Source organism: Leptosomus discolor, chromosome 1 (assembly GCF_034619465.1).
Source record: "Leptosomus discolor isolate bLepDis1 chromosome 1, bLepDis1.hap2, whole genome shotgun sequence".
Classification (NCBI taxonomy): domain Eukaryota; kingdom Metazoa; phylum Chordata; class Aves; order Leptosomiformes; family Leptosomidae; genus Leptosomus; species Leptosomus discolor.
In genome coordinates, this window is record NC_141391.1 from 87,939,298 (window position 1) to 88,083,476 (window position 144,179).

At 40.6% G+C, this 144,179-nt stretch overlaps 1 protein-coding gene across 1 annotated transcript; it reads left to right on the forward strand.

Moving 5' to 3' along the window:
• Positions 1-3,914: 3,914 nt before the first annotated feature.
• Positions 3,915-109,427, forward strand: PHEX (phosphate regulating endopeptidase X-linked). Its single transcript, XM_086467578.1, has 22 exons — positions 3,915-4,026; positions 8,164-8,232; positions 10,758-10,919; positions 27,368-27,454; positions 28,530-28,756; positions 31,913-31,981; positions 36,406-36,522; positions 41,049-41,132; positions 41,443-41,588; positions 48,015-48,108; positions 52,335-52,463; positions 56,002-56,103; positions 75,335-75,412; positions 77,010-77,113; positions 84,602-84,660; positions 95,393-95,447; positions 98,564-98,631; positions 100,515-100,645; positions 103,673-103,738; positions 103,865-103,969; positions 105,713-105,789; positions 109,325-109,427. The coding sequence occupies exons 1-22, from the start codon at positions 3,915-3,917 to the stop codon at positions 109,425-109,427; spliced, it is 2,244 nt and encodes a 747-aa protein (XP_086323704.1).
• The last annotated feature ends 34,752 nt before the right edge of the window (positions 109,428-144,179 follow it).

Below are 144,179 nucleotides of genomic sequence, written 5' to 3' on the forward strand. Positions count from 1 at the left end.
TTACCACGAACTAAAAGCGCTCGGTAAGACATCATCAAAGCTGTGATGCTTCGACTGTGAACTGCTTCTGCAAGTTTAAGTAATTCTTCTAAGCTAAGCTAAGCTGTCAGTTGCCTCCCAGAGGGGGCAGGTCTTTAGTGTGCACCATGAGGGCAGCGCCTTCTGAGGGAATGTCTTCTGTAACTAATGTGTTGGTGTAACCTAATATGTTTTACACGCGTTATTTTGTTTTTTACACTTAAAATGGTACTGTGTTTTTCTGTCCACATTAAAGGTATCAGTAATTGTTTTAATACATTTCGAAGTTAGCTAAATGCAAGAAAGACAAAACATTTTACAGTGCTCAGACTCATTGCAAGTAGGTCTTTCAGCAAATTTGGGCTGAACATGTGCTGACCTCAGGCTGTTTTGTTGTTCCAGACATTCAGTGACACCTGTGTAACTCTGGTTTTGACTGTTGCCAGTGAAAACTAGACAAAATGTGGGGTTTTGTGTGTCTATTGAATAATAAAACCTCAAGAAATGGGAACTTCCTTGAACCAAGCGATGTGGGGAGAAGTTGATGTAGTACTTTTGATTTTAGCTCTGATCAAGGACTCTTGCCTGACTTTGGCATAACAGATGGAAGTGAGAATTGTGTCTGCCTGTGAAAGAGCAAGGTAATACACGGGTGCTTGTATTTATGAGTGTACATTCACATGCATGCATGCACACTTACACATGTAGACAGACTTTTTCTAGAAGCCTGGACACTCTTGCTGTGGTTGAGCCCAGAGCATGTTCCAGAGGGTTTGCCAGCTCTTGCATATGGGTTTGGGTGGAAATGTTTGCGCATTGTCCTGGCACTCTAATTAGTGCCAGAGTGATGCCATTGTTTGAGTGGGATCTTGGTCAGAGGCAATTCCGAGTGAATGAAGAGTGATTTAAAGCATGTTGCATTTAATTATTACTTTTTTTCTCCTATGTCTATTCAATGTTTTATGAATGTTTAACAGAGTCTTTGCATAGCCTCGTTAAGTGCCTTATTGGGCTTTAATAGCCAGGAGTGCTGTTAGCAGTTCCAGCAGTAAGCATGGCCATGTATCATGCACCTGCCAAAGAGCTGCTGGAGCAAGGCAACCAAATCCTAGCACACTCATCAGAAACACATATCGAATTCCACGAACTTCTGTTACTGATCAGCGATATCAGAAGCTGATTCACATGTGCCCTGTGCACATTTTCAAATATTGCCAGAAATAGATGTCTGCAGCTGTTGCCTGCATGTGTTTGTGTTTTAGCCCTAACTTCATAGTTCTGTACATGCTAGAGAAACCAAGGTGAGTTACTGACTACAAGCAGGCTCTAGAGCCAGAGGGAAGCTCACTTATACTATGCCACAGTTTAAATAAGCCCACAACCCCAAACTTAGAGAAATCATTCTGTTGCTGGCAGCTGATTTGTGATTTTCTTGACAAAAGGATCATCTGCTGCTTGGGGCTGACTCTTCAGAGGAGTCGTGTAGTTGGAGCTTGCTGGCTCTTGTTGAGATATCTCCGTGTTCCCATAGCCCTCACCTTCTCTTTGGCTGTTGGGGAGAGGGGACTGAATTATTCAGCAGCTCCTTCTTCTCTGCTTCCCTATCTTTCTTTTTCCTCTTCCCCCCACAATTTTCCTAAGGAAAATAACTGGTTGCTGCTTTGCACTGTTGAAAGCTGTCCTTGGTTTCTGGCCTGATGTTGTCCTAGAAAGAGATCATACCTCAAAAGCAAAATGCTGTTAGTGAAACACTAATAGAGCATGATATTCAGTACCTACTAGTACTTCTCTAGGGAGCGGCACTTTAAAGTTATTAAGTATGGGGAAATTTGAATAGGGATGCGATTGTTTAATGTCAGTTGGGGGGATATAAAGCTGATGGACAATATGCATAGGTCTAATAACTGCTCAACGCTTGTACTGTCAATACTAACATAGAAGCAAACCCATCAGGCAACTGATAGCAAATGCTTGTGAAAGTGTACCTTTGAGATTTACTCAGCGTTCGGATCATGGGCAAAGTTGATTAAGTGCTGAGATCACAGCATGTCCATGCATTTTCCGTGTCAACACCCTGCCCTTTCAGCAGCCACGTTGAGACTCCTAGTGATTTCTGATATGAAGACAATAGCACCAACATCGCTTAAATACGTTCTCAAACCTGTGCTGGTAATGGGACTTGTGCTGGGGATTATTTATAACTAGGGCTCTGCTCACATGCATGGAGTCACTCATGCATGGATGGGAACTCTTGTACTGGGAGGTATGTGGTCCTCCTGGTTCCTTGGTTTCATTTCCCTCTTCTTCCTCAGCTGACGGATGTCAAAAATTATGGGTTAAATGTGGGACAAGTAGGCAGGTGAAAAGAAGCAAATGCTTTTTTGTTGTTCTGTGCCAAGCAGGGGTGAGAATGCCCTTCTGGAGCTTGGCAGTGAAGAGGGACAGGAATGAGGGCATTTTGTTCGCAGGACTCCAGCCAGGCTGTAGAGGGGGTCGAGGAGTAAGGGTTTCAGGATCTTCAAACTCTAAGTCTTCTTCTAGATGGAGTGCATTTTCCCTTTATGCCCATCTGGCATCCAGGACAACTTGTGTGCAGGTGGTCACAGGGAATAACCATTCAATCTCCAAACTGATAACTTTGCCATCACACACACCTTGTGACATATGCCTTTCTTCTCTCTGCTTGCACAGTTTTTTTAATCAGGATGGGTGGGGGCTGAGACAAGAACTCATAAGTCTGCATAGAAGTAACTCAGACACATAACCTGTTGTTGGGAGCATGAGCATGGTGCTGCCTCTCCCTGCATCCTATGTTTTGCGTAAGAGTCCAGCTCTGGAGGAAGCGAGAGCTCCTCAGAGGACTGAATGACACAGTCAGCTCAGAGAATTCACCCTGAAATTATTAATTTTGTGACTTGATAGATGGAGAAACCTTGCCACCTGGAGAGGAGATTGTCAGGTATAATCCAGAAATATAAATCCATAATAAATAAGGCTTTTTAATTTTTTATTATTTTTTATTTTATTTTTTTATTCCTATGAACTTGAAGTGCCAAATACATACTTTCCACTAAGATAACAGTAGTACTTGTCTTGGAAGCATAGGATCATCTCCTAAGATTCATTGCATATCAGCAAGGACCAAAATATCTTGCCTGGAAAAAAAAAGCGTTTAAAGCAGCGCTATTCTGTAGGTTGTGCTGGTTATTGCTTTGTGCTGCATGACTGTGATTTTTGGCATGCAGTGTCACATACCAAATTCCCAAAATGAAATGTTACATGATATTCTAAGAGCTCTTAGGAAGCTTTAAAAAGGGATTTGTCTGCTGACTGGGTATCTCTTCTGGTGAAGCCAAATGATGCAGCAGGAATGGTTTAAGAGGAGGAAACTTTGGTCAGCAGATAATTAGACTTTTTAAATAAGTGCAAGGAGAAAAAAGAAAACCTTCCATCAGTCTTGTGTTTGTAAAAGTTGCCAGCAGTCCTGCTTTGATTGTAAAGGGTTTACAGCTATATGTTTGAATAGCTAAAACATCTGTTCAGCAACATTGTGAAATCCTCATGTTCGGAACCCCTGATAAGGGGGACTGCTGAGCGATTGGCTCATAGAGGCTCTACAGGCAGCAAGGGCTGTACATATAGTGGTCACTGCTTGCCTTTCCTGCTTCTGGTCAGAGGAAAACGTAGGAGACCGCTACTATTTTATGCATGATTTTCCTTTGAAAGGGAGAGTGCAGGAAGTGCCTAGGAAATGGTTCATGACAGAAACCTGGAGTTGTAAATAGAGAGAGGAGGAGAGCTTATGGGTGCAGTTTGTGAACAGTTGAAATACTGACACCACAGCAGCAGAGGAAAACCAGACTTCTGTGAGAGCGAGCGTGTCCCAAGCCATCCTGATGGAAACAGAAACGGTACCTGAGGCCAGGAGAGCAGCCAGCAAAGCCACGCGGATCGCCCTCGGCGTCTTTGTGAGTGGCACCGTTGTGCTTGGCACCGTGCTTTTCTTGGGTAAGTGAAAAGGTTGAGGCTAACTTGAACGCAACCCTCCCCAGCCTGTCTGCTTAGTGCCAGTGTTTGTGCTCCACAGTGTGTTTTGGTGAAAATCTTGGTCTTTTCTTCTTTTCCCCCCCAGTTTATATTTCTCCTGAAATGGAAATGTGTCAGGAAAGGGATTTGTTGTGGGAACACTAGAGCTGGAAGATGCAACATGAGCTCATGTCACTTTCTGAATGTTGAATTTAGATTTGGGTACTCAGTTAAATGTGATCTAGCCATAATTAGATTCTTTTGCAGAACAGGGAGAAATGGATGAGATTATTCGTATCAGTAACACTGATTATGAACTCACAGATTGTGACTGGTGCGGACTAATATTCTGTTTCCTGAAAATGAATCTGTAGTGCACACTTTTTATGGAATCTTTTGGGTTTTCCTTCATTTGGTTTTCATTTAGGGCTTGACTAGAATTCCTGTAGAAGACTTCAATAGTGCATATGCTTGCACATTTTTTAGATTTTTCTGTTCTTCTACAATGAATTGTAAAGTCGTCTTTGTAAAAATCAGAGTGCATTGGGGATGAAATTAAAATGTTTTGATCAGATTTATAAGCTGTAACTGGACACAATAGAGAAGGAATTAGTTTTTCCTCTCCAGGATTTGGAATTGTCTGTAGATTGGCTTTGTTGGAATATCACACGGAAGCATATGCCTACACCTATAAAATGATGTGAAGTATAAAAGTACCCAGAACCACCAAGCAGAGAAGAGAAAGCAGCGTTGTATCCTGTAAGAACTTGCAGAGACAGATCCTCTTTCGGAATTATTCAGCCCAACTTTTCATTTCTTTAGACCAACACAGATTTCCTTGAACTGGAGTGAGCTTAGCCTCTAAGCATATCTTTTGCTTCTCCCTGATCCTTTATGATCTTGTGATCTTGTTTGAAAGGTCTGCTTCGTTTATAATCCCAACAGAGAAAATTATGCCAGGTTTTCTATAGAATATCTAAAGCGCCAGGCTCGCACTCGGTTAGGGTTTTTCTGCTCTGGAGCAAGTTCTGTAAACATTTGCAGGCAAGTAACTTTTGTGTATGTGAGTAATCCCACTCAATTTGACAAAACTCCTTATAAACACAAGCAGGATTGCATCTTCAACTTGTTAGTGTAAAACACTCTTTCTAGATGAGAAATAATGTTTTTCACTTAAAGAATACGGTACCAAACAACAGGGAGAGACCTTATTTCTTTTTTTTTGGCACTAGATTTTTTGTTTATTGCCACCATAGCTTGTCAGAGATAGAAGTGCTTTATCCATAGATTAGATGTGAAAATTCAAGCAAATATATTAATTCTTAGAGATATTTTTCTAAGTGTGCTGAGGCCTATTCTGTGTCCAGGGATTAAGTGTCAAAATTTTCATTGGCATAACTGCTAAGAAAATAAATATGCTGGCCTCAGGTCAACCAAAATGTTTTTAGGATTTGTTTGGAAATTGTCTGAGGTTTTCAACCAAAAGAATAAAGGAAAAAACTTAAATTGTTTTTGTTTAACGTTTTGTCAATGCAATGTTTCCATGTTTTGTTGTGACACTGTGTTTTGTTTGTAAGTTTGAATTTAACTCCTTTTTAGTTTTGTTAAACTGTCGAAAAGGAGGCCATTATTTCTGGTCATGTGAAATATTTCAGGCACCACAAGATGATCTTTTTTTTCTTCAGTTTTCATTTATTCTGCAAACCTTGCTTTTTCTGATAGATGAAACAATTTCCCTTCAATTTTCCAGCCTGAGGAGTGAAACGTAGCCTTCTCCTGCTTCTCTTGTTTCTTCTTCTTAAGAGTTCTTACACTTTTAAGAGGAATCTGGGAGAATCACGTGTTTTTATTTACAGTTAGTTGCTTGTACCCGCTGTAGCCATACCATGACTTCAGTGGGGATCTCCCAGGGGAGTCATTTGGCATCACGCGGGGTCCTGCCTGCGGCTTCCTGGGCAGTGGTGTGGGCTGTGGCAGGACAGGAGCTGCCTCCTCCTCGGGAGCTGGGGCCAGAGCAAAAGGAAGCAGATCGCTCTCCAGTTCCCTTGGGCAAGAAGTCAGGCAGCTTTGAACCTCAGTTTGGTAGCCTCTCCTCCTGACTTGGTAGCCCTTTGCACTTCTTAGATTATAGGAACATCCACGTTATTTGCATCTGCATATTTGTATGCCTTTTCCCCTTTCAGGTTTTTGGAGGGAACTTAATTACAGTGTATATTTGCTTAAGAATCTGGAAACAGGCTTATAAAGCAAAAATCTGGACACTGAGTGTTGTAACTGCAACTGTAGGAAATAATGTAATGGTTCTCTTAAAACCAACCAAAAGTCAAGAGGACAAAACCAGGCAAAGTTTTTTAATGAAAATTAGCTGTTCGTTGAGAGGGAAACGTTACTGCCTAAGAATTTTTTTCAATTTGCTCTACTGATGAAGTTGTAAATGGAACAAAACCAGATGAAATGATATTTTGCTTTTGTTTATAAGTATCAAAACCATGAGGGCTACTTCAGATTCTTTACTGATTCTTTTTCATTCTCCCTCGTTTTCCATCAAGTGCAAGAGAATTAAATGTCTGGGATCTTCCCTCCTTTATGTGCTTTGTTAAGAAAAAAATATCTAGCAAACTTTCAAGACTTGGATGGGTTCTAAAAGGCTAACTTTAAAGCAGAGAAAAGGTGAATTGGGGGGATTAATAGGCACGTTATCCATTATTTGTATTTCATGTGGCTCAAAACCACATTCTGGAGACCTCCACTTCTCTATTTTCTACTGTTCTTCAGTATTCCAATTACAATCTGTACATGCCTCAAAATCTCATGTATTTCTTGGCTAATTTACAAAGGTTGTTGAGGTGTTGTGTTTCATTGAGTCAATGCAAGCTTTGGTAAAATTTTCCAGAAATAGTTTTACTGTCTCCGTTTCTAAGAAAATCGGGTTGAAATCCAGGCATTGCTGTCATTAGTTGTCATTAAAGCTATGAGGTTGGAAGAGATGAAACAGTTTTATATTTAATTCTACTTTAGTTTTTTTGTGGTAAAATTTTCCTGTGCTGAAATACCATTTCACATTTTCTGATCCCTTTTGAATAATGTGTAACTACAGGAGACGTTGCTTTGTAACTATCAATAGCAGTAAAGCTACGATACCTTAATATATTCCATTGTTGAGGGTTTTTTTTTTTCTTTTTTATTTTTGCCATGGACTGAGTTATTAAGTTAATGGATATAACAAGACATTTCTTTATGTCTATTGAGCACATCTACTGAGTCCTATTTCATCTACCCCTTGGGAGTCTCCCATCCTCATCCCAAGTATCAATTATCTGCTTATTTGCTGCCTGACAGCAGTGTCTGAAATTAGCAATTCCTATGCTTTCATTTCAGTGGCAGCTGTAATGCACATTTTTAAAAGATGAGCAAAATTAACTGACAATTTCATAGTTCTTGTCAGCAAGGTTTTTGGAAGCAAATACAATAACGATACTTTTGGGAGCTAGTTCAGACAGAAACTGTGCTATACCTTGTAAACCACAGCTATCCCTGTGCCCATTGCTATCTGGTTTATTCCACACCTGGAATAAAGGGACCCTGTAAGCATCTCATTGGTGCTGGGTCGTGCTGGTGGGGCCGGGCAGCAAAGTGCTGCTGCAGGAGGAGGGGCAGCAGGGCAGCATGAGCCCCGCAGCTCGGGAGGAGCTCCAGAAACCCTGCAGAAGGTGGCTAGGTTGCTCCATGTTGCATTGCCAGCTGTGAAAGGTCCATCTCTGGAGGATGATAGCAACAACGATTAATTGTTTGTATCGTGGTGGCACTCGCTGTCAGTGAGTAAGGCTGAAGTGTTGTTGCTCCAGGCACTGTGCAAATGTAGACTGAGAGGCGGCCCTTGCTCCATGCTGCCTACAAGCAAAGACAGAGGATGGAGCAAGCAGGCACAGGAGGGGAAAATTATTCCTTACAAGCTGCAGTATTTATTTGATATACATCCTCAGTGTTTTAAATTAATGTAGTCAGAGATGTATTAAGGCCAGAGCTTGCAGCGACTTTTGAATGATCAAGTACACAACATTTGGCTGGAATGGTCAAAATTCATTGCGAGTGATCTCATTATGGTTTTCCATCTTGCAGTTAGCCAAGGTCTTATAAAGTTTCATCCGAAGCAACAGTACTGTTTGACCTCAGAATGCATTGAAGCTGGTAAGCAGCAATTTTATCCTCTCTATTTTATCATTATAATAGTATGTTAATGAGATATTTATACTGTTTAAATTTTCCCATGATACATTTTACTCAGCTTCCTTAATAATGAGTGGGGAAATAAAAACCCTAAACTTTTTAAAAAGTCACTGTTCAAGTTGCTGCAGTTCTGTTTATTTTCTACAATTAAAATTAATGTTTTAAATTGTTTTAACTGTATTCTACCGAGGTTAACTCAAAGTTTCCCATAGAGTTTATTTATTCTTTTAATACGAAACAAAATATTTGGTGACTTGTTCTTCATATGTATTTTGTTGTTTCCTTCCCAGTAGCCAAAAAACTAGCACAGAGGTGCTTTAAGGCCTGATCTTGCAGATTGCACAATTGTAATGTGGTGACTATGACTCAAAATCTGCAACTACTTCCATGTTGGCAGGCTCTTTTCCCCATGCAGAGATAGGTGGTAAACTTTACGGAGCTGGGACATCCACTAGTATTAAATGTGAACTAAAGAGACTGGGCTTGTAGGACCTGAGAGGCACCCATTTTGCGCTGTTCAGTTTTGACAGAGTTTTACTCACACTAAACCAATGAGAGTTTTTATCATTGAGGGTAATGAGAGCAGAGATCGAACAATAGTTACCACATCAGGAAATCTGCCCCTAGAGATGTTTTGATGGAAACAAAGAGGACATTGTGTGAACCTATAAAAGTATTTATTTCCATTCTGAACCATATTAAGCTGATACCGCGAGGTGTTTGGCCTGTGTTTGAAATCCTGACAAATTGTGTGGGGCTCCATAAATTGAAAAATTTGCAGATCTCAACATTACCAGGATGTTTCTTGCCATTCTTCTTCCGCTCTGTGTGGCACTGACAGTGCTCTTGGCTGCCCTGGGCACTACCCTCCGGAGCTGATTCTTGAATAAGTGCAAATATCTAAGATGGGATGACTAATCAAACCACCACATCCCTGCTCCGTGCACCACACTGCCCTCCCCCCCCGCTCCCCCCGCTCCGCCCAAAAAAAAAGCATGGGGTCTTTGTCTTGAGCTTCAGAACAACAACAAGAACAAATCATAAATTTTGAATCTGAATTGGCTTTCTTCTTCTCACATGTACATGAAATAACATGGATTTTTTGATTAGCTCAGCAAAAGCTGGGATTTTGCACCAAGGCGGACTTGGACACCTGCGTGAGCTGACTGTTTCACCTCAGAGTGCTCTGTTTAGTTACTACACAGTGTCTCAAGACACTGAGCTCTGCCTTGCTGAACAGCTTTTCAGGAGCGATAGAAAATTGCCAAGGACAAAATGTCTTCAGCGCAGTCAGTTTGAGAGTTTCTAATGCGAGAGAGAATTGCAGCTGAGACATAGAATTATCATAGGAAGAGTTACTTTAAATGGATGAAGAAGAGTTACTAGATGCTAGAAATAGTACCATAAAGTCTGTAAAACTTATCAGTCTTCCTGCTGGGATTTTTAATCAGTTATTTGGATAAGCCTCAAAACACATGGTCATTTAGCCAAAACATGTCCAGTATCCACATATTCAGTGTTACTCAACCCATGTAGGTTTATGCTGTAATCACCATAATGCATGAAAGGGGTAATGGTTTTAAACTAAAAGAGGATAGATTTAGACTACATATAAGGAAGAGATTTTTTTTATGATGAGGGTGGTGAGGTATTGGCACAGGCTGCCCAGAGAGACGGTAGAAGCCCCATCCCTGGAAACACTCAAGGTCAGGCTGGACGGGGCTCTGAGCAACCTGACCCAGCTAAAGGTGTCCCTGCTCACTGCAGGTGGGTTGGACTAGATGGCCTCTAAAGGCAGTTTCCAGCCCAAAGTATTCTATGATTCTGTGATTCTATGATTAGGCACATTAAAACTATTAAGTCTCTGGCTTGTCAGACTGATCTCAGCTGCAGACCAGTCTCACCTGCAATAGCAACTGGTGGGGATGCAGTCACAAAATGGAGCTGAAATTACTACAATTATCTTTTCCAATAAATGATAGATCAGAACTTGACTTGTTTCCTTGTGAAGCTATTTAGCTAAAGGTAAACAGTGCATGATTTCTGGAATGCTAATTAAAATCTGTTTGATATGTATTGCTACTAAATTCTTCAGGCAATTAATTCTATGATGGCAACAATGAAGAGCCTGTCTTCAGATATCTAGCTCCAGCAGTTCACGTTCCTGTAGTGCTGGGTTCAGTGGTTATTGCTGTATGGCACGCAAGGACAGTTGTTGCAGATATTTTGTCTTTTTTTTTTTTACTTCTCGTGTAGGCACTGTTAGGTGCTAGAGAAGCTGGATGGTGTCCTTGCTTGTATTTAAAAAAACACAGAGATCAGGACATGCATTAGTCTTAGAGCAGCAAGGCTTAGCTTGCAAGTGAGACCAGCATCATATTGCAGAGACTGATAAATGTTAATCATCGTTTCTAGACCATGGTCTTGTATAATCCTCTGTTTAGGAAAAAGTGTTCCACAAAATCTATGTGGTGTCTTTTTTACAGCTGCTGGCATCCTAAGCAAGATAAATCAATCCGTAGATCCGTGTGAGAACTTTTATCGATTTGCATGTGATGGCTGGATATATAATCACCCTATTCCTGAAGACATGTCAAACTACGGTGTTTATCCTTGGCTGCGACACAATGTGGACCTCAAACTAAAGGGTAGGTAGATCATTTCTTGAAGTGTTTGGCTCGCTTGTCACTGTAGCTTATTAATTGGCTAGTTTTGAAATGAATAAAGACTCCACGCTTCTTTCTGATCATTGAATAATATCCACCAGCCCAATTTGATGTTCTCCTTTAAGTATATTTTTTTTGTTGTTTTTTATTGAAAATAACATTGAGACGTGGTGAATTAAAACAGAAACAGAATTTAGGAGGAAGAATACAACTGCTGGAAACCCTACCAGTTAAGATTGGAGGGACGAAAGGATGTTCCTTATACCAAAGGAAAAGGCAAGAGGGATTTAAATTCTTTCCCCCTTGCAGTAGATGGGTAGTCCAGAGTGCAGGAGCACGGCACGCACATTTAGTGTCCCAGATTCAGACAAACATGAGTCTAGGACAGTACTCTGTCTCTAACAGTGGCCAATAGCAGGAAAAGAATATAATAAGGCAAAACCAGAATGATATTTTCCAGTATACTTACCTAGCTGCTGGCAGGAGGCAATTTACAGACTTCTGGGGACAGAGGTTGTTTGGGTATTGTGTTTTTGTCACATTGCCCTTCAAGTTGCCATTGAAGTACCTGAGCTATCATCAGTGAAACAGAAGGCTACTTAAGAATGTGTGTCTGGAGTTAAAAATAGCCCTGGGGTGGAAACGTGTAGGAAGAGAGGTATTTTAATCTGTGTGTGACTTGCCTTCTGACTATACTCTGCAGTAAGGCCACTTCATCAGGAAGCTGTGCAGACCAGCTGGGGAGAAAGGGTGATGATTATTGTTAGGTAGGAAACCCCTGCCAGATTCTTATAATCTTCACTAAAAGCGACTCATGCAAAAGAAGGGAGATATGCAAGACTGATTATTCTTGTTGGAGTGCTTGACCATTGCACACCTTGAGCATGTTATTGACCTTTGACATAAGAGCCAGCTTTGAGCTCACCACAGAGCAGAAGTCAGTTTTAGGATGTTGTGCTTAAAGACAGCATTTATTTTTCTCTTAGATTTTGTACATATGTGCGTGTGTAGGCATTGAAGCCGTTCTCTGCTTGCCTTCTTCAGTCATATCGTGTTCAATTTTCACATCATTAAGTATTTTAAAAGCTGCATTTGGTTTCAGAATATGAGTTTGGAATTTCAGTATAGAATACAGTCTGATGACTGCTGTTTTAAGTCTGCTGAAGATGTCACAACCAAAGGGAAAAAAATATTGCCAGAGCCTGTTTTAAGTTATGCTTTGTATTCTAATTGTTCTGCTGCCAGAATTGGGCTGTATTAGATAACTGCACATCCTGCATGAACCACAGCCGCAAAGAAGCCAGTCCTAATTGAATATAGAGTAGCAAGCTGTGACTCTCGTCCTTAATTTCCTCTTTTTACAGAGACTAATAAAGGACATCATGCTAAGCCACATTTTTATATGGTTTTCTTACTGCAGTCCCTTTAGAAGTTGCTAATCCATAGCTAGGAAAATACAAGACAAAGAGAGAAACATCTAAGGGAGAAGTATTTACTTAATGGAAACTCCGTATCAAAAAAGGGTTGTAATGAACTGCCTGATAACTACTTTAATAGGAGGCCTCAATGCTCCTTAGCATGGTACAGGGACAAAGATATGAAACGTTGGATGGCGTAGAGGAGTTGATTTAATATAACATTTGTCATCTTCTCTTTAACTTTTTACTTAATAAACTTTCCAAAATATATTCTTGCTAATTAAAAAAGGAAAAGGAAAAGAAAAAAATGTGTTGGATGTCAGCGTTGGTAGCTGAAATAGCAAGGCATAACTTCAGCCTCTATTTGTGTCTGTGTTTTAACTTGGATTACTTCAGTAAATTAGCTTGACACTGAGCTATTCATGTGTGGGTGACCACAATCTTGCTATCAAAAGTTTTAACAAGATAAAGAATTCTTACATAGAGAAACATATATATGGCTGATGGGACCTCGGAAGACAATTTAATCTCTCCCTCCTAAAGAACTCTTAGTGGAACTTTGTACTTCATTGTAAATGTCCCTGTTTGACACTGAGGAGATTAAAAAAGCCCCAGTCTTTAAAGAGCTTAGTATTACGCAAGTTCTATGTTCTAAAATATTTATCATATTAAAGAAAACTATTAATCTTAAAGTGGTAACGTGGCTTGGCCAGAAAGCCACATTTTTCATATTTGATATTCTTTGATGATGTGATATAGACAGAAGTATTTATTCAGCAATATATTAAAAAATGATATTACTTAAAATAAATTATTTGAACATCTAATCTGTTATCTGGTCCCTGAATATTCCTGATCCTTAGGCAGAAAGGCAGTTTGGGTATTTGTGCAAAGACCTGTATGTGGCCTTGGTTACACAAGGGTATCTTCAATCTTCTGGAAGGTGTTTTTTTTTTTTTTTTTTATTCAGGGCAATTGCTGTGGAAGATCTTCCAGTTGATAATGGGTAGCAAGTATAAAAATTAGTTTTGCCTTACCAAAAAGTGGTAGGTGTAGCTCTATAATGTACTGAACCCTGCATTTAGGTATTAGTGTGTTTGAGAGCAAAGCTTTTTTTTTCCCCTTTCCTTTTTTTTTTGAGGTTGCAGACACACAAGAGCAGGTGGAAGCTTCAAGAAAGTGTAGAACATTTCTGTATTGGTGAAGGTTTTTGGTGGTTTAATGGGGAATTCCAAATAGAAGAACAGCAAAGGGTCAACAGAAAATAACTGAGAACTACTGTGTGGTAGTTTTTTGCATGCATATCTCTGGTTGATTGAAGGAACAGGACAAGAAATGTTCATTTCAGGATTTCTCTGGATAGTGATAGTTAAAAATGCTATTTTTTATAAGATTTGGGATTATAATGGAGTGAGAATATATATGTGTGTATGTGTGTGCGTGTATATATATATATATATATGTATATATAATTCTTCAATGGCTTTCTCTAGCTGTCTTAGGATGGCTTCAAACTTTTTTTATATCATCCTTTACCCTTTAATTTCTTTTCCATCCTTTGTTTGAGGGTCACTTGGATTTCTTTTTCTGCTTTCAGAGGAATTCACAAACTACATGTGTAACTCACTTTGGTCTCCTGGCTATACAAAATGGATAAAATCCTAGCCTGGTGAAAGTAGTGGTAGGTCTTTGCTTTGTCATCATCAGCAGCAGGATTTCATGCATTGTGGAGGAATGTACAGAAGCAGATAGCCAAAGATATGTCAGAAGCAGAGACTTGTGATTTTGGTTTTGACCCAGATCCAGGTAATGGACATCTAATATTTAGGTTGAAAATTCTTTGTTCCTTATAGAACTGTCCTGGGAAGGAGCGAGGTACTCCTACTTTCAGTTAAACATTCCTGGCTGGACCAGACTGTCCCTGACTTGAAGCCAGCCTTTCATTTGCAGGTGCACTGCAGGCATATTACAAAGTGCCTCGCATTGGTTAACAACAAACACTTTTAGTGCTGATGGGGCTCTGAGGAAGCTCTTGGAGTGCTTCAAAAAGGAAAAAATGGTTTGACTGTGGCGCTGGTAGTATGAACAAAAGCTGTCTCAAATGGCAACAGTTTCAGCCTTATGTCAGGTCAAGATTGCAATGTCTGTGTGAGTAAATAAGTATTTTTCACTTACCGTAAAATTTCCTGCAAAGCTGTTTGTGTTCCTGCTGAATTTTTCCATTTTGATTGGTAACCTTAATTAAGAGTTTAGGAGCGCTATTTTCTTATCATTGAAATACAAGTGGCTTTTTGTGAATAATTCAGAACTGGAAGTCTGAGGCAAGTAAATCAGTGTCTATTACCTGTGGTGAACGTTGATCGTGATCGTGAACCAGGCAGTTTCTTTTCCTCCCTCCGAAGTCTGCAGAACAATGATATACAGCTGGTTTTTTTCCTTTTTTTTTTTTTCCCAAGTGACCATGCAGGAAGCAATAAATTAAAAAAAAAAAAAATCCAAACTACACAAACATTCCTAAATCTCAGCACTGCAAAGAAGCTGATTTAAATTACGTGAATAATTTGTAAACGTGTCTTCCAGGCATTTTAAATTTAATTTATGCCTGTGGAAACCGGTTTACAGATTAAGTCTCCATACTGATCTTAGCCCAGTGAGACACCTACTTTATAGGAATTTGCTGCTCTAAGCTTTCTAGCGTGGCTATTTTCTGAATGCCAGTCAGTTTAAAGTAAGGAATTTCCAGTGTGGCAAAGAGAAAGAAATGGAAGCCTTTTGGGAGGATATGGTGTGTGGGTTTTTAAAGAACACGAGACAGACAGCAAACAAAATAACTTGGCAGTGTAGGCAACTTTTCCCAAGATAATTTGCAATGGTTTTCTTTAGAAAATACATTCTTTTTTAAGTAAAACCAGTAAGGTAAAAATATCTCAGTATGGAAATTTGTACTATATGACCATAGGATAGTCTTTTCAGATACATCCCAGAAGTTTGTGTTGAGTGGCTGCAGTCAATGTTGAGTGGCTGCTGTCCTGCACAGAGGATGCTGGGACACAGTGCTCTTTGGGGCTGGTTTCTCTTCCCCCACCCTTCAACAGGTACTCAGTTGGGACCACTGGGATGGCTTGGATGTGGTCTGTGAAATCTGTAATGAAGCTGCTGACACTCATCCCTAGATTTCTGTATTAGCTGACCTGTGTTTTGCATTTTCTTCCTTCAGAGGCAGCTGTTTGAGAGCTGTCCGAAGCAAGAGAGAAAATACCAGCAATAATTAAAAAAAAAACCCAACAAACTCAGAAGGTATTTATGTTATTGCCTCTATCTTCTTGTCGGATAGCTGCTCCTGGATAACACGATAGCAGCACACAGCAACAGCCCTTAACGCTGTTGTGCTTGGCTTTTCTACTACCAATGGATCTCTTTTCAATGATGCAGACTTTTTTTTTTCAGCCATCCAGATATTTCCCATAATGGCTTATTCAGCTGACTGTAAGAAAAAAACATAAGTGGCAAAAGTCAGTTAAATCTCTCTGGGCGACAGTTAATAGCTTTTTGGTAAAATGAAGTACCTGAGTCAAAGGTGGAGAAGCCAGGACTTTTTCCAGGCTTTGTGGCTGCTCAAAATGAAAGTTGTATTTGTAATGGGTGATTTTGGGAAACCATGAGTATGGAAAGGAGATAATTTTGGTTCCTGAATGAGGTTTTAAGGCAGCCCAGTAACTGAGCCACAGGATTCCCACAGCATCTCCCTGGTCAGGAGATCAGATTGGCATCCTTCTGGGAGCGCTGCACTGGAACGGGAGCAAGGCTTACGGCATGCTGCCGTTTCACATGTGGCACAATATTCCCCCTGGATTTACAATGAACTTCTGTTTTAGCTGTTGCCTGCAGAAGGATGATAGGTTCATATCTGTAGATAATGAATTTCAAAATTAGTATATGACTGTACTTTGGACTGGTAATTTTGCAGAAAGAGGATTCACACCTTAGAAGGCATAACAATCCGTGACATCTGATTTCCCATATTCTGACTAATAAAAAAAATTAGGTGAGTACATGTCAAAAGTATTAATATAATGAAGTAAAGCTTAACACCACCATTTACGATGGAGCTCCACCTATATTGCAACAATTTGGGATCTTGCAGGGTTCTGGATTAAATGCAGTTTAAAATCTTGTGCCCAATATTATAATGGTATGTGTTATTCCCTACAGCATAATACTGGGAGACTAGAGCGGCAGGGTAGGGGAGGGGGGAATATTGCTCAAGAGATTAAGTTTTATTGTTGCAATTAGATTTATCAGCAGAGGCTCTCACATCCCCATAAGATGATTTTTGGTTTTGTTACAGTTTGTGTACAGTTACGCTAGTTGACTTCTGGAGGAACTCACATGATGTGCTTATCTTTTCATATATAAACTCAGAGAATTTACAAAACGTTGAAACTGGAAACAAACAGCATTGTAATTTAAGAAATATGCTGCATATTAGGTCACTGAGCAGCATTAGGAAGCATTTACATAAGCACAGCTGTTTGAATGCCATTTCCATGAGAACTTCCATGTCACCAAAATGGATATTCAAGAAAAGGATTGGAGAATTTCTTCTCAAGGGGTGAGGGGTGAAACCCTAAAATGTCAGTATATTAATTGGGTTTATTTGTGTAAATACAGAGTCCTTTTATTAAATTGGTGTTTGGGAACATTTGGATTTAGTTGATTTGTGTTCCTTGGGAATTAGAACTTATATTAATTGATTGATTACTTAATCTTCATTAATTCCTGTGGACATGCTTATTAATTACATCCTAATTAATGCAAAATTAATTCATAATTATTAAATGTTCTACCACAATGTCAGAGGAATTAATAATGATGGGCTGGTTTGAAGAGTCACTAGTCTATCCACGGTGAGATGGACACTGCCATCGAGAAATAGGTTGATGGTTATTAATTGTGTCAAATACAAAACAGCTTTACCTGAATTGATTAATGGTGTGTTGCTCATAATTAAATGCCTTTAAAACCCCCAACAAACCAACCAACCGACCACTCAACCCTCTTCCCCCAAACCTACAAAATAAAACAAGGGGTGGGGGAGAGGCAATTTATCAAAACAAAGCAGGCTTAGATTAAGGCATCAGCTCTACAAAGACAATTCTGAAGAATAAGGAATAAAAGCTGGTAGCTTTTATTAAAAAAAAAAAAAGTAATAAAAAATTAATGGTTTGAAAATATGGAAACTATTATATTTAAGGCGTATCTGAGTCTGTGTAAGCCTACACAAGGCCTTCCAAAAGGGACCAATAGCCCCATTTATCAGCGTCCTGGGTGCTTCTGCCTTCCAAAGAGGCGGGAATATACAGTATGGCAGTTGGTAGGACAATCTGAGTTGTGTTTAATACTCTGCTTTGTTTCATATTCCTCTGCAAACAAGGAGTTTGCCTTTATGAAAGTTGCTTGAGTGGTTATTTCGAGTCCTTATGTATTCCAGTAAGATGATTCTGGTGACCTGATTATTTACAACAGGGAACTGAGAGAGGAAAAATAGATTAAGGTGGGAACAGAAAATATGTGAAAGTGGAAATAATACATGCTTTTGTAAAATTTAAAAACCACATTATAAACACCAGGAAAGCGTATTGACTTGCTATGTTGCTTTATTTTAGACTCAAAGGGAAAAGCTTTCTTTAGATAAGGATAGTTTTAAGCATATGGAGAAATATTTTTGCAAGCATTTGATGCTACTGTGGTTTTCCACATATATATTTAGCAAACAGTAGAGAAATCTGGACCGTAATGCATTAGAAATTCAAAATAGATGTTTATAACATGCATTTGTATAATTTTTGTACTGCTTAGGCTCTGACTGCTTCCTGACTCAGTTCTCTGAAACTGAGCAATGTTTACAGCCACCATGAAAAAAAAAAGGAAGAAGAGCCTTAATGTCAGTAAGGTGCTGGAATTTTTTGAAAGTATTTAGCTACAGTGGTGACAATATTTTTCATTCTTTGTCTTTTTAGTTGTGAGGGAGTGAAAATTACATCTTTAAACAGTGTATTTTCTTATTTTGGAATCCTGGAAACAAACTTTTATTTTTAAAACCCAATCATTTGCAGCTCACTTCTTGTAGAGTCTGGTGGAGATGAGGACTCCAGACTGCACACATTGGACTGTGCACCAGGTAGCTGAACTAGCAAGAAGCACTGCAGAACAATTAACAGAACTGGTAGTTTACAAAAATAATAAATTTAGATTAGTTCATATTTTATGGAAGCCTCCAAAAGAAATATTGCTATCAACTGTTAATGGAGGAAATGGGTTGTACTGTACACTGAAGTTGCATAGCAGGAGAAATTATCAGAACTTGTGTATTAAAGGCATAAAGGAATTTAATGAAGCTTTGAAATTATGTGTTTGAAGTTGGGTTCTGCTGATGGCAGAAGAGAGCTGTAAGCAGGCTTCTGCGCCTCCATTGAGGTTTGTCTCTGTGGTGTTTTTCAGGCAGGCAAGATTTCGCCCTGCTCTTCTCCCAAGCCTTCTGGATGCAAAACATCTCTGAAACAGAAGCTGGGCAGGTGCATTAGTGTGAGAGTTTGACCTGTACTAATAAACCTAAGAGGGTGCAAAGAGGGATAAAGTTGTACTGAAGCATTACATGTTGAGTCCTACAGCAGGAGATGTCAATGTCTTTTTCAGGGGAGTGCCCTGAGAGAACAGATTTAACTCTAATAATCTTAGCTTGGCTATATTTGTTTTGTTCCCAAGAAATAGGTACAGCTTTCAAATATGCCAGTTAAGTCTGTCACTTCCTTTTAGAATATTTTTTTTTTCTTCACTCTCCCCTCTATACACCTCTCCAGCTATAGGGGTCATGTTTCCAAACTGATGAGAATATATATATATATATATATATCAGATTTTCTTCTTTGACAGTCTTGTAACCTGGACTGTTTGTGTTGCAGTCTATTAAACTCATATTATCATGTAGCAAGACAGCGAAGTTACAATTGGTCAAATGATCACAACAGTCTGGTGTATAATTTTAGATGCTGTGGCCAGCGCTTTTATTTTGAGGTAGAACATTGTGCCCCTCATAGGCCTTCATCCGTAAAAAGTACCACTGCCATCTCTTCTTCACTTAACTTTGGGCTCTGAAAAAAAGGGAAACCAGATACTCTAAATGAACTTCAACTGACCCCAAATCATTCTGAAATAATCACTCTTGGAACATGTAAGCTCACATTACTATAATTAAGACTGTCCATTTGTCTAGCTGTGATTTCTCTAAGAGCAGTGTGGTTCTGAAGTTTTTTTGTGTGCCCTTTAGCATCCTGGCCAAATCATTGCTCTGTGAACTGTACTGAAACTGACTTCTTAAATCCAGTGCCCTGGGAGTTTGAAGAAAGGGCAGTGCCTTCATGACACAGCTGGAGTCCTTAGAAACCATTAGTGGCACAAGTGCAGTTGGCTGCTTGGGTTTTAGGGGTTATGATCGCTTTTCAGGAACTCTCTTGCCACAGCTCTTTAGTGTGAAGAAAATATGGGATTTAAGGGTTAGACATTCTTAATGAGGACTAGTTTAATCATAATTGTCTTATGGTTCAAGGACCTCAGGGAATGACACATAAGTGTTGTGTGTTTGGTTTGACTGCCAAACTCAAACCAAGGTTTGAGTAGGTTTTTCTCTACTTTTAAGCTGAAAGTCCTCACAGGACATCCTTAAAACTTCCTGCTGCTGGCATCAGAGGATCTTCTGCAGATTTCCAAAAGATAGCTTGGGTTTTGCTTCTTCACAGAGGTAGCACATAATAATGCTAACCTGAGAAGGAAACAAAGATTGTGACTAAAAGCTGGAGATGGGTGAACAGCTATTTTAATTATTCTTCTCATCGGTTTAGAAACCTGATCCCTATAGCTGTAGAGCAGCAAGAGGGGAGAGTGAAGAACAGAGTCTTTATTGATCAAGAATTGAAAAGGAAATCCACCTTCTCTGTCATCAGGTGTGTGCAAAGAAACTCCCTTTCCACAAGCAGAGTTCCTGCATTTTGGTCTAAGAAACTGAAGCTCAGAAACACGGAATATGGAGCAAATATCTGGTTGCTAGCTGCTGCTACCCAAACCAAAGGGAGAGAATGCTATTGCCTGAGGCTTTGATAGGGCCTTACTGTGGACATGGTTGGTGAGAAAGCATCATCTGCCTTTGGTCCAGTGAATGAGTAGGCATGGGTTTCTGAGAAGCCGTTGAGTTGCTTTCTGGATCTGCTCCTGAAAACAATGCATTATAAATTGTTTTCAGTTATAGTACTGAGCATCACCTGGGCAATGCCTAGCAACTCCCACTGTCACTGGCATTAAAGGGATTGAGGGGCATTCACCATCTCCAAAGAATCAAGCTCTTTGAGTGTTTGGATCAAGTTCAGCAAGCTTTATGCTTATAAAGGAGCCCTGTTCCAATTGGTAGAACTCTGACATGAGTTAGATAAGGAGGAATTAATCCTTTGTGGCTCGCTTTCTTTATCTACAACAATAGATAATGGTTGTATCTCCTTTGTCCCATGTCTAAGAGTGCTTTGAGATCCTTATCCTAAATGTATAGAGTGCAATGCCAGGAATAACCATTAGATTATGTCCTATGACCTTTCTTGTATCACGGACAATTACATTAGCCATGTGATGCAGCTGAATAGCTTGCACTGGGATAAAACATAATTCACATTGGGCTAAAGTTTATCTTCCACAAAAGCATCAAGTCTTGAAGATGTCAAGGGGCAGAGAAGCCACTATCTCCTCTGGTTGCTCCAGTGGTTAATCACTGTCACTGCTGAATTTGTCTTCATCTTCCAACTGTTGGCTTTCTTTGTGCCTTTTTTCGATAGACTAAAGACCTCTTTGGCACCAAGCATTTTCTAATGGTGAAGTACTTTCATACTGTAATCCCAACACCCTTCCATCATTTATTGAGAGACAAATCATGTTCCTTCACTGTGTGGCCTTTTTTACCCCCACTTCTGTTTCTTAAGCCACTCCACCCAAAAAAAAGCCCAAATGGTTGGGATGTTTTCCTGCATGCTGTCCAACATTATTTTTAAAATATGGACAGCCAAAGGGCAGGTACTGCTCCAGTCTGTCTCACCAGCCTACGTACAGCAGTAAGATCATCTCCCCGCTTTGATACTTCTCAGTATTTTCAGTCCGAGACCACTCTTTGCTCTGGCATTGCCCTGGAAGTTCATGCTGAATTACTTGTCTACTTCTAGCTTTTCACTCCTCCAGGGTTACAACTTTCCAGGAAATGGGATGTCCCCTTGGGGTTCTTGATAGGTTTTTTTTTGGTTTAAAGTCTGATCATATTCCCACCGGGACATTTGCACATGCAGTTGTTTTTCTTCAAGATACAAAGCATTATAATATATTTCAGGTCATCATCAGATATCACTGTGCAAACACTTCAGTTTGCATTTTCCACATATAGCAAATATTTGTAAAAGGATAAGGACAAAAATGAATGGAAAAAAAATGCTACTATCTTTATTAGCGCAATGTATTCTCCATATCTAGGGTTGGAAAGCACAGAGAAAACTTACATCTCTCTAGAATAAGAAATAAGCTTAGCAAATCACAGTCTCTCTCAGGAATGCAACTCAACTGTATACATAGAAAACTGTCTGGTAGCATACAGAATATATGTAATCTGCAGATCAGGACACTGATAAATAGAATCATTATTCCTAATCTGAATAAATGGTATGCAGGCTTTTTTTCCCCCTGCAAATCTGGCTGTACAATCCCTTTTTCATGCACTCCAGGTCAGAAGAGAGAAAGGTACAGGATTTCTCAGTGCCATAAATAAAATACAGTGGTTGAAAACCGAAGTGAAGCTGTATAAGACAGTAGGCAGGAAAATCATCAAGGGCTAGAAATGGAAAGCAAGATTAAAGGTAATACTTAGCCACAAGACTATCCTTAGCAGCTTCAGAATAGCATACAGTTAAATAAACACACACACACTAGCAAAACTTACTTTGTAAAGTGCCTTGCTCTCACTTTTAACAGCAGATGATTACTATTTACTGCAGGGTAGTGAACCACAGGAAGCCGGCCTTTTTTAGCCCTCTTGCCCTGGAAAAGAACTGTCTGAAGGCAACTCAATATAAACTTCCTTCCTTCCCTTCCCAACCCCAGCTCCCTGCCCCACCTCGCCCCTCCCCTCCCCGAGTTGTGGCTTTTTTTTCCTTGACTGTCTAGCTGAGCCTCTACAATTCAGACAACCGAGGATCACTCCTAGCTATAGAGTGTTTTTCATTGGCGATGCTGAGTCTTTGTGTTTTGTACAAGAGCCAGGGAGAGCAATGATGCAAACCTACCTGACCTGGGCTTGCAGAAGCACAAGAACTTTGATTTGCAATAGGAACCTCCCCACCCTCAACCCCTTGGTAAAAGAAAATGCATGGTGAAGCAGTTTGCAACCTCTGAAAGTTTAGGATTTCGTGAACACCTTTAGCCAGTTTCTGACTCTGAAAGTGGTAGTTGCTTAATGAGATAAGTTATTTCAGCGCTGCAGAACAGAATTACCGAGAGGTTGCCACACTTACCACAACTAAGTTTTATGTGAAGGGAAACATAAATCTTGCATCTGGGCATTCTGTGCATACAGAAACATGGACAATGAGGTGCTGAAATCAGTGGCACAGTCCAAGATCCTTTTTATCCTGAAGAGAATGACTCTGGAATTAATTTGAAAGTGAAGGAAGTAAAAGAGGTGACTGAAGAAGAGCTGCTTTGCTACAACAGCCATTCAAATGTGTACTTTACATTTGACTAGATAAACAGGGTCACAGACTTTATATTCAAGGTGGCTTAAGCTATGCTTATTCCCTTTGCTTGTCCTGGTGATTTTTGGCTATGATATTCTGCTTTACATTTGCAGCAGATTAGTGTCAGAAGTCAGTAACAGCAATAAGTTGTTAAGTAGTGGCTGCTGTTAATAATGATCCTGTGCTTTTTCAGAAGGGTGTATATCAGCTTAGATTGTGGTGTTTTTCTTAATCTCTGCAGCTAGATTGCTATTCCATCTCTAGCACTATAACATTTAACCGGGAGCTAAAAAATGAACTACAATTTCAAGGGGATGGGGGGGGTATTAATATTGTTGGAGTGTGTTTCCTAAGCTGGTCAAAGCCATTTGTTCCTAAAAATTCTTATTTAAAGATGAAGCTAAAAGATGATCAAAGCTGGATAAAATTTCTTTCACAGTCAGTGAATCTGGTGAAGAGTATATATTTTTGGTCTATTTAAACTGTCTATAAATTCAAGTAAAATTCAGTTAATGTTTGGAATCCTAAAACGGAATTTTGCTTTAAGGAATGGGAGCTTTTTATTTTGAAATAAGAAAACTGAGTTAAAGAAGAAGAAAGCCGCAAGAAGAACAAACTCAATGTCCTTCTCAGTGCTGAGTGAGCTGTTTTAGTCAAAACACTGATAACTGTGATCTTCCTAACTCAGCCACAGTTAATAATTCCAGCTACTGGACTCAAGAAAAGCCTACCAGACTGAACTTCTCAGGGGATTTGTATGAATACACACAATCCCCTAGTGAGGGGTGAGAGCAGGTGCTTGGAAAGGCAGAGTAGGGAACTAAACAGGAGGTCTGTGAGCGTCTCATGGGGCTGAACATTAACTGATCTGTGACAATCTTTCTCTTCCTATCACGTGGAAGACCTTATAGGTTTTGCTTTCAGTCTGATGTCCAAAAAGAAAAAATCTGAAGCCTTTTTCAAGGTGGAAAGATAGTCCTCCCAGCCAGCTATAGTTAAGAGTTGGATTTTTTCAGAGGGGCTGGATTTGCTCTCTGTTGGTAGCTGGCATTTCCCTTAGTGTGGATAGGAGCGTGAAATGCCATGTTGCATGTCAAGAGATGGAGCGCTGTTCAGGGACAGCCTCTCCATGCTTGTGAGAGCGCAGGATAGCCTTCAAGCAGGTCTGTTCAACTTGTTGAAGTCCTCGGAGTGCAGAAACTCTGAGCTGTAGCCCTTCAATACACTGCACTGCAGAGCTCAGAGTACACCCACCCACCCAATTGGATATGGTTAGTGCAGGAGGGGTCTGTTGCAGCCTGCTACTGTGGCCAGGCTAATCACAGTACCAGACTTAAAGATAGCTTGAAGTGTATGTCGATTTCAATCACAGTAGTGACTGACTTTCCATGGATACAACAACCTGTAGATAGACTAATTGATTACCCATGTTTTTGATTAGTAGGCATTGCTTCTTGCCTTTTCTTGCTTTTCTTCTTTAAGAAAAAATTATATATTCGAGGACATGTAAAATCCATATGTATTTCTGCATTCAATAAGAAAAGAATTTCTAAACCTTGTATTTGGATTTTATATTGGCTAATGCAGAAATCAAGTGGATCTGACCAGCGCATCAGGTTTGAGCTTCTAAATCTTTCTGGAAGCTTGAGACTTAAGTCAGAGGCACCTCTATAGCCTAAAGAGCACTCATGGATCGCATCCCCTATTTTAGTGTCCACAGGATTCAACCATCTTATTAAGGCTTTCATGTTTGATCACTGGATTTTATGTCATCAGAAACAAGAGTTTTCTTCATAAATTAATTCTGAGCAAATTGGCAGCATCTACCCCACCTCAGTCTTTGCAATAGTGTGGGGAGTGTTACAGCTTTCTTTTGTTGCATAATGACAGGGTTTAATGGGAAAACACCAGGTCTCATTTTAACAGGATTTTATATAAGTGTATTCCTAGACTTAATTTTATTTTACTGGATCTCATCCTCTGTATCTCTCCTAAGCTTTAGCTGCGCTTTAGCATTGAATTTTATTAGCTTCAAAATTTCATGGCTGTGCAGCTTACTGGCGAGGAACGCAAGTTATTGCAATGGCTTTAATAGGAGTGTATTTTTTCATTCTTAGTTTTATGTAGGTTTCAGTTATAGTTTCTTCTGAAATGTCATTCTTAAAATGTGAACAGGTGCGTAATAAGAACTGTGTACACTGAAGATATGTGTCAATGATGGGTATTATATTTAACAAGCTGAGAAATATCAACAATTTGAGGATTTGAAACCAAAGTGATTTGGAACCCTGTCCAGAAGTATTTTTAGGGAAAAGCTTATCCGTAACTAAAAAAGAATGATGTCCTTACAGCTCTCAAGGATCCAAGCAAATGGGTTGTGGTGGGGTTGGTTTGTTTTTAAGGACAAAAGGGATTAGAGGGAGAGAACAAGCAGCATTTATTCATCACTAGGGTATTCTTTGACTAATAAGCAGTTTGAGGTCAGCAATAAGGTCCCTTGAGTGTAGGTGCTTAGCTGAGCACGGGTGGGGAATATCTCAGAAGTGCAGCATGGAATGTTCTTCCAGGTTCTAGCAAAATCGTGGGAAATAAGTGTCTTTAAATTCTACCTCCATCAGTGAGCTCCTAATACTGAGTGGAGCAGTGCAAACCCAGACCATTCTCAGCTATAGAATATAGTGGTGCCACTGAGATGGACTTTTGCTTCCCATGAGAGGTGAAATCAGAGAGGACTCTGGCGAGCTGCTGGAATGGGCAGAGGCTGGAAACTGAGCAACTGCTGCCTGTTTGCAGGTGGGTGCTGCTCTTGGATAGCAGCACCACCACCTCTTCAGTACTCTGCATCACCCCAGCCAGTACCAGCAGAGGACAGTAACAATGCATTGACACCTGATTAAGCTCTGTGTGAAAGCAGTTTGGTTTTGCCTCGGTTGGTGTTATGAAGTCCCAGGGGCCCTCTGCTTTGACATACCTGGGATTCCTGTGTTGCACTTCGTTCCCCCTTTTGCATGGTGCATGCTTCTTAGCTCAGGCACAGCACCACACAAGGCCAATCTGCACTTTTCTCATAAAGTCTCTTGAAACTCAGACCATTGCAGAGTATGGTATAGAGAAGGTACTCTTGAATTTTTCAAGGCTTTTTAGCTCTGGTTGAACATACAACAGGAGGAACTTGGGATGGTTCCAGCAAAGCCACTCTCTCCAGTGGTCCCAGTAACAATAAGCTAATGCTGTGCAGGACCTGTTTGGGTCTTACAAAATCAGGTGAGGTCCAACAGGGTTTGCTAGCCTTGTTTCTGTATTGTGCTCAAGTACTACTCCGCTTCTCTTGGCCGTGGAATTGCTCGTGCTGTGCTGCACCTGAGCTGATAGATCTCGCTGAAGCTAAGCTGCCTCTGCAATTAGCCATAATACGTGTATCTGCAGCTGCGTCATGGCTGATTTACAGCTTGGATAAAATGGCTCAAGGCAGCTGAGAGTGAACTGCTGAGATTCAGATACAGTTTTCATGCTGTTTCACTTCCATAATATAATGTGAGGAATGCAAGGAATGCACAGAGATGACAGCTTAGAAAAGCTGATTTGGCTTTCAGGCATCAAGGAGATTGATACCTATGGTGTGAGGGATCTATATAATGCAGCTTTTCAAATAATTGTTGGGCACTTGGCCATCTGTGTCATTTATAAGGCTGAGGTTGTGTGTGTTTGACAGACAACAAGACAGCTCTCTGCTGCTTTCCTTCAGCAGCAACAGAGCTGGCAAAAGTGAACACCAGTGGTCTTGCTTCTGGGATCCTGTTACCTTCTCCATTAGACCTCGATTTCGCAGTGTACCAGCACCAGAGGCTGAGCCACTTGAAAGAATTCCTTACTCCCTACCCTGTGTGCTGGTTCCCGCCCTCACCTCATGATTCCCTGTCCCCTCAGTTTGCTCAAGTTGGCTGTTTGTGAGGATGAGCAATAAGCAGTATCTGTCAACTGGCTTTAAAACAGTCCTCCTAAAAATAAATAAAAAACCCCCTTCTCTGTTGGGGATGGAAAAAGTCCAAATACCTCTTCTCTTACTCCTTAAGAAAATACATGTGGAACCTCATCCTTTATTAAACAAATGCTATGATTAAAGCAAATGCTGAGGCAGGCAAACAGAAAGTTCCTACATTTTCCAACACATTGAAAAAAATGTTATTTATTTTTTCAGCATTGCTTGAGAAACCCATTAGCAAAAGACGAGACAGTGAAGCTGTACAGAAGGCCAAGATCCTTTACGCATCCTGCATGAATGAGAGTAAGTGGCCTGATTTGAGAGGAACATGTATGTGCTAGCTGTTTTTATAAAGACAGGCTCTTTTGCTCTCTACTGGGCTCTGTGAAGCCTTGTGCAGATGCACAGGTTTCACTGGCTTGGATTCAACTGGATGTGGTTGGTCTTCTACACGTTTCTGAAGCTGGCTATTGAGATTGAGGTACAGCAAGGCACAAGTCAGTTCTACAGAGACCCCTGCTTGTCGGGCGACTGTGAAGGGAACTATTTACCTGTGCAAAAAGGATGCCAAAACCACACCACAGGGGTGTGGGGGTAGTGCCTGGTAAATCAGAGGAGCCCTCTGATGCAATTCTCATATTGACACTTTCAAGAGCCTATTGCTCAGCACCTTCTACCTTTCTCTAAATCGATTTAGTCAAAACACTTCCACAAGGCTGGGCATAGAAAGCCCTGGACTCTAGCTTTGAGTTAACTGCATGTCAAGCAAGTTTGGCTGGGAAGCCCTATAGCCACATTGTGGAGTGCTTTTCCTGAGCTTGTAAATGTTGCTGTAAGATGATGTACAATAGGTTGGGACACATCACTACCTTTATGTAGCTACATGGGTGAAAGATGAGTTGGGAGGGAGTGGACTTTGTCCTTCAAAGTGCCCTTTGTCCTTCTGACTCTTTCAGACTTTATTTCCTGTGCATTTTTCTTCCAGCACAGCCTGAGACTGACTATCAGCAATTGAGACAGCCTGCCCTGCAGCCAAGATGCTGACCCCTCTAGCTTTGATTAAGTACAATAAACCCCTCTCAGAAACAGTGACATTTCTATGCTAGTTTCTAAGCGAGGAAAGGTTTTTTTAATTGACTTAATTCCAGCTCTTGCCTTTTTTGAGAGCACTGATTTGCCTGTCTCATTCTTGATGCAGATAAACTGGGTTGGACTCCCAGACTTCTGTGCTCATGGGCAGAGCAGAGGCTTTGGGTTTCAGCTATTGTGTTTTGTCTTGCCTAGAAATCAATTGACGTCAATAAATCTTTGTCTCATGTGGCTGCTGCTGGATTTGATTTGTCTGGAATGTAATTGTTGTCACCCTTTGACATTTCAGATAAAATTGAAAAAGCTGACGTGAAACCCCTGTTAAGTATACTGAAGCATTCACCTTTCCGCTGGCCTGTGCTGGAATCCAACATTGGACCTGAAGGGCTGTGGTCAGAAAGGAGGTTTAGCTTAGTCCAAGCCTTGGCAACTCTTCGTGGTCAATACAGTAACTCTGTCTTCATCCGTTTGTATGTGGCCGCTGATGATAAAATCTCCAATCGATATATCCTGAAGGTACAATATAGCCTGTCTAATAGGTTACTGTGCATGGTATTTTGTGGTCCTGTTTTTTTAAAAACATGTTTACATGCCAAATGTTTTCACTTGATTATTGTTGCTATTACCCACTGACTTACAGATGTACATAGGCGCCAATTTATGGGAATGTAGAAGCCACTAGGAACCACATGCTATTGAAAAATATTTCTGTGCAGGATATTTTCTCCTTTCAAATGGCAAAAAAAGGTAAAATATGTTCCCAGTGAACCAATGTCCAGGGTCTATGTGCATGAAAATGAGAGAGGTGGGTATCTAGTCCTGGGGATGTTCTGGATGCTGCTTATGACTCAGGAGTTGCATGAAGGATGTTTTTTTTTGTCTGTAAAAATGAAGAATGGTGCATCAGTAGCAGGTGTTTTGAGCTTGAGCTATTTGTCTTCAGATGGAAACACATTATCTTGTGCTTATACAGCACCATATAACGCAGATGTATCCCAAACACTTCTAAACCTGAAATACAGAATTCACCTTTTTACTGAAATGCTATTGCTTTTGGACCAAAGCATTCCCAGTTTGTTAACAGTCCATGGCATTGCACAACAGTTTAGATCAGTGAGAAAAAGACCCAAGAAATGTTGCCTCACTGCAGTCTGACAAAACTCCAGAGAGAATTATATTACTGTGAGATGTCACCATGGCAAGACTGAGTGTCTGGGACAAATGCATTGTTGTTTAAGAAGCAGGGATGAGTAGCCAGAGTAGACCAGTCCTCCACTGCTACAAGAAAATAGTTTATGAAGGCAAGAGGGAACGACAAATAAGAAAGTTATGATGCCATTCATCACAGAGAAATAGGACCTATGATCCTTACCTTGCTAACATCTTGGCTAGCTGTCAGAATGTAGCCAAGAATACGCTGTATTTGGGGATCAAACAACAGTTAACTGTGGTGGTACTGGAGTGGGTGTCGATTCTGAGTCAGTTCTTTAAAATGCCTTTTGCCTGAGGCGTTTTACTGGTATAAAATCGAAGGGTAACTTTTCCTCATCGCTAGCTGAAGATTTGTTTAAAAGAACTGAAACAGTAGAATCAGGAGAGATGTTTAGGTATCTCCTGTCATAATATTTCAGTACAAGTCACCTGTCCACAAAGGGTTGGGCAGAGTTATATCCTTATTGCTGGTCTCTTGGAAATGAATTATACCTAGCGGTATTTTCGCTCGGTATGCTTAGTGGTACCTAAGAATTAGGTATCTAAATAACTGAAGCACTACCTGCTGTGAATAACATATTCTTCTGTAGGGTACTCTGTTGTTGTTAATTTGATTAAGAACTTGATCTGCAGAATGCATCAGCCAGTATTCTACTTCATCCATGTTTTAACAAATTCCCAGGGGTGCAGATGTACCATGGAGTATTTCAATCTGCTTGTGAAAATGGGTCTGTTGCAAAATTCCTTTTGTTCAGCATTGCAAAATCATGAATGGATCAGAAAAAAAGTAGAAACTCCAAATAAAACTTTGTTCAGCATTCAACACGATCTTTTTTTTTTTTTTCTTGAGGGCTGAAGAAGTTGGTTAACTTTTTTTGTTTGTTTCTCATATTTGTGCTTTCTTGCTTTCAATGGGTTGTCAAATCTAACTCTTAAGCCAGGAAAATTTGGATGAGCATTTCATGCAACAGTCACATAATTGAAATAGACCAAATCGTCTGAAGTTAACTATTACCAGGACACACATATGCAAAGCATAAGAGTATATTCTTTTTCCTCAATATGCTGAATAAGGAGGTGATACTGGTTTTTGAAGAATCAGAGTTGCACTGAGCATCACAGATACTCTCCTTTTAGTGGAGGATTTGTTTTATTTGTTTATGGTGTATTTTAAATGTTGAGAACATCAACCAGTAGAGGAAAAGATGACATTTATTCATTAATTTTAGATTTCTAAGTTGTATTTATTTAGGTCATTTTTATAAATGTAGAAAATGGGAAATATAAATGGTGTAGGACTTAGATTAAAAAAGACTTAAGTGAAATTGTATGGATAAATACAGTCTCTTTTCACTAGACTTATCTTTTCAAAACAAATACAGTATCCAAATAATAGTTTTTAGAACATCAAAACTGTTGTTTCTGCTCCATCAGTATCTTATTCAGAGTTTGGAAGGTGGTTGAATTATGTGTTTGGCTTCAGCTTCTGTACCTTAACATAACCTGATTGTGTTGAAGTGTTCTGGGAAATCTCAGTTTCCAGTGGTAATTTTAAGATATATGCTGCACTGTCAGTTTTGCCTGGTTAGGAACTTGAAACAGTATACAAATACTCCCGTGCAGTCATCTCACTCAAAAGACTAAGTGCAGATCTCAATGAATTTTCAGGACTTCTTTAGAAATTACCGTGAGAACTGTATTCCAGTATTAGGGCGACTGTGGACCAACAAATTTGATCCATATTTAGATCAAAAAGATCAGTGTAAGTCACCTGGACATAGCAGACATCTTTAGCTAACGTACTGGAGGCATAACCATTTCCCGTGCATGCACACAATCATTTCTGTGGCTGGTATCCAGCTGTTTCGGCAGATCTGTTCAAAAAGCCAAATACAATATTCACTGCTGATCTAGGGTGAAGCTCAAAGGTGTAACCTCAATTTCAGTCATAGAAGGCTCATGATGGTTTCCAGATACACAGCAGCTAGCATGCGGCAGCACCTAATGGGCATTTGGTCCATACACTAGGCCAGTGTTTGTCCCAGGCTGATTCTTGTGTCCCTGAAATATGTATAGGATGCATGTTTGTCAGCACCAACTGTTTGATCCTGTAGAACCAGGCCTATTGCATTATCTACTCGCTAATGGAACCATAAACACATAAGTCATGTAAGTAATTCTTTGCTGCAGTAGGTGGCTCAGATATTGCAGAGGGCATCTGAGGCTCCCCAGAGCACGATAATGTGATTTAGGTAATGTCTGTCAGCACAGGATAGCATTTTTCTGTTGTTTTGAAATCCTGTGGAACTCGGGCTGGTGCAGTGTATTATGTATTAGATATTTACACACATCTCCTGTAATTGCCAGAAAAACATGAACTATTCCAAGGTTGCTTATAGGGATACCTTTGAATTCTAATGAATTTACCTATTAAATGCTGCTGCTTGTTATTTTTAACAGCTCGACCAAGCAAGCCTCTCTCTTGCATCTCGAGAGGATTACCTAGAAAACACCACAGAAGCCAAATCTGTAAGTATTATTAGCCAGAAATCAAAGTGACAGTTTTTCCCCTCAGTTTTTTTAATTGTTGCTTTTGTTTTGTTGAGCTCCAAAGTGAGAAAGGTTTGTGGTTGCAGATTTGGTTTCTTCAGGATATCTTCTATCAGAAAGCACTGCCACTACAAGCACCACTACCAAAACCACACTTAACAAAGTTTCTCAAATGAAGATTTTTTTTTTTTTTTTTTTTTTTTTTGATAATGTTTGAAGTCCCCCCACCCTGCTTTTCTTCTCCATTGGAACAGACCTCTGGAATTCATCTTGTCCAGCCCTCAAGCACGGTTGACCTCTGGAGTGTGCTACTAGTTACTGGCCTACAACTGGACTTTGTGCTGCTGATCTCAACCCTCTGAACCTGGTCACTCAGCATATTTTCAATCCATCTCACTGTTTACTTCTCTAACCCATACTTTTTCAACTTGGTGAACAACCACAACTGCTCTGCCCTCATCCAACAAGATGTAAATGTAATTATAGAAAGTTATCAGGCTGGTTAAGTATGATTTCCTCTTCATAAATCCAGACTTACTACTCCTGATCACCTTATCATTCATTTGTTTGGAAACAGTTTCTGGGAGGTTTTTCTCCATCACCTTCCCAGCGATTGATATGAGGCTGACCAGCTTTTAGTTCCCTGGATCTTCCTTCTTGCATTCCTTGATGATAGGGGTGATACTTGGTCTCTTCAAGCCCTTAGGAACCTCTCCCAATAGCTAAGACATTCTAAGTATTATCCAGAGTGGACTTGCACTGGTATCAGCCAGCTCCCTCAGCACTCATGACTGTAACCTATCAGACGCACTGGATTTACTTCATTTTGCTCCCCAATCTGGTCCTCTTCCACTAAGGACAGGCTCCCCTTGTTCCAGACTTCCTCTCTGGTCTCAGGGGCCTGGGATTCCTGAAGGCCAGTCTCACCAGTAAATACTGGAGCAAAGTTTGCATTGAGAGTCTTGGCCTTTTCAGTGTCATTTGTCACCCTGCTCCATTTAGCTGCAGATCCACATTCTCCCTGGTCTACCTTTTGCTGTTATGTACTTCTGGAGACTTTTCTCACTGGTTTTCACATCCCTTGCCAGATTAAACTTCAGGTTGGCCTTGGCTTTCCTAACCATATCCCTGCAAGATTTGTCAGCAGCTCTATACTCCTGGGTCACCTATCTGTGCTTCTACTTCTTATACACTTCCTTCTTATGTTTGAACTTAGTTAGGAGCTCCTCACATACTCATGCAGGCCTCCTACCACAGAATCACACAGAATCACAGAATGGTAGGAGTTGGAAGGGGCCTCTGCAGATCATCTGGTCCAACTGCCCCACCAAAGCAGGTTAGCCTATAGCAGGTCACACAGGAATGCGTCCAGACGGGCTTTGAATATCTCCAGAGAAGGAGACTCCACAACCTCCCTGGGCAGCTTGTTCCAGTGCTCTGGCACCCTCAGAGTAAAGAAGTTCCTAAAAGTACCTCAGAGTAGAGAAGTTCCTAAAGTACCAACTTTGCTTGATTTCCTACTGGTCAGAATGAACCTTTCTTGAGCTTGGAGAAGCTGTTAGAGCTTCATGTGTTTACACTGATCTCTTACATAAAGGACAACTCCCTCTCCTCACCTTCCCAGCCTGTCATTCCTAAAAATCCTGTATCTGCCCATTGCAGCACTCCAGTCACACAAGTTATCCCTCTATGTTTCCATGCTCCCAGTGAGGTCATAGCCCTGTAATTCCACACAGACTTCTAACTCCTCCTGTTTGTTCCTCAAGCTGTGTGTATTAGTGTGAAGGTATTTCCAAGGGACACCCAGTCATGCTGATTCTTCAGTATGGCCTTAAGAGCTTTTCTTATAAGGCTGTCCTGTAGGCGCTTCCTTCTTTACACACCTACGCTCAAAATGGTTCCATTTCAGCTCTGTTTTGTTGATTATGTCCCTTCTTTTCCCATCACCCTGGGCCTTGGCTTACCTACCCTATTCGCACTTTCGTTAGTCGTTTCTTGAGGAATCACTGCTTCCCCCATTGTTTCTAGTTTAAAGTTCTCTTTACCACATTGGCCAGCGTGTTGGCAAAGATACTCTTGCTCTGTTTAGTCAAATGCATCCCATCTCTTCCAAGGAGCTGTGAATTCTCAAAGGGGTTCCCATGATCATAGAAACCAACCCTCTGCTGCTGATGCCAGCTGTGCAACCAGTTATTAACCTACAAGACCTGTCATGTCCTCCTCAGTCCCTTGCCCCTCATGAGTAGGATCAAGGAGAACACCACCTGGGGCCCATGCCCTTGACCTCTGTTCCCATAACCCTGTAGTCGTGCTTGATACTTTGCAGGTCACCGCTGGCAATAGCATTAGTGCCCACCAGGAAGAGCAGCAGGGAATAGTAGTCAGAGAGATGGATAAGCCCTGGTAACCTCTTCACAACATCTTGAAAGTGAGACCTGCAGGAAACAGCAAACCTCCCTAGATGACAAATCAGATTGGCAGATGGGGGCCTCCATCCCCTGCAGTAGTGAGTCTCTTATTACCATTGCTTGGTTCTTCCTTCTAGTGGTCCTGAAGGGCTCAGGCTCAGCCACAGCACTCCAAATGATAGCGCTCCTGGGTCCTCATCAGCTACAAGTGGACTTCCAGCCTTCATTGCAATGGGAGTTTCCACTTTCCAGCTCCATAGGCACAGGCTCCTCCTGCTCTTCTGCTGCAGCTAGAAGTCCAGGATTCTGAAGCTTCAGGGTCTCAGGGCAGGTCTGGTTGATTTTTCTCATCTCCTCTCAGGCTGTGTGATCTGCTGACCTCTCACAGCTTTGACTTGGCAGTGCAGCTCCTCAGCAACTGCATACCTCCTGCATCTTAGAAGACCATGTGCCCCAGCCTTAGCGAGAGGCCGTAGGCACTCCCTACAGCCTGAGACTTGCAGAGCTGCATCCTTCCTTATGAAGCACCACCTGAGTCCAAGAGTCCAATAACAGACAGTTAACCAGCGGTGCCTGGGGATCATGTCCTGTGGCCTGTGACCACCATATCTAAGGATGGGTATGCCAGACAAAGTTTGCTGACCTTTTCTTTGGGAACTGCTGCATCTGTTGACAGCCTCTGGGAGCTGTGCTCTGGGGCTGGCTCTTATGTAAGCCTCTGTCTGGCATGGGCTCAAAGGGTACCTGACTCTCCCTGATCAGGAGTCAGCTAGAAGAAAGGCTGTGGGCACCCTTTGATCAAGCACAGCTGCCAGAGTTAGCAGCTGGCACCTCAGCTTTTTCCTCACCTCAGCTTTTATCTAACCTGGTGGCAGCGGGAGCCCTGGTGTCCTTTATGTGGGACCCAGGAGTTCCCAGATCGTAGACATTGTGCCCAGAAGCTCAAGACCAACTCAGCAAAGTGGAGTCCAGAAGTTGCCATCTCCATGGGCTGCCTTCGTGAGTTGCCCTCTGGGCCTGCCTCTTGGGCTCAGTGTGACCAGAAAGCTGAGCACATTTCAAGAGCCACTGCAGGTTATTATCAAGTTAACCTGAATTCATTTAATGAAGGGAACAAGAGTTCCTCAACAGATTTCAAGTATTCATTTCCTCTTTCCTGCTCCTCTTTATGCTTTCTTTCCTACAGCTTAGTTTCTTGCTGCTTTTCTATAGACAGCAGTTGTGGATCAATTATGTTTATCAAAGGCTTTAAGATATCAATATTTGACAGTGGCGGCACCTTTTCCCGCATCACTCGATGAAGGTCTGTGGGCAGTATCCAGCACATGCAGCCCAAAGGTCAAATAAAACAACACCTTGGGTTTTTATGGGGGATAAATCATTGCTCTGGATTACTTCCCTGTTGACTTGCCTGAGGGGTTAGTAAGTTTTTAGCCACATGTATCAGACTAGATGATGCCAGGATACAAAGATTTGTATCTACTAAAAGATTAGAGGTAGGAATGTGTTGGGATGTGATTTTGTTGGGCTGTGAGCCAGGAGGAGTTGGTGAGGAGCAATCTGGTCCCTCCAAAATCTCTGAAAGATTATGCTGGGGGGGAGGTAGCTTGCACTGGTATCAGTCCTACAGTGATTACTGTATGAGTTGGTGTAAAATATTTGTATACACTCATACATGTTGTCTAATCCCATTGTAAAAGCTCTAAGTGTTGTCAGTCTAATCCAGAAGTGTCATTTGCATTTCCTGAGTTTTATACTCTGTGAACCACAGCAGGTATCACTGTCTGTCACACACAGTACGTTTACAGTGTTATTTCTCTTTTTTTACTTGATGACGGCAGGCATTCAAGGTAAGGAAAGCACAACTTTGATTGCTAAGGCATGAAAGAACAAAGTATTATACTCTTTGCTATAGCTGGGCATTTCTGGTCTACTGCTACAGCTGTGCTCAAAAGAAAATCCAGTGGTTATTTCACTCTTTTTGTTTCTTTACAGTACCGAGATGCCTTTTTGCAGTTCATGGTTGATACAGCAGTACTTCTGGGTGCAAACACTTCACGAGCCGAATCTGATATGAAGTCAGTTCTAAGACTGGAAGTTAAAATAGCTGAGGTTGGTAATGTAATGCAGGATCGAAGCTAGCTTTTACAAAAAATAGTGCAATTGTTTTTCAAAATGGAAAGCCATTATATCAATAACCTTAGCAACAGTGGTTTTTGGAAGTAGAAAGAAGCAGATCCTGATGAAGAAAGGATGAACAATATTCCTCCCTTAGTTAAAATGATTTTTTTATTCTCAGGGGAAAGAAACCTTAGCCAAATACTCTTGGTCTTTTAAGATTGTTAATATGTCAACCAGGCTCAATAGAGATAAGCCGGGGGGCGGCATGCCAGTGCTTGAGGGATGGTGTCCTAGCGAGGTCCTTCAGTCTGCCATCTCAGTGGAGGTAGGGGATGGAGATCCATGCAGCAGCAGAGATGCAAGGGTTGTAGAAACCATGGAAGTGCCTGAGAATGGTCACATAGGAATTGGGGCTTCTCCACCCAAAAGGGCGGAGGGATCAATAGCGAAACTGAAGTAAGTGCATGTACACCAATGCACTGGAAGCCATTGTGCAGCTGGAAAACTATGATATAGTTGCAATCATGGAAACACGGTGGGATGTCTCACACAACTGGAGTGCTGCAATAGGTGGCTACGAACTCTTCAGAAGGCAAAGACAAGGAAGGAGAGGCCACTCAGGAGGACCACAAGGATGTCATGAGGTTATGCAGGGAGAAAATTAGACAGGCCAAAGCCCAAGAGACAAGAAAAAATGTTTCTATAAATGCATTAACAACAAAAGGAGGGCTAAGGAGAATCTTTATCCTTTGTTGGAGGTGGGTGGAAACACAGTGACAAAAGATGAGGGAAAGGCTGAGCTAATGCCCTAATGCCTTCTTCACCTCAGTCTTTAATAGTAAGACCAGTTGTTCTCGGGATACCCAGCCTCCTGAGCTGGAAGACAGGGACAGGGAGCAGAATGAAGCCCCCATAATCCAAGGGGAAATGGTCAGTGACCTGCTGCACCACTTAGACACAGACAAGTCTATGGGGCCAGATGGGATCTGCCCAAGGGTACTGAGGGAGCTGGTGGTGGTGCTCACCAGGCCACTTTCCATCCTTTATCAGCAGTCCTGGCTAACTGGGGAGGTCCCAGTTGACTGGAGGTCAGCAAACGTGACACCCACCTACAAGAAGGGCTGGAAGGAGGGTCTGGGAAATAGAGGCCTGTCAGCCTGACCTTGGTACCAGGGAAGGTTATGCAGCAGGTCATCTTGAGTGCCATCACATGGCACATACAGGACAACCAGGTGGTCAGGCCCACTGGTCAGCATGGGTTTATGAAAGGCAGGTCCTGCTTGACCAACCTGATCTCCTTCTATGGCCAGGTGACCCACTTAGTGGATGAGGGCGAGGCTATGGATGCTGTCTACTTAGGCTTCAGTAAAGCCTTTGACACAGTTTTACACAGCATTCTCCTGGAGCAACTGGCTGCTCATGGCTTGGATGTGTATGGTCTGCTGGGTAAAAAATGGGCTGAATGGCCGGGCCCAAAGAGTTGTAGGGAATGGAATTCAATCCAGTTGGCAGTCAGTCACAAGTGGTGTTTCCCAGGGCTCAGTATTGGGATCAGTTCTGTTTAATAACTTTATCAGCGATCTGGATGAGGGGATTGAGTGCTCCCTCAGTAAGTCTGCAGACAACACCAAGTTGGGTGGGAGTGTTGATCTGCTCGAGGGTCGTGTCATGTTAAAGGGCAAAGGAATTCGGCAGAAAATAACCCCCCTTGCTTTCCAGCTTGTCCTCAGATATCAGAGGGCCATCTGGGCTTAGATTCTGAGTGATGTCCAATTCGGCTCTGGAAGTCTGGTCGTGTCCAATATCAGTCTAGTTGTACATAACAGTTCACACAGCTGGATAGATAATTGAACTGTCATGTTTACAGAGTCCCTGCACTTAGGGAAATGATTTAGTGGTGGATTTGACAGTGTTAGGTTTACAGTTGGACTCAATGATCTTAAAGGTCTTTTCCAACCTAAACGATTTTATGATTCTATGATTTTATAATTTTGAGGTTGGTCAGAATTTGAGTCTGTGTCGAGCAGCTATGTTAGGAATACATTACCGTGTATTCAAGAAGCAGGCTGGGCTAATTCTCTGGGAACAGTCTAAAAGCAGTGCAAGACTAAGGTGGGATATTGATGCTTGGTAATGAGAGGTTGCTGGTTACAGTAGCACCACAGTTAGCTCCTGAGCTGCTTTCATGGGGCACCCTGGGAGAAGGGACGAGAAACTCCATGAGTTTTAATTTAGAGGACCAACTGAATTTAGAAAAGCTAAGCAGATTTAAATCTGGTACTCAGTTCTCACCGATTTCTTGGTAACATTTTTTCCCCATTGTGGAGTTCAATTTATGCATCAGGGCTGTTGCAGCCTGAAGGTGCATTTCTGCTTCCTTGTATCCCTGTTTCAGTATGGCTACTGCAGGAATCCCTCTCCTGGGAGCTGCAAATCTGCTATCATTTCTACTTCTTCTAAAACTAGAGAGAAGAGTTAGCCTCAATGTTGGCAAACCAGCAAAAGTTAGTCTACAAACTTGACACTGATTTGCAGAACTGCCAGCTAAGCTGAGTATTTCTTCATATTGTCAAGGAAAGAAGTTATCCCCTGTGAAATGTTGGGTCTCCTGTTAACAAAGAAGCCTGTTGTACAGGGCAGATGATGCAGCAGATGACTTTTCCCTGGATTCTGCTTTGGCAGTCTACAGGATGAAAGGCAGTGATGCTTCTTAACGGTGTGTGTGTGCAGAATTAATGGCCATCCACAATAATAGTAAATCGGTGTTTCCATCTCTCCGCTAAAATGACGATGTTTTGTCAAACCTCTAAATAAAGCCCAAATTCAACTTCAGTTACCTAGGGTGGATGGATTAATGAGCAGATTGTGACCTAGTAGACCTGAAAAACAGAAAATGTTTCTTCTGTTTATCGGTGATGTAATAAGAAGATACATCACCACCTCTGGCAGCTCTAATGCTTTTACTTAACGAATGTCTTGGCTTTAATTTGCAAAGTATATAGGTGCAATTGCCATATAAGATGACATGTATCATGTAACAGCCCTCAAGATCAGTAATGTATACTGTTATGCAATAAGCCATACTTGCTCATGGTTACCTTATTTCTCTTTAGTATGAATAACCCTCTTAAAATATATCCAGATATTAGGCATGAGTCCAAGGACATGGATTGTTGCATAATCCCTAATGAGCACCGAGATTTTTGTAAACATCTTACCATGATTTCAAAGGACCTGTTTGTTACTTAGTCTTTTACTGTATTCTGTGTTCCTCTGTGTTCGCTTTAAGTGAATGTATATAATGGAGAAGTTGTGTGCTCAGGAAGAGACAGCAAGAGTAAAGGGAGGATACTTTGGATATAAGAAGGAGTGGCATTCTTTGAGAGAGCTTGTTGTGCACAAGGAAGATTTCAATTGGGTTTGAATTACTGGAGGGAGAGGGAAAGTTTTGAAAGGAAGGGAGCAAATGGGTTCAAGAAGAGTTTAAAGTTTTGTCAGATAAAATGAAATTTGCGGAAAGGGAGAAGAAAGTCACTTTTTTCTGTGTCGCTTGAGCAATAGTGAAACTGCAGACACTGGAGAATTTTGGTTGGAGAACTGCCAGCTGTCTGGTTAGTCTGGCGTCAATCTCTGTCCTCTTTAAACTGCACAGCATACAGCCTGTTGTATAGGATTTACCTTAGAGGGCAGCTGGAATTGCCATTGGGAATTCTTGTTTCTCTTGAATGCTGAGAAAATTTTGAGCTACATCTTGTAATTGGTTTGTTTTTCTACTGAACCATACTGTCATCTTAGAATCTGAAGGTCCCTTGTCATTTATAAAAGGGCTTGCTTTATATTCAGGATATCTTTTGTTATGTTCTTGGACTTTGACACCACAGAGGATCCTGAGGCCTGGCTCCTCTGGTCACCCAGATGAGAGGCCTGGTTGGAGAATGCTTTAATTCATGTCTGGCCTATATACCCAGGGTTCCTGCTACAGAAATCAGGATGGTGTGTTAAAATGAGAAGAAACTTCTCTGTGTCTGGCTTTTCCCTCAGATGGAGTCAGGCCATGGCAAGAACATGTTCAAATCCAAGAGATGAGATGCGCTTCCACCTATCTCAGCTTTGACCTTTTAAACCATATAGTTTGGAGCTGGCTTCTACCTCATGTGATGAGATTGAATAAGTATTAATGGTCTAGGTGTGCTTTTATCTGTTATGAATCCACATGCATTTCCTTAGTATAATCAGAGTTAAAATGAGTTGAATATGTTCAAAGAAGACACGCAGCTCATTAAATTCCCCAGCAAGGAGTTAAACTGGTAATGAACCGTGTTCCATTTCTCTTAGTTAAACGCGATCCTCAGAAAGGCAAGTTAATGCTATGGATGCTTAGAAAACAGGTGGTGAGGTTATTTCTGCACTGGGATTATGATGGGCAGTAGTGATGTAAGAGCATTCCCTGAAAGATAATCCTTGTTTTGATGTCTTTGTGGGGTTTTTTTTGTTTGTTTGTTTTTTGTTTTTTCCAGATCATGATTCCGTATGAAAATCGAACAAGTGAGGTGATGTACAATAAAATGAACATATCAGAGCTCAGTGCCATGATTCCACAGGTTAGTTTGGGATAATTGCAAAACTATGGTTTTAACGTCTGACCTATATAGTTAAAATTGCTTTTAGTGTGCAGAGCAGCATATTAAAGGAATATCACCAGGAATGTGTGTACTCAGTTACAGTATATGTTCTTTTAAATACAGTTACAACTTGACTGAAGTTTGAAAACGCATGTAATGACAAGGTGCAATAGTTTCTAAATTTTTAATAAGTAAAGCTTTGAAACCATTAGTCTCAAAGATGCAACTTAATTAATAAATCATCTCTCTTCACAATCTGTTTTAACCAGCCTTCTCTTTGTCATTGCAGTTTGACTGGCTGGGATACATCAAGAAAGTGATTGACACCAGACTCTATCCTGAGCTCAAAGATATAGGTCCTTCAGAAAATGTGATTGTCCGTGTCCCCCAGTACTTCAAAGATTTATTCAGGATACTAGAAAATGAAAGGAAAAAGTAAGGATCTTATGACGATTTCACCAACAGTTATGAGGGGACATCAAATACTGGGCTTTTCCTGGGATTTTTAGGTGCTTGAGACATTCTTGGAATCAAGTCTCTAGGCAAAAGGCCTGTTTGGTTTTGTCTGAATGAGGGTATAGATATTAGTTTGTGTGTAGCAGGGGAACTTGCAGTTTCAACACTTTTCTTTTTTATGGAAAACACAGGTTGCAGTAAAGCTGCTCTTTCCAGGTACATTCAGCAACTCTTGTGTAGGGTCTTGCATCTTGTGAAAGCATTTACACTTGTAGAACATAGTTTTAAAATACAGGTAGCTCAGATTAAACATGGTAGATATGCTTTGCACAGGGAAGCAAGACAGATTTGGGCAGTGTGATGAAAAAAGTGTATGTGAAGATGACACCCTATTTAGAAGCGTCATTATGACATCTAAATGCTTTCTGTGATAATTTGCTCTCTGCTGAGGTGTGTTGCTGAACTTCTAAAAAATTATTGTTATGCTATTGTCTCCAAAAGTCATTCTTTGCTGATTCTACAGTATGGCCACAACTAAATTTATATTTCAGGAAAAAAAAAGACTAATTCAGAAGCTTTATTATATTGTTGCTCTACATCTCCAATGGCAGAATGCTAACATTAATTCATAGTGCTTGTAAAAACAACACATAGATCAAACAATATGAAAAATAAAAATTACTGATCTGCCTATGGGTCATCAAACATCCTTTCTTGATAAAATTCAGACAAATATCATTAGTGTACCAGCATTCTTAATCTATGAAGAAAGTCTTCTAAATGGTTTGGGCTGTCCATGCTTTGTATCTCAAAGTTGGTTACATCAGTGAGGATAAAGCAGTGATTTAGAGGATGCACATGTAGCAAGACAACAGAGAATTAGTTATTCCCTGTGTACAAATATATTTACATGCAAATATATTCTGTAACTACAGAGTAAATACCTGGAGACATTGTCTATTAGGGTCTTACTTGGGGAGAATCTGAGTATTCAAGAGTAGTTAAGCCAGCCTATGTGACATGGCAGAGGGAGGCTGGAGTAATGACCAGAAAGAATGGCCAGACTTGTCTTCAGCAAAGCTTGAGACCAGCTTCCTGACCCTCACAGGGTTAGGGAGGTGGGCAAAGGCATTGACTGCTTTCCAGCATGTTCATGCTGCATATCTTATAGCTGATAATGGTTTAGGCATTTTCTACTCAGTCTTACGCCAAGAAATTTGTGTCATAAAATGTTAGAAATGGCAAATAGTGCTAAACTCAACCCAAGCAAACTTCAAATTCTTGTACATAAAATCCATCCAAACGGTCACTGCATGATAACAAAGATCATGTTTATCTATTAGATGACAATGGTCATTAATTAATGTCATAATCTGCTCCAGAAGTAACCTTGTTATCTCTCCTAAGAAAATTAGGAAATCATCTTAATGCTAACTCCTAACAATGAGGTCTTAACATTTCCCTGTAGGGTGAACTCTGAAAGCTTAATAAGGATATTTTCTTCTAGGTAATCTCATTTGTCATTGTCCATATGATATTTTAAATGTTAAATTAATGCAAACAGCATGAATTTGATTTGTTACAGTAAATATCTAGACCAATCAAATTTGTAGTAAAGCATTCCAAAATTTTAGATGTGCTTCAGTGGTTGGAACAAGAATTAACTTCTCGTCATTTTGGGAGATGCAGCACCATTACGAGAAACAGACACTTTCACCAAGTTCGTATTCTTTTCAGTTACAAACCTTCTATCCCTAAATTATACTTTTATTCCAATGCCTTGTGTGTCCCCTTCCCAGATGAGCACCCTGCTGTCATGGGTGCTATTCAAAATGGCACAAAAACGTGGTTCATGCCTCAGTGATCTGGCAAATTACTCTGTGAAGTTTGTTTCAGGTGGAAGGAAGAATGGAGTGAAAATTAAGTCTGGTTACAGAAGCCGTTCTCAATGATGGAGGTGACAAGTCGTATGAACTTACAATCATCGTATTAAAAATTGCTCCCCCGGAGAACCTGATGAACAATCGTGAATAGTGAAATCATTCACGTGGCAATGTTACTAGAAAATAGCACATTGGCAGGGTGTAGAGTGAATTTAGTAGAATAAGGCTGTAATTTACTTGACAACCCTGCTGCACATAATCAAGTAGTGTGTGGATTCTGAAATATGTGCGGCGGTGTGGTTCAGAGGTCTGTCTGAAGTTCCCAAGCCAGTGCACTGCTGTGTGTCCAGCCCAGGAGCATGGCTGCCTGTAGCAAGCTGCCCAAGAATCTGAGTAACTAGCCGGCAGGAGTTTCCATCAGCCCGCCCTGGGCTAGCTAGCCTAAGTCATGTCAGCTGTTCAGTGCTGAAGTCAGTCACACCTTCATAAGAAGTCTTCAGGGATTCCTTCATTTTTGTAGTGTTCTGACTAATTTTTAATGGAGTTTATATCTATTACAGGAAGAAGAGGTGTATGTTGAAAACACAGATGTAGCTGTGGTATCAATGAGATGATGGCAGAGCTCCAATACAGCTGTGATATGTGTGGGGGGAGACTGGGCTGTCACCAGTTAGAAGCCTCTTATATCCCTTCCCTGATACCTATGCGCTGGTGCTTTATGTATGAGCCATAAATAGGGTATAGTAAATTATGTCCTTGTTGGATCCTGTTGAAGGAAGCATCTTTATCTTTCTCACGGATGTCGGAATGAATAACTGGTTTCCTTTGCCTTGCCTTACCCTATCTTTGCAGTGTGGGACAGTTTCTAGCAAAGTAATCTGTAATTCCTGCAGCAGAAGAGGAATTTTCTTTAGAGAGGGATGGGGGCACTATATCTCCTTTGGTCTTAGCCTGCCTCTGAAAAATTGGAGAGAGAAATTACAATAATTTGACTTGAACTAGTGCCTCTAGCAATAGAGACAGAAGTTTTTCAGTACTTATAATTTTACTCATGACTTAATTCTGAATACAATTTTCAAGCAGATCTCAAAATTTGTGAAAGGGATCTTTTTCTTAGAATGTCAATTAATTTGTCCAGCTATCTCATATTAAATCTATCCTCTTTAATTGCCACCATGTCTGTTGATTAAAATATCACAAACTCACAGAATCTTACATGAGCAGCCTACTTTATTCCCAGACAGGGTAGAGAGTTCCTTAGTAGATATTCATAAGCCCTGGCATAATTTTAACTGTCTCAGCAAACAAGCTCTCTACCACTTCCTTTGGGAGTGTGTATCACAACAGTGGTCATATTGGTTAAGAGCGAGCCTACACTTCTTTCTGTAGCAGGCATTTTGAAGTTAACATAGGGTCCTATGTACTGTACTCTTCTGAAAGGTTACGACAACAAATGCTCTGGTCTCACTGAAAGAGCAGAGAGGATTTTTTGTGTGTGTGTGTTGGATTTTGCTCCACGCGACAAGGTTATCTTCTCTGAGCCTCAGTGAATTTATTTGTGAAATTGGGAAGAAAATCTCGGATATGCACTGGAGGCATTTCTTAATGAAAAAGTGTCAGTTTATAAATGAAACAAAGATGATCAATTGGTTATAAGTTTGTATAGTTAGCTAAAAAGGTAAAATGATCATCCCCAAAACAGGTAAACGAATTCAGATAAAATACGGTTTTATTTTGAAAAACAAAATAAAGAACATTGCCCCGTAAACAAACAACAACAAAACCCCTCAACCTTTCCCTCCATTGCCTCCCCCCTCCCTGGCCCCAGCAAATAAATGTGCTTCTGGGCTTTGAAGAAAAATCTTCCTGTTGTTTTATGCATTGTATGCATCAGTGGATTCTAGTGTGAATACAATCAGGAATTATTACAACCTCGTCAGACAGCTTGGTTTTAGGATGTTTCAGCCTTCTTTTCCTTCTTCAATTAAAACAATCCTCAATTAATTATGGGATATTTCCTGAAACTTGACAGCTGCCTTCGTTATTTATGCTTGATACAAAAGTTTTTGAATTCCCGTTGATATTAGTGCTTTGAGTAAGTCACCTTTTTGAGATTCACCCTTTACAAATTTCAGTCCCTCGTTCACTACCAATTTGACAGAGGTTCCCCAACTCAAATGTAAGGACAAACACTGCTGGATGAGAACAAGAAGCACACAGAAGGAAGAACTGATTTTTTTTGTAGCAATTGAGTACGGCATTGTAACACACAATTGGTTTATGATAGCAGTCTATTTAGATGAGGGTTTTTTAACCTTAGACTTGTGATCAAAATTAAATCTTTAAACCTTTTAATCCATAGGACTTGCATAATTACTGTTTTAGATCCACAGAGTAGTTACTGCAGGAGCATGGATGCTATTCAGCTCTGCTGAAATACCTGAGGCAGATAGGTGTGAGGCTTGTGGAGTCTGAGTCATTTACCAAACCAATGACAGCTGAGCTCTTTTAGGGTGTTTCAGTTGCTATTGAGTGAGGAAATTCAACCTTCTCAGAAATGTGTTAAGAGGAAAATCTATACTTTCTGCTATTTCATAGGTTGGAATGAATTTTTAATAACCCTAAACATTATCTCAAAATGGTTTGATCATCTAGGTAGAGCTAACTGTTTTTGGCTTTCATAACACATACTGTGTTATAAAGGTATATTATTCATGCTAAAAAGCTTTTTCAGATATGTTTTACAATTATTGTGGGGATTTATGTGTACTTTGTGATATATCTGTATACTAAATATGCACAGTGTGAGAGATGAGGAGGAGTATAAAAAGCAGGACTTATAAATCACAGCAATTCTCTACTCCCCTGTAGAAGTTGCCACTGGCCACAAAGACTAGTGAGTATCAGGTCTTTGAGCAACCTGCAGGGACAGATAAATCCAGCAGCACTGCAGAGCGCCTGCCTTCCCCAGCCACTGACCACTGTGCCTCACCAGACTGGTCCCCTGTACACATCTCAGCCAGCCCACAGAAAGTGCATAGCCACCCACCCATCAGCTCTTGGTGTAGAGTCCCACTTGGATGTGTGCATGCTCCTGGAGTTATTGGGTTATCATGTGCTCAGTCACTAATAGAAAACATATAGCTATAGCTTTCCTTAAACCTCTCCATTCTCACCTCTTTATCACCTCCCCGGCTGAGTGACCGTGAGTGTACTCTTCCAGCAACAAAGTGTCTTGAGCTGGAGGCTTTGTATGGGTGGACTGGAGCTTGGTTAGAGGCAAAACTGAAAGTTATGGCTCAGATGAAGGCAGCTGGGAAGAGAGCATGCCCACAAAGTGTGTTTATAACCTGTTATGATTCAGAGGAGGGAACAGTGTGGGATATGTCTGTGAATGAAGCTAATGGAGTGACACTGTAGCAACAGCTATGCTGCTCCACATCTATGGCAATGGGAAGATTGCCAAAACAGCATTTTTAGAGTTGGGCAGTTGTTCAGATGGTCCATAACAGCATCTTTGGTTGTAAAGGAGCAATTTTCCTCCCTACGGAGGAGTCTGTGGCCTGCCCAAAATGTTATATATATTCCAGACGGAGCAAGCAATATTTGGTTATCCATAGCTTTAGAGCAATGCCTATCCTCGAAAAATATGTCATGTATAAGACAAAATGCGAATAACACGTGTAGGCCGTTATTGGATTTGTTTTGAGACTGAAATTGAATTGGGTGTTTCACAATGCACCTTTACCTCATACAGCCACTGCTGAGCATGGAGAGAGCTCAATCTAGACTAGATAAATCCTTCAGTCAAGTGCTTGAATTTTTAGAAAAGGGGTATGGATGTCAGGTCTCATGGTAATTTTAAACAATTTCTTCCTGGATCTCTCAGCCTCAGTTCTTATGAGATTCTTTTACTGAGGCTTCTCTTTTTTGGTATTTCAGTTATGTGTTTGCAAAAAAAGAGTGGTAATACTTTAAGAACTCTGTAGGTAGTAAGAACTTTTAAAAGCATATTGATAACTTCTAATGAAAGATACAAATACGAGATAATGATAGTATATGAGACGGACTGTTATCTATTCTGTTTCATAGTTACAATTTATGTGTCCTACTAATGAGGAGAGATAACATTCACTTTGATTTACAAAAGAAAAATCAGTTATTTTCTTATCTCTGGCTAGAAATTTTATGCAAATATTATTATGACACAGTTCTCACCCCTTCTATGGAAAATGAAAACTGCCTTCTGACAAAAGCACTGCCTAAAATGACATGCTAGGAGACGGGCTTGTTATGAATATCCCCTAGAAGATGGTTATCATGGTGCAATTACATATTAAGTGGCTGCAATCATACAGATTCTTCTATGTAACAGGGATTTCTCAATTTGGTCATCAGCCATTAATTTTCAAGGAAAAATTTCCACCATTCAGTTGAAGAGTTTGTAGAGATATTTCTGCGAGTGCTTTATGATACATCATATGCATTTAGATGTCTGATAAAAATTAATCTGATTTAACAGGACTCTTGCCAACTATCTGGTGTGGAGGATGGTTTATTCAAGGTTATTTAACCTCAGTAGACGTTTTCAGTATCGGTGGCTGGAATTTTCTCGGGTAAGTTAGTGTTTTTGTAGCATTTACAATGGTAATTGTGTTGACACTACCGATTTCCCTTATAGTTGCTTATACCTTTGCAAACCATTAAATGTTTTCCATGCTGGATAAATTTCTTGAACAAACTTTTTTTTGCTAAAGGCTCCCTCTAAAACCATTAACACATACATATTCTTGTGTATGACACTAAGGAAAAATGTGTTTTAGATTGTGTTAAGGAGTTTTTGAGACCTCCCCTTTAAAAACCTTAGTCTTCTTATGCAGAAACTTGAAAGCTGGAAAGTTTTTGAGTTACGTGCCAGAGCTGTGACCTGTGCTATTCCTGCAGACCAAACATGTTTGGCCAAAATCTAAGCTTTTGAAAAAAAACCTGCTGTTTATATATGCGTGAGTATAGCTCTGGTAAAATGAAAGCCTAAGATTTCAGCTTTTCCAGATTTACATGAGCTCTAGCACATCCATACACCAGCCATTTCCTCAGAGAATCAGGTGCCTTCCACCTTGGGGTTGCAGAAGCCCCAAAGACATTAGTCACTGCCCCAAGCTATGAAAACAGAGTTAATGATCTATTAAGTAATATGGGCATCTGTGTAAAACACATCTATTTGATTAAGTGAACCCTGAATAGAAAGCCACTCTGATAACCCTGTGAGCAGTGTGAGGGCTCTTGAAGCAAACCAAGGATGAAACTGAAAGTGAAAGGTGCTTTGTCTTGTTTCCAAGCCACTTCAGTTTAGATGGTGAACTTTTTCTTTGTCATTATGAAAATTAGCTGCTTGGTGACAACACGACAACAGGAGGCTAGCATGATGCTGCCACTGATGTGGTATAGGAGGTGTGGGTTCTCTGTCCTCCCTAGTGAGGCATGCAGGTGGCTAACTGAAGCATCCATAATGTCTTTCTTTGAGTAGTACTGGAATAGTTCTGAGTTGATCACATGCCTAAAATGAAACTCCAAGAGCTTGATGGAAACTACACAGTCTCTTATCATTCCAAAATCATATTCAAATCAGTCTTGTTCAAGATGCAATTTTCTTCATGTAAAAATGTGAGAAACTGCCTGTCAGAACCACAGTGACAAGCTTGTAAGTCCCCTCCTGGGACATTCCTTGCCAGGCAGGTAAAGTAGATTGATGCTGGCCATCAGCCAGTCTGCAGCATACTACTGAGTTATGTTGAGTTATATTATGGCCAGAAAAATTCCTGGAAGGAAACTTTAAGCTTTGGATACTGTGCATTTTGATACGGTAACTAGCTGCTCTCACTTCTCTGGATACTTTCTCCTAAAGCTTACGGAGAAATCTAATTCAAGTTGATTCAATGCTTATTAACAATGTTATCAAGGGTTTAATGCAAGTGGTAGTGAAAACTTAAGAAAAGCACGGTAAGGGCAGTGAGTCAGCAGCTCATTCCCATAATCTGCCCCTGGGACCTGGAGATGGAGTGTTAGTTAAGTGCAATAAACAGCAATAGCTAATAGTTAATAGCTAAAGTTAAGCGCAGTAAACAGCTCAGGGTAACAGACTTCACAGGTCAGCAGAAAGGGCATGAGGAATGGATTCCAAGAAAAAGGATTTGTTGAACAGATTTGTCGTTTAGCTGGAGGACTAAAGGCACACAGGTCCTTTGGGATCATAAAAAGGACCCACCACCTCTTGACAGGTAAGTGAAGAAAACATTGAATGACTACTAGAAAGACGTGACCATGAGATGAACCAGTGACCCATAAAGCAAAGGATACCTTTTATTCATTCAATCATTAATTCAGTTAGCCTTACCCATCATAGTATCATGGCATAGTATTTTTTTCAACAGCTTCTCATTTTCTATTGGTGACTTTTATGTCATACATGTAGAAATCTTGGCATCAAGACACTTAAACTATTTGCAAAGACAGGGAGAAAGACAGGATGAAACTTCAGAAGACTTCAGACTGAGAAATAGGATAAACCTGCTGACTCTAGAGAAAGTGCTTTGATTACTGCATTAGCAACTATCAGCAGCTCCTCTGCAGTGGAGCTTTAAGTCCTAGAATATGTGTAGTGGCACCTAGGGAAGAGATCAGTTAATTGTGTTGTGGAGCTCTGAATTGACTGGGAGGGCTCGAAACCTGCTATTTATAGTCACTGTTGCTACTTGGAGTACTGTGTTTTGGAGTGGTACATTAATATTAGGAGGACCATTTTGAGGGAGTTTTAGTTGGCTGTTGTAACATAAATATCAATAAACCAGCTGTGATATATAATCTGTTCCTCTCAGCTCTATTTTTATTGGTCACTCAGCCTGTGCTGCCTTTCTGTCCTCCTTACAGTCAAGCCTCCCTCAAAATAATAATAATAATTATGTTGTAATAATAATATGTCACAATCTAAAAGCCAGCTCTGTCTCCTGACTCTTTCTGTGGCTGATACGCAGTTAGAGCTTTTGGAAGGAATTTCAAGCTCTGATGACTAATGCCATGACTCCCCTTCTTCCCCTGCATCAGGAAAAAGCTTCGTTGTAGTTTTGGACCCTGGAGAGAAAATATCTTCTCTCATTTTTTCTGCTCTTCTTTCGTCTTTTTTTTTTTTTTCTTTTTTTTTTTTTTTTTAGTGCTGTGTTACATAAGAGTGTTGAAGAATTTGGAAAAGGAGTTTATTTTCAGATTTGGCTCTGTTTAGGAAACGATCACCTTATTACATATTGGTTTTCTTACAGAAACAGTGTACTCTCTGTCATTGAAAATCTATTAGTGCATATACAGTACTAATAAAAAGTGTTTGAAAATGCAGTTCACTGGTGTATTTCAATCATTGATTAAGCTTAATTACAGATGATATGATGGAGAAAATCAATCTTTGAACTACCAAAATATCTGGCCTTCAATAACTGAGGGTTAATCTACTCTGGAATTTTCCAATGAAATATTTTCCAATTGGAAAACAACAAATTGCTTCTGTTTTGCTAGAAATTTAATCTTGGGCTCAAAGGAGGAGAAGACTGGGAAAAAAAAAAAAGAGGCTCAAAAACTGCTAGATCAGTGCTTAAGAGGCTTGTATAACCTGTGAGAAGCCAAAACGCCTATCCCACCTATCCTGATCTGGTGTTGACTGTACTCTGCTTTACCCAGCTGACAGACATTAAATACTGGACTGGGATTTTGCTTGTTTTCTGTGGAAAAGCTTAAGAAGTTCCTCAGGTGGAAAGGGAAAACAACAAGTTTCTTAAATCAGCACTGCTGTTGCTTACATGGACCCATCTCATATTTTGTTATGTGTACTTTTTTTAAAAATGAACTTCTACATTGATGAGAAAATGTAACGTTAGCTGGGTAAGCATCCGCAGTAACAACATCCTTCCCGTGAGAAACAGAAACCAAAGCAGCAATGTGCTTGAGCTCTATTTTGCCTCGTTCATTGGTGTGTTGACTATTCTTGACTATGTCTCTTTTGAAACTCAAGTATGGTGGTGCAGGGACATCATCAGAGCCTGGAATTGTGTATTTAACCACCATTCCTTTAGTAAAATATGCAAGCTGTTCTATCAGCCTTTTTCCACCACAACATGGAGTGAGATTTTTTGGGGGATGAACATGTATTCAGTGATCTTAGTGATTCAAACCTGTTTTCTCCTGAAAACACTCTGTTTGGGAAAGGGACTAAAAGCAACAGTTTATTTTACACAGACTGTGGTAACAGTAGCTAGACAGGTAAAAGGCAAAAATGTGTGGACATATACCTACCCATGATAGCCATCACTATTTAGCACAGATAAGTTCATGGCAGCAGAGGGCTCTGTAGGAGGTGTTTCATAAGAACTGACCTCATTTTCATGAGGATGATCTCCCTAGGCTTCTCACCTGGTCAGTGGAGAGACAGAAACTTTTTCAGGAGATATCTCAGAGCAGGGATTTTCTAGAGTAAAGTTTCTCTCCACCTAACACAGAAAGACTACCAAGATTAGCCTAAAGCTGGCACTTGAGAATGTCTTACCATAACTAACCCTCTAAGCCTATCTCTCTAAGTTGTTACCATTGTACTGTTTCTAAGTTTAAAATATTACAGCTATTTTGTGAAGTTCAAAAGATTTGTCATAGCACTAGATGAAAATAGAAATAACTGTAAAGTATTACTATTGTTTCCTTTTGGTAAGTATTTGACAAATATGCTTTATGCCATATTGTATGTGGATGCAGACTTTTCTTAAACAGTATGATCTTATGACCTACTATATGCACCTGCCTACAGGTGATCCACGGAACCACGACTTTGTTGCCTCAGTGGGATAAATGTGTGGACCTTGTTGAAAGCGCACTCCCTTACGTTGTGGGTAAGATGTTTGTGAATGCCCATTTTCAAGAAGACAAGAAAGAGATGGTGAGTCCTCTGAAATCTCTGTCTAGAACCTTTGAATTAGTGGCTTCCACCTCACAAATTGCCTCTGATGTTAGACCAAACCTTAAAAAGAGACAAGATTCTTAAAAATGTTTTAACTGATTTTTTTTAAAAAAAAAGACAAGGAGAAAATGGAACAAATTTGAAGAAATGTCACTTTCTGTTCACCTGAGCATTGCCCATTCTTTCCATCTGCAGCCCTTCAGACAGATATGTAACCAGATCAAAAACAGGCTGAAGACCATTAACTTGTGTAAATAATGACAACCAGGCTGTTCAGGAACAGAGTAAAGGTTATTGGTGAGAAATGGTTTAGTATAGCTAGCGTAACTCATTATAGTAAAGTTTTTACTGACTAGTTAAAAGACTGGTCAAGATTTCTCTGCTTCAGGGCAACTCTTTTAAAGCTGACTGCTACAGCTGTAGTCTAAGCAAGAAAAGTGTAACTAACTGGTGACTGATCCAAATTAAGTGAAGCTTAGAGCCACACAATGAGAGTTTCTATTTGTGATTCAAATCTTTTTTGCTCAACAATGAAGGACAGCATTCTTCCACTCTGCTGAGTCCAGAGAACAGCTTTTAGCTGGACATTCATTCTAAGACTTCAAACATAGCTACATTTTCACTTCTCTTAATAACTTATTCAAATGATTAATTACCCTTCAAAATAATTTCTGACTTATTTTCAGTTCATATTTTTCTCGTAAGGTGTTCCAATGTCTGCTTTTCCAGCCATTGATTTTCCAACAACAATCAGTTTTAAATTAACTAATTTATTCATTGAACTTAGCACTCAGAGCAGCAGAGACACAGCCATTTAGGAAACATTTGAAATAACACCCTGTGCTGGGAGTGACAGCTCTATGATAGTCCTACACTGCCCTGGCTCAGTAGCCTGAGTTTGTCTGTTTGACTTGATCTAGTTTGACTGTTTTGTCAGGGAACGACTCCATTTTAGACAGACCAACACTTGGATTTGGCTTGTCCAGATCTTTGTGGTGTGTGTTTCCCTCTCAGATTCTGCATTTCTTTTGCTACTGCCTTCAGCTGGAGTTTCCTCTCTGAGATTCATCTTTTTAGTCGCCTGCTCCTTGATTGAGTTTGTAATGTGCTATTTGGCTGTTTAGTGGCAAAAATATTTCAGGTATACACACTATTACCTCTGATAAGTGGGAAGAGAAGGACTATAAGAAATGTATGCTTTATGGAGGGGATGAACACTTTTTCATGCTTGTATATGTAAGGGAAAATGATGAGAAGCTGATAGGGAATGGTTTCCTGTTGAAACGTGACCTAATTAAAATATTTCTTAACATGTACATTCCTTTCGGAACAAATCTTTGAAAAATTGTCAAGTCTGAATTCACAGTAGCATCCATAGTAAGAAATGCATATAAAATTTATAGTGTAGATCACAAGATTCAGACTTACAGTGAACTGCATATGGAGGTAAAATTAGATATAGGTGAAATTTGTTGCAAGACATTTAGAAGTGTGCTTTTCAAGTTAATAATTCATGGTGTTATCATTTTCATTTCACTGGTTTTCAGTTCTATTTATCTTTCTTAGGCAGTAATAAAGCACTTTGAGAAAAGCAGTCATTTGTAAAGGTTTTTTTTTTTTTTTCCCTAGCTCATGGCATATATCTGTCTATGATAAACAAATCCTGAGTTATGGATAATATGGATTCTTTTCCCCCCATGTTTTGTCACTAGTGTGTCATACCTTAGATACTTCTCTCCTTTTATCAAGACAGGCATTAGTTGTGTCTAAATATAGAACTATTTCTAACCCAGGGTGCCTGCAGTGTTTCTTACAGCTATGCCTGAGCAGTTTCAGTAATAACTTTGATAGCAGGAATAGGTTTCTCCCCCTGCCCCCTGCAGCTACAGCTGGTGCATAAAGCTTAAGTATACACCAGGGCCCAGCTGCAGAGTTTGAGTTTGAACTTGCAACCTCCAAATACAGGAAGTTCACCTCATTAGTGCACGAAGTTAATGGAGTCAGTGCTCTGTCATCAATATCTTTAAGTTATCCTATTCCCTGGGAAGCAGTTTACTGTGAATGTTGACTGTTTAGTCATATTTAATGTTAGACCTGCTCCAGTTTTCCCCTATTGTCTCTAAAAATAAGAAAATGTTTTCTGAAATAGGTAGGAAAAAGTGAATAATCAAAGGAGCTTTGCTGTGTTTTGTCTGACTCCACCACAAATAATGAACAGTTCTATATTAAAATATGCATCTGATACATAAATGACAATTTAGCTAAAGGTAACGTTACTTTCCAAGGTTTAGTCACCACTTTTAATGGTATTTCAGAGCTACTAGATCTATAGAAGAAAATTATATAAATCTCTGCTACTTGACATTTTCATTTTTTTTAAATGTAACGTAACTTATAACACAAAGGTCCAATAAGTCTTCATGCAACGATTATCTGTCGTGTCTTGTGCCATCTCAATTCTGGTTTGGTCTGTGCTAAAGGACTCAAGCAACAACTGGATCCCCCAAATTGCCTCACTCTCACAGCATTCTCAGTGACTATTTGTCTGGAGGTTCATCTGTTTATATAAATAGCAGCAGCTGATGGTGTACACCTCTGGTCTGCGCTGCCAGGTGGATGCATAGGCACGAGGGCATTTCTGCACTTTAAACTGACATAATGCATCTCTTAGCCATTAGATTTCTTGTTTTCTGTCATTTCAGGGTTTTCTTAGTGGGCATAGTCACTAAATACTCCTTTTTTTTTTTTTTTTTTTTTTTTTAACTTGCTTGATATAGTCTCGTGGCTTTGTATAGGTGTCTGAAGAAGCAGCCAAGCTAAAATGCTTGTGAGTTTTCCCAGCTTTGCACAGATGCAAGCTGTCACCGGTGGTTCATGACCACAGAAGCAGTTAAGGCTGCTAGGTGTTGTGAGCTGTGGCCTCTATCCTCGCAGTAAGTAACGGCGAGGAGTACTTCACAAACACAGCTAAATACAGGCTAAATATTTGGATACTGTTTCGTATTTGGATCATGATACTGTCAGCCCAAATTCAGTCCTTTGGCAGTATTAATAAGGCATGTCTCAGTCTGACATAAACCAAACAAGACTACAGATGCTTTCTCTGGAGAAAAGGCTTTATTTGTGCAAATGCCTTGCAGCTGGCTCTTTCTTCTGCATGGGCTAGTCATCTAGAACCAGTGTTCAGAAATCTCCCCAAATCACTGCAAATCTTCCAGTATTTTTGTGATTTCAAGACAGAAATTCTCACAATTGTGACATGAAAGGATCAACAGTGAGCAGGTGGTGTGTTACACCTGAAGGAAAAGAAAATGGAAAGAAATTTATTTTCAGAAGAAATGTCTAAGGGTTGGAGAAAGAAGAAATTAGCTTTCAAGAAAGATCAGCAGATACTGTCTGATTTGGAATCATTCATGGTCTAACCAAATCCATCACTCTTACATGCAACAAACCTTTTCTTACAATGATTCTGCCATGACATATTTTACTAGGGAATGGTTTGCTAAATGTTTTGCAGATGGAGGAGTTAACTGAAGGAATTCGCTGGGCTTTTATTGACATGTTGGAAAAGGAAAACGACTGGATGGACTCTGAAACAAAAAGAAAAGCTTATGAGAAGGTAACAAATATAAATCCTGTTACGTGAAGGTTTGACTTGCGTGAGAACACAATGTCATGGTCTCTGCTTGCATTTCCAGTTACGCATCACTTTGTTTGTGAAGGGACTTGTGCCACATTTGTTTTACTAGAAGCTGAGCCATTTGAGCTCCTGCTTCTCTGCTGAAGTGATTTTTGTTACCTTATTCTTCCTCCCTTGCCTCCATCTTTTCCTGTCTGGCTCTGGCTGAGGTAGACTATGATCTTAATTCAGATCTGGCTGTACAGTGCCAGAGAGGTCTTCCTCTTGACTGAGATGTCAGGGGCACACCAACCTACAAACAGAAAACAGTGTCCAAAACATCTGGGACATCCGAGGGTGTGAAGATGGAGGATCCAGCCTAGAAAGGGATATGAGAATGGTCCAGGTCTCATACCTTCTCCAGTGTCATGGTGGGAGGCCTACCTTGAAAGCCATCTTCTGGGAGTGCAATGACCATCCCAGCTGAACACCCATCTTCCAATAGAATAATGCCAGTTATGAAGTGCTATTGTCAAGGATGGCATTATTGGTCCTGATTGCTTTAGATAGAGTGACGATAAAATGCAGGGGTTAAAGGTAAAGGCAGAAGGAGGTACTCAAGGCTCCCTTTTCACTCTGTTCCCACGTTTATAGCATGTGATATATGGAAAGGGAGTTTGTCTAAATGCAGAACTCTGCCCCCAGAGCAGCAGTTGGTAGAAGCATAAACAAAGAATAGTGGAGAGCATTGTGTAGGACTGTCTCCTTATTTGTTGAGGCAACGGGATATCAGTGAATTAATAAATACCCTTTTTGAATAAACTGACATGCAAGTGCGGCTGAACTGTTCCTGCTTGCTGTGCTTGAATAAAAATAGCAGTGTTTTGATTTAAAAACAAACACAGACTTCAGAGTTTTTTGGTAATTCTGATGAAAAGGCTGTTGAGACATTTTATCATTGGAAAGTTTTAAATTTCATATACAGCCCATTTACATTTTATACAGGAGTGCTCTTCACAGATGTGCAAAAGAAACAGAGCTGCATAAATGCACCAATAAACTACGTAGCAGGAGAACAACAGTAAGATACCATTTATTTCCTGCTAACTTGATGGTAAATGGACTGCCGTCATTACTTCTTACTGGCTGTTATGATTGTTTTTTTACTAGAAATGCCATTATAAATATAATGATCTGTAATTTAGATATTTGACAAATTTGGTGCAAAATAAGAGCAGCAAGATTTTCTAATTATTTTGTTAATAGAGGTATTTCTATATACCTTTACAGATGTATGCAAGTCTGATGTTGATTTTTCTAGCAAACAATCTGCTTAACAATTTGTTCAAAATTTGCTACCTGCCTTTCAGTAGAGAAACAACACAAGCATTGCTGCAAACTAATAAACTCCCTAAAAAGCTCTCAGTTTTGCAATTTAGGGAGAGTTTTGTTCAGAAGGTAGGTCAGATCTTTTGTAGGTAGAGATGCCTGTTTCCCTCTGTTGACACATTTGGAAGCTTATGGCACTTTGCTCCCAATTTAGGCATCTCATTTAACTTTCTGAAGTTAATGGGGTAAGTCTGGACTGAGAAATGCATGACAAACTAAATTCAAGCAGTACAATAAAAATAATGCTACAAGCCATAGTACTACAAATAGGAAATGGTTTAAATCCATTCTCACTGACTTGAACAACAATTTTATAGTTTACTGACGTAGGAACGAAGTCAAGCTTGTAAGACACAAGTATTACGTAATAACTTGGAAATTGCGGCAACAATATTGCAATAGGACTTACGACTAAGTTTAAGTTCAGATTCACAGAAATGGCTACTTGGGTAGAAGGAAAGAGTCTAGAAAGACATTTTCATAGAATTCCAGACACGGAGTTTGTGTGTATTTATTAAATACTATTTATTGCTAATGATAGATGTTGGATTTGTTCTGGGACATTTGGATGGGCATGGTTTTAATTCAAGAAATAGATTCATTACATGTGGTCAGGTGGTTCACTGGGGAAATCTAAGATCTATAATACAACAGAACCTTCTAAATCCGTTTCTCTGTTCCAATTAAATCTCATGAGCACAGCACCTTATGTGGTTCCTTTTTTAATACTTAGACTTTGCTAAAGCAGCAAAAACAATAGGAATTTTGGAGTGGGGATTTTTTTTTGTTGATTACTTTAGTAGTTTATTATATAGATTACTTTATCATGTTATTATATAGATGTCTAAAAGTGACATTTCTTCATTAATAAGTATCATCCACATCTGTGAGGATAGTGCAAGTACTATGGACTTCACAATTTAGGAAAGAGCTTAATTTGTTCTTGAATTGAGGAGTAAGAGTAAGTTGTATTGTCCTGGGGGTTTTCTCAGGTTTACTCTTCATTTTGGACCACTACAAAAATAGCGACTAGTGTTATGATAGAGCATAGTGGGATGCTGAAGGTGCCTTCTTTCAGACAAAGGCCAGGAAGGACTCTCTTCTTTCATCTTCTGTATAGGCAAACTGCAGTATTTTAACCAATTATTGCTGGGCTGAGCCAAATAACACAAAACCCAATTGTTCTAGTTCTCTGTGGTTACTAATATCTTCATGGAATTTTTTTATTAAGATAGGATATTCTGCTTGGAAATAAATTTCAGTCCTGTGTGAGCATCTGCTTGTTTCTACATCCAGAACAAAAGATAGCACCTGCTTCATTACTAATCTGATAGCCTTCTATGATAAGGTCACCTGCCTAGTGGATAAAGGAAAGGTGGTGGATGTAGTTTTTCTGGATTTTAGTAAGGCTTTTGATTCTGTGCATCACAGCATTCTTTTGGACAAGTTGTCCAACTGTGAGATGAGCAGGTACACGGTGCACTGGATGAAGAACTGACTGAGCAGCACGTCTCAAAGGGTTCTAGTGAACGGGACTATTTCTGACTGGTGACCGGTCACCAGCAGTGTTCCTCAGGGTTCAATTCTAGGGCCAGTTCTGTTCAGTATTTCTATCAATGATCTAGATGCTGGAGTTGAATGCACCATTAGCAAGTTTGATGATGATACCAAACTGGGAGGTGCTGTTGACTCTCTTGAGGGACAAGAGGTCTTGTAGAGGGATCTGGATAGATGGGAGCACTGGGCAGTGACTAATGCGATGAAATTTAACAAGTCCAAAGGCAGGATTCTGCACCTGGGATGGGGTAATGCTGGACACAAGCATAAATGGGGAGAGGAGCAGCTGGAGAGCAGCCCTGCAGAAGGGGCCCTGGGGTGCTGGCTGGCAGCAGGCTCAATGTGAGTCAGCAGTGTGTCCTGGCAGCCAGAGGGCAACCTGCATCCTGGGGTTACACACAGAGTAACCGGCAGGTCAAAATAGGTGATTATCCCGCTGTATTCAGCATTGGTGTGGCCTCACCTCCAGCACTGTGTGCAGTTCTGGGCCCCACCATTTAAGAAGGATGTGAAAGTCCTTGAATGCATCCAGAGGAGGGCAACAAAGGTGGTGAAAGGGCTGGAAGGAATGTCCTGTGAGGAGCAGCTAAGGACTTTGGGCTTGTCTAGCTTGGAGAAAATGAGGCTGAGGGGCGACCTCATTGCTCTCTGCAGCTTCCCGAGGAGGGGGTATGGAGAGAGAGGTGCTGATCTCTTCTCCCTGGGATCCAGTGACAGGATGCATGGGAATGCTTCAAAGCTGCATCAGAGGAGGTTTAGACTTGACATTAGGAAACATTTCTTTACTGAGCAGGTGGTCAAACAGTGGAACAGGTTTCCCAGAGAGGTGGTCGGTGCTCCATGATTGTCAGTGTTTACGAGGCGTTTGGACAAATTGGTCAGCTCTGAATTGTTCAGGCAGTTGGACTAGATGATTAGTGTAGGTCCCTTCCAGCTGAAATAATCTGTATTCTATTCTATTCTTATTATCAGTTAAGTAAAGAAAGGTAGTTATTAGTTGAGAAAAGCATGTCTTGGTCTTTTATGTTTTCATCAGTAGCTGTCACATTGTCCTTTATAGCACTGCAGAGTAGAGCCACTGCCTGAAATTCTATGGCAGAACTGTATGCTGCATGGAAATGACTGTGGTTCTTATATTTTGCTCTTCTCTATTTTTGATCTCATTGCATTCTTGAATTCTTTGAATGCTCTGGAAAGAAAGGTACTGTAGAAACCCGGTGGTTTTTTGTTTACTGGGCCTACTCCATGTGATCCATTTAGTTTGTCATTAGCCTTTTCTTTACATTCAGGCATATTCGGGTCATTAACAAAGCTTTTACTTGTTTCCTGAAGGAAGAATAAGGTATATGGATGTCTGGACTGTAAGCATGGAGAGCCTTCCTAGAAAAATGTCTCATCTTAGGCTACTGTTCTGTTCCTTATGGTAATTGTATCTTTAGATGACAACACTGTAATTCAAATGGCTTGGCAAGCTTTAAAGAGATTTAAGTGCAGATCCTCTCTGTGATTCAGAAACTCATTGTTTTGCATGTCTTCTGCTGCCTGTTTTCTGACTGTTGCCCACCTTTCTGGTGTACTTGGCTGAGGCCTAACTCGTATAACTTGCTGTCAGCCTGATGCTTTGCAATCAAAGGGATCATTGACCTCTGAAGGACTTACAAAAGGCCCTCTGGTAGAATCGATGTTTGAATTTTGCTTTAGGCAGCCTGTCAGCTCCATCTAATCACTGAAATGTTTCTCTGTCTGTGACTTTTTCTGTCTATTCTGTGGTTTTAAGTTGCTCAGAGAGGACACTACTAATTTGATAAGCTCAAACAATATTAAAAGGATCAAATCAGCTAGTGTATGTGACATAGGGAACAACTGTCTTGCAGCCTTGATTTCTGAAAAAATCACCCATTTAGCCTTTGTATACTTTGCAATTAAGGCTTGACTTTCCCTCTGTAACAAAACAATGTAATGAGATAACATCTAGTAATTTCCTTCTATCCTCTCCCCATTCCTCTCTTTCTCCGATTTAAACCAGACCATCTGAAAAGCCAATCTTGCAAAGAAAGTTTTTAACAGGGTTAGGTGACTTGGTCTGTCTCCACGTGAAGTTCTCACCTAGCTCTCTGGATGGAGCTCATGTTGCTTCCAAAGGAGCTCCGAGCTGGAGTGGAGCATTCGGCTCTGTGCTGTTATGCTCTGTTTTCCACCCTGTCCTTCCTTCTCTGCTCTGTGCAAGCCTTGCTTTATTGCTCTGTATTTGGCTATCAGCTGAAATTTGCTTAAACCATGACTGTTAACCTCCCGAATTTTCAATGGAGATCTCTGATTTAAAAAAAAAAAAAAAAAAAAAAAAAAAAAAGGCAAAAGATTTCTCTTCTTGACTTTTTAGCCTCTCCCTTTTGTAAGGGTCACCAAATTTTGCCCTAATTTGAAGAACTGAGAAATTATTCACATTAGTGCAGCTCCAAGGGTGTGTCTGGCAACAGTCTTCAAGTATGTGATGCGAGTTACAGAAGCTGGGCAGAAAGATTCCTCATCGACTGCCCAGGCACCTGGTGAGCTCTGGGCTATGTTGCAGCCTCTGAGAAGGATGGCAGATGAGGAGGAGGGGAAGAGAGGAGAGCCTATTGTTAGCCTTACAATGAAGGTGCAGATTGCAGCCAGCTATTTAAGCCAAATGGTATTGACAGCTGAGTTTTGTAACAGTGGACCACAGGGAAAAGGGAGAACCCGCAACTGAAACTCTGTTGACATGACTTGTGTGATCAGGGCTCTCATCTTTAAAATGGTAATTTATTACTGCTGCTCTTCAAAGGATAATTCAGTGGAAGATCATTCCTGAGATGTAAAATTATTCCTTTTCCTGGGCAGCAGACATTATTTTATTAATTGCTGTTTTTCCTTCCTGAAATGCCCTTTGTGCTGGGGTTTAACTGGAGGCTTGCAAAAGAGATTTTTGCATAAAACCTTTTTTTCAGAAAGTTTGCAAATCTCCTGTAAAACAGCCTGTATTGTAGGAAGTTAGGTTTTTTGCTTTGCCATACTGTTTTTAAAGCATGGATGGTAAGCCAAAAAAAGCTCGGGTTTCCTCTAATAAGATTTTTCTGTAACATTATTAACCTCTTTAGGTCATGGAGCACAAATCCCAAGGTCACTGTGCAATCATTTTTTGCCTATTGAACTTGCCTGCTGCTTGACTTTATTTCTCTCCAAGGAAGTTGTATACACATTTGTTTTCTTCACATCTCTCAAAGCCTGAAAACTGAGGCAAGAGGACCACAGGAAAATACAGGGGCAGTGCCTAGCTACAGATGTCTCTCTCAGGCATTGTTAGGTACCTTTGTTTAGCCTACAGGGTTTGTTCTGCTGCTTCAGAGAGCTACAGCAAATCTCCTTAGATAACGCAGTGTAATTTAGGCCAACAGCCCTTAGGAAATCAAGACCCATCTGTACAAGCCCCAGTTTAACAACGTATAGGTACTTTAAATGAGGTAGGTGTCTGTGGGTTATCCTACTGAAGCCATTCTCTTCTCAGCTGGAACTTACTGGCTGTATCCAGCCCTCCAGTCATTGAGCTGAGCCCCTGCTTACTTTCCCAGTTCTCCATGATCTTTCTCTCTTTACGTTTGGGTGGTTTCACTGAGAACATGACAACCGTACTGCTCAGACCACAGGTCCAATATCTGGCTCAGACAATGGCCAAACAGTAAAAGACGAACATAAGGACAGGGCAAGCATAAAGGGATACACTCTTGCTATCCTTTCCCAGCCTCTGACAATCTGCAGCTCAGTTGCTTCCTGATCCGGAAGTATTTAATAATATTTTATATTTATTAATATTTTTCTGCTGTGAGTTTTGTCTAATGACTTTTTGAACCCATGGCAAATTTCATCATCTGCAGCTTCCCAAGGCAATGAGTTCCACTGCTTCGCTGTGCTCTATGTGAGAAAGCATCTCCTTTTGCTTGCCTGGAAAATGTCACCTTCTCCACCTACATTCTTGTAGTGGGGAAACTAGAGAATTATCATTGCTTGCTCATTTCTTGTGCCTATCTTGCTTCCGTATAAAGTTTACACAGCAATACATCCAGGGAGTATGGGACCTCCTGCATTTGTTCACGTTGATTGTCTAATATGTGCACTAGATACAGTTCTGAAAAATAACTTTTCATTAAGATCTGAGGTATACCCAGACAAAAAGGCCAGACACCACAGCTTCAGGAGCTAAAATTTATCTTACTTAATGCCATGCTAATTTTGCACAAAGATGACAAATCATCCAATCTTGAGAGTGGTCACTGGGTGCTCTGCAGAAAGAAAAAATGCCTTTTGTGCCTTGTGGGTTCTGTGGACCCGTCCTATGTAAAATAATGCAAAAATATAACCGAGGAACCAGCCCTGAGTCTCCGTGCCTCCCATATCTCAAGTGGGCTTTTTCTGGAATGAAGGCAAGCACAAGGCTGACAGAACAACACTTGGTAAAAGAGGGGGATGGAGTTTCAAAACTGAAAATCCCAAGACACCTATTAGAGGTTCTTTTAAGATGACTTTATATCTTTGTTTCAAGTATCGCAAGGAACTTCATGAAGTGTAAGACTGCTTCAAAGCACTGACAGAAGCTGCCAGACTCACCTCAGAAGAACTAGGAAAAGAGGGAGAATTTTCCAAAGGCTCTAATTGCATTTAGGCACTTCATTCCTCTTCAGAAGCTAACAGCGGTGACTGCTGACTCCCAAATTTACTGGTTTTACTAGAAAGTTTGATTCAGATCTTCTTGAAACAACCTCATTGTTCTAAATTTCTAAAGTGGAAAGCCTACTTCTGCTTGGTGCCAACTGAACCTTTGCCACACTTTTTCTTTGTGGAAGTGAACTTTCTGACATTAGGGTAGTCTCTGCCTGGACATAAAAATTTAAGGTCCTGCCTGTATCATAGCAGTTGCATTGCAGGGGAGAATGAGCAAGTCTCCTGATGAAGTTGAAACATAGGTTGGAGTTCAGAAAAGACAGAGTCACATTTTAACTCTTTTTCTATATGTCTACAGTTTCCCTGGGCATTATGTATATCACCAGGAGCTTATCTTCATGGCATAACTCATCTTTATCCTACTGTGTGTGGACATGTGAAGAGAAGGGGACAACTCGATAGGAAGCAGGAAGTGAAGTAGATACTGTGCAGCTCAGAAATGATGTAGGGGATTTGAAAAGTTTGCTCAGCTTACTTAGTTTGGAATTTGTTCAGGACGTTGAGGCTATGACTCCTAAACTACCCCTGAGATCGCTGTTTGGAAAATGCCAATGTTTAGAGTAACGTTTTTCACCTGGAAGATACAGAGAATGTAAGGTACATAGATGTGTCCCATGCTTTCACCTGAATAAATAAGGTCTTCACTTTCCATCAGATTAACAACACCTTTTTTTTTTTTAATTAAAATATTTATTTCTCATCACAAACTTTAATTTTTGAACTCAAAGAACAATCTCTCTCACATCCTGAATTTAATTTAACCTTCTCAGGAGGACTGGGCTTTCCTGTTCAGTAACTGCAGAGATGTTCTTCTCCATTGGCCAGAGTTGAAACTAATAGCCATGGCATGTTTGCTTATCTCTTATCTCTGGGGTTAGATCGCTGCTGTCAGCTTCTCACTTGTTATCCGGCTGCTTCTACTGCTCACTCAGTTGTGCAGGGGTGTCAGTTCCATTAATAACCTGAGCACCGTGCAAACAGAGAGTGGAAAACAGGTGAAGGGAGAGGAAATTGTATTTAACCCTGGTCTCACAGCTGTCATATTTCAAACTCTGCCATGACTCCATAAGGCCAGAATGGGTGCATGACATCAAAACACTTGTGACAGATCTCATCCTTGAAATAGAAGGAGGGAAACAGATGGATGGACACACCTGCAGATGCTCAGGGACCAGGGTGAATCTGAAGCTTTTGAGGCAGAAATGCAACATGAAAGCATTCGTATGCTAAAAGACAGATTAATTCCTCCAAAGGGCAGGAAGTCCTCCACCACCCTAGAAGTCTTGGGCAGTTTCAGCTTTAACTTTCATTATCTTTGTTGTTTCACCAAGTAAAACCGCCTTCTGTAGAGGATCAGTTACAAAGACATTGTAGCACCTCAGCTCAACAGTAACAGATATCGAGGTGTGGGAGAGCCATTCTCTGTACGGAGGAGTCTACGAGGGCATGCTCAGGTATCTGCTTGGCATTCCCTCTCTGTTTCCAATGAATGTGCACTTCCTGGTTGTGGTGATCTCCGTGACCTCTGCATGTCAGCCTGAGCCACCAAGAGGAAAGCTGCCCACTTGCTGAGAGTGGGCAGGAAGATCAGCAAGGCAGGGCTGTGGGCTGGGGCTCCAGCATGGACCCCCAGCCTTGGGCAGCAAGCTGTCCAGGGCCAGGAGCCTTAGCAGCACTTTAACTTGCTGAGGTATTGTACTAGTCACAAAGGTCTGGAGCAAAGTTGTGAAATGTTTAAATGGCTTCAGTTACTGGTATTGCTGGAGTTTACTTTTAGAAGAGCTTTACCACAAGAAGGTTGTCAGACTCAGGAATTTGCTCCTTTAGTGGCCTTTCAGAAGCCAGGACGATGTGCCTAAGAACAGAGGCTTCCTCAGTTTCCCTCTTTCATGAGGGAGCTGTGAGGTGTCTTGTGCTGAGTTTTCTGGGTAAGCAGTGAGTTCCATCAATGTGAAAATAAATACATACACCTAATTATTTAAAAATAAAAATATGTAAAAATTTGGTATAGGGAAGGATTTGGTTGTAAGTAGAAAGCAGAGCATTTCCTGCATAAGGTTTTTCTATATTCTGCAGCCTACATTTTTGTCTATGCATGTATCTAGCTTCCCCCTATATATTACAAGGCATGGACATAACTTTCTGAGATATTGTACTAGTCCCAAAAGTCTGAAACAAAGTTGTGAAATGTGAACTGATAGTGACACTCTTATTGGTACTACTGGTTGGGGTCCCTGTTCAAGCAAAATGAATTTCTCCCCAGAGAGAAAACCTACAAGTCCTGAGCCAAGTGATGTTTGTGTTTAGGTCCTCAATCCCTATTCCAGTTTCAGACTAGTGCAAGAACAAGTCTCTGCCATGTCTGGTCTCAGCTGTATCTAGACTGGGTCTGGTGCTCACGTGGCTAGAAATGAAAAGACAATTTTTCACATTCTACTCATTAAAAAAAAAAAAAAAAAAAAAAAAAGAAATGGCTCTGCAAACTTGATTAAGCAAGGATAACCTTGAAAATGTCAAATGAACATAAACCGATGCAAGCAGAGGATAAGGTCAGAAGTTGTCCCTCTCTGGAACAGGTCATCCAGAGTTGTGCATAAAACTGCCAAAAGAAATGCTGTGGTAACTCATATCCCATACAGCTGTGATGAGGAGAGAGCTTCCTTGCCCTTTCCTGGGCTCTGGGGCTGCCCCTCTCTCAGCATTCAGTGACAGAGATCTTTTCAGCACACCAGCCTTTTTTGGGTTGCTGGGGACTTTTATTTTGTCAGTGCAGTGGTTTTTGTTAAACCTGCTGTTTTCCAGAGCTAAAATAAAAACAGCAGAAAAGATTTTGCAGCAAGGTGGGTGTGTTTCTAGCAAGAGGTGGCATGACAATAGGAGTATGGGTCGACTGATGAGGAGATTTGGTGGTGAGCAGTGAAACGAGTTCCGGAAGGCGTTTCTACAAATAATGCAACATAATAATTTCTGTAGCTCGCTAACATGCCAAAGCCCGGTCAAAGGTGGCTTTTTCTTCGTGTCACTGCAAATCCTGAGGAATCTGGTGCAACATTTGTTTGGTCCTGGATATCTAATGTAATTTCGAAAGACAGATAAAGAGAATTTTGAGTTGGGGGGTGTGTGTTTGGTTGTTTGGGTTTTTTTTGGTTTTGTTTTTTGTTTTGTTTTGTTTTGTTTTAAGAGACAATTGTATTGGAAAACGTAGAGCTTTGCCTGCAAATAAATAAAGGTATGAGGAGGTACAGTCTTCTGAAGTGCTAAGGATGTGTCCAAGCTTAACTCAGGTGCACGAGCTATTAGAGCCCTGTCAAAGGCAGCTTAGCAGCATATACCATGGCACATATATATACCAGCATGATACTAATGATGATCTGTGCCTTCGGACTGCAACACTTGCTTCTGGCTTCTTTGAAGTGCAGCTGGAGGAGCTCCTAGCTGTTTGCACACTTCCCAATGTAGTTGTGCCCTGTGATCCACAGGTATGTAGAGAGGAATCCAGTGCAGAAATCCCTATGCTGGAGCAGAACTGTCACTGCTGGCATGGTGCTGTGATGCCATAGCTGGACCTTGTGCAGGCTAAGTCAGTTTGTGTATCTGTGCACCATCCCTTCTGATCCACAGGCGTGATCCCAGCTCCACTGAGAACCCAGAGACCCTTAAGACTGACTGAGGAGCTTTGGACAGTAATGGTTAGGTGTTAAATATGTCTTTTGCCAGGTACTCAGTTGTGCTGGTCTGGTGTATAAATGCATTTATGTATTGTATAATCACAGAGGAAGATATTTGCTGTGTGCTACAAAGAAATGTATTTATTTTACAGAGATGTGGTTTTGTTCGTGAAAGACAGCATTTATGTCTGTCATATATGATATTCTACATATAAAATCATGGAACCATGGTAATTATCATACAGAGGTTACAAATGGAAAATGGAATTAAAATAAAATGGACAAAAGAATTTTTTTTGGGGGGGCAAAATTAAGGCAAAGCTGGCAGCAGAATGAGTTTGGAACCAAGCTGGTAGGAGAAAATAGGAGTAGGTCAATTAATTATACTGCTGCATTGAACTAAGGAGTTACATTTGTGAAAATATCTCAGTGAATTTGTATTTTTATATAAGTAGAACTGTTTCATATTTTCTGTAATTTAGTTCAGTTCTATTGCTAAACAAAATTAGAAATTAATGTGGGATTAGTTTAAACTGAAAATTTAATTCCAGTGAAATTATCATCACAGTGCTTGAACCAATGATTGAGTCTTTGTCTACCAGACAGCCAGAAGCAAAAGGGATTTAGGACAGGAAGGAGTGACACTCTGATGTATAGTGTTGCTTTTTCTGACTCTTCTGTGCGTGACAGTCCTACTAAGCCTTTAGGTGCTTGCAACTTTATGGTTAGTAATAATAATATACTCTTTCTAGATGGTGGATATTAAGACTGAACATATAATCCAAACAGCAGGTTGCTTTGAAAATTTTTTGTCCCTTTTTCCCCTCTGTTTCCTAGGATGGTAATGTGTGATATGGCATTTTTAAGTGTACTAGGTAATATTTTCTTGTCAGGAAGTTTTCTTTGAGTGAGGCTTTGGTTTCAAAAGATGATTTCAGAGGAAGAGGTAACATAACGTGTAACCCATTTGCTGTTCCTTCTCTGCTTTCCCACATTATGTGTTCCCAACACTTGTCCTGTGCTAGTTCCAGCACTTGCTGGGTCTCTCTGTGTAGTGAGTAATTAAGCTCGCTGATCTGGTGGAAAATTAGCTGGGGAAAAACTTGGATAGATTTCTACTATGTTAGTGAACTAAGCAGTCTCCCAGAAAGATGTGGCAAGGAGCTGAGGCAGCCTTTGGAGGCTGTGGGTGCAGGCAGCATGAGCAGAAGTATGGACAGAGATGGGAGGAGCAGGGGAACAGAGCCAGGACTAGGACTTTTTTTCATTTGGCAGCACAAAGCTGTTAAATGGACTCAGCTACTTTTGAAACCACAGTGTGTATTTAACTGAAAACAATTTTATGTGTACTTGGTGGGTGTGATTATTCACAGAAGTCACTTGAATTTTATTTTTTTTTTTTACTGTCAGCCTCCAGCTATTACAAGAATGGAACATTAGCTGTATTTTCCATCTTCATACTCAATTAATTTAAAACATTCAGAACAATTATTGAAATATGGAGGGGCGTTATGGTGGAGTGTGCGGTGGTGGTATGTGAATTATCATTAAATGAAACACTAGCTGTGGAAAACTTGAAAAGTTTACACAGTTTGTATTGTTGTAGTAGGCAAATAGAAGAGGAAAGTTGAAGCCAAAGTTTAATAATAAATAGTTCAATGATTAGCTATATTCTGGAGTATGGATTCTAGCCAGTTCACTGCAGATCAAGTACTCTTAAAAATTATCATTGCAGGCCAAGTGTTTGTGTTTGAGTTGCCACTTCACTTTTAATTGCAGTTGACAATGTGCAAATCTCTGACATTTCATGTGGCCTCTGCGTAGGAAATAATACACATCATTAAGGTGGGCCCAGTCTATCTTCCACTCAAGTCAGTGGGTCTCTTCCTACTGATATCTGCAGGACTGGGCTTTAGCCCTGTAACACAACTTTTCTGTATTTTACCAAGATCCACCACTCTGTTTTCCTAGATTTTCTGTATGTAAAACCTAGATAGATGCAGTGATATTTATGCAACAGTTTTACCAGATGGCTCTTGAATCGTCTGTTTTCAATGAAAAATGAAAAGACCAGACATGTACATAAAGGCTGAATTAATCTTTGTAATTAAATGGAACATTACTTTGTCATGAATGATTCTAGCTTTCAGAATGTATTTCATGCTAATTTTTTAGTAAACTGTAATTGTATTTATTAATGATCATCACAAAGTTATAACGAATCAAGTTTATATACAGAAGATCTGTGTCAGACATAAAACTTTGTTGGGGGTGAGATATATGTTTCGGATTTTTTACAATAAGTACAGTATGTCAGTACTTGGTGTTGCTAGCAGGACTACAAAATATCCAAATCATACTCTGACGGGCAAAAAAAAGCTCTCGGAAGGCTCACATGCCGAGTGTGCTTGTTGAGTGAGAATTTGACTAGACTGGAAACTGGGGTGCTTCCTAGCATTGAAACACATATGTGTGTTCCCACGTTAACAAGTTGTTAAGTCAAGAGCAAAAGTTCATTTATTATTTTGTCTCTGTAGTAAACTGACTTGCAATGCTCTCATCATGACAGAAAGACACACTGGTGATAAAATTCTGACTGTGCTGAAGTCAGTGGGGAAAATTCCATGAGTAGTCAGCAGCAGAGGCAGTAGTCTCACTCTGGGTCCTCTGCCTCAGAGCCTGCTCTCTCTGTCTGCTGGGACAGAAAACAGTTATCATGACTTACTCTAAAGCATGCTGCTTCTCTGCGTCACTCCCTGCAAGAGCCTCTCACTTTCAGTGGCAGGAGAGTAAGCCTGTGGTCACGAGGTTTCTTAATTTACCCGATAGCCTAAGGTAAGCTGAGTACTTAACGATAGCTGGGGCAAATACCCCATTTCCCCGTTTCTTCCTGTACATGTGGTTATTTAAGATGCAAATTAGAGAAATTAATGAAATGAGTCTTTAAACCATAAAGAGTTGTGCATGGTGTGTTTCCAGCAGATTCATGTGCAATTCCCACATGGTTGGTTCCTGTACATTTGTCACATTTCATTTGCTTTCCCTGTGTGAGTGTGCATGCCTCCTGGAAGGCTGGTCTCTTAAACATACTTTTAATCTTATCAACAGGAAAATAGTGACTTCTTTATCAAACAGCAAGACATTTGTAGAAAGCTTTTCAGCTTTCTTGTGCTGTATGAATAAGGAGTCTTTGAATTGCTGCTAATATTACTCAAGTGAAGAGAAAAAATAGCCAAGGAAGCAAGAGACTTCCAACATGCAAATATAGGAACCTGCTCTTAATACCATGCTTTCTGACTTGTTTGTTGTATAAATAAATTGGACAGTATGCTGGGCTCAGCTGAACAGGCTTGGACCTGATGCAAAACCCCTGGGAGGAATCCGTGTTGGAGGGATTCCAAAGAACTTCAAAGGGCTTCCTATGTCCTCTCCTGGGTTTTGCTTTGGCTATAGGAAACAGCTCCCTCAACCAGGAGCCATGTGTCCTTCACTGTTGGTATCACAGAACTTACTGGTGTGCACAGCCTTATGGCCTGATACGTGTGCTTCCTGCCCTAAGTGTCTGCATGGGCTGTATGGGCCTGGACTTTACCCCAGTCTGGAGTCAGGATGTTGAGAGCAGCCCTTCAAAAAGAGAGCTGCTCTTGGTCCTTCAGATCAAGCAAGCTTAGCTCAGTTAGGATCTCAGGGGAGCATGGCACACTTCTTAATTTTTGGCGGCATCATAGATTCATGGAATCACAGGATGGTTTGGGTTGGAAGGGACCTCAAAGACCATGTAGTTCCAACCCCCCTGCCATCACAGGGACACCTCACACTAGAACAGATTGCTCAAGGCTCCATCCAACCTGGTCTTGAACACTTCCAGGGATGGAGCATCCACAGCTTCCTTAGGCAACCTGTTCCAGTGCCTCACCACCCTCAGGGTGAAGAACTTCTTTCTTATACCTAGTCTAAACCTGCCCTCACCCAGCTTCCAACCATTACCCCTCGTCCTATCACTGCAGGCCCTTGTAAAAAAATCCCTCCCCTGCCTTCTTGTAGGCCCCCTTCAGGTACTGGAAGGCCGCTATAAGGTCTCCCTGGAGCCTTCTCTTTTCCAGGCTGAACAAGGCCAACTCTTTCAGCCTGTCCTCGTAGGAAAGGTGTTCCAACCCTCTGACCATCTTGGTAGCCCTCCTCTGGACTCGTTCCAACAGCGAGTACGATTAGGACCAATTTCAGACACATTCCTTTTCTGGGAGAACCTGTATAGTGAGATGTGGATTGCATGTGATAACCTTGTTCCAGTTTGCTCTCCATCAGCTCTTGCTCTAGATGTTCTCAAAAAGGCTCCTAGAGAACGTTGTTAATTTGTGATTTTAGATGGTCTAGAAGCTTTGTAATGTTGTTTAAGCACATGCTTACATTTTCTAATAACAAATTAACTTGGTGGTGTAGTAACAATGTGTGTACTTTTCTGAGTTTTTGTTATCCTACGTGACTGGTGAAACATTTAAGAAGGCATCAGAATTACAGTGCTAGTAAGGTCTACCTTAGAGTTTAGTCATTACAGAATAGCTCAAACTTCTAAACCACACATACTGCGGTAAGAACTTGTAGGTAACAAATGCCATAAAATAACATTTTCCCCTTTTATATAAATAAATATATATATATAAAAAAATACGGACAGCTGTAACCATTGATAAAACATCAAAGTACTAGGAGCAGCATTACCTTTTGAGTTTATTTTCAGAAATCTCTTTGAGACATACTCTGTTATTTACTAGGGCTTTATACAGGTTTTATAAAAAAAAATCTCAGTAGTGTCCAAACATTTTTTCCTCATGCTTGGAAATCTTAATCTCATGACATCAATTGTGAAAGTCACAAAGCAAGAGTACGTGTGACCTGACAAGTGACCTCAGCTCTCCTGAGGTAGTCTGGTCAGGAGAACTCTTCCCATCTGCATTTCCTAATGCAGTAGGGCCGTGACAAGTGTAAAGGATACGTGTTACTGAAATGAAAAATTAATGTTAAATATTAATTATATGATTATTTATGATTATGTGATTATATATGCGATATTTATGTCAACCCATGTCAGACCTGCTATTAATGAGCCTTGAGGAATCATGCTCACTCTTAAAGATGTTTGATTAAGGAGTGGGGTCTAAAAGGGCCAAAACTTGGCAGTTCCAAGCTGCTGCTTTCAGTGGGCTGCTGTGGAAGAAGAGACTGAGATGGATGTGGCAGATATTCCAAAAAGACTCCAAAATGTCCATGTGGTGAAGTGGAAATGAACATATTGCAGCGACAATCAGATGACTAGCACCGTGGGTTTTGGGGTGGGGCCCATCTCTGCTTCTTTCAGTGAAGAAGCGCTGCCAGATCTAGTCTGGCTTTATAGTCCTTTGCATTTACAGCCAGTGAGGCACGGATTTATTTGCTTTTATTTGGAAGACAGTCTAGAAATTAAGACTGGTTTTAAAAGATATAATATAGCTCAAAACCAAAAATGTTCTTTTGTGTACCAAAGCAAGATCAACAATTTTTAATTGACATTGTACTGGCTAAATCTTCAGCGAAATGAAATTGTACTGAACACAGTTAATCCTTACTTTTTCTCGAAAAAAATCAACAGTGGCTTTTAAAGTTGCGCTATAAATCGTTTTAAATACTTAATCATGTAAGTTAGTTTTTGAATTAAATCTGTTTAGTCAAAATGCTAAGGGGCTCAATTAAGTAGATCCAACACAGAGGCTACTGTAAGTGATTCAGATGGGTATTCTGGAACACATGCAGGGCATTCAACATTCACTGTACTTGTTTAAGCAGCTGACGTAGTAGAAACTAAAACTGATGAGTTTTGCTCTTTGCTTTCTCGAGACTAGTTTCAACTAGGATTAAAACACTGGAAATGGAAAATGAAATTTTCCAGTTCCTCAAGAAGTTCAGTCAGCTGGACCTGACAACACCACCAGGAAGAAAAACAGACACTTGATTAAGATGCAAGATGCAACTGCATCACTCGCAGATCAAATGTGCGCTGTCCCTTGCCTCCCTCCCACCAACATTTTTACCTATCCCCCCCGGCATTTAAAATATCTTGAAAGGTTGAAAGACTGCTCTACCTTCTGGAAAACTGAGAAAACATGTTGAGAGTTAATTTGGTTCATTTCATATTTCCTGTTCAGCATTTGTCTTCTATTGCTTTTTTTATCACTAGGGATATTTGCATGACAATAGTATCTTTCTTGCTTAAGAGATCATCTGCTCCTGCTGCTAATTTCCTACCTGAAGTTGTAATCTTCCGTTTGTGACATCTTAATTATCTCAAGCACAATTACTTGTGATGTCACAAATGGAGGATTTTCACTTTGGGTTGGAAATGAGATTGAGAAATTGAAGGAGTCTGAAGAAGCAGAGTCCTTTATTCTCAAAAAATAAAAGAGGAGACAAAATACTTTTGGTTAAATGGAGGTGGTCCTCCATCAGCTTCCTCCTTACAGTCATGGAACAGATGCTTCTAATTCTTGCTGTCATAGGAGGCCCTGTTGTATTGAGACACTGTGAAGGAGAGAAGGGGGCAAGGATTTAATTGTGATGGAAGAGGAATCTTCCCTTGAACAGTTACCCCCTGCAACAAGAGGGATATAGAAGTCAGTGGTCCCCAGAGAGGTCTGCACTCTGCTTACAGAGAGCAGAATGCGGGGTTGGTATGTATGCAGTTTGTTTAAAGGCCAATCCATTTATTGCACTTCATATCTTGCAATATTAATTTGAGTTTAGACATCTGAGTTTGAAGAAAAAATTTCCAGAAGAACACTTTTTTTGAAGGGTGGGGGGAATTCCAAACACTTAAGGAGGAATTACATTCAGCATCCTAAAAACATACAAAGTGCAAACTTTGTGCTACCCTAGTCCACCATGGCTTTAATTTATTGTGATTGACATGTCATATTTCACTTGGTATGTCACCTTATCCTTTTGTATCCTTCTGCTTTTCTTCTGCAAACGTATTGTTTCCACAGAGATTCTGGGTGGCTGGGTGGCCTGCTGGTGTTTTCATGAGGACATTACTAAGGCTTTTTATATACTTATGCCATGATTTACATGGTGGGAATACTCAGCTATGGCTATTATCACTTCACACCAGATTGAGCATAAACACTGGGACCAAGTCATGACTGAAAGAGGAAAAAACCCAAAGTTATTGAAAAGTGAAGTGTCTTATTTTATCACATTTACTGACACTAGGCAAAGGGCAAAGACTGCAAAACAGAGGGATGAAAGTGGAGAACAAAACAAAGATTAGCCCTGTGGTTTTAGGAAAGTACAGTGTCCTTCAGAAAAGTGTGGGTCCAACCTCAGGTGTAAATGGAAGTGACCCTCAGTGGAAATACGCCAGTCTGCACTTGCTGGGACCTAGGTTCATCCATATCTGGGTATCAAATTTATTTTAAAAGCTGGATATGTACCAGCTGTTGTGCCATAGTAAAACAGGCCAATTCCTGTCATCTTTTGGAAAACATTGTAAAAACAGGCATTTGACCATCTGATTAGCACAAAAACCAGTAGGGAAAATCAGCTGTTAAGATTTTGCACTCAAACACATTGCATAAGCCTGCAAAAGCTCTGCAGGCAACAGCAGACCCACTGTGATAATCTGACAACAGAACCTGGACCCTCCACATTGTGATGCAAAGCTCATTTGCGGCACCAAGTTTACGTTGTAGGCAAGTTGGTTTGAAGTTAAATTAGGATGCCTTCAGGGAGGCATAATAATACAAAGTGGAAATAGAATGGGGGAAAAAAAAAGCGCCGCCATATGCTGAGAAATGCTTGTATCTGCCAACAATTTTTTTTTTCCTTTTTTTTTTTTTTCTTTTTCAAAGGCAAAAGCGGTTATGGCGAAAGTGGGTTACCCTCAGTTTATAATGAATGACACATACATTAATGAAGACATCAAAACAGTAAGTGTCAGACTTGCAGCTTTCTTCTTTTGCATATTGCAGCCATTCTCTGCTCTGTTTCACTGCTGTCTAAAATCAAAGCTCCTCTCCTGTTGTATCTAGAGTTCTGCTTGCCTGGTTATTTTTAGGTGTTGAATTAAGTATGCTAACTCTCATGTCTAAATTTTCAATGTCGGTGTGTCTAGGCGAGATGACCACGAGGCTTGCTGGGAGTAAAATGTGCCTGGGTGCAAAGAACCTTCCTGCAATTAAGCATTTGAAAGGTTAAACACACACTGTCATAAATTTTGCATTTAGTTATAAAAATGAAACAAAACTAAAGCATTTCTCCTCAAAGTAATGGTCTTCAAAAATCCTAATGCATTTTTCCTCAGAATATCACAATTTATGAAGCCTTATATAGGCTCTCCTCATCTCCCCAGGCTATGAATTTTATTTATGATTTTTGCTTGTAGTCATGCCTAGCCAATGTATGGGCCTACTGTGCTGGCTGCTGGGCAAGGATACTGTGAGGGAACTCCTTCCTGACCCAGTACCTGTTCAGCCTAACTAAGGCAGGAAGGCAGGCAATGTATTATAACATATTTCACCATTCTCTAGAGGGGTAACTGTGACATATATAATGAATTGTATTACTGAAAAACCACAGGCAAAGTAGACTCATAAATTCAATCCTGAACCATTAAAATACAAGAGTGATAGTAATCTGTGCCAGAGAACATGAACAAACACTAAACAGAGGCATAATTTATGGAGAAAACTTTGAAGAACCAACTGTACCAGCCTAGTCATTGTTCCTGGAAAGAGTAGGGTGAGATGGTGCTGTGAAGGCGGTGTAATGAGATGGAGGATGTGACCAACTTCATCACTCAGCATACAGAACTATTTGCCCAGATAAGTGGTAATGTCTAGCGAAAACCAGCTGTTAATTATGGCTGCAAAACCATAATTTACATCTGAAATGCGACTTCCTCATGAGTCCTAGGATTGCTTGAAACTGGTGACAGGGATATCATCTGGAGTTATAAATTATTAACATCCCTTTTTCTTGCCTGGTTAGTTGTGTCTGCATGCGGGGGCTGCTATTAGATTTGGAGGCTTATGGAAGCATGGAGCCCTGTGTCTGTAAACATTAAATTGAGAAACAGTAAGAAAGCAGTGGCAAAATGCTCGTAAGGCACAGAGCATGAAGTAGTTGTAATAAAATGCAAAACAAACTGAAAAAGGGGGCTTTGTTTCATTTTTGAAAGTGGTTTTAAAATGAACTTTCAAAAATAAAATTAGACGTATTTCTTTCTGGAAAAGAGGCTGTCAATAATAGCCATAGAAACGTGCAGTCTGCACTTCATCACAAGCACTTCTGGTTTCCTCAGGTCCTCTCTGCACAGGGAAAAACTCTCATCCATTCAGCCACTTTTTTTTTTAACTAAGCTCACAAAATATTTTTTCTTCCTACCAAGTGTGAAAATTTTACTTGCTTTGATAATGGCTAAAAAATTAGGTGATTATATTGTTTAAAATAAAAGTTCTGATTGTTTTGTGTCAGCTTTTGTCTTGTTGGACACGCTTTAAAAATGTCTGTGCTTTATCTATACAGCTGAAGTTTACAGAAAATGACTATTTTGGCAATGTGTTGCAAACTCGCAAATACGCAGCCCAATCTGATTTCTACTGGCTTAGAAAAGAAGTTCCAAAAACAGAGTGAGTAGACAAAAGGCAAATTTACATAATCTTCTAACAATATTTTAATTTATAGTAGCTCATTTATACAATTTATGTTTTAATAGAATTATATACACGGCTACATATTATGATATAAAAGCCTACGGGCAAACCCCCAGTTATCCAGAAACTCTCATGGACTTTTTTTTTTGTTAGTTCTGGGTATCCCTGTTCTGATGCACAGTAGTCATATGCTTGCAGCTTAAACTTAATTTAATGAAAAAAGGGGTAATTGAATCTGAATTAAAAATGGATTATGTCTCTTGATCACAGTTAGAATTTTGAATGGTACAGCAGGGATTTATGAAATAAATTTTCTAAGAATGGAACCATTAGTTAGAGATAAGGTTATTATTAGTAACAGCAATCAGCATTGTTAGTTACCTGCTGTTGATAGCAATGATGGAATAAAACATAATTTAACTTCCATATGTTATTTTTATTTATTTGTAAACATGAAAGTGCAGATTGGGTCACATAGTATCATAAAATATGTGAGAGAATCAGTCTCTCTTCTTACTGGTGGGTAATCAAATCCTTAAAATGCAAATTAAAAGCTAAGCAGAACTTAATTAGTCTAATCATGCTACTTAAAAAGGACTCCTTCTACATACAGACTTTGAAATCGGTGCTGCTGCTTAGCTCCTGTGGTGGTCTTTTCTTAGGGCTCCAGAAATTCCTACTCGAACTGAACTATACCATGTTTCAGGGGTGGTTCTGTCTCGTCCTTGAGGCAGGTAAAGGATGTCAGCAGGACAGGCACAGGCTATTCCTGGGTAGGGTTTTGTAATCTGGCCCCATATTTTCAAGGGCTTGTTTATAGCTTAATTTCAGTTGTGAATTTTACCTTCTCGTCACACCTTTCTCTGATGTTGCAATGGTTGTTCTCAGGGGATGATTTTTATGGGCTTCCCTGCAGCCCTGGATGTCAGGATTATGTCACAACAGTATATTCTCTTCAGACCAACGGTTTCCATGAAATCAGTGAAATAACACTTGCCTCTATAGCAGTAGTGATCAGCAATCTCCTCCTCATGAACAGCACTAATGGAGACCACATAGATTCTTGGGACAATGGGAAATCTTCCCTGTAAGGAAATTAAATGGCAAGTAATCCCTGACTGTACACCTCAAGGGCTGTAATCTGAGAACCATCCCATGGGTAATCTTAAAAAATGAAGGTCTTGCCTGATTGCCCACTACAAGGTTGAACACTTTCTCATGTTTGTCTTTATGATCTTATTTCAAGGACTACTTAACAGCAGCCCCCTCACCACCTTTGTATTCCTTTTCTTGTCATCCCATGAGGCACATTCTGGCCTGGAGAATCCAAGTTTGATTTTTGGTCTCTCGTTTGTCAGCATAGCTATATGCTCTGCCTTCTGTGGGGCTGGGGGTGATCCCCACCTCAGCTCTCAATTGTAATTATTCCTGCTGGGAGATTATTCTGCCTTTGCACCTGCTTGGTGGTAGAAAAGGGCTCTGAAAGTGGTGTCACACTGTCTGCTTTTGCTGTGTCTGCTGACAGATACTGAGGCACAGTTATTGCCACCTCCAGTAACTGTAAAAAAATTGATTATAATAAAGCAATAACTCCCACCCACCAGTCTGAGACATGGCCTGAAAAATATCAGTACTTGCCACATTTTAACTCTTGGACTCTACTGCTTTCTGATGCTTCTACATCTGTTTTCTTTCTTTTCTTTTTATGTTTTTGGGTTTTTTTGAAGCTTTTATATTTCACAGAACTCCATAGATCTTTGGTCTACACTGAAGCTTGGCACTGTGTTAATAGAGAATTACCCTTGGGGTTTTGTTTCTGTTTGCTTCATTTCTTCTTTTCCCTAGTTCAGTAGCTCTTAGCATAGCATTTATATCTAGAGATAGATATTGTAAGATGGTCCAAGTTGTGGACTGAAAAAGATAAGTAAGAAAACGAGTGTTCAAGGAAACAAGTTACCGGCTAGTAAAGTAATATTAGCCCCAAAAGGTAAAACACTATACTCATTTAGCAGACAGTCTGGATTTCTCACCAGCATTATTTCAGACTGGACTCACTTTCCTCAGCATAGTCAACTAAATGGAAAATCAAAATGGTGGTGACTCAAAGCATCAGGGAAACACCATCAGAATTTAGACAGAGGAGCTGTGAGACAGAAGACAAAGGAGTTTGATAAAGCAAAAGGGGAATGTGGATATCAATGCAGAAGTAAGTTACTCTGGAAATTCAACAGTTTTGTAATCTAAATAGAGGAAAAAAAATTCCCCCAAAGCAGGAGTAATTATCAAAATTCTTTGTCCTCTGTTCTACTCCCTCCCTCCATAGCAGTTATCTGCCTTGCAGGAAAAAGGAGCATGGAGGAAGTCAGGAGAGGCATTGCCCAGGGCATGGATGGGGGGGATGTACCTGGCCCAGCTGGTACCAAGGAGCTGTGACAGGCATCAGGGCACCAGAGCCACCTGCTTGGCTGGTCCCAGGGGCCAGGCTCCCCTGTGGGCACCGCAGCTGCGTGAGGTACAACTTGCCGTCCTCAGCACCCGCTTTGGATGTCAGCTGTGATCCTAACAGCTGGCTGGGGAGATGGCTGTCGTCTTCACAGCTGGCTTTATCAAACAAGAGGAAAAGCACTCAGGTATCAGGAGAGACATACGATAGGGATTTGTGGCAGAAACTGAGCAATATGATACACAAAACAGCGCAGAGGGCTGAATGGAGGAGGTGAGGCTGGAAGAGGGGAGCATGAGAGGAAGGGGACCAGGCATGAAGACAATTATAATAACTCAGGTGAGACATCACTAGAGCACAGGGATGTGAAAGGCAGTGTGTGAGGAAGTGATGGCCATGTGCAAGGAGAGATAAAGGAGAATCAGGGTTTTAGTGGAGTTTGCTTATCTATCCATGGAGCCATATACATTCATACATTCAAATATACATACACGTGTATATATACATAAAGACACACTTGCACCTTTTCAACAGTGATTAAATGTATCCTTCTTAATGCTGATATCATACTTGCAAATATCAAAGCATCAGAGGACTTCTTGGGCATACTACTTCATTTTTATTAATCTTTCTCCTTTGAAGTCAGGACACCTCCTCTAAGATTTTTAGACCTGGCCAATTCTTTCTTTACTTTTCACTCAACTTTCAGTGCTGGAGATGTAGGCATCTAATAACCTTGTAAGAGGACACAGAGGAAATGTACTATGAAAAGATTCCTGGGTGTCCTCCAGGACCTATTTCAGTTTCTTGAACACACACACTGTTGTTTGTAAGCCCTGGCTCTTAGACGGGAGGGCAGCTCTGAGAGGTTCTGGGTGGGATGCCACTAAGGGCAATGTAAAAGCTTCTTTGCAAAAAAGGAAAAGCAGACATAAAAGACACTGGACAGGCTATTGTCTGTTGGAGACACTGCTGGAGAGCTCAGAAATCCTGTGGGTGGACCTGCCGTGGAGAGAAGAGGCTGGAAAGGAGCCTCCCAAAGCCTTTTCGTGGTCTTTGAACTTTGTTTTAAGCAGTGATGTGGCACTGGAGGCTGGGCCTAGCCTTGCCATCCCTGTTTCTTGCCCAGTCCTTGGGGAGACAGCTGGCAGCCTGGCCTGGGAGGCTGATGCTCTGTTTCTACACAGGAAAATGTATACAAGACACTAACAATGAGAAGAGGAACTATGCTTTTGAAAGTCATCTTACAGATTGCCTCCCCTTTAGAAGTTTTTCTTTATAGTCCTTTCTTGGGAAGAGATTTTCCAGATTCCAGCTCTATTAGCAACTTTGTATGGCCTTTCACTTCTAAACAGCTTATGCGCATTATACATTCACAAGTTGATTTTCTTTGCTTATATGATTTTTTAAAAAAAGATTCTTGCTTGGGACATTGAACACCATATTCTGCTTCACCTGAGTGATTTCTTCTAACTCAAAAAGTTGAGAAAACAAATTGCAAAATCAGTTTGTGCTTTACAGAGAATTTAATAAGCTTTTCCTTGTATTGTAAATGTTCCCAATCACCCCTCTTCATGACTGGCAATGTAGCACACTATAGTCTTAACTCAGAAAAGAAGATATCATGGAGATAAATGTAGCCTAAAGAAATGCAAATCTAAGGGAGTATCTGTGCCACCTGCTATCTCAGTGCAGGTTTCAGATTTTGTTTCTACAAGAGAAATCTCAAACTTACAAGTGTCAAATCAGCAGCATTAGGTTTTGAATGCTGCAGCAGTTGATAGGAAATGTTGCAGGACATCATTCAAAGCTGTCACTTTTTCACATAGTAATAGCAATTAGAAACAATTCTAGATTTTTTTTTTTTTAAATGTAGTTTGTAATTAATAAGAGCTTAGAGTTGTTATGCCTGTCTTCTTTTTTTTTTTTTTTTTCCTGTCCTTCTGGTGATAGATCAAATGCACTGAAATTGTAACCAGACCCAGAGCCAAATGCTCAGGCAACCTGACTTCAAACAGGAATGAGAGCACTATTTCTGAGTTTGCTTCACCTTAAAATTTATCAGCGGCAGCTATATATTATAGACCTTCATATAGTAATTTGATGTGTTATTAGTTAAGGTCTGTCCCTAAAGGTTCAGTCATTTCAAGGAGCTCACTGAAAGAGGATGACAGGTGAGAGATGAAGCTGTTCTGCTAGTCTGAAGGGAAGCAGTCTCTGTTATTTCTGCTCTTTTTGGAAAATGCTTCCTAAACCTTTTTGAGAGTGGCTCAGGATGGTACAACAAAATGCTGGAGTGTAAATATGCTCTTGCTGAGTGTCTGAACATCAAATATGAAGTTCACCAGTATGCTCTGCTTGTCACTACAGAACTCTTGTTCTTCCTGACTGCTCGGTATGACTGCTAAGTCTCCTCTTCCTAGCTGCTTAAAAACATAACAAACCTCATATGGAGTCATTCTTGAGCCTTCATTATGAAAGAGCAGCTTGGAAAGAAGTTGGAAAGTTCACTTTTACAGTGAGAAAATCGAGGCTGCTATCAGTCTTTGTCTCAAACTAAGTGCAGGAAACAGGATGGACTCTGTTATTGCGGTGGTAGATTGTGAAGAAAGAAATAGTCTCAGGACGGGGACGTTGTGATGAGTCTTGGCAGCTAGTCTATGTGCTACAAGTCTATGAGTTCATAGGTATGAAAGCACGGCCAGCAGTGGTGTGATATTCTTCCTCGGTAGCTGCGGACCAAAAGGCTACAGCATTTGCAGTTGCTCTTGGGCAGTGTGAGGTGCTCCTGTGGTGACAAGTACGTGCATCACTGGTTGGGTCCTCACCCAATAAAAACAGATGCAAACTTGTATTATGAGAGAGGTGTTGCTTGTCAGTGAAGAGCTCTTTAACCACCACTTGTGGTGGTTCCTATCTTGAACTAGTTGCGGTGAGCCCCTGGGGCTCAGCAGCAAAGAGGATGGGTAGAAGATCAAAGCATTTAGTCTGTTTTGAAGTATCTGTCATCTGTCTCAGGCCCTTGATCCTGTGACTGGAAATGAGAGGCCCTGTAAGACACTCACTTTAAGAAAGGTTTGCAAAAAGGGAGGATTTGTTGTCCTGGAAGACTTTTTCATGCTTAAAAGTTGCTGTTCGAGGGAATAGGCAGGCTGTTGTGAGTAGAACAAGCCAACAGGGTGAGGTGGAAGCCATAATGCTATGTGTCTGTGCAAACTTACAGTAAAATCTGAATTAAAGTGTTGAGTGTTTCAGATGGGTTCTCTCCTAGTCAAAAAAGGGACAGAGTCCTCCAGAGCTACTGCTGAGCCTGGAGAGCAGGTCCCACCGCACGAGCGGCTGGCTTGTATACTTCAAAACAGTTAAGCTGGTTGATGCTATGAACAAACATGAAATTGAAATGTAGATAATGAAGCCCCCTAATTTTTTCTTTATCCTCTCACCATAAGTATTCTTTCTTCAATTTTCCATTATCTCACTATGTTACCTCTAACATTTAATCTTTTTATTATAGAGGAAACAGAAAACACACCAGAAAAAAACCTCCCCCTGCTCCTCCCTTTCAGAATCTCCTAGTAAACAAAACAGAGTTATCTGTGGCAATTAGAGCAATGGATGGTTAATTAGAGCAATGTGGCAAAATGCGATGGATTGTTAAGATGTTTACGTGACATCACCCTTTGCTTTCATTGGTTAGTTTTTCTAGTTGCTGCATTGTAAAATAAGCTGCTCAGCTTTGAAGATGAGAGAAGCAGATAAATTTATTGATAAAAGACAGAATGCTGCCATTCTAAAACTCTCCCCTTTGTTCCATGGTTCACGTGAGGAAATCAGTTGCCAGAAAAACAGTCAGGATCTGCAGATAACTCATTCATTTGATGGTGCTATTTTAAAGCACAGATCGTGTACGTGAATGTCACTGACATTACGCATTTTCCATGTTCTGATAGATCTTCCTTTGACGTATTCTTTCTTTTGCAGCTCCCATCTCTTCTCTTTGAATGAATTTTTCCAAAGCAATTGCATTGCACTAGTTTGGCTTTACAAAACATCCGAGTAATGCATTGCTAAAGACGTCAGGATGTTCCTGTTTGGACATATAGAAGAGTTGCTTCTGATTTATTATGAATTAACCACTAATTCTCATCATCTTTATTACTTGTCTTTTATGTCAATTCTTCCTTATAAAATCATAAAGTGAAATCTTGGACTCACTGAACTCAGAGTTTCATCTGAGGGGATTTGGATCTTGCTGAAGCCAGTTGAGATTTTCCACTCATGTGAGTGAAACCACTGTCAATATAGATGAGCTCAGGCTAAGGAGTTTCTTGAATCTTCTTTGCTATTCAAATCTAGGTTTCCACACAGTACGTGTGAGAAATCTAAGTACGAGAATAAATGCTAAAATGGCTTTTAAAATTTGTTTTGCCTTGCAAGAGATCCATTTCTTTATAAGCACACTGATGGTCATGTTCATTGTGTAGGGTACAGAACGTGAAGCTGTTTATTTTGAATTTAGGTTCCCCGAGAGCACCTGCCCATATTTCTGGCATCATCCTAATTGTTCAAGTACTTATTCAGCGACTTCACTCGTTTCAAAATGCTCTTGCCTAATTTCAGGAGGGAGATTCTCCACACATGGTTGAAAGATACCTAAGAGAGTTTTCACAGCTGCTGTCAGTGTTGCAGCCTCTGTTGGGTGAACTTCAGTTTGTCAGCGTGGTAGACCTCACAAGCATAAAGGTCACTTAGAAATAAAACAGATTAAGTAATAGGAAGCTTAACAGTCACTTCTGTTGAATATTCATTGACTGTATGCACTTAAAGCCATTAAACAATAGATTTCAGTGTTCTAGAAAGCGTAGGTAGCATGTGTTGAAATGGAGAAATACTTAAACTTTAATGTATCCTGGGTCTTTGACATTTTTGCTTCCTTCCACTGACTTTACTTTTTATCTTTGCTCCTATTCTTAAAGATGTGTAAGTGTACTGACAGCCAATTTCTTTTGCTCTTACCGTAGGTGGTTTACAAGCCCGACTACTGTAAATGCTTTTTATAGTGCATCTACCAACCAGATCAGTGAGTATCTGACTTCTGAACCTCCTTATAAAGTGCCTGGTTAGGAAATTTATGTATCAAGCTTCAAATAATATCCATACAGTTGATGTGTTTGTGACTGAAAATCAAAAGCTCAAACCTGGTAATTCAACTGTGAGCCATCTTAAGTGAAGGGATAGTTCTGGAAAACCAAGGGCTCCCACAAATTTGAATTACTGTTGCTTAATGAGTTACCTCATGTCAGATGAGTTGCAGTGACCACTTGAGTGGGTACTCTGTCCATTTCGAATGTTAGCTTAAATCACTTTCACTAAAGCTTAATGTTTCTGTCTTCTGTAGCAAAAATGTGTGTATGCACACCTCCATAAATTTACAGTAACTCTTTAAGTGCTAGCAACTCAATCCTCTAGTATTAATAAATATGTAGCAATAAATGTGGTCGGAGGAGGCTGTGATATAGACCAGAAAACCTAAGAAGTGGTGTCCAGTGGATTTGTTCAATACCTTCAAGGACAAGGAATGGTATCTGTAGTTAACTTCAAGTTCTTACCTGTATAGCTTAACGAAATTATCTTGTAGGTACAGTACAACCTGGTTTATGCTAATTTTAGTTAGTGATTGTTTTTGGAGAGCATAAATCCTTGTTTGGAAGCATATGAGGTAAAAAAGCTGAGCTTTTCAAAGATTTGTGTGGATTTGGATGTTCATTCCTATTTGCTTTAATGGGACTTTGCATAGAAATTTCTCACTGGATTTGAAAGTCTATACCAGTATTTCTGTCTACAACAGTGTTACCTTTCCCCTGACATTTCTCTTTGCTCTTATTAGCTTTGCAAGTTAAATCAGCCCTTGTGTTCTCTGTGTCAGGGTCTGGAAGGCGGCTGCCATAACCTCTGTGGTCTTGGTCCCCAAGGACAGGCATGTCAAAAATTGCTGAGTGGCTCCTCCTTTTTCTCCTGAATCTCTTTTGGTCACAGAAAGAAGTAGTTTTTGAAAGGCACAAAATGAATGTATCACACTGAAGAGATTTCAGCAGAGGACTGGCAATCTGGGTCTGCTGGTATCTGCTCCTACTGACTTCTGTAAACAATTTTTGCCTTGAAACCACTCAAATTATTTTCTATTTAAGTGAGCTCATTTGTAAAGTGTGTGTGAAAATTAGTTGTACACCTAGACCACTTTACCTTAATTAGAGGGCTGCCGTCATTAAGCAGCCACGTTTTTGTTGATCATCTGAGACAGATTTCCCTGACTTGACGACAACTCTGAGGTATCTGTGAAGCATGACAGCAGCTGTTCCTGTTGAACTAAGCACCAGCCATCGTTGCTGCTTCAGACGTATCGTGTGAATGGAGAGGAAGCCTAGTCAGAGAGAAATGAGAATTATCACTGTTATGTCTTTAGCATTGGGTCCTTTCAAGTTTCAGCTGCGTTCAGCTCTCTGCTTCTCTGCCATGGCACATTAGAGAAAGCTGTAACAAGAGGCTGGAGTCACTGAAGATGAATTTCACACTCGCTATGTCTAACGGTATCACGAAGCAGAGAGCTGTCAAATGTAACCAATCAGTCATGGGTGTAGAGGCAATTGTATTTTCTATCATAACTGCTGACCTTCTGGTACTGCTAGCGTCTGACCTTGAAGTTTGGATAGTGCTGCTCACTGTCCTTTTAGGACTGTTCCTAAGAGGAAAAGGATTTAGGTGCTTCTTTCTGAACAAAACCCTCCCTTACCTGAGACAGAGGTATAAAGTTATCATGCCCGAAAAACGGTGCACAATAGGAAGGAAGATGCAAAGAAAAGCACAGTACAAACAGTCTTGCACTGCTGACTGATGTGATTTGCAGTGGAAGAGGCCCCATGAGATGAGGAAGGAACATGATCAGGTCTCGCATTGCTAATGAATATTTGACACATCTCTGTTGAGTTTCCATTAATGCTACTGGGAAAGAACTGCACTGTGGGAGACTGAAGCTTGTAAGCGTATACATAGCCATATTGTGTGTTGTATCTGCTGGATGAATCTCACACCCAGCAGTTATTACCTTACTGCTTCACAGCCATGTTTTCAGTAGTAATCCATACAAAGTTCTGTAGGGGCTGGTGATATGCTACAAAAACTGCGGCCTTTTTAACAACAGGAAAAAAAAAGTTCTACAAATGAGTCATTCGAGAATAAGAAATAAGCATGAACTCTAGCCAGGTAAATGTAAAGTTATGATATAGCAAGCCCACAAAGATTTTGAGGACCAACTTTCTAGAAGCGTAAGAACTAATACTAAAACCTTTTTTCAAATATGCTGAAAGAGGAGAGTCTCTAAGGCATAAAAATAAGATAATCCTTTGCATTGGAAGAGTTTGAGAAGTTCTTATCCTGGAGATTTTTCCTATGGGAAGTAAATCCCATGAAGTGTTTCAAATTTAGTGTCAATAGAAGGTGCTTTAGAAGAAAACTATAAAATGAATCATGGCAAATATAAGGACCAGATAGAACCACAGAACAGTTTCTGTTGGAAGAGACCTTCCAGATCATAGAGTCCAACATTTGTCCTAGCTCTATCAACACCACTAAACCATGTCCCCAAGTACAACATCTACCCGATAACATTCTCCCAGGTATTTCAAAGGAACTTAGACAAGAAATTGCCAAATGACGAACTTTGGTGCATAGCTTATCACTTACAGTGGTATTAGCACAGGAAGAATAGGTGTGGCAAGTGTCAAATCCTTTTTTTCAAAAGAGAATCTAGAGAGACCTGCATAAAAAGTCATTCTAGTTCCTACATGAGGGAAACTGGCTGTGACTAGAATAGGAACGAATAAGAAAGAATGAATAAGCATATGATATAATGAGGAAGAATCAACATGACTTGGGTTTTACATTTTCTTTTAGAAAAAAATCATGTTTTCTTGGTCTATTAGAGTGTTTTGAAATTCAGAAAGCAAGTATGCTTGACGTACTATGTTTATTTCCATAGAACACTTTTGATGAGGTTCTTTCCCAGTGCTATTAACTGGAAGTTGTCATGGGACAAGAAAGAAGGTACTTTCATAAATTAATGACTGATTAGAGATAAGAAAATGAGGTAGGAACAAACTACTTGTTTTCAAAATAGTTGGAGGGGTGTGTTATGAGGATCTGTGCTGGTCACTGTATTAGCAGATGATCTCAAAAAGAGGGCATACTGTTCTGAATAAAAGAACAGACATATATAAACTCTGGAGGACAGGTGCCTCTGCTACTGATTGCTGGGAGGTAGAAAGATATACCAGTAGAAGAACCACCTTACAGATAGGTGCCTGCCGCTCTTTCCCTACACATCTACTACTGATCACTGCTGGAAATAAGAGAATGAGCCAGACAGGCTCTTCATGTGCTTGAGTGCCCCTGCTCTTCAGTGAGCCAACTGGATTTTAGTGTGTTCAAGACCCATCTATTTTTGCTCTTGGTAAATGAGTTTACTAAGAAGGAGAATTTGAGAAATGAAAATTTTAAAATGCGTAATAGAAATTGTTTCCGGAAAGCAGCTTCTATGTTAACTGGAAAACGCTTGGTTCCAAAGTTGATTCTAAGAATTAAGGCCGTTACGTTTGGAAATGGAAGTGTACTGTGTGATGTTATCATCATAACCACAGCAACACCAAACTTGGTTAGTCACTGAAGGCTTCATGAGAGAGTTTAGAAAAAAAGCAATACCAGTGCCTTGAACCATGGATTCTGAAAAGGAGCTATCATCAGGTACCTGCAGAAGTGGAGGAGAATGTGGAGGTCCTGAGCACTTCTGAACTTTAGGAAGATGCTTTTGCTTTCTGTGCTCAGAGCACAGGGAGGTCTCTGACACACTCCTGATGGAAGGTTTACAGATTCTTCTGTCTCTGTAGTCTGTATCACTGACATAAGCATTAAACAAGAAATCACTGCCGTCTCCATACCAGTCCATGCAATCTTCCTACACAGGCAAGCTGTTAGTCTTTGTGACTTGACTACTCAATTACTTGCAAGAAAAGTTCTTTCTTTACTAAAAGTGAAAATTAATAGAGAGTAGAAACTTGATGATTTAGAAAATTACTAGATTTGGAAGAATAGAATAAAACTTGCATATGCAGTAGACTGTAACAAATTTTGCTGCACTTTAGTGCAAACATCCTTACATTTGCTATTGCTTCATTTAATTTTCATTACTAAACTATCGATAACTAGAATGGCCAATATCTGTTAATATCTCCAAAGGAGAAATGAGTAGATGTATTAAGGTAAGATGTACTGTAAAGAGCAGAGTTTAAAAATATGGTGCATATAATTTACCTTACTGTTATACAAGTTCACTCCTGATGTTCTCTTTACATGAGTTCTGTTTACTTATTTCCTCTTTTTCCATAATTCACAGTGTCTTAGATTAACAACCATGCTGTTTATAATGGTTGTTAATAATTTTCCAATCCTAGTTTGGAAAACTTTTCAATTTTGTTTGCAGTTGCTCATCAATTTCACAATTATAGGTACTTAACAAGGACAGCAGGTACATCTCGTTACCTTTAAATTCTAAAAAGGTATCTAAGTACACTTCATGTAATCTAAGCAGCATGAATGCTATCTTTTTAATTGTCATCAGTGGAACACTAAACACTTTCTGAAAGACTGTGTTATTTTAATGAGCTCTAGAGCAGCCAACAGATATGTGCTGAAAAGAGATACAAGTGATGATCGAAGTATGCTAGCATACTTCTTTTGAAGAAAAGGTTTTATTTCATTACAGCACTAAAATATTGGCCCTTGAATGTGTTAAGGATAGAAGGGAACCACTCATTAGACATTTGATGTATTTAATTTTCTTTCCGAGTGTAAATATGTATGCCTCTAGAATATATCAAAATAAGTAATGTTTGTGGGTTGTGAACAGTAATGAAAGGGAGATTTACAGTGAACTGAGGCAAACATAAGCAATACACTCATGAGGTAAGTGTGAATAGATGTATTGGATAATTAACTACTGCTGATTTTATCTCTGTAAGTTTATCCCCATGATCCTTCTAAGTCATTTGTGCTTATATTGCAGTTCTCTAGTGAAAGTCAAGAGGCCTCTTCAGAGAGCGGCTTCATTACATGCTACAGGAAGAAGATACAATCTAAAACAGAATTTTAAAATTACATTCAAATTAGCATCCATAGACAAAACCACAGATGAGTGCTCATATGAACCAATAAGTATCATCTTTATAGAAAGCTGCATGCAGATACTGATGCTGGCAGGTTGCTGATACTGTGAGTTGCAAGGCAGAGCTCTTGTCTTGCCAGGAGCCAGGGAAGTGCCAGAAAACAGCACACGGTGCTGTGGCTGGGGGAGGACAAGGGGACTGCACATAAAAAGCACTTTCTCTTCCCTTAAGAACTAGACTAATTGAAAGGTTATTGATGAAGTAGTTTCAAGGGTGCCATTAGTTTCCAGGAGGTTAATGAACATAACAGATACAGGCTGAACACTTTCTGAGCCCTGTTATTAAGTAAGCTTTAAGTGTTCTTAAGTGAGCTCTCATTTTCAATTTTCCCTATTTACTGATGGCCAGTATTCTTTTTTATTTAATTATGGTCACAAGTGAGAGGATGCATGATCCTTACATTCATTCTTTATATCTTCTTCCTAAAATTCTTATCTATAAATGGATAAAATAGCAGAAATTTTTCTTTGTTCTTTTTTTTTTTTTTTTTTTTTTTTTTTTTTTTTTCTGGGGAGTTTAGTGAGTTTTTTCCTTTAGGAAATAAAGATTGACGTTTATTGTAAAAACAGGTGTTTTCACAGGTTTCCTAATCCCTTAGCACACAGCATTCCTTGGCCCCCCACAAACCACAAACCCCTCTACACATTGCCCCCTGAGGTTGCGAAATGCTGGGTTCGCTCTTTTACGTAAGCAGTAAAGAGCCTCTTAGGTGAAGCAGAGACTGAGCCAAGAATTGAACAAGAGGCTGCTGAGTCCTCTGCTTTAAGACCATCACTTCTCTGTCTGTTAATGAATTTATTCACTACTCCTCAAAGTTAAGCTTTGTGTTCATGCATAGCATGGAACAGTTACTATGCTTTACAAAATTTATGTTTTCTATCCTTACACAATTTATGTTTTCTGTCCTCTTTGTCTACAATGTAAACCTTGAAATTACGTGAAGGATTCAGGTCCATGTTACGACAGAGTTTGACCCTAATCTCCTACGTATAGGTGCTCAAAGCTGTCTGGGGTGCTCTACCACATCCAGTGTTTCCTCATGTCTGGTGTATGTAAGGGATAACTTGCAGGAGACCCTTGCTGATCGAGACTGGCAGCTAGAGCCCAGACAGGACATGCAAAATCGTCTCAAAAGGCACTGGGAAGAGATTCAGTTGTCCAAAGAGAAGCCTGTGGAACCATTTTAAACAAATGTATCCTGCCCTTCGTGCTGTTTTTAGATAATTAACCAACACCCTAGTTGTCTCCATGTTTAATTCTGTATGTGAATTCATTATCCTGTGTTTACTGACTAGCAATTAGTCTTCTGCTTATATCTTATCTCTTTAAAACTCTCTATCTGAATTCATTCAGTGACACTCAAAACCAAGTTACAGCATTTAAACACATCTGAGAATTGCCAGTACAACAATCAGCAGAGTAATGGATTCACTAGCCTGTCAGAAGTTGCTTTAAACAAACCAACTAATTATGGGAAATTGTAAATGTAAACTTAGAACAAGGCTTTACTAGATCTTGTCTTGCTCAGTTAAAAATATCATGCGGTATAACTGAATAATGTAATTGAACTATAGAATTTGAATTCATATTTAAATTTGAACTCTAAATTTCCTCAAGATTTGGTGAGCCGTATCATGTGGGTTTAGTTTACTTCATCCATTATTAGTCTGCATCGTTTCAGCAAACTATCAGATGAAATGTGATTGCTTGTGTCTCAGTGAAGTAACAATATTACACTGTCTCAGGTGTTCATCTGCAAAAGGTGTATAATAATACCATGAAAGTATTAGCTGGTAAATGCATTTATTAATGGCAGTGAAGACCCTGTAAAATTGGAGAAAAAAAAAGGTTTCAAATTTGAAATATATTCTAACAAGCTTTATAGCACCTTGCTGCAGAGAGAGGCTGAAAATGATATAATGGATAAAATTAAGCTAGAAACTTCAATTAAGTTAAAAGTAGTCATGTGCAGGTAAAGAGTGCTGTCGGAGCTTCAAGATCTGTGTAAATTCAGAGTGAAATATTTGAAGTAAGCCAGATGTACCGCACTGCTTGAAATGCCCCTTCATTCCAGAGCAGTAAGGTGAGTAAGAGGAAAGTTCAGCAAAGAGTTACTGTCCAAGGGTCCAGACACAGGGGTTAGGAAAGCCAAAGCCTACCTGGAGATAAATCTGGCGAGGGACGTGAAGGGCAACAACAAGAAACTTTTCTGCAAGTGTAGCAGCAGCAGCAGCAAGTCTAGGGAAAATATGGTCCCGATGCTGAATGGGGACAGGGGACCTGGTGACAAATGACATGGAAAAGGCTGAGGTACTCAATGCCTTCATTGCCTCAGTCTTTACTGGTAAGACTGGCTTTCAGGAATCCCAGGCCCTTGAGGGCAGAGGGGAAGTCTGGAGTGAGAAGACTTACCATCAGTGGAGAATGTTAAGGAATATTTAAAGAGACTGGGCAGATACAAATCCCTGGTCTCTGACAGGGTGCACCTACGAGTGCTGAAGGAGCTGGCTGATGTCGTTGTGAGGCAGCTAGTGATAAGAGAGAGGCTTTCAGCCTGTATCACTCTTCTGGGGCTGTGTAGAGGGAGAAAACATGAAAAGATGCGCTACAGGCTAAATTTATAGTGAAGTACTAGCTTGAAGTACCTTCCTAGTGCCTGTATCCATTCCTTAACATCTGAAATTCTCTGAAATCTGACTGACTTACTCCTCCAGATCAGTCCTTTGCTGGCTTGAACTCCAGTGGCATATAAATAATCCCATTAGTATTTATTGCTTCTACAGCCTACTATGAGCTCTCTGAGTTTTGTCATTAATTCTTTCAGGTACGATATGCCAAGCAAGCAAGAAACAGACTTCACAAGGGAATTGCCTAAATTGAGGGATTCAAAACAGCACAAAATAAGAAACTGTCAAGTGATCTATCTCCTGTTATAATTTCAAGGAGATTCTGGGTCTAGGACATTGTTATCCTTGTTCCCTCCAAGAATGATCTGGTTGATGTTTGCCTGAGGGAGACATTGCATACAGAGGGATGCCCTGTGTTGCCAACTCCGAATCTGTTCCTTGTAGTGTTGCAATAGCAGAAAAGCATCCTCCCTCGTCTAGTGCTATTTATCTCTGGAGAACAGGACATCTTTGCTTTGCTAGCTGCCCAAAAATCACTTTGAAATCTAGATAATTTTTGTTCATTAAAAAAAAAAAATCCTATTGCAGGTAATACCTTTCAGTTCCCTGAGTTTTTCTTAAATGTGTATTACATTCTAGTGGCTTCTGACTCTGCTTTGACCTGAAAACACTTCCTAAGCTTCCTCTAGTGCAATCAAACTACAAAGGTGTTTCACACAGCTGCCCAGAAGCAGAAACCACTCCTTCAACAAGCTTTATGCTCAGGCATGTCTTACCTAAAATGCATCCTGACTTTAAGTAAAATAATTATCAACCTGTTGTAAGGATTCAGGACTGGAGCTTCTTCCCATTCATTCACATGTCTTGCTCAGTGAAAACTTTATCTCATGGCTTAACATCTGACTATTTCAGCAACGTCCTATGAAGCCACCATTAGATTGTATTTCTTAGATGGATGAGCCTGAGTGAAGTTTGCACATAGTTTACTGTAAATAATGTACATTACCTCTACCTGACACACAGACAAGTGCAAATTCACTACACAAGTCTATACCTGGACAAAATAATTGCAGCTCCTTACAAGATCTTGATAGCCTCTTGGTGTGGTGACAGGCGCAGAGGATTTTGTGATTCCTTAAACATAATTTGTGGGGTGACTGTGCTGCCTTGGCTGGTACCACCTTCAGTATGGGCTCGTTTGTTCATTTTGGCCACAGTTCATCTCATCTGCTGTTGTGGGGAGAAGATCATTCAGGGTTAACAGACCCTAATAATTCCTTCATAAATGGTCTCTTGGTCATGTCCAAAAACCTTTCCTGAGTTTCAATATTTGGAAGGAAACAGTGAATGTAGTTCAGACTGGATTTCCAGCTCTTAACACCAGGTCTTAACTTGCTGTACTAACAAGAGACTTTCATCAGGTTGCGTGAGTGTACCATTGCTGTGAGATGTTTAAAAACATAGGTAGTAAATACTCTTCTGTGTGTGCTGGGAGGCAAAGCGAGATAGATCAGGAAAACTTTGTCCTTGACATTGGTACAATTGTGTTTTGTAGCCCTGGTAAAGCAAATGATAACATGCTTGAAACAACAAAATAGCACCTGGAGAAGTAAGAGAAAAAAAACACTCAGAAAATAAATTTTAAAACCACACTTTTTATAAGCGAATTGCAAATAGGTAGTCAAAGCAGCCAGTGAGGAGCAGCAGAAAAAAAGCAGATGGGGAGACCATGAAGACATGCCACATCATTTGACATGAATTACACTCAGCATATTGTCTTTAAGGACTTTGTAAGAAAAGGACAAAAATCTTGCCTGACAATTTGTCTCAGATATAAAGAAATCCATGTTGTATCTATCAACAGAAAACTGAATAGAGTTAGAATCAAGTGAATGTGTTGTGGGTTTTTTTGATCTGAGTGGCCAGGTGGTTTCTTGAAGAGAAGGTTCCTGGGAAGCAAGTGAATCACTTGAGGAAACTGGTTCTTCCTCAACAAGGTGGGGTAACCTTCAAAGTAGGTGCATGCCCATGCTTTATAGATGGGAATTCCTGACATGAGACAGTGAATTCCACATGTGGGCCTGGAAGGATGACAATTTTCACCAGCATATAAAAACTTTGACCAAAGGTGTCTGTTTTATTTACCAGTTGTTTGGGCTGTTAAACTGTTACCATGTTCAGCTCCACTGTCCTTAGAATTGTGGCACTGAAGTGTCATCCAGGAATTAGAAATAGACCTGTGACTTTGAATTTGAGGAACAATTTTAGTTCCTATGTGAAACATCAGTAGATCATCACTCACAGTGTGTTGCCATTGACAGGTTTTGGTGACTAGTCTACCAGAAGCAGCCAGGTAATACCTGTAGTTAGACTGACTACAGCCTTGATAGTCTACAGCTCTCCTTTGCTGAAGTGCCTAAGTATGTTCATTTACCTCTGATTTTCATAGAATATATAGAATTAGGCTTACATTTTATCACTTTCATACATCTCTTGCTGTACTGAAGACTCACTAAGCTAACGCTTTCTGAATTCTTGTTGCATTTTACCTATAATATTGTCTTAGATCTGTCAACCCATCTAAGGGCAAGCCAATAGTTTTCTTCACGGGAAACACTAGGTGTTTTTTCTCAGGATCACGCACACAGACATGCATGTAGCCATGGAAGAAATAAAGTTCTTGCAGTGCAGCATCTTGTTGCCATTGTGGTCCTGAGGGAGGGAGGATCTCTGCTTCTTCTCAAAGATCCTTTCTGCTGCATGATGAAACTACAACCTGAGGGAAAGCTCCTCTAGCAAAACCTGCTGAAAGTAAACAAAAAGGTCATAAAATCCAAACCGTTGAGCCCCGTGGCTATTATTCAGCTGTGTTCAACTAGGGACCTAACTATTGTTGGTTTTGCTAATGCAGGATTCCCAGCAGGAGAGCTGCAGAAGCCTTTCTTTTGGGGAACAGAATATCCTAGGTAAGTACTGCACCAGGGAACCTCATACACCTGGAAATTAGGAATAACAGGGAAAGGTGTTGGAAATACATATGGACAAAGAAGAGGGCATGGAGAAGAAAACTACGCTGCTGATGACCAACAGGTAGTGCACAGGAATATAGTTGTTGTCCTTTTGCAGGGAAAGCTTGGCCCTTGGATTGCGTGTTCTTCCCTGCTTTTAATATTGGAAAAAAGGCCTTTGAAAACTGCTGCTTTGCGCAATAACCTTTCTCACCCTTGGGAGCTCTATGTGTTGCAGTTCTCTTAACCTGATCGCTGATTTCTCACGGGACTTGCTAATTAAGTGCACCTGAGTGGAAGTGTTTCCATGGCAGGTATTAGAACGAATTGTAAGTCAGGTAACTAACACTTCCTGAAGAGACGTGAATACCCTGAGATGCCATTTGTTATCAGTTTATTGTTCACTTTCTGCTAATATCTAAGATTAACAGTGGGCCTTCGCCTGTGCCTGTTGAGGTGCATGAGGATATCTCCATGTGCATAAGTAATTGCCTGAGCAGGCCCATGTGCTACTGTAGCTGAGGTAGAGTAATTATAGGTCACATATATTTAATTTTGAAAAATCACTGCTTTTGTACAGTTCAATAGCTTTCTATTTTAGGGCAGGATAAGACTGTGAAAAGTTTCTGACCGTGATTTCTGAAAGTTATTTTGTAGTTACATAAAGCCAGTTACTGCTGAAACATATCCTTAATAAATCTTTGTTAAAAAAATCAAACTTTTCAAACATTTTGGGTTTGCCATCTTCCAATCTGGATATGTCCTTGTAAACAGGAAATTTGGCAGTATATGTAGAGAGACACATTCAATTTAGGAACAAATGAATTTGCATTCAAAGAGAATTCTTATGAGCCAGGTGACTTTCTAAGTGGTAATTGGGGATAGAAGAAAGTCCTTTCTTGTTAAGGTGAACTTATTTTCTGCTGTGGTTACTGCAGACCTGTTTCCAGCTTTGCTTTCTGAAGAGATTCCTCTGTACCCTGACCTTCTGCCATAGCGATAAAATTGTGGTTCTTTCAAAGAATTATACTTTGCTCATTTCTCTTCTTTAAAGGTTACCTTAGCTTAAATTGGTTTTGCTTGAGTATGTATCAAAATGAAATTTAGTAAACAAATGTAGCTGGTTTATATCAGACAACAGATTGCTTTTGTCCTTGAAATAGTCTGGATCTGTTTTCTGTCTGCTTAAAAGTAACAGTAAGTCGCACTGGAAGAGAAAAATCATCAAAAAGTCATCAGCACCTGCTGGAAAACTGCTTTAGCAAATATTTAACATTTAGTGGTGTTTTAGAGACCAGTTCCAGGATGACCACTATAAAACAGTTGCATCTATTTGCATAAAGGGAAACTAAATTATCACTTTATATCTCAGTAGGTGAAATAAAATACATTCAGATGCCATCATTCATGTTGTGAGTCTTCAGTGCCAGACATATCAACATAGAGACTTCAAACTACCCAAGTTGGTAGCTTGCTTACAGTCCTCTGAGCCTCCCCAGTCCCAGAAAGTTCCCCTTTAATACGGTACCTGTTAGGCTGCACCTAATCCGCTCTATCTCAGTCCAGCTGTGCCCCGATAGTGAACAGTATGAAACAGAGCTGGGAGCATATCTGGCAAAAATGTTGATAAGCAAGACAAAATGTTGAAGAGGGTTCACAGAAGCAAAGGCCAAAATTCACCCCAAACTTTATCCCATCTTTTGGAGCAGGGGAAAGCCCTATTGAATGCCTGGGCACCAGCCTGTTCTTTGTCCCTGCCACTCAGGGTGACCAAGCACCTTAGAGGAAAAATAAGAGGTATTTAGTAATAGGGCTTATTGGTTCTTCTTGAACTCTTTACATGTTTCATGCCATTCTTTTTATACTTCTCCAGCTGCAAAATATCCTGTATAACCACTTTACTTCAGACGTGGAAAACAAGTCTAATATAGTACATTTAGTATGGGTAATTATCACTGTGTGCTACACAAGATTGCAAATTTGTCACACAAAAGGATGACATTTCCATTGCTGAAATGTATAATTTTAACCAGCATTTTTTAGTGAAGGTTTGCAATAGTACTTGGTGGGGGGGACAGTAGGGGAGATTTTATCACATGCAAATTACCTTTCAGGAAAGAAAAAACCAACAAAATGAAGAATTGTCATGGAAGCAGGGGGAATTAAATGATATAATACTTTTTGGGCATGACTGAGATGAGCAATTAGTGTGCTATGGATCATTAGGTCCAGTAATAACATGTTACTTTAAAACCCTCTGCCTTTCTCCTATTTCAATACATGTGTAAGAAATACCATAAACTACTGTGAAGTATGGCATCTCAATAACTGAAATAATTAAAATCACAAAGAACAACCTAATGAATGAAAGATGCATTTAGTAGATCACTTTCCCCCATGTTATCCACTGCATTTGATATAAAAACGGGCCCTGAACCTTTCCCTCTTTCATCCCTGTTTCTCCCAGATACGTGTTTATTTGTATATAACGAGGGAAATATAATTAATTGTCAATCAGGAATATAAAATATTTCTTTCTATTATGTTTCTCCAGTGCATTAGATGTGACTGTAGATCATGTCCTATTCTTGGGCAGGTGCAAGGAAATTGTATGACCTCTTTTTTAAAAACTAAAGGGGAATCTGCTTAATGCTTTAAAAACTAGAGTCAGTCATTTGCAAGTCTGTTTGTTGCATGTCAGTGAAGAATGATTGGAGCTGGCATTTCAGAAGCCCATTGCAGCCTTTGATCTATTCTTTTTTCATGACGACACTAAGAGAATAATTTCATCTATTACTTTGTCCTTTTCTCAGAACAGACACAAGGCAGTCAGCTGAAGGAGACATTTTGGAGCTCATATGATGCTAATAAGGGATTTGGTTAGAAGAGTGAACCATCACAATGCTTTTTAAAGTTTTATATTAAACGTTGCTTTTAAGTCAAAGTTGTGCAGGTGTGGTTTTTAGACCCATTCCCCCCAGTTTAAATAAATAATGATCTTTCCTGAGGTCTTCTGTCCTTTAATGTTCATGAATGGGGAGACTTTCTGAGGAAACTGCTTCTTTGTGTTACAGGTCATTAAGCTATGGTGCCATAGGAGTAATTGTTGGCCACGAGTTTACTCATGGATTTGACAGCAATGGTAAGTGTCTGTATGTATGTTGATAACGTTTTTTTTAACAGAGTTGACGTATTAGAAAGCAGCTTTGTATATGCTTTAGCTTTTTTATTGGCTTTGTTTTGTTTTTTAATAATGCTGAGTGTGAAAAAAATTATAAAATTTTATTTTTTAATTTATTTACGTGCAGTCTTGCTTGTCTGAGCCAGATTTTGTTTAGTAAGGAATGCCACAAGTCTGATGCTTTTTTGTTTATTTTGAATGGAAACTAAATCAGCAAGAGATTCAGAAAGTCCTGGCTAGGGGGAGTAGGAAGGGCAAAGATAAAATTTCTGATTGGTAACAACGATTTTCAAGAAAACTTTTCATTTCAATTTTGACTTTTTTCAAAAGACAATTAAGTACAAATATTATAATACAATACTGGAATAAAAGTGGAACAGAAAACATATTGCAAAATATTTAAATAAAAAAAAAAAAAAAAAAAAAGGAGAGAGAGAGAGTGAAAAAGAAGAAATGATCTGAAAATGTCAAACCAGCTGTTCTGAAAAACTGGGTGGAGTGGGGCATTACCACTATCCAACTTTGGCTATCTTAGAAAGTGCTTTTTAAAATTGGGCTCCGGCAGGGGGGGGCATTAGGGAGGAGAAACACAAACCTCCTCCTCCAGGGAGCAATACTGAGTGTTTGACTGACGTCCTGCTCTGACTCACTGTCCAGAGAAACCTCTTTCCACTGAAGATATACGGAGCCAAAAGAAAAGCAGGCTTCTATATCACTGCCTAATTAAAGTTAGGTTGCTTACGTTGTGTTACTTTGAATACCTTTTGAAAAATGAAATTAAAAACTTGTATCCTGTTGGCACTGCTCTGCAACTTTTGTGTCAGCAAACACTCCAGAATGAAGAAATGTTTCTTTACAAACTACCATCTGATTTGTAGGAAAGTATCTAATCTCCATCATGTCTCCAGCCAGTCAGAGAAGAGCCTGAGATTTGATTCCCTAAGCAGACAGCTACCTCTTGCCTAGGATTTTACCTTCCAAATACAGAAATAACCACATATATAGGGAATTTGTCATCTTGAACAAGATAACACACAGGGGAAAAAGAAATAAAGAAATAAAGAGATGAAAGAAAACATCATCAATACTTGGCATCGTGTCTAGTGGTTGCTCCCTACCTCTCTTTCCTGCAGTCGTAACGATGAATCCACCCACAATAAGGCTGCATCCACATGGGCAGCTAAACCTCTCAAAAAAAGTCCTAATGTGTCTTGTGTCTGACTGGCTGGAGACATGATGGAGGGTATCTACTCTCCTACAAATGAGATGGAGCAGGGACCTGAGGCTGAATCTTCCACAAGATATTGCTGTAACCATCAGCCTGGGGAAAGGGATGTATATATTCTCCTAGCTTCCATGGATAGGTTTCAAATGTTCTGGGTTTGCACTAAGACAAAAAATGGAAACTTCAGAAGTTTCCATGAAATGGATTTTTTTTTTTTTCCTCTGGTCAAGCGTATAATTAATTAATAATAAATTAGTTATCATCAAGTTTGCAGAATCAGAGACACATGGGGCTGAGGATGAAAAATGCTCATAATTATACTTACAAGAAAGCTCATATATCGCTTACACTATGTAATTATAAAATGTACTATAGAACTCATTAGTCATTACTATTTTTTTTCTGAAAATGGAAATTATGACAATAAATAAAATGCCAGCTTTTCACCACTGATTTGAGTGGGGCCAAGATTTTAGTCACTGATCTTATCCATTTTGTCACACAATTGCATGAGTATATCCACCTCTCATTTCTGTGCAGGTGATAGATTCCAAAACTGGAAAAGTATGGGGTTTTCTCCTGCAGAAAAAAAATTGTTTTCTTTCTTTGTTTTTTTAAGGTCGGAAATATGACAAAAATGGAAATTTAGACCCTTGGTGGACAGCTGACTCTGAAGAAAAGTTTAAAGAGAAAACAAAATGCATGATTAATCAATACAGCAATTACTACTGGAAGAGAGCTGGCTTACATGTATGTAAAACACCCATGATTGAAAGCAGTGATGCATTAGGAGTTCTGGGGTTTGTTTTTTTGGGGTTTTTTTTAAGTTGTCTTTTTATAAATCCTAACAAACTGGGATATTAGGCTACCAACTTCATTTCTCACAATGAATCATTTTTTGAAGTGAATAATTGTGATAAAAATTGTCTGTCAGATTTGATTAGTCCAGTCAAATACCACTATCCACACCCTGGTGACAGGGTTAAACCACTTCTCCCCATCACATCATTTTGGAATCAGAGGAAGAGGATGAAGCCACTCAGCAGGGCTGGTCTAATTACTGTGAGCATGTTAAATGTCTTCTGAAGATGAGGTGTGTAATGAAAACTGAGCAGTCACTCTTTTTTAAAAAGAAGAATATAATAGCATGTTTTATAGATTCCTTTAGCAATTCCACCTGTTATTTATTACAGCTATAAAATGGATGCATAAACCCTACATTATTTCAGATTCAGCTCTTGCTATTTCTTCCATGTGTGCATGCAGAGCCAATTTGTATCTCAAATGAAGGGAGTATGATAGCGGTAGCTCATAGAAAAGGACTGAGAAAGTGCAAGGGAATGGTTTCTGTTTCATTGTCTATCAGAGCTATGGGATTCACTGAAAATGTGCACATTGTGTAAGTGTCCAAAAAGAAGGACAAATAAGTTAAATTCCAGACCTTCAGAAATCAATAGCTAAAATTCCAGTAATGTTGTTTGGGACATGATTTTAATCTTAATTTTCAGGATAAAACACATACCCCACTCCCTACTCAATTTTACCACCTCTACTTACATGTTAGAATCAGAAATACAATTACGTCTTTGACTTTTAAGAATATAGAGGTCACATTGAATGCTTAGCAATAATTTTAACGCTTCCCCCAGGCTGTTTGTATTAATCTCAGAGATAACAAAGCCATGCTGTAGTCCAGTCTGAAGTCAAACAACTCAGATTTGAAGTACTTCAAGTAAGGTAATTTACAAATAAAAAAGCCTCAGGCTCATTCCTGAATATGTGCAGGACAAAAATTGTCAATACAAAAATGCCACTTAAAGGTGGTCATTAAAACCTTCCTCAAGGATGTGACTGAGCCCTTCCCATGTTCCTGCCATTGGCTTGGCCATCTCCTTTACCTTCTACAGTGTCTCTTGAGATCGGACGGATCTGGATTTCCTCTCCAGTGTGGCTGCTACATTAGATGTCTTTGGATAAGCTTACTAGAGAGATTCTGTTACCCACAGCCTTGTCATCCACAAGGCTTTTACCTCCTATTTCCGTGGGATAACCTAAAGCACTTTTTAGATGATAGAAGAAGAATCCTCGTATTTTCTGCCATATTTTATAGCTTCTGTATGAAGAGCTATGCATGCAAAGAGCTTTTTTTTTGCCTGTCATTTACATCAATATTCTGCAAGTTTTTTATCTCTGTATGAATATTTTTCATGGATCAAGAAACCTATTTACTCTTCTTCTTTCTCATCTGGTTTACAATAAAAATGTCTCCAGAAAAGAAGCATAATGAAAGAAAAAGCGGATATAGAAATAGCTTCAAAGTGCAGTAATCACATAAAGTCATCTGATCAAATAAAGGATTTATCGTGGTCCCTTAGCCCTGTCATGAACCAGCTGCACAGAGTACTCTTAGATACCTGATCCAGAGCTGCCTGAGATGAGTGGAAAGACTTCTTCCACTTATTAAAATGACCTATAACCCAAGTGCCACTGCTAGGTCACTCTCATCTTAAATCAGTCTACTTCACAAGCCCACTGCCAGAAAAATGTATGAGTAGGCAGGCCAGAAAAAAGTCAGCTGGTGTGTTTGCATGTTCCCTGGTGTCCCGGCACATGTTCTTCTAAAAGACTCTCTCCCATCTCCATCTCCAGCCTTCTGAGGGGCGGGAGGGCTGGCAGGAAAAGGGTGCACTTCCTTCTACTGCTCCCATTTGTCCTTTATTATACCCTTGGGTGTAACATTGGACCCAAGGTATCAAGCAAGATGCCTTGAGTCCAATCTGGGTGCTCATCTGCGCTGAGAAGTGGGGCCATGCACACGTGCCTAGGTCCTTTTACCTCTTGTCCCCCGTTTCCCCCTCTTTTACCGCCCTGAAGCTAAGGTGAGTCCTGATACCAACCCCCCCCTATATTCATCCCTGCAGCATCGAAGAGCCTATCATCAGCGGATCTGCAGACCAGCATTGACCTTCAGAGCTCTGCTCAAAACTGTGCTCAATTACCTTGCTTATTCGAGGCATAGTCGAGAGTAAAACTGCTTAATGACAAATACAGTTTGGTAACTAAGGTCTTAACCTTAGTAGGCTGGGTGATCAGAGATAATGCTGCACTTGCAGAAATGAGGATTTATTCATAATGATATTGCACTTGGTCATACCAGGAGACTGGCTTTTTCACAAAGTTTAGATAGCACTGCTTCTCGCAATATATTCTTGTTGCTCTTGCTCTTGCTCTTGGAATCAATAGTGGGAAAAAGCAATGTGAATCTCCTTTGCAGATATTTTTAGAGCACTGAATATACTATCAATTTCAATTCTGTCTCTGACAGTTATTTTTAATTATGCTGGTTTATGTTATGACATAAAAGTTATTTTAGCATCCCGGTAGTATATCAAGGGTTATGCAGAGAAACAAATATAACCTTTTAGATAAAAGTTGAAGAAAGGGGCTACTGGTTCTCACATGTAACCAGATAAAAACAATCTTCAGGGAAAATTATTGATGCTTAGATCAAAGATCAGGGACTGGATTCTTGAGTGCATTTTATCTGCTACATTTTGTGCTACAGAGATCTAGGACCAGAGCCAGGATAACTCATCAAGGAGAATTGTTTGCTGACAGTTTTCACATTGGAACTCAGTTTTCTTAACGAGAGATATGATGGTTGAAATTGGCTGAGGTCGCTCTTGCCTTGTTTTATTTTTCCCTCTCTTTCCTGAAGTTGATTAAGAAGGAAGTTCAGAAACGAGTCAAATGACAGAGGTTCTTTCATTCTGCCAGGTGAAAGGCAAGAGGACTTTGGCAGAAAATATTGCGGATAATGGAGGTTTGCGAGAGGCTTTCAGGGTAAGTAGATGAAAAGATCTGAAACATAGTATTATTTAAAAAAAAAAAAAAAAAAAAAAAAAAAACCAAAGAAAAACCTGTGGTTAGCCTCCATGTTGCTGAAAGACAATCTCTCTTTCTTATCAGGCATACAGGAGATGGATTACAGAAAAGAGGGGAGGAGAGGAAGAGCCTTTACTGCCAGGCCTTGAATTCACACACAACCAGCTTTTCTTTCTGAGTTATGCCCATGTGAGTAGTACAAATGTGTTTCAAGTCCCCATCTATTAACCTGCACAATATGCAGTGCAGAGATGAGAATGCTTTGTTTCAACAATCTACATCAGCCAAACCCAGACTTTTCAGGGTATAAGCAAAGCCTTCTTCTCCCAGGACTATTCTTTCTTTTCTCTTTTTCTCTTTGTCCTCATCTATCTATAGTGCCAGAACTGCTGAAATCATTCTTGGTTTTGCGTAGCATTGTCACAGCAGCTTTCTTTCCTCTTGCTGCTTCCCTCCACTACAAGGGTATTCTTGCACATATTGACTCCTTATCCTCTTTCCATTTTAGCTTCCCAGATTTCTGGTGCTTGCAATATGCAGCAGTTTCTGACTGCTTCCACCACAAACTCCTGTTGCAAACATACCACCAACATTCGTTACTGAGTACGTTCTTCTGGGAACTAAGCAGCAGTGAAGAAAATCTTAATTTATCTTTCCCCGTCCTTGTTTGCTATACACTAAATATGCTGTGAGTTTTTTAGAAAAACATGTAGAACAAGGGAGAGAATTAGAAATTATTTATTTGGTTAAAAGAGTTGAGACAAACTCCCTATATAAGAAGTAAAAGTTGGGCTATAAAACTTTGCCTACCAGTTGAAGGAATGAATCACCTAAAACTGAAGAAACAAGACCCAGTGCAACCAATCCCAGCTGAAAATCATTGCTCTGCCAAGAATTACTGTAGCAGTGTATGGGTCTATGGACATTCCTGTTTGACTACATTGATCAATGAAAAAAACTCCACTTTGGTCATTTATGCTGAGTTGAGTTTCACACTGTGTCAGTTTTTCTCCAAGAGAACTTTCAAGCCATGGGGAAGATCTGCAGGTCTTATAGGACTGCTGCAGGAATCATATGTCCAGTGAACCCTCTGAGGGGAGAAACATACACAGTGAGGGAAGGGTATGCCATGTACCCTTGAGCTCAGCCTGTTTCCACAGAGCTCAAGACACTCAACAGACTCATTAAAACTGCCAGGACTCTCTTCAGCCAGACAAAATTGCACCAGAGTCCACACATACTATGGACAGTCTTGCTTAAAGGATTTCATCGATAGGAAACATTCATCACAGGGGCTTAGGTGATCTTGGGGGCTGCTTTGATTTTACATGCGATGGATACAACGTAAGAGGGATTATTCAGTTGTGCAAATATTCTCACTACCCTGTTTTGTGGTCAGTTACAATTGTGTGAAGTATCATATCAGGAGCAGTGAACTGGGGACCACTGATGGAAGCTTGAAAAACGTGTATTTTCAAAAGAAACTGATATTCCAACATGGAAAAAATACGTCAGGTAATATAGCCACAATTTGAGAGATGATAAGCATCATTATGTGTACCTTTTATAGGCATTACATAGCTTTAAGGTGAAGAAGTATGTTTGGTAGTTATTAAGGCATGAGATGCTGCAGCACAAGCTGAAAAGTAAAAGCTACCATTATAGAGAACTTTGAAAAAAGAACTGGTAAAGTGGCTATGATTAGATGACAGGAATGAGTGGGTAGAGGGTAACAGTGGGTGGAGAGAGGATCTATTAAGAGATTTGAAAAACAAGAGAATATACCAACAGAAAACTGCGAGTTAGCAAAGGTGAAACAAAATAGGAGTTTGTGGTGTCTTTCAATCTTAAGAACAGTGACATTACATTCTGCTTTACTTACAAAGTCATCCCAGATAACGTACCTATTTCTGCTTTTTTATCTTTTATTAGGTAAGGTGCAACTCCTTTAGACCAGAATCTGCGAGAGAGCAAATATATATTGGAGCTCACAGCCCTCCTCAGTTCAGGTAGTGCAAATAATATATTTACTCAGTATACATACAGAATCAATCACTATAGCACACAAGTGCAGAAATTTAGCGTGTTAAGAGGGGTTTAAGAGCAAACACAGAATTGGACTGTGCTCTTGGCTTAGATTGAAATTGAACTGCTTTTATTAGCTTACCTTTCGCTATAACAAATGCTCTTCTGCAGAAATGAGGCACTTGCATCTACCTTCCAAAGCAGTTGAACCAGAACACATTCTGATCCCTGTGATGTCCTGTAATCGTGGCCTGAGTATCTAAAATGTCTCATCTATCACTTTTTTTTTCCTGTGCAATTGTAGTTTAGAAAACAGTAAATATTAGGAGGGTTCTTGATTCGATCTGCCTGAGTTCATTAAAATCTTTAAAGTGAGTAGCTTGAATTATATTGATAATGCAAAGCATAACATGTCCTGTAAATTCAGTTCAAGATTAAATTCCTCAGTTGGCCTTCAAGAGACACTTTGCTGGAAAGAGCTGTGGTAGTTCAGCCATAACATCTGTTTCTTTACCCAAAATGCCTCCCCCAGGCTCCCCTAACCATAGACATCCATGAACCTCAAGAAGAAGAGGCTGGAAAAGGGGGTTTAAAGACTACATAAGAATTAGGAAGCCGGAGTTTATTTTTCTGCTTCTCCATAGAGTTTGTGTGACCAAGAGCAAGTTGTTTCTGTCGGAATTCGTGTCCGTTGCGTTTATGTAACTAAGCATTGTGTGTTTGTCCTCATTCAAGTGCTATATTACATCTGTATTTGGGGGAAGGTTGTTAAGTCCACAAGCTGGTTCATAATGGAGGTGTCTCCAATACACTGGATTAGTTGCCTTCTGGAGATTACTACCACTTTCTGTTCACTAAAAAGGGAGCTGGGATCCCACCCTCTCCATGGCGAAATTTGGGTGACTTGAGCGCCCCTTTGCCTTAGTTCCCTCTTGGTCAAGTAAATATAGCAGCACTGCCTTCACAGGGGAGCTGTGAGGTTGCTTCACAGGTACTCTGACATATTCCCTGGACACAGACAGGTCAAAGCCGAAGACATAAACATGGCATGCATGACACACCTTGGGCTACTTATAACCAGAACGGGTTAAGAAATAATGGAACTGGAAACATGATGGCACAAAATGAATATAAGCTAGCTTGCAGAGGTGTATGCTTGGTCTTGGTAGAAAATACATCCTGACAATGAGGACAGGAGTATCAGGCTGATCTTCAGCCTACAAAGCAATATTTTTTTATAATCCCTGTCTGTGTTAAGATTTTGGTAAAATAACTATCTCTTGCCTTCTAAAGTCCTCGGATTTATGTGTCTATATGTATATTTATACATTCTGAATCATTACATAGCTACATTCCTACGAGATGGTGCAAATCACAAAATTTAGGGGGAAACCAGGGGATGGATCATTCATGAGGAAACCTCACAAAGGAATAGGGCTAAGAAAGAAAATTCCAGAGAAGATTAGACAAATTTGGGGTCTAGAAGATACAGACAAACCTTTTTCTTAGTTTTTATGTGAGATACTAAGGACAGGCTTCTGTTTCAGACCTGAAGAGAAACTGTGGTCCTTCTCTCTTCTTGCAAATCATAACAACTGGGCTAACAAATTATATTACCTAATTCTCCCAACTTTTCTTTACTTATGTCCCAAGATCATTATAACAGTGGTACAGCTGGTTTCAACACTGACAGCTCTTGCTATCCAAAAAGCTCAATCAGCTCTTTTTAAAGTAATTATAAAAAGTAGCTATAAAAGATGATAGAAATGAGCAACACGTATCCTGAGCATAGGTGTGTGCATCTGAGCTAGTCACCCTGGGTTCTCTTCACAGTCAAAAAAATAACAGACATTTTTAAAGTACCTCTCTCTCTCTCTCTCATCCTTCTGTAAGTAACAAATTTAGATTACTTAGACTCTGCAAGTACGTCTTCCTATTGACTGCCAAGGGAGCCCAGGTTGACATGTTCAGAGGAAGGTGTCTCTACTGGAGTTCAGTGGGATGAAAACCAGACAGCCCACTTTGATTCCACAGTTAACGTGCAGCAATATCAAACCACAGGTAGAAAAGTCGTGTGCATGGACACATAAAGATCTTTCGCTGGCTAGATTCTGGTGTCATTTATTTTAAATTGGCAGACTTTCAGTATTAGCATGTGTCTTTGCTATTTTTGAATGCTGGTTTCAGAGTGAAATCCCTGACATGGCACTCCCACCTACTTCAGCATCATTTCTGCATGACCAGCTCTTGCCGTTCCAGTCTCTGAATATGTATTTGCAATGTTTTTATCGTAACACTGTATATCTTATTTGAAGCCTGAGCTCATTTTGTAATTCTCCCTACAAAACTGACCTTTAGACATTTTTATGCCAGCTGACTGCAAATTTTCTTACCCACAGAAAGTCTAATCAATGTAATAAGAATGCTTTCTATCATGCTGAGATATGCTGAGAAGCTGGTTGTCTGCAGTGAAGAAAAATGCCTTCCCATTGAACAACAAAGAAGGTGGAAAGGCATACAATTAATATCTCAGTAGATACTTTTCTGCTTTTAACCCAGGATGCTGTTTACTGTAATACCATTGTAAATTTCAGGTTGGTAAATTCCAAGATGCTTAAAAGCATAGGAAAAATCAACAAACACCACAATCCCAATCTAGCAATGGTAAAATAATAATTTCTGACAGCATGAAATAATACAGACATGAAAGCAGGAGCCAAGGATGGCTGCCCACAAAAAGCAAGCTCTTCCCCTATGCCTGAAGGTGCCAGTCTGGGATGCAGACACATTGTCTAGCTTGTGTGAGGGAGGGATGTGCTGCTCTTTCAGTATCACACCATCTGTGGTGGAAGCAAGAGGGCCTGGGAGTTGATCTAGCAGAAGCCTCAGAAAATATGTTTCCAAAATATCAGAGGAGTTGAGATGCTCACAGGTGTAAGGCTGAGCTGGCCAGTAAGAGAGGCTCTGCCTGCACCACCACCCCACCCCCCCCCACCCCCCCCCCCCGCTTCAGGCTGCAAAGTTCCAGGGACCCAGCATGATTGTGTGTGTGTACATGGGTGGCCAGAAGGTGTTGTCACAAGAATCTGGCTAGCATGAGCCAAATCAAACCACTTCCAGCACAACCACAGTGTACGCTCACACGCGCCTGCCTGCTGGACTGCAGTGGTTTGGCAGGTGCTGGAAGAAGGATTACACGGTACAAGGCAACCGCTGATCTCCCACCTTTGCTGCCAAGGGTCAGATTATAATATTGTTCTAAATGACATAGTATCCACTATGCTGTTGTTTTTGTTGAGTTTCTAGCAAAGTAAGATGCTTCTCAAAGCACTGAATGAAACAAGATTGTCTTCACATTGACTTTAACTGGGAGCGCTTCTGCTGAACTTTTTGGATTTATTTGTGGAAAAATGACCTGGAAAGCCTCAAAATTCAACCTGAAGTGAACATACTGAAGCACTTACAGGTCTGTAGTGTTTCACAGAAGACGTATGCATGTTGATCACTTTTTCTTTGCAGAGTTATTGGTGCCATGAGCAACTTTGAAGAGTTCCGTAAAGCTTTTAATTGCCCAACAAATACAACGATGAACCGAGGGGCAGAATCCTGCCGGCTGTGGTAGACGTCCCATCCAGGTCTTCAGTCAAGAGGGGTCTGCAATGCAAACTGCTGCACCTGAGCTCAAGCCCACTGCTAGAGTTTCAGAATCACGTTCTGCAATCTGGAGAGTTGTTACATCAAATACATCTTCCTTATCCATGCTGATGACCTGCATGGATCTAATCACTCTCTATTCAGAGCCTAGAAACGTTCAAAATAGAAGAGGATAGGTTTTCTTTAATAGTAACAAAAAAAAAAAAAAAAAGGAACTCCTTTTACCCAGAAAACTGCTCATCTGCAGTTGCATTGCTGTTGATGGATAACTGCCATTATCAATTCTAATTCCTGATTTATAGCTGAGCAAGAGGTAAATGCTAAAATCCAGTTTTAATCTATTGCTCTGTAGGGGTGCTATGCAGAATGCTCCCACAAAATTTATTCTTTCTGGATGAAGAAATTCATGAGACCTGCTATAAAGCCAGCTCTGATCTGCTGTGTGATACAGCTTTCTCATAACTTACATCGTCACTGCCCAGCATGCTGTAAATGATGTTGCATGATGTAAAGACAGAAGACTTTATATAAATTTGGTTTAATATGTCAGATTAGTGCCTCAGATTTTGGAACACTTTCAAGCTGAGAAAGCACCTCATGGTTTCCATCTGCTAGGACTAAACAGAAAGTATACTTGTCAGATCGTGGCCCATTGTAATGTTAGAACAGCTTATGATAAAAATCAATGTATGGTGAAAATAAGAGGCTTGCAGAGGGAATTCCCAGCACCATGATACTCATAAATATTGCAGCAATTATTCCTGTTTCCAGTCTGGGCAGGTTTTTTTTTCACAAGGGGTGTTTTTTACCTTGTGCTGAAGGTAGCTTCACCTACATTTATTTTTAAGTCTGAAATATTATACCAAGTTTTAATTTAGGGATTTCTTAGTGTTTGGGTCTTACAGAGGAATGTAAGTAGTGTGCATGTTTGTCCTCATGATCTGGACAGGGCAGGGTGACTTGTGATTTTAAGGAGAGAAGAATATGTGACTGAAAAACAGAGGGCCAGCACCATTTGACTTGTCTGGATAAAAAGAGCAATTCAGGAGTAGAGGACTTTTAAACACAGTATACATGCAGGCCAGCTGAGTTTTTCATTTGATTTCTAACAATATTAGTAAACCCCCATATTTTATTGCAGCAAAAAAACTTTAACACATAACTATAACTAAAGGGGGGAAAAAACCCGAACCCTTTTCTTCACCAGCAGAAAGATACATATTTAACTGGTATTTATTTATACCTTGTGCATTAATTAATTTTTACATGGTGGAATCGTTTCAAAAGGAGAGAGTTTCTTTAGATTGATTTAATTACTACAAATATATATATGTCTCTGTGTGTATATACTTTTATATATATACAAAAATATATAAATTCTTCTATTTGTTTAACTTTTATTTTATCAGTTTAGAAATGTTAGTAAGATAGGCTTTTTTTTTTTTTTCAAGGATTGATCAAATATTGTCCAACAGTCAAGGTGGAGGAATGTTCAACTGAAGCAAAGTTTTTGCAAATGGGGTTAGTTTCCTATGTTTCTTTGTAAAGAATGGGGACATCATGGAAACATAATTTATGGAAGGAGACAGACCCTCAAGCTACCTTCCAGAGAGAAGGAAGCAGACACCCCTGAACTCAAGGCACTGTCACTTCTTAGAAAAATATTATGGTTTGTGACCAGGACTTTCTTTTTTCAATTTTTTCCCTGAAAAAGTCAAAGTTTTTTTTTAAGAAGAAAGGCACTTTTACTTCCTTCAAGCCAGCTCTATTCCTGAGTTCCATGGATTACAGTTTGTCATTTGAATTGCTACTCCTAAATTTTTTTTCCTGAAGATATTTTTCACATAAACAGTGATGGCAGTATTTTAGTAGAGACTTTCCTCAAACAAGTAGGTATGGGTCTTGAGCAAAGTGGTAATGTTTGCCTACTAATGGGAAAGTTCCTTAGCAAACTGAGTACTGTACTGAATTCATTCCTGTCCTCATATGAGCACTGACATGGCTTGATGTTGGCTGCTTTTGATCAGCAGCACAAAGTTCAGGGGTGACATCCTGGCTGTATTGGTAGTACCAATACGGTCATTGTCCTCAAAAAAGTCAGGGCATCAACTCAAATACTTATCTAAACTTTCTAAATTATTGGACTATGCAAAGCTGGTTTCACAAAAGTCAGCTTTAAGTTTTCTGATTTTATCTCTCAGGTCAGAGATGCATTTTCAAGAGCTCCTCTCTCATGGCTGTTTTCCAGTGGGACAGATAATGTCATTTTGTGGTTTATGGGGTTGTTTCTCTGTACTGGACAGTGATTTCTTCCAAAATGCCTGATGTTTGCTGCCCCAAATGTCACTCTTGCTGCTCCTTGCTAGGCTTAGGTCTCTCATGTTCAATACCAAGGAGTTTTGAACTGTGGTATGCATATTCCCAACAGCACAAGAACCACTGCAAAACTGTTTCATCCTTTCTAGGGCATCTCCTGCAGCAAGCAGGTAGCCAGGTCCTGGGCTGGGGGAATAGCAGGGACTGGAGGGTTTGGGGGCTATACACTAGAAGGGAGTAAGAGAGGGCATGACCAGATTTTGCACCTGTATTTTAGCAATTGATAGGGGGCCTACCTGTTGCCAGGAAATCAGAAGTCCTTGCTGATGACTTGGCACATTCATCAGTAGTATCCCAGTTCTGGGAATCCTTGTTGTTGATGCAGGTTTTCAGTGCCTTGGGCTTAGGTCTTGCGTATGCCCACATGAGGATCCTGGCCTGCCTCACCTGGCCACTTTTCACCTCAAACCAAACAGCTGATGATGCAATTTACAGTTCACTCTGGAGTCAGCTATTTAGGTACCAGCTGGAAAGCAAAGCAGAAGGTAATTAAACTCATTCTTAAAACTTGGTCACCAAAGATACCCAAAACATACGATGTTTTGTGAAGGCTTTTCCTGTTGTCCCTGTTTTATCAGACTCCCTGGCCCTGCTTTGTTTTCACATTGTGCCTCCTGGGTCTATGCTAGCAATGCCTTGCTGTGTTGCTACCAAGCTCACTTATTACATCTATGCAAACAGATCCTTCATCATATATATTCTTCTCCCAGAGCTTTTAAATTGTGAAATTGTTTTGATTTTTTGTTGTCTGTTTTTTGTTTTGTTTTGTTTTTTAATTGCCAGTAATATCATGAAATGTTTCTTCCTGTTGGCTTGGTAATCTTCTCCTCTTCCAGTGATCAGGAGGAGAAGGATCACCTATGAATGAAACATTTTTACTTGTGTAAATTTGAAGAGATATTTTTCTACTGTGTAGACATAAAGAAACAATGTCTACTCCTGTCCCATGTCCCCTTCTTTGGGCCTGAAAATATGTAAACCTTTCCCTTTCCCTTTCCCTTTCCCGTTCCCTTTCCCTTTCCCTTTTCTTTTCTTGGCCCAATGCTGAAAATGATAAAACACCACCTCATACACTGTGAGTATTTCTGCTGATCACATTGTGAAAGGGTTAGCTTTACACACGGGTAGCGCTCTAAAAGGTGGCTGTGCTCTTCACCTATGTACCTAAGCAGTTTACACCAATGACTTCTAAGCTGGGTCTGGATGCTGAAGGACCAGAAAACTCAGTTGTATTATAAAGCTCTGCCTTGTGCCCTGTGCAGGGGGGACATCAGCATTCTTTAGGTAGGAAGACTATCATGACACTAAATGTTTGAATTATTTATAAAATAATCATGTGGTTTTACATATAAATTTTCATTGAGTTTTATTCAACAAATTACAAGTTTAGAAATATATCTCACAGCAACATTTTATAAATATATGTATCTGCCTTCAAAGAAATACTAAAAGCCTGACAACTAAAGAGGCAGAACTATAGTGAGTTAAAAGGTCTTTTGTGTTCATGTCATTTAATCTGGATTTTTAGTTTGCTAGTCAGTCTATTGTACTTTTTAATTTTTCTTCTTGCATAATATGTTGATTCACTGCTTTAAAGACAATTATGTTAGCCAATAAAAGCCAAAGTGATGAAGAATTTTTCTATGCTTGCAGTATGGCAAAAGCTGCTTGACCTGTCACTGTCCAACTCTACAATGTTACTTCTGTAATATATAGTCATTATAAAATGTAATAAAGACCATAATGACATGGCCTCAGGTTCTGAAGGCTACCGTCACTGCTTGACAGACTAATAAGGACCTCCTCTCTCAGAAAGTTGTCTAGACATCTTCAGTCAGAGTTTATTTAGCTCCACTTTCCCCCACTAATCTGCTGCTGGAGACAATTAAAATGAACTGTGGATGAGGGCTGGATGCTGGAGAGATCACAGAAGGGCAGGCAGCAGAGCTTTCCCAACCAGAAGCCACCGCAGCATAAGACGGGATGGGAGAAGATCCACCTTCCTGTCAGCCTCACTTTTCTCCTTTTGTCCCGGTCTGTTCCTGTCTCGGCCCACCCTTTGTAGCTTCACCTGCTTTTCAATTGCTGTAAAGTATTTTCCGGAAGTGTTTTTAATAGGAATGATCTTGAACGGAACAATTTTGAACTGCAGCTCAGCGATCTCTCTTCCCAGCCAGCACAAAGGAGTAGTTTTTGTGCCTTCCCAGGCTGTGACTGCAGGTAGCTCAGCTTGCTGCTGTTCCTCACCATGTATTACATGAGCCCCACCAAGCATTTGTTCAAGGGCTGTTCAGGCACAGAGACCATGCCAAGGCCTTATACATTACCAATGTGGCTCTTCTGGGCTAAATGCCCTATTTCTTGGGGTCTGACCAGTTTTCTGACACTGCTTGGGTGCCCGTGAGCAGCAGTGCTGGCCCACCTCAAGGCAGCATGTAGCCTGTGAACAGTATTTGTGTCTATTGGGGATGATGGCTGAAGCTGACCTTGCGCATCTTTGGAATGATGCTCTGGGGCAACACAGCCTCCCAAAGCCCATAGCTTTGTGCAGGCAACTTCCCACACAGCTCTTGGGTTTGGGCTGGCAGAGAGATTTTGTCTTTGAAAACCTGTGTCAGCTCTGTCGCCTACTTTACAGCGCAGCCTTACCAACACTTCTATGGGCAAAAGCAAAGGTTTGCGTGGAAGAAGACAAATGAACAAAGCAAAGGTTGGTGTTGGAGCAGGAAACCAGCCTCAGCATGAGGAAAATGTTTTGCTTCACATGAGCTTGCCTGCATCTCGGAAAGATGCTTTAACAATGGCTATAGATTGCCTTGAGGAATTCAGGGTTTATCTGCTACAGCAAGAGCCTGCTTCACTAATCAGACAATTTAATCCCATTTAAAATGTAATATATATTAAAAAAAGAAAAGAAATTAAAGTCTCCTGAGGGATTCTCCAACACAGCATTATGTTTTATTAAATATAACATCAAAGTTGGAAGTTACTGAGAATCAAGATAATGCGTTACACTAATTTGTGATCAAAGAAAGAGATATAATGATATAATTTTAATTATCCCTAAGCACCACAGCTGAAACATCTTTACGTATAAGGTTAGACACATACACAGATGCATACATTAAGTGTCGGTGTGTATATAGATGCAGATTTTTTAAAAAGTCTCTAAAAGTTTTATCACATCTATATCTACTGTTGGAACAGGTAAAAAATAGACCTGTTTAAAAAAGCTTGGGGAAAGGCTTCAAAGTGGATTTTAAAACTTTTTCTACCACAGTTTATTATTTAACCAGCACTGCTATGAGCAATGACAGTGTTACTTGTTTTATATGGATGATACATACTCCCCTTCTGAAATGTAGTAGCAGAGATTTCAGTAGAGGAATCTGAAAAAATATGTTGTGACATCCTCTTACTTCAACACTAGGAAAGCATTTGGGTAATACTAGGAAAAAAAAAAATCTCCTCAAATACAACAGTTAGGGAAACAAGCCATTATATGCAAGTAAAAGAAATGCTATTGTAGAAGACACAGTTGCCAAACTGGGCCAAGGGAATGGTTCACAAACTTGCTGGATTGTTTCTGCCAGGAGAAAAACCTGAGCACAGGAGACCCATCTGCCTTTGTATCTTTGGGGAGTGCGTGGCTGTTACAGCTCAGTCTTTTGTGGGGGTCCCAGCACCATGCCTGCTCAGAGCTCACCCCATCAGCCAGGGAGCTGGAGGGGCTATCTGCCTTTTCTAGAGTGTCCAGGGCTCCCAGGAAGGTTGTGTGTGCATTTTTTGCCACTGACTTCTAGTTTTATGCATCTTTTTTGTTCCTTTCCCCCAAGCACACATGACAGTCATATGAATCAACCGGTCTCCGTATTATGGCATTTTAAAGAAAAAAACTGGTGCCTTTATAGGCCCGTGCTGCAAAACAACATAGCACCACTGCATCTTAAAAACACCCTTACATTTTGTGGACTAGGACTGCTCTTAATCAGATACTTAATGCATATTCTTTTATGTCATTTGGCTAGAACGGGGCTTCAGTGATTTCCACTGGAGAGAGGAGAGTAACATACAGTGACCTCTGAATAGGTTGATGAAGAGAAATTAGAAACTCCTTTCTTTAGTGTTGTAAATCATTGAAAGATTTTTATAAAACATTAGTACAAGTACTGTTATAAAAGATAATATATATATATACAGTGCAGCACAGGAAGTCTGGAAGTCTGTGCTATGTAAGTGTGCATAAAAATGTCAGAAATATTAATTATCTTTTAAAAAATAGAGTCTCAGAGTAAAACTCTGACCTCAATGACTTCATTGGGTGATTAACATCTGTGGGAGCAGCATTTTACTCCATCTGGATAACTGCACATGGACTTTACTGATTTAAAACAATTTGGGACACATGTTTTCTTCTAGACAGAAAAATTTTCTAGCCTTTGGGATTCTAAAAAGCTGTCCTGTCCTCAGTCATTTGCATAGGACTGACTGTTTACTTTCATCTAGCAGGCATTGCATTTTCATCTTATTTAACACTTGAAGAGTTACTTATCACTGTTTCAGAATTGCAAAGTAGTTTTTTCAACTTGATGTTTCCCAGATAAGGCTCTACTAACCACTAAAGTAAACACAGTATGTCCTATTAAACTACATGTAGGCTTATTTATCCCACTGAGGCATTTTTGCCTCCATGAGACAGAAATATTTCATGTTACTGGAATGACAGGGAAACCCGGAGATGCCTGTGGCAGGGACAGTGCTGCCTGAGTGTGGGGTGGCCAGGGAAGATGTGAGTGGTCCACCATGGGCAGTTAAAGCCACTTGGCAAGAAGGCAGCGACTGCTTGCCCTATGCACCTTGCACTACATCCAAGACATTTAAATGGTACTGTCTAGAAAAACAAAGACATCTATTGTCCAGACCAAGAAAGTAAATTTCTTGTGAAAAATCAAAAAAGTGGGAAAACTTGTGCCATCATACTGACTGAGGCCAGTAATAAAGGCACCTGCGTCTTGCTTGTGCATGCTCCAGCACTGTTACAGCCATGGGCATCTGCAGAACTACCTCTGCCTGCAGGTGTGTCTTTCACCTCGTTTTGTGATGATGTGAAAGGCTGGACGGGCTGAGCAAAGAACAAAACCCCCCTCCACGGGGAAAGCAGTGCAGAAGGAGGCTTAGTAAGAAACAGGGCACCCACTGGTGCTGCCCAGACAGGAGTCACCAGTGGCTCCAGCACCAGTTCCTGCTTCAGCAGCGTGTGCAATGCAGCTCCTCACAGAGTCAGGTTTAACCCCATGTGGTTAAAACTCCTGCTTCCTTAGGGAAGCCTGCCTGTGAAAAGGCAAATGAAATGGCGAGGAAGGGGCTCGGCCCAAAGAAATCTGTGCTAGAAGTTGGGCACACCTTGGTTCACAGAAGCACTGGTGCAGGCACAGGTGTGCCACTTAACCAGCTGCCAGGGTTCATGCATTTCTCCTCCCTCCCCACCATGTCACAGCCAGGTGCCAGGTGCTAGGGCCTGGCTGGCCTGCTGTCACCGTCAGTTCACCTGCAGCAGTGGCACCTGCCCTGAGGAGCTGGGCCCTGCCAACTGGGAGGGGGTGTGCAGTGTGCATATATGGAACGTGCATATGGGGTTCCTAGCATAAGAAAGATACGGGCCTGCTCAAGTGGGTCCAGAGGAGGGCCATGAAGATGACGAGGGGGCTGGAGCACCTCCCCTGTAAGGACAGGCTGAGGGTTGGGGTTGTTCAGCCTGGAGAAGAGAAGGCTCCGGGGAGACCTTAGAGCGGCCTTCCAGTGCTTAAAGGGGGCCTGCAGGGGAGGTGGGGAGGGACTCTTGATCAGGGAGGGTAGTGATGGGATGAGGGGTAACGGTTTCAAACTGAAAGAGAATAGGTTTAGATTAGACATTAGGAAGAAAATTTTTTACAATGAGGGTGGTGAGGCACTGTCACAGGCTGCCCAGAGAAGCTGTGGCTTCCCCCTCCCTGGCAGTGTTCAAGGCCAGGCTGGATGGGGCTTGGAGCAACCTGGTCTGGTGGAAGGTGTCCCTGCCATGGCAGGGGGTTGGAACTAGATGATCTTTGAAGTCCCTTCCAACCCAAACCTTTCTGTGATTCTATGATATATGCAGCATGCGTATGTGCAGGGTGCGTATGTGCAGTGTGCTGTGCCCCCAGCCTGCCCACCAGCTCGTCCTCATCCCCTCTGCAGGCAGGCAAAACAAGGACAAACAGGAGCAGGAAAGCAGCAGTGTAGCCCCTTCCCAAGCCACTCGTTGGACTAATCCATTTCTTGCAGCAGCAGCACATAGCAGCACTATCTGGTCCCAGCCTGAGACAGTGGAAAGGTATGAGGTCATTTTAGAGACAATATTGGAACATTTCTCCTCCTAGCCTGGGTTGAAGTAAAATGTCATAGTCTGACTTCAGTTTAATAATTATTATTTTAGTTCTTCAGCATGTGATAGAAGGGTAAAATATGGAGCTTTCCTTTAGCGAACACTTTCATTAATTCAACTCGGTTTTCCTTTGTTCTGCAGTCAGTTCGGCAACAGCCAGCAGTTCAGACCTGATAGCACAGTACTCCTTGCAAGAAAAACATGTGTTGAGGCAATCACTGTGTCTGTATTCAGCGTGCTTATTCGGCTTTGTTTTAATAAATCCAGTAATAGGCTTTCAGAGGCAATGAAGGGAAAAGAATAATTTGAAAACAAAGCTGTTGAAAAGAATACAATGCACATGCGGTAAAGAAGAGTGTGATTTTGGAGGTCTGTGCAGCTGTTTTATTTCTTCAGAGGATTTTAATCAACCTGATTACACAGAGAAGCAAAGGGATTTTTAAAACAGTGTGGTGATAATCAACCAGAAGAGAAAACAAAGGGGGGTTTTCCCTTTCTCATATCCCTCAGTTTTATTCTCTCCCTTTCATGTGATTTTACAAATAAAAGTTCCATATTAACTCATTTTAATTAAAAAACTATCTATGGTGGGTTTTTGCTAGAGAAGCAATTTCAGTCTTTGCCCACTGTATCATTTAATCAAAGATATACTAAATGCTTTCAAGATTGCCATGGCTGCACCAATCCGACTGCCATCAGTGTAATGGCTTTCCCAGTGGATTGGAAAAAAACTGTAATTGGACTTGAGCCTATCCTTTCAAGTGGGATTAGCAGCTCTGCTGCAGTCTTCCCATAAATTTCAGGGTCTGATGTTCTTGTCTTGCTCCTTGTGTACCTATTGTGACTGCTGCAAAGCAACTCTCTAGTGCCATCTTTTGAGTTGGGCTATACAGGCACAACAAAGGGAAAGAGCATGGAGCTGCACTGCTGCAAAAGGCCACCTCTCTGTGTCATTGGGAGCAACTGGTGGCTGGTTACACCTGAGGGTGATCCTACACCATTCCTTAAAAGAGAAATATGTGTGCATATGTGTGGGGTGGGAATTTGCCACTCCTAAAGGCTTTTAGATGGATCTGTCCAACATCCTGCTTCCACCTACACCCTCTCCTTGACGATGTGCATATCAGGGCCTGAAAGCAAAGCACCAGGAGCATTTTCCCTCCCCCAGCAGCCGCCTTCTGCATATCTCACCTGAAGGTCTGAGGCTTAGCTCCTCTCCTATCCTCCAGCTCTGCATTGTGCATTACACCACCAGCTCACACAGCACCTCCTGCAGACCACCTGCAAGCAGGACCTTTCACCACAGTGCAAACACAGGGTGACTTCCCCGTGATGCACCAAAGGAGTAAACAGCCTTCAGACACACCCCTGTGAGCAAAGGATCACAGAAACCTTGGGAGATGTGGGACTTCATGTGCTGCCCAGGTCCAGCCTTGCACTCTGCCTGTTTTTATATATGTAGGAGTATTGTCCATAAACACAGACAAATTAGTGCTTCTGACTGGAATCCAAAGCTGTCCCTCTACGTATTATTTTAACTCTGCTCTGTGTTGGATGGAGAACTCTAGTTTGAAGTTTAGCATCATCTTTTCTGCCAATAATAATGGTTCCCTAATTAATTTCCTGCTCTCCTAGGTTACCCTGTGTTCAGCTGGAAGTTGGGGGGTTGTTCTCAGCAGGGCTCATGTCTCTCTTACCTGCTTCCCAAATCTGAGCACTTATGCTCTTCACAGCACATGGTCTCTTCTAGGAGGTGTAAATAGTCCAGGTCTGACAGGAAGTTGAACATTCATTTTAAAAGATTTCAAATTACTTTAAGTGTATCAATTAAAAAAAACCTATAAGGGGGAATTGGAGAGAGAAAAGTTGTGTTTGCTAATGGATCTAATTGGATACCAGTCTAAAACCTGTTCCTTTATTCAACTACAAAGTATGGCCTTAATGGAGGAATTAATGTGGAAAATTCTGCGGCCTGCCTTATTCAGGCTCTCAGACTTTATATTCATAATAGTCCCTTATGGCCTTAAAATCAATGAACCAAAGAGTAATTCCTGTTATGTCTTTTCTTATCCTTTGGAGAATAATTTTGTTTATGAAATTCTATGCCTCTGAAAAATCAGGTTTTCTTTTCTCTACAGAGAATAAGATTTCCACAAAAATGGCTTGGACCCAGGTATTTTCAGAAAATTGGATGCTTTTTTTTTAGCCCTCCCTCAATGTCAACATTTTTTCAAAGCCCAACTTTTAGTGGTCTGGTGATTGCAATGTTATTCAAGTGTTTACACTACCAAAAGCATAGGGAGTCTCAAAGAGGAATGCTTAAATTGGGTAGGGGCAGGCCTAAATCAGCGTGGAGACCACGGGCATACTGTTCATCTTCTGCCACCCCCGTGCCACACTGGCAGCAGATATGGCAGCACCAAAACACCTAACTAGTAACCAGCTGGCAGGACATGGGAAGTGCAGAGAGATGTTTTAGCTGGAGAGAGGTGACTTCACGCATGAAGTTGTGGGCTTACGAAATGGCTGATCTGGGTTTGATGCCTGCTGTGGAAATCTTTCATTTTAAAGCATTCGCAGATCAGTTTTTTGGATCAGTATTATGTCAGGCAACAGCTCAGGATACAAAGACAGATCAGGTGGAACCAAAGGCGACAGGTCTCTGTCCAGGTCCTTCTATCGGGATGATTGAGTGAAATATCCTTGGTGTCAAGAGTACACTGGGATAAGTCCCAATGAAAGAGCAGAAACGCTGAATATCTCCTCATCAAAGTTGAATTCTCCAGGAGTTCAAGAGGGTGCCTGAAGAGTGCCTAAGACTTGCTTGGTCCTGCTTGTGCATATCACCAACAAATACAACTATTTAGAAGGAACATTTAGTCCTGAAAATAGTTGGGTTTGATGTATGTGATTTAAAAAATAATTTTCAGATCATTCTGGCAGGAATTAACTATGATTATGTAGTACAAGAACTGGAAGAGCCCTGCTCTTCATGTCAAGATGACACTCAAGCTGTATGATTTTAGAAGTGTGAATCTATGACAGAGTTCATGAATATTTAAAAGCAAAGGTTTAAAAGCTGTTCTTGCAAGCTGGACAAGAGGAGAGAGGGTTAAGAAAGGTCCTGGGTAGGATTTGGGTTAAAATATGCAGCAAGAATACAGGAAGTTCTAAAATTAACCCCTGATGAAAGCCATTTTGTTTGCCAGGCAAAGCTCCCAGGTCTTGACTGAGTTGGTTAGACAGTCATTAACCAGGAGACCATCAGCCAAAGTACCATGTGAAATGAGAAACAGAAAGGTGATTCTCAAGCTGATATGGGAAGAGGCTGCGAGAGCTAAAAAAACATGCACAGTGTAGGATATCAAGATGATAAAAGTCATATCCCAGAAGAGTATTTCACAGGGGCAATGGACAACAGTGCAAGAGATGGTGTATAAATGGACAACTTCAACGCAATGTACTATTTTGCCATTTTAAGTTGGGATATAACTGGAGCCCTGCTGCTTCAGGTCCCTACCGTGAAGGCGGGGGGCTAAAGGAGGAGCCAGGCTGGCTATGGGCATTAATACAGGAAGTAGCAGATGCAAATGTGTGACTAGGTCTTGCATTGTTTAGTGGAAAATGAAGTGAAATTGATACTCTTCCTTTATGCATCACTGCAAAAAGTTAAAAAGAGATAAAACACTTGCCATCAAAGGCAAGAGGAGATAATTTCGGCAAGATAGCTGATATCAATTCTTCTCTTAGCTTTACAGAGACAACTTCAGGCTGGAAAGTCACTTGAAAAAAAGGCAGGAGTCCAGGCAGCACCTTCTTTGATAGTCACTATTTGCTCTTCCTGCCATTTTCACACCTGTTATATTTCATGAGAAAAAGTCACAAATTCCTGGTAGTGAAGATTGAGAACGTGTTGAACTCTCGATGAGCTGCAGTGTAGTTCACACGAAATACGAAATTTAATGCCTGGCAGCAAACTAGTCTTTAAAGGAAAGATCAAGAACACATTTTTTTCTTCTCCTAGGGTTTTTATATTTATATATTGGAAATGTTGTCATATTTCTTTGTGAAGGCAGATGGTAATACAACCCTTATTGTTTTCCAAAATTTTGTTTGCACCAAGTTTCTCCTGGGAAAGCCTTAGGGAACAAGGATTTGAAGGACACAGTGCTTTGTCCCCTGAGTGTGTGTTCAACCATGGATTTTTTACTTTTATTTTTTTTCCAGAGCTGTCTTTCATCTTTTCAACAATGATGTCTCACACTTGACAGAAGTGTTAGCACTCCCAATCATCTGAATCCAATTCTGGGCAGCTTAATTAATAAAGTGCTTATCTTAATGCCTCATGGGGAAAAATCAAAAGTTTTCCAAATGAAAATAGATATAATGTGCTGGCAGAATGTTAAAATACAATTGGTAATTAATGTGCATTGTAAGATAAAAAATACAGAGCAAGAGTCAGAGTTTGGGAAAGGATATGAGATGCACAGTAACAAAACAGAACGATAAATTTTCTCTCTCTCTGATGTCTCTTATAAGATGAATTTTCTATGAGCTGTTTTTTTTGAGGATTTGAAATCTTCCATGGAGGCTTGACATCTGGATATTATCCCTTTCCATCTGGGTGTTGCCTCCAAGTCTTGAAAGATTTAGATGCATTTGGCTAGTTCCCTTGTGTAAATGGCTCCTTAGAGTTTTTCTTCCTACCAATGGGATGAAATTAACTAATTTACTGTAATATCAGAAAACATAGAGATACCAGAAGAGCAGCTGGAGTTTAAATTAGCAAGGGATGTGAAGGACAACAAGAAGGGCTTCTATAACAGAACTGCAAAAGGAAAACTAAAGAAACTGTAAGCCAGCTGCTATGTACAGCTAGAGATCAGGGATAAAGGACATGGAAAAGGCTGAGGTAGTTGGTGCCTTTTTGCCTTTTTTGCTACTGAAGACTGCCTTCAGGCCTCTCACGCCCTTGAACCTTATTGCAGAGTCTGGGGGAATGCCACAATACTCAGAGGAGAGGAAGACAGAGTAAGGGAACACTTGAACAAGTTGGGCATATACAAGGCAGATGGACCAGATGGGGTTTCTCTAGGAGCACCAGGGGAGAGGGCCAACATCACCATGTGGCTGCTCTGTAGCAGCTTTGGAAGGGCATGACAAAGTTTATGGATCAAGTCCTCTTGAAGGTCCTGTCCAGGTGCTTGAATGTCAAAAAGGTGCTTGGAAACAGCCAGTGTGGAGTTACAAATGGCATATTGTGCCTGATGAAATCAATTACTTTCTGTGATGAGACAGATGACCCTCAATGAGGAGACAGTAGTGGATGTTGTATATTTTTACTTTAGCAAAGCCTTTGGTGTGGTTTCCCTTAGTATCCTGATAGCCAAATCAGTGAACTATGGTTTGGCTATGTGGACAATAAGCAACAAGGTGAATGGAAAATTGTCGTCTGGACTACTGGTCTTAAAGGATTGTAATCAACAGAGCAATGTGCATCTAGTCGGTGGTCACTAGTGATGATCTTCAGGGACTGATATTTGGGACAGGGCTGTTTAATGTCTTTTTTTAATTACCTAGGTAATGGGACAGTGTGCACTCTCAGAAAATTCACGGTGTTGAGGGAGATCTTGCTAGACTGGAGCAATGCATTGATAGGACCCTCATGAAGTTCAGCAAAGGGAAGTGCAAAGTCCTGCTCCTGAGAAAGGAGAATCCCTGTAACAGCATGGGCCAGGGACTGAGTCGTTAGCAGGCGACCTTGCAGAAAAGGAAGTAGGGATCTTGGCAATACAGCTTGAATATTTGTGAGCAGTGTGTCCTTGTGGCAAAGGCGGCCAATCGCATCCTGCACTGTTTTAGCAAAAACATAGCCAACAGGTCCAGGGAAGCGACTATTCCCCTCTATTTGGCACTTGTGAGGCTGCATTAAAAGTTCTGCATCTAATTTTGGGCTCCCCACTACAAGAAAAATATGGACTCTCTGGAGCAAGTCCAACTCCATTCACCAAGGCAGTCAGGAGGCTGAAGCACATGACATAAAGGAAAGACTGCGGGAACTGGGTTTTTTCAGCCTGGAAAGATAAGGTGAAGGGGAGATCTTATTGCTGTCCACAACTATCTAATGGGAGGGTGTAGAGAAGACAGAGCCAAACTCTGTTCAGAGGAGTGCAGTGATAAGAGGCAAATAACTGTGTATAATAACAGAAATAACTGTAAATAAAATTGTAAATAAATAGCAGGGGAAAAAAAATATCACTGTGAGGGAGGTCAAACATTGGCAAAAATACCCAGGGAGGTTGTGGAGTCTCCATCCTAGGAAATACTCAAACCTCAACTGGAAGTAACCTAGGCAACTTGCTCTAGCTGGTCCTACTTTGCATGGGAAGTGGACTGGAGACTGCCAGAGATCTCTTCCAACCGGAATTACTCAGTGATCCTCTGACAGTGTTAGTCTTACAACAGGATGACTGTGTGAAACTAGAAGATGGTGGATTAGAGACCACCATCAGAGCAACTGTTTTGGTTAGTCAATTTAGGTATGGGGATGCTGACAACTTTTTAGTTGCAGGGGTAGACACAAGAGCACTTTGGGATTAGTTTAATGAGGAGAGCCAGTCTTGCAAGAGGTAGGGGAAGGAATGGATGCAGGGGCCAAACACACTGACTGTGATATTATTAAGAGTCTTATGGAAAAATCCTGAATAATGACATGCTTGTGAATACCATGCACATAAAATTACGAGTGAGCAATCTGAGCACTCTTCATTTTAGAGATCAGCATGTCATGGTTGATAACTGTTTCCAGAGTGAGCTGGACCAAAATGCCCTATCAAATGCTCCAGAGCTTTGAAAGAAGTTCAACTCTAGACCTAACCAATACCTTCGAGAAAGGGCAGGTGGCGCTTTCAGCTGTGCTTTTGTATGAATAGTCCTTCCTGAAAAAATAACAAGAACAACCTTAAAAGATGGTTTATTTAGTGAAGTCAATCTTTAGAGTTGTCAGTCGAAGTGCAATGATTTTTAAACTGACTCTGAATAAACAGTTTCTGTGGCTATTTATTGTGAGGTGACTGTAGTCAGTGGCTTGCTTACCATAGCTTTAGCTCAGACATTTGGCTATCCAGTATGACATCCAGTCTGTGACCTGAATGTATGGCGCTGATCCTCTTCTTTGGTAGGAAGGTCTAATTAATACATGCATTTTCTTTAGTCGCAGAATAAAATTAATTAATTCTGGGAACTCGTTTTAATGATCACAAATAATATCTCAATGTATTCTTAGTTATTATCTAGAAAATGGCTGCCAGCATCATGTTACAGGCTAGCTTTCAAGTAAACAGATTTGTTTACTTAAGTATACAAGTGTGGCAACTTGCAAAATTCTTTTTTGAGCGAGGGCATTAATGCTCTCTGGCCATAATTGCAAAGGACATATAGCTACCTGTCTTCAGGGTTTTCATTAATAAAATTGCTATTCTCAAAATTCTCCAAGGGCTATGTCAAATGGCATCCCAGAACATTTCTCCACAAATGCATTTGTACCAGCAAGCTCACAACACTGTTTCTGTCTCTGCTGACATATATTGATCCTAACTTCTCACGACAGAGATAATGGCTTTGCTAATGGCACAGTAACTATCACAATTTACATCAGCTATAAATCATTGCGCATCTCAGGAGCATACAATCTACCATGAATGAGCTGAGTCATAAATTGTGACCCTGTTACATTTGTGCCAGTCCAGCAAACCTATAACACTTATCTCTCTTCAGCCCTCACATTTCAAAGTGCTACCGGAAAAAAAAAAAAAAAAAAAAAAAAGACAAGAAGAAAACAGATAACTCTAGTAATTTATTTCCAGACATGTAACAACACATCTAAGAAAGGTCAGGTACTAAAATCTTTCTTGGTGTTCTTGGCAAAATAAAGTAAAATTGACACAAACTTTAAAAAAAGGGAGACAGAAAATTCATTTATCTACCCCCTGCCTTTTAAATGCACCTGTGGCCTCATCATTTAGGAGGAAAGATGTGAAGCCCAGAGAGTGCCACACACATGGGCAATGCATTAAACTGGACTTTTTTGTCTTCATCATAAGCAGGTGGGGTTGTCTTCAGAAGTGGTGTGACACTTTCCCAGCCTGCTGTGGAGCAGATCTTCAGGGGCAGCCAAGGAACAAATTCAAATTCTGTCCTCTCTGCTCCCTTCCAGAAAGATGAGCCTTCCTGGCCAGGGCAGAGGGCAGAGTCTCCTGCTGCTGCAGGGGACACGAGCGCAGTCTCAGTTTTACATAACTGCTTTTAAAAATTTAAGCTGTTATGCTCCAAGACACAAGGACTTGACTGAATCTAGGGAGAAACCCTTGGCCAGTTTTCCACTAATTTCCTTCCTGACTGCCTCGAATTTTATCTGTGTCTGGCACTGACGAACACAGTGGCTGTGAAAGCCTTCAGTAAAAAGGAAAAGGTTGGGGTAGGGAAGCAAATTAACAAAAAGTTTGGCCTCAAGCTGTTCTCTGCTAGATGTTTTCCTGGCGTTCTTCCTGCTGGGGCAGTGTTACTTCTGGACTCAGGACTGCCTCTGTGATGTGCTCGTCCATGTGGGCTTTTAAATTAGTAGATGTCTGGTCAGACTCTCCATTTGTCTCTCCCATAAGCACTAGTAGTTGTGAGCAGTGCACTTGTTAGGTTTCTCTTTAGACTTTGCAAAGCTGTGCCTAAACTGTTTAGTACTTAGCCTGTATTACATCCAAGAAGTCACATTGGGCTCTTGCGCATTTTAGCTGGAGGAAAACCAGATCAATCTGCTGCATGGCTTATCAGGGTTGCAAAAATTAATCACTTACTTACTTTTCTGGGTTTATATGAGGGTCTTGGTGGAATTAGAAATGCAAACCTAGTTCAAGTGTTTCATTGATCAGAAGCAGTAGTAGAACCAAGCCTGACTGTTTGTAGGAGATGCAAAAACATTTGACATGGGTAACAAGAAGGGAGTCTACAGAATAGTCGGTTGTGGTACTGTCCTTTAGTGCAGCTTGAATGGAAATGGCAAGCTGGTTCCATGGAAAGTATTTTTGAACGTTGTGATATCATTCTTAGGCAAGGAAAACCCAACAGATCACCTCAGCTGTGCTGCAGAAAGGTCTTCAGCTAATTGCAGAGGATACTTGTTTCAGTTAGCAGGCTATATTATGCATGCTGCCAACACTAACCTTGATATGAACCGAACCTAAGAATAGGCGTTTACGAACAGCAGTTATATCTTTTGACCACTGCAAATTTCTCATACTCCTTAGAAATATTTCTAATGGAAGTTGTGGCAGTTAACATAGACTGTGCATATGAAAAATTTGCACGTAATAATACAGATATAAATTAAATTGTTGAATTGTGAAAAAATTGGTTAATTTTGTGCAAAGTCCTTTTCTAGGGCCCAGGAAAGCCATGAGAACCCCTATGCTGTACCAAGTTGTATAATGGTAAGCAGAAACCAAATTAACTTCCCTTCACGTTGGACCAGTGCAATCGTTTGTTTGGTGTTAAAGACATTTCATGAGAGGCTTTTTTTTTTTTTTTTTTTTTACATAAACATTCCCAATGTAAAACCTGCTGTTGAGCACAGGTTTCTCGGAATCAGAACAATTACTACCTAGAATGCCTCCAAGTTCTCAACTCATTCTTCTGTCAGTGACAGCGGGTGATAAAGAAGTATGTCATGACACGAGTTGTCTGCCCTGCTGTGTATGTTCCATTTTAGAGTAGTAACTCATTTTCTTCATAAGTGAATAATATATGATCTTTAATATTTGAATAGTCCCTCAAACTGTAAAATAAAGTATACTCTGAAGTGTTTTACTTTTAAATAATACTATAATTAGTATATGTTTCATTACAAAGTTTCTCAAGAGCTTTCCTATTCCTTTTCCAAAGGAGCACTCAATCAAATCCAGCTATTCTGGGGCTAGAACACAAGAACTGCGTGGTAAGATTATGATGCAGTGTGCTTGTGGTGGAATGGGAGCATCCTGGCTCCATAGAAAGCCATAGATAATTAAGGAGAACCGGTCTCATCACAAAATGCTTTTCATCTATGAAACATTATGCAGATTTTTTTTTCTTTTACATGCCTGAGCATTTGGAAAGAACTAAACCATTTTTTCAGCAAGATTGTTTGAGGTAAAGGCTATATGTCAATAAAACATTTTCACCAAAAAATGCAAAAACTTGTTGTAATAATTGCCACCCCTTTTTGTTTTGTCTTCAAAGTCACATATTTTACTTTGGGCTTTTACCCACAGACTTCTATGATAAATAATAGATGCTATACTATTTGTTAAATGTTATTTTCCTGTTCTTTCTATTTCAGCAAATCCTGCCCTTTTCTAACATTAAGAAAACTCCATGGCTGGCATCTAAAAATATTTCTCAGCATAAAAAAAAAAATTATCTTCACTTCACTCACTTGTTCTTGACTAAAGTTTATGGGTGCATTTCAGCTGAAAAGATATTAATAACAGGATTGGGAGTCCCTTGATATCACTGCAAAGAGCTGTGGGTGGGAGAAGGGAAGAATAGAAAGGGATGATTGCCTCTCTATGAATAGAATATTTTCCACATATCACTGATCCTGACAGATGTCTGTCAATGACAGAGATGCTGCTTCAGAAATTACTTAAACAGCTGCATTCTAGCCAGAGAGGAGACAATTAACAAATGGCTTTGGGTTGCAGAAACATTTAGTTTGGTGACAGATGTTTGGATACAATCTTACTTTTTATTTATGGAATAAATGGTCTTAATCTGATTCCCTTCTACTATCTGTCAGAAGAATAAGTATTTATTTTCTGGGTGAAAGTGTTCATATCACAATTTAAGAGTCAATAATTTATTATTTTGCTAGGAGAAAGTAGTTGCCTTTGAAGTACTACGTGACTAACCACAGACCTTGTCTCTGGTTAGTCTTAGGACAAGTGTAATGTTTGATGAGGGAATATACAAGATCTGAGACACAGGGGCTCCTTTCCATGAAAAGGACAGACTTTCTCAGGGAGTGCTTCTCTAGAATTGTGTTGGTCCACTCCTTCCAAATATCCCTGATGGGGATGTATACTCAATTTTTTAAGTTTCCAAATCCAAAGTAAATTTCTTCCCAGAAATTACTGGTAAATTAGTGAATCTTAAATTGTTGTATAAAGACTTTTGCCTAGAAAAGAATTCCTTACAGGATAACAAACTGTTTTTTTCCAGGGGAACATGGGACAAGTTCAATGTCCAGGATTATGCAGAAGTTCAGGTTAGTTAACCTGATGGTGCTTCCTAGTATTAAAATTCATCATCCTCAATAATTCACCGGCTGACTTACAGGCTTTGGTAATGAATGCCACCATATACTGTTTAAATCAAATTGTCCAGAAATACCCTAGATAAGGGTTTACATTGCTTGGTTGCTCCCTCTCATTGTACCAGTGACTGAAACAATCCCGGAGGATTCGCAAAGGGGGACTAGGATTGTGCTCCTTATTTTTGAAGTTGTTTGTCTGAACCCTTTTCCTTTTTTTTTTGGCTTGCTTTACCTAATAATCTATGTGTTTGTTCCAGATCAGCTGGCATTAACACGGGGATGGTGAAGGAGACAAGGCACCGGGAGCTGGAAAGATGTTTGGGGGAATGCAGGGAGTGAGGCAAGTGCAATGGGATGGAACCTGGCTGCTGTGATTTGAGGCATGTGGTACGTGTTAGCGTGGAGCAAAATACATGCAGGGAGCTAATGGAGCTGGTGTACTCTCTCAGAGGAGTTAATTTAAGTATGCTGGATATTTTAACTACCTCTTTTAAAGCCTGAAATAATTTGGTTCTAATTTCTGAGCAGGGACTTGCAGCCCCCACAGCAGTAGGTCTTGATAATTATTAATTATATGTTTTTCCTCTGTTCTGTGTGACCTTGTTTGTAAAAGCTGTGTGGTAAAGCTAGAATATTAAGAGGTTTATGGGCCCCAGCATGCCACCTAGCTAGAAAAGAGGAAAAGATTTAAAGAACAAATGGATAATCCAAAGTATAACCTTGAATTCACACCCTTTCAGAAGGCACTGAAATTCAGAGTGAACTCATCCCATGCACACAACAACTGAAGGAGCAAGTAGGTGATTTTCTGGTTTAGCCACAATGAAAATTCACACACACTCCTTCCTAACAGTCGGATCTAAAATGGCAGAAGTCTGCAAAGGCAGATGGCAAACTGCCCATGCAGGGAATTCTAGCTTGAAAATCTGCATTAGCTTTGTCCTAGCAAAGACCCAGACATCATGGCTTTGGCCCAAACGTTAGAGCATATTACAACAAGGAAAGACTCAGGTGTGGTGGGAAATCGCAACCAAATCTGAGGAGGAGAAGTTTTGGTATGAAGTTTTTGTCTCTACTTCATCTGCACTACCCGCCTACTACAAGATCACTGTGTTGCTCTCTGAATGTTCATGTTAATCTAAAACCCCAGCCTTCTGTAAATGCAAATGCTTAGGTTGTTTTTTATGTTGTACTTAGAGAAATGCTGCCGTCTGACCTTTTTCCATTTGTTCAAGTCCCCCAGAAATATTTTTTTCCCCGTTAGAAATAAAGAAGCAACCTGACTTGCAACAGGAGAACAATGTCCTGGAAACCCTGAAAGCAGCCTGTTTGCCACAGTTACAAAGAAAAAGCATCAGTGGACACGAATTTCAAAACACTGAAGAGATACATATTACTTTTGACTTCTCTGAAAAATCAATTGGCCTTCAAGCCTTGACACACACAGAAGGAAACATATTTTCTCATTAACTATGTTGTGGTTTCCTTCCACAGGTTTGGAACGTAACATCATTCTCTGCAGGGTAGCTCGGATGGTAAGTGAGTTATTGCAGTGCTGTTGGGAAGAGGGCCTGAAGAGTTTCATGCACTGTAAAAAGTGTCCGCCCACACTTTACTTTTAACATTATCGCACAACACAAGCACAGAATGCCTCAAATTAAGTTAGAAATCTCAACCCTTTTTTTCTCCTGCACTTTTGACTAACAATGTAATGTGCTTCTCGGCTCTTTAAATTGGAGAAAGTGGTCTCACTAGAGCAGCAAATTTCTGTGATAAAGATTTATGTACAATTATGACTAGTAAGAGAGGAAAAAGAAAAGCAATTTCATGAAAGCATAGATGTCTGCTGCAAAAGATGGATTATCTGGGAAAGTGAGGGCAAGGATATGACACCCTTTCTCATCTGAATAATATTTTAAACACAAGTAGTGTCCCTGAAGTCACTGCTTGCAGTGTGATGAGTGCTGCAAAGTCTCTCGGACCTGCTTGGAAAATGGAAGAAATTATGAGTTCTGCTGTCGCCTTGCCTTGTCTTAGTCCGCTCCACAGTCATTTCGTCTGTCACTTGTGCCTTTTTGCTGAATCCGTAGTTGTATTCTCTCTGAGATGAAGAACTGGCTTTTTATCTAACTGGGGTCTCTAGCTGCCAATGAACATGGAAGCAATGTATAACAAGACAACAATGGCTCAGCTCCTCATGGTGAGGACTAGAAGCGGGAAACTGGTTAACAGGACCCCGACAGTCAGATTAAGTGCTGCCAAAACCAGCTGTCTGTGTAAGGCTTGGAATAAACTGCACTTGGGCAATTAATTTTATTTCACAAATACAGTAGCTGGCTAATATGAGAAAGTAAAGGTTGGGTAAAAATGGGAAGAGACCATTACTGTGTCCACCTGCTGTCAGTCAACTGTGGGGCATTAACACTAGATGCAGCTGCCGCAGCTTATGAGCACGTTGAGGGCAAAAGCTGAAGCACAGGAGGAAAATCTGGCACCAAGGAAAAGCAACGGGGTCTTGACACAAACTTTGGTGTCAGCCATGGTTTGGCCCTCAGTCCTCAGGAGAGCAAGAGTTATTTGTGGAGTCTGTATGGATGGGCTTTACAGAGTAGGAAATCTCAGGGAGGGCAGTTTTCCAGGCAGAAAAACTGTCTGCAACACAAAATCAGGTCTGAGTGTGTGTATTTCTGGGTAAGTTCCCAGGGAGCTGCAAAGTTGAGGTTGCTTTCCCCTTTGTGGTGGTTTATAGGAATACAGACCACCTGGAACATCAGGTCTGCTCTTCCGCTGCTTTAATTTTAGTGCCCAGCCATCACTCCTTTTCTTAACAGCTGCTCGTAAGACTCCAGTGATTCATATTTTCTTGTCTCCCTCTCAATTTAGTTAGACTATAATTTAGAAGCCCAGATGCAATGTAGGCAAAAAATTATAATTAATGCACCATTACTTTATTTGTAACCTCTGCACCCAATGTTACATTTCCAATTTAATATTCCGCTAAAATACCTAAGTGCTAGAAATCTAACACAGGTCTATGTAATCAAAGCAACTGGCACAAAGGAAGATTTATCCTGCTACAGTCTGTTATCATAGGGATTTTGCTCAATTAAATTGAGCATGCAGTGAGAGCTCTGTCCATATCAATGAAAGAAAATTCATCAGCAAAGGGAAAACACCAAGGAACAAATGCAACATACAATGACCTCTTTACACAGTGTGCACTTCTGACTGTAGTCACTGGACTGAGATAGATTTTGAACAGTCTGCCACAGGTTATTATACTCCTGTTGCATGTCAGGCAGATTACTGATATTTTTAATCTTGTGCTTTTTACAAGACAACAGAATCACATAACTGTCATGTGACAGTATAAGAACACAGAGAGTTAATGATTATAAGGTCTTTTCTTAAAGTTCTCTTCAGGTCCTGATGCCTTAGTGATTTTTTTTTTTTAACTAAAATTAATGTATTTCTTATATTGTAGTACTAGAGTGCCTATAACCACAGCTGTCCATCATAGTAATCTGTGGCAGAAGAAGGATTAGTCAGCTTTAATGTACGATTCAGCCATGAGAATTTGTGTGTCTGTTAACCAAGTTGATGCCAATGAAAACCTACTTTTAAAATAAGCCATTTACCACAATGAAGAAAGATGGCAGTGTAGTGAGAACGTATTGTCTGGGACAACCAGAACCTATTAGGTCTGGTTAGGCTCAGCTACAGCCTTCCTATGCTATTATGAGCTAGACAGCTAATCACTCAGTGCCTCTATTCCTCAGCTGTATAATAAAGGTAATAATTCTTTGCCTAACTATTCCTTTTTTCCTGTCTTGTCAACACATAGTCAGCATGGTGTAGGACTATGTTACAGTGTATAATTTTTATAGGATTAGTACTAATTTAAACACCAAATGTAGGCTAAAGTGACTGGTTTTGTTGTTATTACTATAACAAACCCTATTTTAGATTTAGCAGGGGATTCAACATGGAATATGGCTAAATGAGCAACCTATTTAGAGTTACTTTTGGATTAATATACGTCAAGTTTTAAATGATTCTAACATTTGAATGAACTGTGATGGCATTTTGCTCATGAAGGGTAAAATGTGAAAGTTTTGCCCTTCTAAGATTGCTTGCCTGGTTAGAGTGTTCTAGCACATGATCTCTGCTGCATTAATTTTGGCTATGCAGAGCATGGAGGGTGTTGGCTTTTCTTTGCCACAAACCCCAGAAATTCCATTTCTAAGTTCAGAAGGAAAATGTAATTTTCAAAGCTATTGCTTTGAATTGCATGGCATCATTCAGTCTCACTCATGTTTAGCACCATTTGCTCCAACCCACTGGAACAGGGATGGTGGAGAGGATTTTCCTCTGCTAGTGGGTTACAGGGGGACATGCTGGGTGAAGGGTAGCTGATTTGCAGCGTTAAAACATCCAAAGAAGAAGTAAGGCAGAAAACAGAAATACATAAAAGTGTAAATTGAGGGAAATTAAGAAGGAGCAGCAGTGCAGCCCATCCCACTGCAGGGACATGGCAGCAGCAGGCAGTAAGTGGTGAGAAGCATCAGCAGGAAGATGCAGGGAGGTGCAATGGCCCCGAGCGCGATGCTGCCATCACCACAGCATGAGCGACTGTGCAGGACAGAGAATTTATGAAAACACTTTGACCTGCTTATTTTACACAGGTAACATGTTTTGGAAGTGTGACGTTGCCTGCAATCTTCAAGGGCCTTTCAGATATCTTCACAACCAGCTCCACTGTTTGTTTCCCCTGACTGCTTTTCTTTCCTGCTTTCCTACTCCATTGCTCAATCAGATACTATGTCAGGAATTTGTGCCACAGGAATAAGTAGCCTGGTTGTGTTGTCTGTCAACTGGTCATATTAAACCACTCTGTGCTCTGGGTTTCTCCGAGTTAGGCAGGCTCATGGCACATCTCGCCAAAAGAAGTGGAGGGGATGGGGGAGGCTTTCACTCCTGAGGGGTCCTGGAGACATATGCGGACATGGGCAAGGCCTCTGCTATTCTTTCAACTGAATGGAGGGGTAGGCAGGATGGACACTGAGTTCCCAGCTTTAGTAAATTAGCTTTTACTAAGCCAGACATAATTTTTAGCTTTGTAGATCTTTTTACTTCGGCCTGGCTCTTTGCATATTGACTCGGAAGATTCAACAAATTCCAGTCCATGCTTGTAAGGTTTGAATCACCATGCTGTCCTGCACCTTAACCTTTTTTCTTGCAGCTAATAAAGGAAGACCTTTCTGTTCTCCACAGGAACATGAGCATATTACTTTTTAGGCAGCATATTGCTGCTTCTCCTTTCCTCCTGAAGCTGTGTTGTAAAAGACAAGATGCCTTTGCAGCATGCCACAGGGAGGTTTATTTTCTTCCTAGATGCATTTTTAACCTGCATGAACCAAGCAGCAAATGTCATGTTTTGTACAGTCATGGGGAATTGGTTGTAATGAATGATCAATTCTAAGAATCGAACCACTGCTCCCGGTTGCAAATTGTCAATAAAAGGCCTGGGTTCTAATGATTTGTTCCTCATTCCAAACCAATTAATCAGGGGACAGACTGTAAACTAGTCACAGCAGCTTCACCAAGAAGGTGTGGATGCAGATGGCTGGGAGTTTTACAGACAGGGTGAGGGGAGTCCGAGAGCCTTCAGGAGGGTCAAGTGAACAGCCTTGGCGGCGTGCTGCCTGCAGCCACAGCAAGCTCGGCACCCAGCTGCTGGGAGCTTGCCCACTGGGGAAATGCCAGAGCCAGGTAAGTTTGAAATCCCTCCTGTGAGGCAGTCTGCATGGGGCAGTGTGGTGGCCTCACCACACATCCAGTGACAGAGAACCTACAAACATTTTCTTGTAGAGAGCAGAGCAGAGAACAGCATCCCTGCTCTCCTGGCGCTTGCCTGGTGACTTAATTACCATGTTGCCATCAGGCTACCTTTTGTGTGTGCCTTCAGACCCAATCACTCTGTATTTCCTTGCTGTGTGGGGTTTGATGTTCCTGGTGCATTGAGGAACACCTATCCTGGTGCATTCCCACAGGATCTGCATTCTCCTAAAGAAGCAGTCTGGCTTTCCCTGGAAAGTTCATGATCCAACGAAGTATCTAAGATGTGCTCCTCTGCCTCCTCATACTTTAAGTGCAAGCAGCAGTGTGGCACTGAACTACCATAAACCCAAACGTGTCCGTATATTTTACGTTTGCTCTAAAAATGCCTTACAGAGCAATACTTACCGCTGGGTCTGGTGGGAAGCCATCTTCTGCCTGGATGTCCATCAGGGTTAGCATCTCTTCAGGCCCATTCGAGCCTCATACAAATACACAGGAACACTGCAAATCTTCATGTACTGGACTTTTCATCAGAGTGGTAGCTTTTCTCTTTGGGTCTGGCTCTTCCTCACCATACAGTAGCTTCTGGGTTCACGATAGCTGTGTTTTGGTGATTTGACTAATTTCGCAGGGCATGGGGCAGCCGTGGGTTGGCTGCTGGTATCGTGTTGCACAGCCTCAGCTGAGTATGGGCACTTGGAAGTGCTGGGGACCATAGGGCTGTGCAGCAGAAGTGAGGCATTTGCTGCAGAAACCTGCCTGATGGATAAGGCTTGTCACTTGTGTGCAAGTTCCCTTTCAGCAACTCTTTACCATATCCCTGGGTTTAAAAGGTTTTAAGGTTATTCACATGACAAAGATCAAGCTGCTGGTACCATGTCTCTGCTGAATATTCCTGTGCACTCCTGCAGATAAATACCTGACTCCTCCAGCCAGGTAGGTTATTCCTCCACGTCTAATCTGTCAAAAAAGATTTGTGTTTGAAAGAAAAGTAAAGGGTTTTTTTATTTTATTTTTTTGTTACTGTAGATCTGTCAAAGGGAAGCAGCTGGAGCAGAGCTCTACACCCTGAGGGAAAGGAAGAAAAAATATTGTTTTGGTGGGAAACTCAGGTAAATCGTTTAAATTAGGAATTACTGACACTATGGCTGCTGGAGTTGCAAATCGAACACCTAAGTGCTTGAAACAAGAAACTGGGAAAAGACAGAAGTTGTGCAAAAAAGATCATAACGCTCCCTCGTCTGGTGCTTGCTAACCTAATAAGGTTTTCCTCATCAAAATACCATGTGGTGCTGTGAGGAAACAGCTGATTTACTGTTGAACCGTAGGGCTGGAGTATGAAGAAGTAGTGGATAAAATATATCAGAGAAAGAAGTCAGACTGAAGTTTCAGATCGTTTCGTTTGATGCTTCCCTGGCCTCACAGCTATGAATCCTCAGTCTCATGCAACAGCAACATCTGTTTCAGTGGTGAGCAAGCACTACTTCACTTTCCTAAGGACACCGAGAAAGCTCTGGGCTGCAGTATGTCCATGTCAGGGTGCAGAGGTGTCCTGAACTGGTGCATTAGCCAGACCTGATGACTTTCCTGGCATCAGGTACCAAGCTGCCTGTCCATCCGCCTCTTAACTCACAAGATGAAAGTAAATTGATGGTGTGAAGCACCACAGAGATTAATTCAGAGGAGATGAGCATGAAAGCACTGAGCACGTCACAGCAATGTTCACACTACAGGCTGAGCAAAGCCAGGACCGTGGTGTTTCTCCCCACAGGTGCAGGGAAGGGCCAGGCTTTGCAGACGCTTGGTGGACAGGCAGGGGGGAAAGCTGGGGGGCTGGTGGCAAGAGGGGGATGACTGAGCTGCTGAGGGGGGTACCCTTATTTCACACCAGGACCTTTGCACAGGGATCTCTAACTTCCCAGCTGCCCCAACAGATATCTTCCGGGGGACCCATGCAGCATTCTTGGGGCTGCTTCATGGAATGGCCGAAGCACTTAGGTACCTGCTGTGTCAGGGGTTGGTATAGTTTTACTTCTGGGCTATACCGAGGTAGACAAAAGTAAGACAATGATCCTGGTAAATAACATTAGCCAGATTTTTCCGAAATTATTCTCCAACCCCAGATACTGAGAGAAAGAGAGAGGGCAAAGGGATTCCCCTAAGCTGCACCTGCAGTGTGCAGGAGGAGGGTGGGGTGGCTTTGGGGTGCATCTCCTGCCTGCAAGCAGTGGGGCACACACCTGCAGTCACTGTTTCTGCTGCTGCCAGGAGCAGCAGCTGCATGAGGGAAGTGTGACAGCCCTTGCTGCAGCAACAGGAGCTGCCCCATGGAATGGGAGACCTGAGCTCATCTCCCCTCACTGCATCCCTAGCTAATGCAAAGGGTGGAGGTGGCTACTTCAATTCCCCAAGCAATTTCTTTCCAGTAACAGATGTTACATCAATTCAGGACATTTACTCCTGTTGAGAGCTGCTTTACTGCACAAGGAGGCCCCTGGAAAACAACCAAACTGTTTCTAAAGAGAGACATGAAAGTCTGGAAAAAATTGGTGGAGAAGGTGGTACAAAATGATGCTGCACTTCACTACAGACAGCCGTCTTTCACTGCTGAGTAAAGACCAGTGTCCTGAGCTATAAGGGGACCCCACTGCAGCATTTTCCATTAATGTTAATTCACAGCTTAGAGTGAGATATTCACCTTCCCTAAGTAATGAACTAGAGACACCATCAGGGGCTTCACTAGAGACACCATCAGGGGCTTCACTAGAGACAGCACCCTACCTGGAAATACAAAAAGGTGGATGTAAAATCCTTGTGTGTGAAATGGCAGTATTGATTGCATAGGCTGGATGTGAGGGAGCACACAGGCAATATGACTGAACAACTGTATACATGCCTCACTGTTATGATAATTAAAGATTGAAGGGCAAAGTGTCTGTTAGATGTGATTTACTGCATTGATCTCAAAGCTTTTTACATAAAGAGTATTTATACATTACAGAAAACTGTTCCACACTTCTGCTTGTACAACCCTGGTTGATAGTGGGGATCTCTGTACATATATCCTGAGTGAATGCGACCCAACTCTCGCATTTTGTTAATGACAGCTTCACATTTCTTCGAAGTCATTATGACTAGAGAAACGTAATATTGCCCTGTGTTATGAAATTGCTTAGATTTCCATTTCTTCAGTGGCTCCAAAACCAAATCTAATATGTTTTGGTTTTTTGGTTGTGGGTTTTTTTTTTTTCTCCTATAAATATACCCTGTCCAGTGCAGTACCGCCAAGGCACACATTTCATTTTTATTAGTCGGGCAGTGTGAGTCACGCTATTAATCGGTATCAGTAGCAACACATCACCAGACTGTCCTTTGCTGCACAGCCTATATTTAGAAAGGGAATGAGACTGCCGCTGGGTTATATAATGATGCAGCTATTTATAGATCTCCATTATACCTAGAGAGCACTGTCCTGCCATCCAAGCTGTGAGCAGCCAGGCTGACAGAGGTGTGATTATAGATTCAGCATCCTCCCTACCTTTCCCCCAGATACATTTGCAATTTTGTTTACCTGCCATTATTTCTGTTTATTCCGCCTGCAGTAAAAGTATACTTGAAAACCTATGCGTGCAGGCAGAAAAATATTTTAGAACCTGTTATTGCTTGTGGAAAGATAACGCCGACTGTCACAATACCAAAAAAAAAAGGTCTGTTTTCATTCACCTTCCTTTTTGGTTGCGTGAACCTAGCCAAATGCAGCTGCCTTCAAAATACACCCGTATTTCTAGTAGCACTTCCCTAAAATTCCCAAATTCTGAGGTTTTTCCACTTCTTTCTTTTTTCATACTGATTTTTGGTTGCTACCAGTAGAAAAAGGAATGTAAGACAGATGACTTATTGTTAGTCCTGAGCAAACATAAGGATGGGGGAGGCAAGCATTTGTCTTGGAGGTAGAAATGTGGTTTCTGCTGTATCTAGCATGTCTCACAACAAAATACCGGTTAGGTCCTGCACAGCAGTTAGTTCAGCTGAAATGCAGTTTCAGACAAGTAGTTGCAAAGCAGATATTAACAGTTTAAGGTGAGCTACATAAAAAAGGCTCAGGGCTTGCACTCCTTGTGTGTTCATTTGTAAATCGTCTAGAACTGTAAATTCACTTTTAGAGCAGTAAATAGACTGTATTCCTGCCCTGGCCTGGCCTCTTTGTGCCCACACCACCCCAAACAGCAGGCTCAACCTTGACTGGAACTGCTGAAGCAATGCAGTTAGCTCACACTGAAGCACAGTGTCATCCCACAGTAGTGCGTTGGCTGTGGGAGAAGATAAGGCTTTGCAGCTAATACAGAACTGGGAAGAGTGGCTGATGCACCAGAGGGTCATGATGCCATCCAGAGGGACCTCCACAGGCTGGAGAAACAGGCTGACAGGAACCTTGTGAAGTTCAGCCAGGGGAAGTGCCAAGCCATGCACTTTGGCAGGAACAATCCCATGCACCAGTATGTGCAGGGGCTGACTGGCTTGGAAGCAGCTTTGCAGAGAAGGATGAGGGGATCCTGGCAGACACCAGGTTGGACATGAGCCAGTGATGTGCCCTACCTGCAAAAAAAAGGCCAAACGCACCTCAGACTGGCAGAGTGTCACCAGCAGGCCAAGGAAGGTGAGTCAGCCCCAGTGAGACACATCTAGAGTGCTGGGAATTGAACTTGACTATCTCCAAAAGTGCCTTCCCTCCTCAGCCTGCCTGCAGGCTTGGGAAGGCTGTTCTTAAATTGCAGAATTGCTACCTCATGAGCAAGACTGTGCTAGCACGGGGCAGTGAGTGCCAGGCACTATTTGTTGGAGGAATTCATGTCATCTGAGTATGGTGCCTGGGTCCTTTTTGCAGCACACAGGAGGGGTAAGGTACGGCAGATAGGATCCGTGGGACCTGAAGTGCCAAAAGCAGAGCTACGAAAGGTAGTTGTCCTGGTTTGGGCTAAATCAGAACTAATTCTGTTTTAGTGCTTTTAACTTTTCAGTTAAGTCTCCTCTAACTAACAGCACTTTCTGAAACAGCAGCTTGTTTTTCCAGACAGTGACTGCTCCTAGCAGTGATAAGGCCTGGTATTTATAGTCAGTACCAAGGAATGGGATGCAGAGAGGCCCTAGCTTGTACTTGTTCTTATGGCGACCAAGGTCACTGCTAAATCTTGTACTCCATGTTGGGGTGCCAGGAGTGAAAAGAGTCGCACCTACAGGGAGGAGCGAACTGGACAGGTGACCAGTGTGTGGTGTGGTGGTGACGTATTGTCATCAGGGTGGGTGGAGTTGGGTTCGGTATTGGTTTTGTATATATTTGTACATATTGTATATATTTCATTTTTTCCTTATTCTTATTATTTATCTTTTATTTTATTGTTATTGTTCCATTAAAGCTGTTTTAGTTTTCTTATCCAAACCGTAAAGTCTCTCTCCCTTGTTCTCTCTCCTTTTCCCTTTTGGGAGGGGAGAGGGGTTAGTAGAGAGCGTCTGTCATTCGTTAGTGGCCTGCCCAGCCTCAAACCCTGACAGTAGTCTATACAGAACACGGATGGCTGTGGATATTAAAACTTGCCCCTTTGTGGTTTTTAGCTGCTGTCAAACGCCTACCTCCAAGAGGGATGCAAAACATACTCTAGAGATGTGCAGTTTTTCTTTCAGAAAAGTGGGCAAGTCCTTGCCCTACTGTGTAATAACTCAGCAGTTAAACCTCTCCAGTAGGCTGTGGGTGATGTGATCTGTCCCTTCCTCACTCCAAGGGCTTTACAGCCTTGGGTTGGGAGTCAGGGCTGCTCAGAGTCTTATTGGTTGCAGCCCAATTGCACTCAGATACTTAGGAGAGACCAGTGTCAAGCTATTGTGGTGGCTAAAGGTAACCAGTACTTAGATGGGGATGTTGGATGTGTTTTCTTCCAGCTTCCTGATTTTCCATGGATTTGTTTCTCTCCCAGCCCAAGAAGGCCCATGCCCCAGAGTGGAGCACAGGGAACCTCAGAGCAGTAAGTCCAGGTGTGTTCATGCTGTTGAGTATAACTGTGCTTGGCAGGTTTTAAAGTCCAGCTGGTGCTTTTTAGCTGCTGTGAGCAGGCGGGGTTACATGGTGCCAGGTGTTGGGGCAATGCAAACGGCGAATACGCCAAGGCCTGTGTCCAGCAGCAAGTGTGCTGAAGTCTAGTAAGATGAGAACTTTTCTCTCTCTCCTTTTCCTGTTTTGCTTTTCTTTTTCTGTCTCTCCCTCTTGCTTCTTCAGGGTATTAAACAGGTCTCTTTTGACTCTACTCAGACACTCAATGTTCACAGAGCTGGAAAGAGCAGGATACCCTTGAAAGCTGTGTCAAAGCTCGTTGAAATGGGCTACTGACTTTACACGTTTTGGACACATACAGATACAGGCACACACAGTGCAATCACATAGGATTAAAAATGTTTCCTTGTAGTATCAAAATGGCTTATCTTGTAGTGCCTAGGCCTGAGGGGTTTTTTTGCTAGATTAGCCACACCGCATGTCATCACCTTGAGTCAAGCCACTGTCTAGAGTACGTACAATAGTTCCAGCTTATATCATCATGTGCTATTTAAAGTGCTTAAAATATTAACCATCATCCATCAGTCTCTTCATTACAGTTATAAGCAGCTTGTTTCTGCAAATCGAGATAGGTAATGATACAAAAATTAATGAAATGGTGGGTATTTTTTTCCTGGCCAGGGTTGCATTTCGCCCAGGCCCCGGGATTTATTAAATTCCCTCCTCCCCTTTTGCTTGTCCATGCAATGCATACATAAGTATCACAAGAGAGTTACAGTATAAAGAGGGACACCGTCAATCTGATGGCCATTAAAATATGGTCACTGACCAAATCCCTTAATATACTGAGTTAATGTGGTTGGCTTTAGAATACACTTTGGAGAGGATTAACTGCAAAGCATGTTAAACCAAGGGCATATCTCTCATTCTCAGCTGCCACAAATGGGATGTAACTTTTGCATACAGAAGGAAGGAGAAGGTTTTTGACAGCTGGAGATGCTTATCTTTCCTTACCACAGGGAAGGCTGGACAAGATGCTGCCTGCCACCTTTCCAAGCTGACATTATCTACACATCAGTGAAGCTGCTGCATGTCAGTCTGTGATAACTGGGGAGCACTTGCTTCCATATGCAGAGGAGCTCACCACCACACAACAGCAACAGATAATGCTTTTTGAAGCAGGGCAGGGGAAGGAAGACAGAAAGTATGCTTTCAGAAAACACACCGTCCTCACGAATTAATTTGAGGACTGTTTATTAAAACATGCAATAAAATTACAAATGCCTATGTTAGCTAGAAATTGTTATCCATCATATTTTATTAATCCCTTCATATTTAAGTTACTCTGAACCTGTTGCTGATATATGGAGTTTGATTTATTGTGGCAGCTATTGAACAGTAATGAAATACCTTTTCTCCCGCAATGAGGACAGGTCAAAATGCTGTGGAAGAGAAGAGCTGCTGCTGAAATTTAACAGCTTTTTAATGTCCTGGAAGCAATTCAGGTGGACCTGTCCTGGCTGGAGGTGGCACAAGCCCTACCTATGGAGCCACTGCGGAGAGGGTGGATGCCCTTGACGCAGCTATAAAAGTTATTTTTGGGGCCTGGAATGATGCATTGTTTGGAGAAGAAGCTTTTCCAGATCCTATAGAGAGGTTCTCAGAATATAATAATTTAAATATTCAAATATGCCTGCAGGATGTGATTTTGGTGTAATATTAGTCTGCGGACCCTGTTTGCACGTTGTGCTGTATTTGTAACAGTAGGTATTTTGTCCTCTTGTGGACTAGGGCACTGCTCATGTTTCTTGGTTGGAGAATCCGTTCACCAGCAAATTTAAGTCTTCTCTATCCTGGTAGTCTATTCAAACACGGATGCTTATTGTTAAAGAAGTGCAACTCAAACCCTACGTTTCCTGAAGCAGTGTCTCAGGCTCACAAAAATAAATCATTTAATAGAATAATACAGCAACAGGGTCACCTTGAGCTGTGTGCTTCCAGAGAGGGACCCCCTTGGTTATTGTTCTGTGCTTTTTAAAGCCTCACAGTCTATTACGTAAGCTGTTCATGTGCCTGTTCACGCGACAGGCGTGTGTCTTTTGTCCCATCAAACTCTTTAACAGTTACTTGTCCTCTTCGATGACTGGAGTTTTGGTGCACATGTTTTTACCTTCTTACACAGTTTCATAATATTTTGTTCCATCTGCAGCTAGATCTCATCTGTGTTCTGCTGACTTCAGGCAGAATGGTCTCTTTCTTCATTTCCAAGAATTATAGTTTCTTTTAATTTGATCATAATGGTCACTCTAATTCATGTTGCTAGGCATACAGTCTTCATTAATATTACTTATTATGTTAGTTAAGTTACAATTTATCAGAGTAATGCAAAACTACTGGCCATTCTTCTTGGACTAAGAAAGAGTTTAGCCTACGTTCACTATATTGTTGGGTTACAGCTTGCGGCCTAAGGCTTCAGCAAGCCAGCTACTCATGCCAAGCAAGTTAGCTACTCATACTAACCAAAGCACATGATGTGAATAGTCAAGGTCAAGATTACTTCATTTTCCAACACGTCTACAGCAAAGAGAGATCTCAGTTTTTCCTCCTCACTGTGTGACTGTGAATGTGAGACTCATGAGATCAGGTTGCAGGGAGGCCGGGAAAGAAGTAGCCTCCAAAACCTCTTTTTGTGCTGCAACATAATGAAGCTAGG

Bases quoted from the DNA above. Each gene is read 5' to 3' on its own strand.
- PHEX (XM_086467578.1), top strand. From the start codon at position 3,915: ATGGAAACAGAAACGGTACCTGAGGCCAGGAGAGCAGCCAGCAAAGCC. The intron at 27,455-28,529 runs GTAAGTGGCCTG...TTGACATTTCAG, and splicing joins CGCATCCTGCATGAATGAGA to ATAAAATTGAAAAAGCTGAC. The intron at 103,970-105,712 runs GTGAGTAGTACA...ATCTTTTATTAG, and splicing joins TCTTTCTGAGTTATGCCCAT to GTAAGGTGCAACTCCTTTAG.